The sequence below is a fragment of the Genypterus blacodes genome, unplaced genomic scaffold (genome assembly GCF_046128005.1).
Source record: "Genypterus blacodes isolate CSIRO-AG114 ecotype Tasmania unplaced genomic scaffold, CSIRO-AGI_Gbla_v1 ptg000105l_1, whole genome shotgun sequence".
NCBI lineage: Eukaryota > Metazoa > Chordata > Actinopteri > Ophidiiformes > Ophidiidae > Genypterus > Genypterus blacodes.
Window position 1 is genome coordinate 3,066,301 of NW_027466909.1, and position 143,001 is coordinate 3,209,301.

At 45.7% G+C, this 143,001-nt stretch overlaps 7 protein-coding genes and 3 long non-coding RNA genes across 13 annotated transcripts in view; 7 read left to right on the forward strand and 3 right to left on the reverse strand.

Moving 5' to 3' along the window:
• The window catches only part of peli1b (pellino E3 ubiquitin protein ligase 1b), a 27,981-nt gene extending 16,009 nt beyond the window's left edge, over positions 1 to 11,972 (reverse strand). Inside the window, exon 1 of the mRNA XM_076160443.1 lies at positions 11,392 to 11,972. The gene's annotated coding sequence lies outside the window, so the exon portion shown is untranslated. The remainder of the gene's footprint in view (positions 1 to 11,391) is intronic.
• A 5,679-nt stretch (positions 11,973 to 17,651) lies between these two features.
• Positions 17,652 to 34,819, reverse strand: abch1 (ATP-binding cassette, sub-family H, member 1). 2 transcript variants are annotated; one of them, XM_076160411.1, is made up of 20 exons: positions 34,661 to 34,819; positions 32,807 to 32,955; positions 31,918 to 32,077; positions 30,795 to 30,949; positions 30,198 to 30,305; positions 29,994 to 30,087; positions 28,566 to 28,640; positions 28,292 to 28,472; positions 28,066 to 28,162; positions 27,688 to 27,856; positions 26,915 to 27,015; positions 25,687 to 25,757; positions 25,494 to 25,543; positions 25,344 to 25,400; positions 25,187 to 25,257; positions 24,866 to 24,954; positions 24,313 to 24,416; positions 22,976 to 23,135; positions 21,855 to 21,959; positions 17,652 to 21,261 (listed from the first exon to the last, which is right to left on the reverse strand). In XM_076160411.1, the coding sequence occupies exons 2-20, from the start codon at positions 32,938 to 32,940 to the stop codon at positions 21,155 to 21,157; spliced, it is 2,088 nt and encodes a 695-aa protein (XP_076016526.1). In that variant the 5' UTR covers positions 32,941 to 32,955; positions 34,661 to 34,819; the 3' UTR covers positions 17,652 to 21,154. The 2 variants fall into 2 exon arrangements, with proteins under 2 accessions (XP_076016526.1, XP_076016527.1); XM_076160412.1 differs by lacking the exons at positions 32,807 to 32,955; positions 34,661 to 34,819 and having other exon boundaries at positions 30,795 to 31,008; positions 31,918 to 32,003.
• Positions 34,820 to 36,468: 1,649 nt separating this feature from the next.
• On the forward strand, positions 36,469 to 42,776 carry lgalslb (lectin, galactoside-binding-like b). Its single transcript, XM_076160364.1, has 5 exons — positions 36,469 to 36,763; positions 37,318 to 37,401; positions 37,492 to 37,580; positions 38,073 to 38,259; positions 39,394 to 42,776. Exons 1-5 carry the CDS (start codon positions 36,731 to 36,733, stop codon positions 39,535 to 39,537), a joined length of 537 nt encoding a protein of 178 aa, XP_076016479.1. The 5' UTR covers positions 36,469 to 36,730; the 3' UTR covers positions 39,538 to 42,776.
• A 500-nt stretch (positions 42,777 to 43,276) lies between these two features.
• Positions 43,277 to 44,546, forward strand: LOC143008597 (uncharacterized). Its single transcript, XM_076160420.1, has 2 exons — positions 43,277 to 43,479; positions 43,624 to 44,546. The coding sequence occupies exons 1-2, from the start codon at positions 43,296 to 43,298 to the stop codon at positions 44,418 to 44,420; spliced, it is 981 nt and encodes a 326-aa protein (XP_076016535.1). The 5' UTR covers positions 43,277 to 43,295; the 3' UTR covers positions 44,421 to 44,546.
• Positions 44,547 to 46,700: 2,154 nt separating this feature from the next.
• LOC143008570 (uncharacterized) lies at positions 46,701 to 54,692 on the forward strand. Of its 3 annotated transcripts, none has more exons than XM_076160387.1 (10): positions 46,701 to 46,881; positions 47,877 to 49,336; positions 49,499 to 49,698; positions 50,076 to 50,202; positions 50,419 to 50,484; positions 50,599 to 50,709; positions 50,853 to 50,913; positions 52,605 to 52,745; positions 53,145 to 53,268; positions 53,355 to 54,692. In XM_076160387.1, the coding sequence occupies exons 2-10, from the start codon at positions 47,912 to 47,914 to the stop codon at positions 53,497 to 53,499; spliced, it is 2,400 nt and encodes a 799-aa protein (XP_076016502.1). In that variant the 5' UTR covers positions 46,701 to 46,881; positions 47,877 to 47,911; the 3' UTR covers positions 53,500 to 54,692. The 3 variants fall into 3 exon arrangements, with proteins under 3 accessions (XP_076016502.1, XP_076016501.1, XP_076016503.1); XM_076160386.1 differs by having other exon boundaries at positions 46,701 to 46,877; XM_076160388.1 differs by having other exon boundaries at positions 46,703 to 46,877; positions 50,419 to 50,475.
• A 161-nt stretch (positions 54,693 to 54,853) lies between these two features.
• On the forward strand, positions 54,854 to 65,279 carry LOC143008571 (actin-related protein 2). The gene is made up of 9 exons (XM_076160389.1): positions 54,854 to 54,996; positions 56,951 to 57,061; positions 58,844 to 59,059; positions 59,472 to 59,544; positions 59,959 to 60,095; positions 60,469 to 60,618; positions 62,207 to 62,352; positions 62,582 to 62,714; positions 63,477 to 65,279. The coding sequence occupies exons 1-9, from the start codon at positions 54,949 to 54,951 to the stop codon at positions 63,645 to 63,647; spliced, it is 1,185 nt and encodes a 394-aa protein (XP_076016504.1). The 5' UTR covers positions 54,854 to 54,948; the 3' UTR covers positions 63,648 to 65,279.
• A 3,137-nt stretch (positions 65,280 to 68,416) lies between these two features.
• Positions 68,417 to 87,372, reverse strand: LOC143008528 (sprouty-related, EVH1 domain-containing protein 2-like). The gene is made up of 6 exons (XM_076160332.1): positions 86,731 to 87,372; positions 76,581 to 76,782; positions 76,315 to 76,483; positions 75,616 to 75,680; positions 71,585 to 71,743; positions 68,417 to 71,441 (listed from the first exon to the last, which is right to left on the reverse strand). The coding sequence occupies exons 1-6, from the start codon at positions 86,754 to 86,756 to the stop codon at positions 70,653 to 70,655; spliced, it is 1,410 nt and encodes a 469-aa protein (XP_076016447.1). The 5' UTR covers positions 86,757 to 87,372; the 3' UTR covers positions 68,417 to 70,652.
• Positions 76,766 to 107,334, forward strand: LOC143008529 (uncharacterized). The gene is made up of 4 exons (XR_012964597.1): positions 76,766 to 76,840; positions 89,826 to 89,906; positions 106,496 to 106,793; positions 107,195 to 107,334. It is a non-coding gene; the product is annotated as an uncharacterized LOC143008529 (long non-coding RNA).
• Positions 107,335 to 126,981: 19,647 nt separating this feature from the next.
• LOC143008592 (uncharacterized) lies at positions 126,982 to 136,780 on the forward strand. The gene is made up of 7 exons (XR_012964612.1): positions 126,982 to 127,080; positions 127,573 to 127,657; positions 127,791 to 127,985; positions 129,196 to 129,409; positions 129,675 to 129,762; positions 133,034 to 133,089; positions 135,815 to 136,780. It is a non-coding gene; the product is annotated as an uncharacterized LOC143008592 (long non-coding RNA).
• Positions 136,781 to 137,179: 399 nt separating this feature from the next.
• LOC143008567 (uncharacterized) overlaps positions 137,180 to 143,001 on the forward strand; it is a 21,101-nt gene continuing 15,279 nt past the window's right edge. The window contains exon 1 of the long non-coding RNA XR_012964599.1: positions 137,180 to 138,349. This is a non-coding gene — a long non-coding RNA (uncharacterized LOC143008567). The remainder of the gene's footprint in view (positions 138,350 to 143,001) is intronic.

Sequence of the window (143,001 nt, forward strand, 5' to 3'; positions counted from 1 at the left end):
CACAGTGATATGATCTGCTTAATCAAACGCCTGCGTAACTGCTTGAGCTGGCAGAAACCACTCATTTGTTGATGCAGGTTAGTGTAATGGTTAGAAAGATGATCCCGTACCTGAAATGTCACGAGTTCAATCACTGTATTAACCTTTTGGAATTGCCCTTTAAGGTGATATCAATGTTATACCCCATTTCCTGCTGTGTTGATCCTGAAGCTAGCTGATATCAATTTATACACACATTCAGTCATACGGGCACTCTTACAGCTGATCTTTTTCATGTGGTTTCTTCAGGAAATGTGAGAATGATATGACTGTGCTTTAGCTGTTACACAGAGCGAGTGGGCGTGAAGCTTATTTCAAACAGACGAACACAAAACGTTTGGGCGATTAAAGAATGCCTTTGATACCGACTTGTAAAGAAGACGTTGCGTGGCGTTTTTCATGTTGCATATCCTTTTTTTGGAAATGCCAGTCCATACTGGACCTGCCGACACCCACCACTTCCTTCCACTGACATCAAAGCCAGGTTTCTGTTTGTATGTGCCTACACAGGTTCAACCCCGTGAGAAACTGCTGCATTCTGTCATGTGTCTCAGGATACTCGAAAGGTTAGGAGCAGGACCTCAGGGATCAGGTGGGGAGTAAAATGTATGCATAATAGAATGGAAAAGACGACCGTGTCACTGCTAGCTGCAAAATCAATGTACTTCACTGTGGGGACACTTGAGACATCTGTCCCTGAGGAAACTGTCCTGTCCCACTGAGACAAGAATTGCTTAAGTGCAAACTATTATTAGCAATTAGCTCACAACATGATGATCGTTGTTACCAGCAGCTGACAACAAGTTACTCATTACTACATGCACTTTCTGGAGCGTTTCATTGTTCAGTCATTTGTTGTGCAGCCTTCCTTTGAGATACAGCTGCCGGTGCAACTGTAATTTGAGGTTCAGCTGAATCTGAGCCTCAGGACGAAATTAGATGCGTTAGCCCACAGAAACAAAAACGTACGTACTGTCCTTACGTTATGAAGTCCAATATTTCATACTTGATCACCAGAAATAATAACACGCAACATTCAATGGCAGAATACATTCTTGTTGGCAAGTCATTGATAATTAGATAACAAGAAACTTTGCTTAAAGTCCACTTTAAGCAAAGGACTTGCAGTATGGGTCATGTTAAAAGGGGCAAGTATGTTCAGCTAATCCAAATACTGCTTAGAAACATGTCGGCCTCACCTAGCAGAAAAGCTGCTATTGTTCATTCCCACATTCAGAGGAGCTCCACACTATTGTGCTCTGCTTGAGATGGGGCTCAGTCCCTCCACATGCTTAGATCATGTCCTGTCCTTCAAGGAAGAGGGGAGAGGTCAATTAAATCTACAATCAAACCCCAATGGAGTGAAAGGCATCATGGGAGGTATAATTGCAAACTTGTTTTTGTCTCTCAGACGCGAAGCAACCTTCATTTAGTTCAATCTAACAAACCCCCTTTGCCTCAGGGACCATTAGACGCACTACAAAACAACCTAACCGCTATTGTGGTGATAAAGCCTTGAAAATATAATTCAACAAATTTTAAAAAGTGGAAAATAACATTAGGAACATGAGGTCTGAATGGAGCTCTGTGTTGGGGGAAGCGGGCCCACATCATTGACCCATAACAGAGAGATCAACATCCTATGATGGGCTTCAGCTTCAGTCAGACAGACAGGCTTCAAAGAGACAGACTGCAGATTTATCAGCTCAGACTAATAGTCTCAGCAAGATCCTGCTTCCTCATTCAGACAAGACAATGCTGAGAGAGTTTCATACGTCAACCCATTACTCCCTATGACTGCGGCTAAGACTCTGCGGCTAAGTGCTGTTGTTTTGGTCTGCACATACCCTAAAATGCGAGTTGTGACCTCTTGCATTCAAGCTGATTTAATGCAACTTCAGCAATTACAAAGCCTGTGTTAATCCCACATATCATGGCTGTGTAATTCAGAGACGTCCTTTGGAGTGTGGGGGAGGCAGTGTGTGTGTGTGTCTTTGTATACAGCAGCGGGCATTTGAATTTACTGTGAGGGTGTGATGCACTTGTGAATACATATGTGTGTGTTTATGAGGGCGCGAGCTCGTTTACAGACACCTTAGGTCTAGTCTGCAGTGTGTAGGGTTGCATGAAGGGATTGGTTTGCACGCTGTCAAGATTAGATGCCCAATGGCTCGTAAATCGATCCCTGAGGTGGAGCGGGGGCTGATAAACCCGACGCCAGATTCTCTATTCCCTTTCCTTCTATCCAAGCCTGTCTGATCAATGAACGTGGAGAGTCTGAATCAGCACTGGAGATGAAAAGAACGGACGGAGACAAAGGGACTACCAGCCACTCGGCGCACGGGAAGAAAATACTTTGTTCTGACATAATAAAGATGTGCAGCATAAAGTAGGACTACATTCAATTTGCAAAACCGATCCATTTGAGACAGCATAGCTGTCAGAGCATAAGAGCTCTGCAGCTTCACTGTAGTGGTGCTCTATAGGGTATTGTACTGCGTGTGGTACTATTGTATTACTCAGTGAGCGTGGCTGCTATGGCTGAAGGACACACACTCACACTACGATCACAAGCTTTGCACAATGCCAATGCTTTTATAACTAAGACTATAATATTTCCTTCTTTTCCTCCATCACCGCAGCAGCCAGCACATTTTCAGAACACACAGAGCTTCCAGAAGACTGTCGGTTGAATCCCAGAGCAGCACACATCTTGAGACAAAATCTGCGATGTTTGGCAAACGGCCAAGTGTTAATATTTTCATCACGCCGCGGCAATGTTAGTGGTAGTGCCAGTGGTGAGTTGGAGGACTATATTCTGATGTGTGAGACTGTCAACAAGCTCGTAATCTCCTCTAGCTGGGGACTCTTCTCCCCGACTCCAATTATAATAAAAGAGGAAATGTTAAACTTTTCAGTGCGTGGAAATGATCAGACTCATTTCCAGCCACACTTTTCCAGATCTCGTAAATATCTACAATCTGCTCGCTCAAAATAAACCCAAAATTGTGCGCTGGCACACGCAGGCCATTTCCATTCAGAGAGGCTATAAAAAACAACAGAGGACCTTAGGACAGGGAACATTCACTGCTGATGCAACATTACAGAAGATTAATGTGGCGTAAATTACATCTCCTGAAGCTCAGCTGGGTGTATATAGATAAAATGGCATTATCAATACAAACCAGATTGTTAAATCTTGAGCGCGAGTAAACAACAAGCAGTTGATTCTAGTGTTTTGTAGTTTGTGTGCAGCAATGCATTATTCAGTTACAACTTCATGTTCTTCATTTTGATGAATTCTGATGATATTTTACAGATTTGTCAGAGATAAACACAAACGCAAATGAGTTCTTGGGAACAAAAACACATTTCTGCCTCACAGGCCTGTAGCCAGTCGGCTCCAAAGTGATTTACACACAGCCGTCGTGTTGATGCACACAGGAAGTCCCAATTCCCTGCCCACTCACAGACAGGAGTGCACTTCTCATGTTCAATGCTCCCTGGTGGTGTATGCTGTGAGTGTGTGTGGTCCAATATTTACAGCATGATGGATGGAAACATATGCCAGAATCATGCGTACGGCGACACATAGGAAGGACGAAACAACGTGTGTAACCTGGACGGAATGAAGGCCAGCAAAGGCCAGGGCAAACAATGGAGATTTGGTACGAGCCTGCAGTGACATGACGCTCTGTAACACACCTGGCACTGAATGAAACACACATACACACAACTGAGCACAAACAAAACGCCCAGACCCAAACAGTACTCATGTTCAGTTCCAAACACTCACCGCTACCCTGAAGAACAGTACTTTTGCACCGTGTAACATACGTGCTCTCTGCCTTTACCACCATGTTAAATGCGGTGCTAATGAATTCCTTCCTCGTCCTCCTAATAATCACTGCGATGAAATGCAAACGTATATAGAGAGTCGCTGTGTGGAGAACATCCTGCCAACCCAGAATAGTGCTCACATTCTCTTATGTGGTGAAACATTTATAAGCTTGAGCCCATCTGTCAGTTTTTATGAGTGTAGCAGGTGACACCCCCCCCTCCCCTTTTTTTTTTGTTAAAGAACATACTGCAGAACTTACACACTCTGGAGAAACCATTAATGCGTGCACCACAGAGTTGGTAAAACTGGCATACAAGAGACAAAAAGGAAACCCAGACCACTTCCTCGTGTGCTGTTGTTAGCAACACAGTGAGTGTACATGACATGGTAGAAGCCAACACTAAGCCACGTTGAGCCACTTCAAGGGGATCTTCAAAAGCTCTGACTATGTCGGGAAAAAAAGGAGTAGCCACTAACAAGGCGGACTAGAATAATCCACTTGGGCCCGATGCCAAGCACTTGACCTGAGGAAGCGTTGCCACAACAATACTCACACTCGTCGGCTATAAACAGCAAGGCATGAAATATGTGGAGCAGGTCAGGAAGAGGACTTGAGCATTAGAAACGAGGAGAGGAATGTAAACCCCAGCTGTGTTGTTGAGAGCAGATGTGGGAATAAAGTGAATATGGCATCAACAGCTACCGGACCTCCAATTTCACAAAAACAAACCTGTGAGGTCACATAGTTAAGTTTCCCATGAACGTTGGGGTGCTGCAAGGCCAACACCCATCACACCACTCCGACCAATTTCAACGGTGAACAGCACATGTCCACCGAGGCGACGATCGCCCAAAGAAAAACACACAATTTAACCTCAAACATATGCTAATTGAAAGCAGGACTCCATTACAGCGCAGCCCCACCACTCCCACCTCTGCCCTCTACTCCTACAAGAGTCGACCCGGACCCTTCGGCGCCAAATTCCTGCTGAGAATTCATTTAATCCATCAAAACAAACTACCAGTTGTTTTGGAGGCTCCCGCAGACTGGCAACCCCACAGATATCCAGGACTCCAGCTTAACGTCCTCGACTCTAGACGGAGATGCTGAGTGGACGGACTGTCACCGTTTAATCCAACTCATGACAGCGTCTCAGTAAATCCTTATCTCCTCCCCCTTCTGCAATAATCTATACGAGGTAATACAAGATGAAGAACAGCTTTTGGGAAAATGTGAATCAGACTTCCCAATATCAAAACCTGATGAGATTAATTAGATTACGTCTAAATGTCAAACATCATTGTGCTCTGACTTTGACTCGGGCCAAATAGTTATTCAGCAGTTACAAACAGCCAACAAAGCACCGGAGGAACAGACGGTCCCTTTTCCAGCCTTTGGTGGGAGCTTTTGTCTGTGCTTTGTCAGCGCGGCCTACTGGTTTTTCCTGTAAGCGGCGCTGGGAGGAGGCTAACTCATGAGGGAAGGCAGGAGGGGAAAACAGGAGGCCTGGTGTTCGAATTACAGCCTCATCAATGATTCATCGGGATGAACACAGGCCGGCGCACAAGCCCCAGACAACAAACACTCCGGGTGGTGATTGCGCTGCAGCACGCGCACACATGCACGTACGAGAAAAACACACACCCAGACACACAATCACAGATGCAGTGAGACATACGAGCACACACACGCGCGCGCTGGGACGCATATTCCTGCAGCAGGGACCGAGACGGGCTGTGCGCAGTCATGCATAGAGACGTAGGCAAGGTCGTACATGCAGACAAACGCGTACATAAAGCATGGTCATACGGACATGTAGGCAAAGCACACAGACACACACAAAGTGCTTCTGGAGGAGCATGCCGCCTCCTCGCCGCACAGTGTATACACAGTGTGACCTTCCATACAGTGCAGGGGCAGAATGACAGCCATCTGTATTCAGTGCAGTGTACACAAACACTGCTGAACGTATTCAATTTAGTCTGTTATTCAATTGGGTAAATATTTGGGAGATCTAAATCCAGCCACATGTAAAGAGGTTTGTGTGGAGGCATCGTTTGAATTACTGATTGTTGACAAAAGTGCCCGATGAAACCTCATAACTTCCAGGTCTGAGGTCAAAAGGAATGAATGTGGATTCGTCTTAGGGTTCGTCATTCTAGCCCAGCTGTAGTTCTAAAAGAGGCAGGGTGGTTGGCGGACAGCTGGGACGAGCCCATGTTTTCTGTTGATATTTTCCTTTATAGCATATGCTTCCATCCTGTGTTCCAGTTTGGGGCCATTTGTATTGGGGGCTCATGTTGCGTTTCTTTGCGTCTCTCTGGGGAGAAAGGAAGCAATGATCTATGTGGGTCTAATTGTGCTGCACCTGGTCATAGTTTGTAATCATTAGCCTCGTCCCTGTCCAAACCAGACGACCTCGCGCTTAGCACAGTCTGCATGCAGGCTTCAGTGGGCGGGGTTCACTCTGGGCCTTGGCGGGGCTCACGTCTCACTCTTTTTCGGATCTTTTCCGACTTACAGACTTTAAAAACTTAAAATACAATTTGCTAAGCTTTCAGGAGACGGATAGCAAGCTTTGTCTGTATTACACGCCCAACAGTTTCACATTTGGTCCAGTTCACAGAGAAGGCGCTGCTCCCCGCGGAGGCCGCAGCCCGAAACAGGTTACAGAGAAGACCGCCGGCTCGTTTGACACAGGAAGGTTGGAAAGTTAAGCAGGAAAAGGCAATCATGCATGATCAGAGGGGAGTTGGTAATAATACGTCTCTGTGTACTTATGAATATGTGGCTGCGAGTTGGAGAGGAAGAGGGAGAGAAAAGGAGAGGGCGCCCAATCTTGACTCCCCCTCTTAGTCTCACACACACACCACAATGTTCAGCTGAAGGACAGCCAATGAAATGAAGGAAGCAAGATGCCCCCTGGTAGCAAAAGCCTCTGCTCTGAGACTGGGCCAAAGGAAACGTCACCAGACGCAACCGGAACAGCAACATGACGAGCAAACTGATTTGATAGATTTACATCTGTGCCACTGCCTCACCAGCCACTGAGGGTGAGGCGTAGGCAGCGGCCAGTGAGTTCTGGGGCCTGTTTGACCTGGTGGAGAGCAGAACTGGGTGTTGCCTTGGTGTCAGAACATCATTAACATAAGCATGCCGTTATTTTTCCCTTCCATAACACTCTGCTAACATTTACAAATAAGGATTCTATTCATAAATCCAGCTGGTTTACCGTTAAGGTAATAGAGTTGCCAAACAGAGCTGTGAACTCCCTCACAGCTATTTATTTTTTCAAGGAGCTGAAGGAGCCCCACTATATTTTCTTGCCCGCTTAATTCTCTGACGCAGGTATTGGCGTGTGTGTTAGTTGCGATTGACTGTGAAGGAAAAACAATGCGAGGAGAGGCAGTGAATGGACAGAGAGAGCAAAGAAAGAGAGAAAGAAAAGCGGAGTCCCAGGAGGTTGAATCCCTGTGCACTGCCTAATAAAGAGGACAATCCATTAGAATCACGTCTTAAATGAAACAACCCGGCGGGGAGCAGTTGGACGTCTCGTAAGAAGAGTGAGATAAAGACATTTTGTGTGATGGAGAAGTGAGGCATGGACCAAAGAATGAAAGAAAGGCAGAAATAAAGAATGCATATCTGCACACAGGAAAACCGATTTCGCCATTTAAAATCTTTCATGTTCATGGATAGGAAGCATCTTATCAGCAGTAGCACTGGCAGGAGAAGCGTATGGTTGATGTGTAAATGTCACTGTGCCATCTGTGACTCTGCATCCGTGTCACCATCATCATGTCTTTCCATCCAGAATGGAAATAGCATGATCGAAAAGTCACCTTAAGTCCATTCAACCCCAGCTGAGAAACCAGCTTGCGTGTGGCACGACAGCCAAGACAAACACGCTGCGGTTGAACAGTTTACATCCTTGTTTCCCTCACCAGTGTGGTTATGATTCATCAGTAAGGAAATGGTAAAAATAACTTTTATTGTGCTTATTACTCTGAGAATAGATAACATTCCTAAATAAGATACCGGGTAAACAACTCAATGTTCCATATCCTTTCTTAAACCGGCCATAACTGCAATTAAACTAAGTTGCCTGTAGTCTGAATGTTTCCTTAGTGTACATTAGTTTATCATAATTGTGACGACAGGGCGTTTCAGACAGGATTGCACAGAGCACATTGACTCTCCGCGGTGGAAAATGGCTGGTGGTTTAATGCACCCCCTTCTTCCCGTACCTCACAGAAACAGGGCCATAAAAACGTGCCCACTGTCTGACCCACTTTCCATGACAGACGTAATCTCCCTCCCCAACCTTCAGCCTGTTTACCAGCCCGGCAGACAGTAAGCTGGACGGGGAGGAGGGTTCCAAGCTCCTCGCCCACAACAGAGGCAAACCTGCTCAGACGCGCCGGCAAACACACCCGCCGATTCCCACTGAACTCTCAGACACACACACAAAGATAAATAGCCTTTTGTACATGATGTCCTTAAAATATAACAGGGTGTAAACAGAGGTGCACAGTCATTTGGCATGCTACTGTTTTGTTGGTGTTAATCCAAGGCGTACTCACTCGTCACCTAGAACTTAACCGGCAACTGCTGCCTCAGCCCCGTTCACAGCTATTACACACTGATGATCTGTCTTCAGAGATTTCAACACTTTATTTTTGCAAACTTATTAAGTATTTATCAAATATATTGATTCCAATTCCTGCACAGAGTATTTGCAGTTTAAACTTGTTTCTCTGATGCCATCAGTCCATTGCAAATGAAATTGTCATGGAATTCTTCTTCTAGACTTATAATTCATATCTCACTCTGCTTCAAGACAGCAATAAAATCTGCAGATATACATTAAAAAATGACTTTCTTCCATAAGAACATAATTACCTACATCAATAGAGTTGTGACCTCTGTACAGCTGGTATAGGACATGGGGATTACAAAAGCCTAATACTTATTCTACCTTACACAAAGTAACCCTGCAGATTGCACCGCTGTGGAAACAACAAGTGATACATTAGCACCATTTATTAAAAATAAGAAGAAATGGGAATTAAGATTAAATACAACTACAACACTGAAGGTTATGGAAATTATGGAAGGTTATTTGACTTCCCTCTGTGATTCATCAGATATAACACATAAGCTTGAGGAAGATGGAACAATCCGACTGGTGCATAATATGAAAACTATATTTTACAACATGCACATTTTGCAGCTACAGCAGTATAGATTTTGCAAATCAAATCCCCCAAAAGTAAGTTGTGTTTAAATGAGACTGGTGGTCATATTGGATGATAAACCTTGCAGAGCTGATGGAGGACCATGTAAGGGCTTTCATTTAACTGAAGTAAAAAACATTAAGAAAAATCAATGAAATAGGGTTTAGGAGGTTTTTGGTTACAGGATAGCAGCCACACAGTGTCCAGCCAAGACTGCGACTGGGAGGCCTCACAGTGTCCCAGCAGACGGGTTACTAAGGATACGGGCAGCACTGAGCCTCCATTAAGACATCAGAGCTCTCACCGCTCCCCGTCTGACACCACCGGCTCCGGTTTCCTGCCTGAAACTGAGACTCTAAACCATACCGGCGGGTAACACACACACACACACACACACACACACACACACACACACACACACACACACACACACACACACACACACACACACACACACACACACACACACACACTGTCTGTACCCACACCACACTGGTGCTCTTCTCTTACATGCTATACTGTGTGTCCTAAACGCTGCACATTACATGTTATGGCCATTTAGATTACCGTGAGCAGGCAGACTTAAAATAGCAATAATTTAATACAAAATGTTTTATCCTGAGATAGGAAGAAATCAATAAATAAACCAAAGGGGTAATAGCAAACAGCTCCACCTCTGTTCCATCCACATGCTCCATCAGATACAAAACCAAACTATTCACTACAGCCCACTAGGCTCCACAACAACTAGTTCACTTTTCAGTAACTAAGCACAGGTTCAAACATAATAGAACCATTGCATCTTGGAGAGATATTTCATAACTCTCTCTGTACTAAAAGCTGTTGACTTTGAGCAGAGCTGGCTGCTAATAAGTATGTCTATGCCAAAGCTCTTACCATGGGGAAATGGGTTTTGTGGCATTTCCATCATTTCGGGGAATCTACATCATTGTCTGCAAATGGCGTATGATTCATATGGATGGATCTTTAACATATTATAATCTATATGTTATTTAATACTAAAGGTCTGAGCTGATGAAGCAGAGAAGTGCTCCTCCTCTCTGGCACATGCTGTGTATCCAGACATTACTTAATTAAATGAAATCACCGTCTTTTAGGATTTAATGATCTAATTTTGTGATACTGATTAACGCTGGATTCATGGTGCCGCCGTTGTTGTTGTACTGCATGCATAGCATTGTGTTTTGAACCTAAACCAATACAATACCACTACACCAACTAGTCAAACATCTCCTGAATTGTTGATGGACAGATGCAATGTTGCTCTATTGTCTCGTAGGATTGACTGTCTTTTCAAGAAGTTGAATTGCCTGATTCATCATCACACCAACAAGCATACAATGGAAACCAGGCGTGTGTGTGCAGCAGTGGCAGTGTCAAGGCACTGATAGAGTTAACACCACTCTGTCTTCATCATGACATTTCCAACACAGAGAAGTCACAGTGATCTCTATCAGCAGCAGAACTTATCACATCACTGCTCACTGGCTGGGATGTATTGAGCGAGACAAAAAGAAAGAGACAGAGGGGGTGGGGGTGGGAGAAGAAGAAGAGGGGGAGGAGGAGGAGGAGGGAGGCATAGAGATGGGAGATAGCTTGACAGAGAAGGGGAGGGAAGTCATTAACTGGCAATCAAGCTTTAGTAATGGCAAGAGTTCGTGCAGTTGCTTAATTCCTTATCAGGCAATGTTCCCTTTCTCACTCACTCCCCCATCTGACAGGTCAGCAAGCAGACTGGAACTGATGTAAACTAATACTGCATCTCTTTCTGTCTCTGTCTCTCTCTTACACAGAGAGAGAGAGAGAGAGAGAGAGAGAGAGAGAGAAAAGACACTCATACGCCACCATCAGCCTTATCTTTATAACGCTGCTGATTTACTGAGATCAAGCCAGAGGGAAAAACAGGTGCATGGAAACCCCACTTCTCTCTCTCTGTGTGTGTGCGTGCGAACACTTGACAACGTTCAGCACTTTACAGCAGCAGTAGCTCTCACAATAACAGCCCTGAACCCACGTACCCGCTGAACGTTTCAACACCCGAAAATGACAGAAAGTCCATTTAAAATAAGGCAAAACAGAGGTCTTACACCCTCGCTGCATGAACGGGAGAGCAGGTGACCCTCAGTAGCAGAACAATTAAAACACTGCGTAAACTGTACGGGCTGCTAGCACTCCGACAGACTGCCGTTGCAGCACTCTTACCGTTGTAACGATTAATGGACAGGGCGGCTTTCAAGCGTGTGTTTACTCACAGTGATGTCAACGACGAGCTGCTCTTATTCTCCCCCGCGTCTCTCTCTCTCTCTCTCCCCGGTGAGGCGGACTGAGCTGCTAGCTTCTCCACCAGCTGCTGGCTCTCCCAACTTGGTGAGGCTAGCGCGCTAGCTAACGCTCCACCGGCACACACAAAAAAAAGAGGAGATTTTATGTTAATTTCTCCTCTGAAGTCTGGCGCGCCACAAGGAAAAACAAAAAGGTGCCACGCAAAATACACAAGGCCGGTGAGGTGACACGTTATTCGCTGTGTTTTCCCCGTGATAAGAGTTACAAACGCGGACGACTGGAGGAAATATCCCGTGTGTTTTCTGTGAGATGACAGGCGGAGAGCGGCGCGCGGTCCTTTGTTGTGAGCATCTGAACGTAAACAGAGCGGAGCTGTTCTCCGTGCTCTGCCCCCCGAGCGTACGCACGGAGGAGGGGGACAGAGGGGTACAACGCCATGACGTCGCCGCAAAGCATTCTGGGGTATGTAGTCGTATCTGTTTTTCTCCCTTACTTCAGTGCTGAAATGAGGTCCTAAACTCAAGGACGTGTTTTTGTTTTTTTGTCTCACTTTTTGTGTCATTTCTTTTGTCTTTCCGATACACGGAAGAGGCACAGAAACAAAAACTTTCATTTCTTATTTAATCTGTTTTAAGTTCTTTATTGATTCCAAATTATTGTATGTTTTATTATATGCCATTTTTGCACAGAAACTAAAAATCACACTTTTAGGTTGAACATCTTCCATCAACCAGTTAACCAAGGTGGACATGCATTATTCTCTGTACTGTGTCTGAATTGACATTATTATGAGTTTTATATTTATTTACTTTTAAAAATGTAATTGTGTTTTTAATTATTGTCTTTTTTGAGACACACACATACACACATACACACACGTACACACACGTACACACACTTACACACACACACCCAGTGTTGTGATCTGACATAAAGTAGGCTGCACACACTGACCTTGAAAACTGAAGACCTTCAGCTGTTCCTGCTTCATTACCTCCACGTTGCACTTGGATGTGCGTGAATCAGTCAGCACAGACACGCGTGTGACTCCCTCACCTAACAAGTGTACTTCCCATGCATTCAAACCACCTTACATGCCATGAGTGCATACATTTTCAGCCTGAGTTGGTTGGAATCACACAGGGTCTGCAGGGTTCTTCTGTCTCTGTCGCCTCCTCCATCTTTCTCTTTATCTGAAGCATGTTGCATGCCTTCCTTCTCCTCTTTCCTGCTCTGTGTGAGTGTCAATGTGAAGGCATGTGGGTGTTGGAGCTTGTTAAACAGTATTTTGTTTATTTGTTTTGGAAACCACCTTTTGACACCGTTCAAAGTCCAGATTTTGATCCAAAACTGTGCACATTCATGTCCATTAAAGCTTTTACATTCATCTGGATGGCATGCAAAATGCTTAATGAATGGAAATGTGTAAACGTCGTGGTATTTTTAAACTCCAACCATCCTCCAATCGGTGGGATGATGAAGTTTAGACATGATTGAGTGGACTGTCACATTGTCACTGTCAATGTCTGTTTCAAAGCTGTTATGTAAGGCTAAAGACTTGAGAATTAACTTTGTCCAAGATGTGGAGCATAAAACATTACCATTAGGCTGGGGTGGTGAATGCTGAATGTGTGTGTGTGTGTGTGTGCATGTGAATGGAATTGTTTGTGTGTCCAAGCTCTGAGTAGGAGATGACTCCTTCAATATGGCAATGAGTGGAAAAATCAGGTGAGGCCAAGAACAGATTAAATAGAACTTAACTTCCCCAATGGTAATGACACACACACGAGCACACTTTATTTTTACTCTGCTGAGACGCTGTAAAACACACTCTTAACGTATGCTAATAAAATACACTCCTGCTGCCACACTGGATGCCAACAGTGGGCAGTGGGTGTTTCAAGTAAAAGTGTTTTTGTATAAGCTGCAGGCGCTCTGAAGGAAGAATCTGCTTTGACTTAACAAACATAAGAAACCATGTGTGCCTGTATATATAGGCACATGCACACACACACACACACACACACACACACACAAACACACGCGCACACGCACACACACACACACACACACACACACACACACACACACACACACACACACACATACACCTTACATAATCTTTGCACACATTTTAATCTGTGTTTGAATCCTGCTGTTTATGTTGCTATGGTGACAACACCAACACCTCTTGTGGACGTTTCCAGGGTTGAAAGCAGCAGACACACCTTTCTTTGATTCCACGGTTGAAAACGCTCCAGCCAGTTCACTCCTGATGGATGTTTTGACAAGTGCTTCTCTTTCCAAACGCCAATGGGCTGCACTTCTGTGTGAAGCGTCAAGAAATGATGAAAAATGCAGCAGAGACACACACATGGTGCATGTGGTCTGATTAAAACACTTAGGTACACAGTGTATCCAGCCTGCACATGTGTGAGCTCACTTTACCACTGCCAATGTGTCAATGTGTGACGTTGAATGCACATTTTCTGTACTTTTATTTTTCCTTTTGCACAGATTTTCATTTTTGTATGTTGTAGATCTTACAGTTTATCATTGAGCATAAAAAAGGTCGGTAAGAAGACTAAAGTAAAAAGTAATAACAAAGAAGATACATAAGGAATTTAAGGAATTGTGAATTGTGAATACTTGGCAACAAATCTATTTGTAATCAACACTGAGACATGAGATCTAAATAGTTAACACAAGATTACAGTTAGAAAGAAATCATAGTTCATATAAGTTTGCAAAATATGTCTTTGAAAACCTTGAAGACCTTTCTTTGCATTGTTTCTCTGCAGTGCAGGACATTCAAAAGAGCCTGGAAATGAGTTTAAGCTGCAGCACAGAAATCTGCTCTCTAACTAAAACGGGGCAGACTTTACTTTAAATGCACAAAGTGGGAATATATCTTATCTTGTCTCCTGGCAGAAGTAAATTAAAACCTCAGTTTTCAGCATGCCGGGAAGGAGATTGTTGCTGACAAAGTTACTGCTGTCAAATGTGGATGAAAAAATGGATTGTGATGTTTTTCATAACTTTGTCTTTTTACGTTTTTAGTATTGATGTTTACACTTTGGGCTTTTGGCAGATATCCTGGAAAAATATCACTGAGTAAGCACATTGCTGCAGACTCCCAGTTTGACAGGGTGAATACAGAAGTACTGAACTATGACCTCCGGGTCACCTTAGCTACCAGAACTACTTCAAAACTTTCATTGGGGACTTTGGAATGAAACCCCTCAGTTACAGGCACATAACTAGGTCTTACTTAACTCTAACATCTGTTCTGCTCCCATGTGATGCTGCAAGTGGACAAAGTGTATGGGACTGCACCCGGGGCAACCTGTTCTCAGGGAGCATGTTATCCTTTGTTGTTGTTGTGTGATAAGACCAAAACATAGCAACAGCTGGGCTGCGTTCACCAGCACGAGGGAGTCAAGAGGGCTGCATAGAGAAGTCTTCACTGGTGTGACAGGATTATGTGATAGAAACATGCTGTGCTCATGCTTAGCCAAATATTAAATAACACTACTGTCCCGTGTTTTGAAGGGCCGAGCTGACTGCTGTTGTCATGCTGCCATGGTGACAGTAACCATGCACTGGATAATGTTTACCAAATGTTTAGCATATCACAAACCAGGCACATAGGGTGAGTGGACCAGATGAATCAAATGTGCAGTCTCTCGTCTCTCTCTCCCTCTCTCTCCCGTCTCTCTCTCTCTCTGTCTCTCTCTCTCCCTATTCCTCTCTCTGTGTGTGTATGCCACCATTGCGAGACTACATGACTGAGTACAGCTCTTACGATAATTTTTTTATGTATGTGTCTGTATTTGATTAACAATCTGGATCCATTGGCTCATATTGTGAATGGATGTACTGTACTGTGGATGCTGCGTAACACAGCCGTACACTTTAGGCAGCGTATTTTCCACTGGGTGGACATTACATTATGAAGTATTGTCTGTGATGTATCTTGCGACATGCACAACAATACACCATATTCCAGATGTTTTGTAGTAAATGCAGTAAACAGTAAAATCCTACCTTTGCTTTCTCCAGACTAGAAGGGATGAAGTGTTTCTGAAAAGAAAATACAGCACCTGCCTGCTCAAATCACCAGCCCGAGACTCACATGCATAACTCAAATTTGGCAGCTATTAATGTGTCTATAAACCGGTTGTGAGCAGCTTGAGAAAAGCACCAAGACCTGCCAAGACAAGAGGCAGACAACTGGCAGGGCCTTTTTCCATCTCAGCTGTCAGTAGCTGTGTGTGTGGCAGAGATGGCACTGGCTGAATGCAACAATAATTGTCCCAAAGCAATCATTAAAAAGTCATTTGTTTCAGTGACTTCATGATGGCAAACAAGTAGAGCAAATAAATTCAGTGAAATAAGTCATAATAAAAAGACAACAATGGTAGCACGCATAAACTTCTGTGTACACACTCTGCAGTGTGTATGTCCTCTGTAGATTCTGTGTAACGTTGGTGAAATGTAAGATAAAAGCTCCCCTCGAGACAGAAACAATTTCATTCAGGGTCAGCCCACTTCAATTCTATCTGTTTATACAAAAATAAAACCAGTTTCATTGTATTTTTAGGGCTAGCGAAATCAGATTCCATCAGAGGGAGGAGCTACAGGAACGTTACATCACTCACAGAGCACAGTGTTTGAGAATTCCTATGGAGAAATTCCACAATAGGTTTCATATTGTACCTTTAGCATAAACATAAAGTGTTTTCATATCAATATGGACAAGACAAGCAACACTACAACACGAAGCCTGATTATAATTCATTTTTTAAGATCACTGTCAGTCTGTATGACATCATGGACATTTGACACACGTTGGGAGTCTCAGATTGGAGTGTCACATCTAAACATCTCACTGTATGTACAAAGATGTAATATATCTTGTAAACTTTCTAGTTATGTTTTTGGAACAGCAGTTCAAATGAAGAAACTAACATTTTGTAAATTTAGCTTATGACGTATTGCAAAACGACAAGAGGAAATGTAAACCAGATGCAGATTGTAGTAAATGTACTTTCCTTTTAAATGACACTGTTGTTTCTTTAATTAAAGCAGGATCTGTAAACATGGCAGCATCTGGATCAGTTTCATTACATTCTATCCATGCTGTGTTACGTAAACTCTGACTGAGCTGCATGTGGAACATACAGCATCGTCCTACGAGGCTTTGGGTGTCATTGCGTGTAATTACAGAGTCATTGGCTGTAATTAGGTACGGCGTCGTCCCTTAAGCTCACCACCCACTATAATTGGCGGCAGACAACGAGTCAGACTCACATTTCACACTGAGGAAGCAGCCATTTTAATGGTAGCCTGTCAGTGAGACAGTTATCTATTTTTTAAGTGGTCGCATGACAAAGTGTACCATGCCCATCTTAGACTCTTTATGATGTGAGACTGTGAGAGTGTAGAGCTGAGCTCATTTGCTCGGGGATTATGACAACCACACATTGGAGACAAATATATATGTGTTTACTTGTATGTTATATATATATAAATGGGCTTGTATGTGTCAGGTGAAACATGGGCGTGCTCTGATACTGAGCGCCTGCTAATGTGGATTTTAATGGAGTGGAAGATGAAGAACAAGGAACAAGGAAACACCCTGGTAGCCACGTAAGCTCACACTTTGCCACATACACAGGATTCAAAGGTATCTGAGACACACACACACACACACACACCCACACCCACACCCACACACACAGTTGCATTTATAAAGGACACTCCCATGTACATGCACACACAAACAGACACTGTGCCTAGTTTCTAGTTTGGACACACATGCACACAAAGAATGCACCCAGGGCAGTTACATACACAGATACTCAAAAAATGAGATCATACACACAATAACACAAACAAACCCACACACACACTGTACTCAAAAAATTCAAAGATGTGCTGACAATCAACCATAGAAAGACACACAAAAGACACACAAACCCATTGAAATACACACACACATGGTTCAAACAGTCAAAGAGTGAGGTGAGGATCTCACTGCCACGACCTAAGGCAATAGGGTCATCATCACCATGGCGACAAGCAACACAGTGATGCAAGGGAGGATGATGTAATCAAATAAATCTGTCTTCTATTGCCTTGGAGCGTTTTTCCAAGTCACAGGAATTGTGGGGGTTTTGTACCTGGCACCGCTCCCGAATGCTACACAAACAGGACGAAGAACAGATTTCTCAGTAGGTTTATTGTCTTAAAATTCATGAATCGTACTTCATCAAAGCACATCTGCTCTCACAGCGCATACATTGCCACGATACAGGACGGGGAGACACAGAGGAGGTAGTTTGCCGTTTGGAGCCAAGTAGATCGAGTAGAGTACATCCTGGTAACCTTCATAACACTGCATATTCACACAAAGCCCAACATAACTTTCTTTACCTCAATGTCAATCAAGCCATAGACAAAGCAACTGAATGAGGACATAAACAATATTTCAATTGCATCTGTTTTTATTGAGGATGTATACACCTTATTAAACGACGACAAAGTGTCATTTTAAGGCATTTTACCACACACATGATGGACCAGCTTGTGTGAATACGCTCACATATAAAGAGAAATTGTTCTTTTTTTCCACGATTTGCAGAAAGATACTGATATGGGTGAACAATGGTTAGGTTGTTACAGAAACTTGCCAGGACGTAGTATGAGAAGGGGCGTCTTCAGTCAGTCAGTAATCAGGCTCTGCAGCGTGTAAACAGAAGGATTGGAATGGCAGCCGGTATAATCGGCTTAATATTGTCTTCAACAGGAGGATTACTACAGTCTATGTAAATGTTCTCCATGTTCCTGCAAATACACAGGAGGAGTTTGTTGTCCAAAATGAGAAATCTGCCATTTATAGAAGGTAAATATGTGCGTTTAGAAAGTGGTTGGTTGGTATTCAGCTAAATGTACTGGATTTTGAAGGGTTAATAGTGAATCTTCCTATGCCATATTTTTCAATAGTAGGTAGAATAGAGACACTACTGTGTGTTGGAAGTTGAGTGAGGCACATGTGGGATTTATCTTCCAACCTTGGGTCACTGTGAAAATATGAATGTGAGCTACGCACACAGTTTGGCAAAAACACAACAATAGGGTTCAGCAGCTTTGAAAAATGTGATTCTACTTAGGAGCATGTTGGCATCATGTGGACATGAGGGAAAGTTCTCTCTGTGAGTACGTGGTACGCCAACGCAGCTTGTATTCAGGACTTCAATCCATATTTCTCCCACACAGATAATAAATGACCCTCAACATGGGCTGCAGGAACACTGATAAATGAACACAGAGCAACAACAGCAACAGATAAAGGGAATTTCCTCCCCGAAAACGTATCCTTACACACGTTACATACATCATTATGGACCATGACGTAATCCCACCTACAGTAATCAGCACTAATGTCATCTTGATTCATTATTCATCCTCTAAATGGAAACATAAATTCTACATGACATGAGTATTACTGGCATTACCCGCACATAACACACACGTAAACACACACAACACATGCTGGTATATGTGTTTAGTTGCACATCTGAGCTGGACTGAATGTCCGTACTGAATTATTGAACGTGTTTCTGCATGTGTGTAAACATTTCCCGATCTTTGTGTGTTGTGTGTTCTGTGGTCGGAGGCCTTTTCAGACACTACGGGCCTGTCATTACATTACATTACATTACATTACATTACATTACAGTCATTTAGCAGACGCTTTTATCCAAAGCGACTTCCAATAAGTGCGTTCAACAAAGGTAGATAAAAGAACTTCAGGTCACAGGAAATCGTAAGCGCATTTCCTTCCAAAACCAACAGCTAAGAGCATAACTAGTGCTAGAGTAGAATGCAATAAGTTAGTTACCATGATGAATGAGAAAAAAAGGACAAATTAGAAAGGACAGATTAGAAAACAAGTGCATCAGAAGACCTGTCAGGATCTGTTATGTGTCAATCAAAGCCTGGACATACAAGCCCCATCTGATGTCTGTCTTCATAGATTTATATGAGCTATAATTTCTTAGTGGCTTTGATTTAAAAGTGTGCTACATTTGTTGTTAATTGTGCAAATTGGAAAATGTGTAAAATATTTAAAAATTGCACCATACCACTAAATAAAATCTATGAGTGCTCAAATTCAAAAAGCAAAAATTAATCTCATTTGGACTTTTCCCACTTATGATTATCAATTATCAAGTTAAATAGAATAAGAGGTAAACGGCGACGTGATTGGCTTAAACAGGCTTTTTCATCTTATGGCCTAAACTTTCATCATCGTGCCAATCGTCAGCCACAACCCAGCATCTACGGAAGCTGAACCACATCCAAATATTCCAATTTTATGGATTCTATTTGTATTCTTCTTCCTTTTCCAAAGTGCAGATGTCACAACATCCCGCAGAGACATTCCCTCCATGACAAATTTAATCTAAATCTGCGTCATTCCTGTGCTTTGATTTGCCCTATTGTTGGTGAGAGCGTCGTAGGCGGAATACAAATCTCAAAGTACAAGCTATTTTAAACATTTCTGTAAAAATAAAACTGTTTGTGTGCATTGCGGACGGCTGACAGAGCAGAATACAATCTGAACCGAGTCTTTCTGAGAGTCTCCACTCTGTCCAGCAAAGTGGAATCAGCAATGGGGGGTGGGGGGACCAAAGTAGCCAAAAAAAAAAAAATGACTCCATTCTTAGGGCAGTTCAGAATCCGGCGTAATCGAGGCGTTGTGCAACCCCATCACCAATATCAAAATCACATTTTCTCCCACGCACGCACGAAAACACAAGTTATGTAACCATCGAGTGTAACTAAGAAACGACTGGCTTCTGAAATGAGGGTTCACAGTTGAGCACCTGGTAACGCACGCTAGCATGGTCACCGCTTCCTGTCACACACATGAGAAGCGACTGAAAAGGATGCTAACTACATTATTGTGGGAAGCCAGAAGACGTGAAGGTTTCCGGTAATGTTTTGATTGGTACATAGTGTTTGGCACAGTAACAACACATCCTGGGTTCCCACAAGCAAGTTTACAGGTTTAGATAGATGAAGGGTTAACTTAGTACCATACAGCTGTTTCTAATGCAGTTTAGGTATAATCCTAATATAACATAGACAACATAGAAGATTTTACCAATGTTACCAACACATCATAACAGTGTATTTACTATTTTTCCTTTAAAATTGTATCAAAAATCCCCTTTAATCAGAGTTGAATCTGAAGGGGAACAGAAACATAAAGTGACCCTGAGTTGGTGCTCGGCTCATTCTGGTGGTCAATAGTTTCAATAAACAGCAGATAGAAGTTAAACAAAAATTAGAAACTCATCATTATTCAAGATTAATGGATTATATCACAAAAATTCTAATTTGTTTCCCCAAAGATATTCCTATACCGTGCCTTGTGTGTGTTTCATTGTGTGTACTTTGATGTGCAACATGTTGTACAATGTTCACCCACACTTGAAGAGGTCACACACACAACTGTTGCAGGATCATGGCAGCCGGTTGGGGAATACTACAGCGTGTACACACACAGACACACACACACACACACTAGCCCTCCCCCCTTCCCCTCTCCGGCTCTGTGTTCAGCCACAGAGATGAGGCCTAAGCTCCTCTCCTACGTGGCTTCACCTGACAGCCGCTCTGCTCCCTGGATTAACTGGTCGCTCTCCGAGGACGAGGCGCTCACGTCCTCAGCTTGAGGATGACGGTGGCCAAGATGAGGAAGAAGGTGTTCCATCCGATGGTGACCGCGAAGCCTCGCCACACCATCATTCGAGACAGACCCCAGCCTGTGGAATCACAAGTTACACAGAGTCATTTTCACTGTAGTTAGTGTTAGTGAGTCAGTTAAGAAGGAGCAAAGACGAACGTAAAGGAGTTTAATGGATCTTTTCATATATAATATATATAATGCATTACGATTGGGCCTTGGGTGTTGATCTGTGTGTGCTTGTGTGTGCCATATTTCTCCATAATAAGCCGTTCTGCTGACCTCTGCCTCTGTCCCGTCTTACACTGTGGCTCAGATAAGGTTTTCAGCGGGAAATAAATCTTCTAACTTCCTGTCTCGAGCCTGTATCATGTAACTTGGAACGAGCGCGAGCCCTCATTGTTTAGAAAAGCCGAGGTCAAGAGAGGAAGGGAGAAAAAAAAGAGAATCTCAATCTACTAAGTGGAATTACACTGGAACCAGGCCTGTTGAATGATTTAGACCCCCTGTCTGAGACACTGGGGGTGCAGCGTATAACGTGACAATGTCCTGTCATGTGTACACGCACGCATTCACGGCTCGGTTAATGTGGGACGCCAAGCCGGATGAGCCGCGGCGGCTGATTACGCCTTGAAACTAATGAGTGTTGTGTAACCTGTTTGTATACTTTACCTCTGTACATGATACAGCGGAGCGCCTCAGAGGCGTACGTCTGAGGCAGCGCCAGGCTGAGGTAGCGGAGGGGATAGGGGATACACTCCACGGGCCAGATTATACCTGCAGGGACACAGAGGACGTCTGAGACTCGTGCAGGTCCTGTGTCACAGCACTGATACGTTGACTGTGTGCTCACATTGGCTTCTCTTGACTGTAACATTCTGTGATCACCGCTTATTTTTAGATCAGATCGTCCACAGCAGGTGACAGGAAAGGAAAGTGACAAGAACAGCAAAAAGAGCTAGAGGGCGTTCAGAGAGAGACACACCTCCGCCGAGGCCGAGTCGTCCTCCACTTACGCCCGACTAACTTTTGTCAGGTTATTGCCAAAATGTTAATGTTGTGCGCCACCAACAGGTCAATGCAAGTTATATTTTTTTGCAGAAGTGTTGAGTTCACATGTGCATCAAGTTTGGTTACTAAGACCAAATCAATTCATGAGATACAGCACTTTTTGATGAATGAACAACACACTCAACTTTGGGAGCCAGTAAAGCACATGTGCACGTCTGCATATACAAGTTTGTGACAATTGACAAAGAATTGGCAGAGGAGCAAAAGAAAAACAGTGATTGTCAGTGTTTCTCCCCTCTGCAGACACATTTCTACCCACAACATTCATGTTTCCACCCGCAAGAGTCACATTTCTACCTGTGGTGGCATTTCGACTTGACGACATGACATCTGTAAGAGCTACAGTGTCAAACAACCATTAGAGGGAATCAGTGTCATTCTCAAAATTCTTTTGTACTTATCCTCAGCTGTTTTGGTGGCGCCAACAAAAGCCACAAATTTGCCCTTTTGTTGTGCATGTGGTTTATCATAAAAGAAGTGGTCTAAGCCAGCAAAAAAACACAACAGCACCATTTCATGCCAAAACCAGGCACTAAACTTGCCACCTGATCTACATAAGTAAACTCAGCTGTGCCACATCATGGAGCTTCGTGTTAGAGGCCTGTTAGCAGCCACAGAAGCACGACATCAGTGTGACACAAGCTGGAATAGAAAAGACTCTTTACTGCAAAAGACATGCAGCCTATGAGTGAGTACATAGAGACACACACACACACACTTACCACTGATCATGAGGTTTGGGTAGAAGACGCCCAGGGCAGCTTGGTTGGCGTTCTGCTCGTCATCGATGGCGGCTGAGATGACGAGGCCAAAGGAGATGCCGGTGATGCCCTGCAGCACGATCAGAATGATCACCAGCACCAAGGAGCCTTCGTTAGGAATCTGCAGAAAGAGACGGGTGAGGATGAGACGCCGTTATAGTTCATTCCATTTTTAGGCAGATGTCATCGCCAGTAGCAGCAGCTGTAAAGTGTCAGAAGAAGAAAATTAGTGAAACTTTGCAGTGCCTGTTTTTCAAATGTGCTGGATGTGAGGAGATATTCAATATGATTAAAAATATTCTGTAATTCTATTGGAAAATATCAGGTTTGTCACAAGAGTCACACATTTGCCTCTGTCTCAAGTTTCCAACAGGATGTAGTTGCTGTGACTTCCTGTCCTAAATGTGTGTCATTTGGGGTGGAAGGAGGTCAGTTGGGACTTATTGTTCAGAGGAGATGATATCAAGAAAAACAGAGGAAGAAAAAGGTCAACAGAGTCACAGACTGCAGGGACAGAAAGGCTCCCTGGTGATCTGCACTGAGAAATACTGCACAAGTTCACGTCTTCAGTAGATTGCAGCCAAAACTCAAATAGACAAAATATGCAGCCATAAGTAACAGTCCCTGGGGTGTGTGTGTGTGTGTGTTTGTGTGTGTGCTCTCACTTGCCCTCAGTGTGTTAAGACACTATCTGTTTCCCCTAACAACGTGCAAAATTAGACCTGCGCTGAGAGGCCACATGACCGCTCAGTTGCCACAGCAATCACAGGCTGTTGTCGTGGTGATCTCACAGTGATCCTTGGATACAACCAACTCAGGAAGTGATTTATGGAGTGGTGGTCTCTTTGGACTTCAGCACCTTAATTAACACACACATGCACACATGTGCGCAGACACACACACGCGCACACGCTGACACACACACCCAATACACAAAAGCATGTGCCACTGGGCCTGAAACACAAATAGAGTCTCTCCGTCTCTCTCTCTCTCTCTCGCTCTCACACAAACACACACACACACACCTCCTTGTGGTTTGAGCACTGTCTCCCTCTATTGATCCAAGCCTATTACCTACTGAAAATCAATGAACAGAATCCCCATGTTTCTCATTGGTGTTGTGCCAATTGTGACGCTGCTGTTTCTGTGTGTGCTTGATAAATGAATAACTGCTGAGATAAAGGGTGTTTTTAATTCTTAGTCAGACTTTGACCCTCATGTACTAAAAAGTATCCGTGTTTGTGTGACAGAAGTGTGTGTGGGGAGAGGGAAGCCTGCCGGGTGTCGGGGAGTCAAACCTTGAAGACGAGCAGGATGAAGGCGAGAATCAGGACAATCTGAACACTGATGACAAACAGCTGAGAGAAGAGGTGAGCCAGCATCGTCTCCAGAGAGCTCACACCTGGGAGGGAGAGAGGGGAGGGGGGGGGAGAGAGAGAGAGAGAGTATTTTACTTTCAGGTTACATTCAGTCAGAAGCTCAGTCCAGCAGCTCTTCAGGGATATGAAGTTGACATTTCACCACAAAACGAGGCTCTTTCAATTTCAATTGGAATAAAATGCAATTCATTGATCCACTCTAACGCATAAAACATGGTTTAATCTGATATATCCATAATCAATCATCTCCGTAAGGGAACAACTGTGATTCTGTTTCTCCATGATGTCAAATTTTAACTTGATATTCTATTGTGATCCGGGTACTCCCCCTACTGGTGACATGTCAAAGTGCAGCTTGTGTTGCTAAATTTCTCTTTGAGAACCCACAAATACATGAACATTCATAAATGATTTGCTATCCACTTCTGTAACATTTTTTTTTAAGGGAGCTATGTGAACTTTGACCTCTCACCTGCGACCCAGCATCTGTCCAAAAGCCCCTCCTTCCTCTCCAGGACAAAGGAGAGGGCTGTCAGACCCACAGCCAAGTAGAAGGTGATACTGAAGGAAGGAGGGAGAGAGAGAGAGAGAGAGCTACTTTAAAAAATACAACAACAATAAAACCCACCTAATAAATATTTCATCATTGTGTCGTCAATCTCTTAATCCTTATTTTGGATTCTCATTTTTGTTTAAGTGATCAGATTAGTAATCAGATTTAGAACATGCTTGGTAAACACGCTTGTGTGTGATGTTTGTGGTCCAATCCTGGAGTGTGATGTTTGGTTCTGACCTCAGCACGGCTCCTGGCGTCACAAACGTAGTGAAGTCCGTCTTCTGGCTTCCGTAGATCGGCTCCTCAAACTGGCAACAGCACAAACAGGGATTCGATTTCACTAAACTGTACATTGTATCTCTTTATAATCCCTCAGAATACTCAGTATGTTTACCTTTATAGGTAAGGAGACCAGGTAGGACATACTACCCAACTTATTATCAACAAAGGCCTGTGGATAGAGAAAAGAATTGCACTTATACATTAAAGTGTCACACATAAAACAACACTTTAAAATCCATATCTGCTAAAAGCATATTTATACCTGAAAAGCATCATGTAGTTTCTTCTGCAGCATGACGGCGATTTGTTGATCTGGACAAATCATAAAGTATTACATCACAGTACTGTAGCTGATAACATTTGAAGATGTCATTTTGTTTTTGAAGGTACTGAGTACAGTACATGGGCTAAACGTTGCATGATTTAGTAAAAACATAGTATAGTTTGGATCTTACTTGTGAGGTCCAGCCAGACGTGCATGGAGCCTCCGTCCACCACCTCTCTGGCAACCTGCCGCTGGATCATCCTGCAAAATCAGGAACATAATCGGTCAAAATGTGACAAAAAGAGGGGAGATAGGGTGAAGATGTAAATGCAAGCTGTTTCCGGTGTATCTATCATACCTCTGTTAAATGTAACATTAATGGCAGTTATTGATGATGATGAGGACAAACTTGTTGCCTTGAAGGTTTGAATGTCTCAAATCAGTTTGCATCACAGAGATGGTTTGCATTAACACATTTCCCATCATTCTTTGCACAAAGTAAATGACTTGAGCTGAATGGTTGGCAGTGTGTAATCACATAATTGAACACACAAAGGGAATCTGGCCAGAATCTCCATAACCTTGTGTTGACACCCAGCAGGTATCACATGACTCACTCAGGTTTGTTATTATGAGCAGACGCTCACCTGCCAAACCTTCACGTGATCCGTACGTGATGAGTGTATCACTGGTTGCCACTAAGCCCTGAGCCGCCCAGATGAGCTGGGGACAGGAAGGACAAGACTGTCTACCACCGAAACAACACAAAGAGGCCGTGACTCACATGTCAAATCAAAATTCCAATCTAATGCCCTTTAACCCTTCTGGATTGGCTCATCCTCACATGTGGTGATCATGTGATGGCTTGTTGTTTATGTGTTTGCATGTGCGGAGCAGGTAGTGAGTCTGTGATGATCACATGTCCCTGTGCTTTTGGCTTCTCTATGGGTAGAATACTGTCGGCTTGTTGATGAAGTCTTTGATGGGTTTTAACTAGAATCCCTTTGATACACACACACACACTCCCACGCACAACTAACTAGGAAAAGAAAAACCCGAGATCTGAGCCTAGACAAAACAGGAAGTTAGCCCGAATGAGGAAACACCAAATGTTGTGTTTGTTTAAAATGTATCCACAAAGGCCAAAACATGTCAATCAAAGTGGAGACGTTTAAACTGTCTCACATGTCACTTCACTGACATGCACTGGTGAGAGATCTTACATAAACAATTCTGTGCCTGTAAGTCATTTCCCTGCTCCAGACCTCTACACATGTGTCTCTGTCAGACTTCTCCACTTGTTTAGAGAAACGTCCCTGTGCTTTTCTGAACATTTCCCTGTCTTGTTTATTATTTTTCTACGCTTTCTGTCTATCTACAGAATCAAAACCTGCTTTAAATACTAATTCATGTCTCACCTCTTGGTCAGGTAGCTGGTGAAGTTCTGTCCGAAGCCAATGATGCCCCAGTACTCTCCATTATAGATCCCATCAAAGGCTTCGTTATGGGTTAAGTGCACCTGTGGGTGGATAAAGAACTTGTGTTTACTGTGTCACGGGATCTATGACTCGCTCACGGGCACATTAGTTAGAGAGTCGACAATTCTTGGGTAGAGTTTTACAACAAAACTATGATCAGGGAAGATGTTTGTGCCATAGCGTGTGTATTTACTGAAGATGTAAACGAGCACAGCCGTAGCTGAGATCATTTGAATGCCAAATTGAAGGGAAGCAAATGCACATGTTTGCATCACTCCCTCTGCGACTGAAGAAGTAAATGAGTGGCTGCAAAAATCAGGATATGCTGGACAGAAACCAAGTGTGCGTGTGAGTGTTTTGGTGTCACATGTTTGTCGTGTGGCAGCTCCATAGCGAAATGTATCAATGCTATTAGACTTACAGTATAGTGCTGGGAAAATGTTTGTAAATCTTTTAGAAATGTATCCCTTGAACTTCGTGTGATGTGAAAAGTAGCAGAAGTTCCCTTTTAACACACACACACACACACACACACACACACACACACACACACACAGGGCTGCCTTGAGCAGAAATTAAAGCAGTTTGGTAAATAAGATTAAATTTAGCCTGGTATTTCCTCTTTTCACACGCCAACACACAGAGCACTTTTAGAACTCCGGTGCTAACAGGCTTTCGGAGGCCTTTGGAGGCCTGTAGGAGCGGCTGCATACCTGGTGCACACTGGCGTTGTCCAGGAAGGAGAGCAGGGATTTGCTGTAGGAAGAGGACGAGGTCTCGTTGTTCACCACGGCAACATGGATCTCTTTTGGATCTCCTCCGATGCAGAGGCAGATCAGGGCGATCTGGATGACCGGCAGGAGGAACTGGAAACACAAAGAGCTGCAGATACAAACAACATTATTCACTTATTAATTATTGATTTGACATCGACTGACCAGAATTCTAAAAAGGATCAACAACTTGGCATCTAAATGTTCAGTAACAAATTTCAATTAAAGTGCTTTTAGGGGGTTTGGAGGAAGTATTTGAGTTCTCTGGTATTTTGTTCTTCATCATCATTAAGTCAATAATCACATCATCATCCTCACCCGGGCATTCTCTTCATCCGCACCAAGGTTTTGATCATCAGGGCCGAGATGTTCCGCCATTTCGGCAACAAGTGTCTGGCTCGTACCTTCCAGTCCGCTACACACACACACACACACACACACACACACACACACACACACACACACACAATCAAGTCAACACTTCAATCCTGAGTTTTGGAACAACATTTTCATCTCACTACGTTTCATTTACGGGTACGTTTACCTGAATACTTAGGAACTTCTTCTGAAAGTTTCTCTCCAAGTCCCAGAATGGGCCGACTCTCATCTCGCCCACAATCAAACGGCTGGCTGGTCTCCACCACGCCGCCCTGCAGACTGCAGCCCCGGTTGGAGCTCCCACGGTCGGATGTCTGGCACAGCTGCAGGAAGGCGCACTCCAGAGTCTGCAGCACAGGTTCAGTTTAAAGTTACAGTCACTAGCAAAACTCTCCACCGTCCCGCCGACCAGCACCCTGGGGTGTCCAGGTGGTACTCACAGAAGCATTGTGCTGCTTCATGACAGCTTCTGGTGGGCCCTCTGCCAACAAACGGCCATTCCTCATAAGGCCAACCTAGAGAAATGACAGAGTTATGTAGAATTAGACACATTAGATGTTCGGAATTCAAGATTTATCGTCATTTCCATCAAAGTGTGATTGTTTTCAGTGTTGCTGTTTGTTTATCTGTTTGTCACCAGGATGTCTCCAGAAGTAACAGACACATTTTAATGAAACGTTGGAGACAGCAACATGATTAGATTATTTACAATTAGGTGGATCGCTGTACAATCTGATTATGACATCACAAGTGGGGGGGGGGTTACTTCCTGTGAACATTTAAGCAAACAAATCTGCCTTTTCAGATGTCATGTGTACAATATAAATTATTTGAAAGTAAGTTGTCGCCTCCTAATGTGATTACACCACGTGTCACGTACAGTCAGAGAACAGAGTCTGTGCGTGTGTACGGCTTAATCGGATTTTTGCCTGTAATCGCACTAACAACTAATGAGGCCCTTGAAATGCTCTCAAATTGTCCGATTTCTGGCCATGTTTGTGTCTAAAGGTCTAAGTTTAAACAAAATATCTATTACATCTTAACATAATTGTCGATTTATAGCCAATGTGAGCCCCTTGACCTCTCCTTATAGTGAAGTCAGCTTCATTTTAGCTCTCCACAACAACCCTGGATAACATTACAAGTTGACAAGACTTTAATCGGCCTTATGTCAGGTGGGACGATCACTTAAGGGAGAGTGGATGTTTTTCCTTAAAGCCTCACAAAAACAATAGAGAAGTGAAACAAGCATCTCAGGGCATTTGTACTTAAGTGAGTTTAGCTGACCTCAGCACATTCCCCACATGACTTGCTCGGTATTCTAACAACCGAAAGGCAAATGTGGCTTTTGGAGGCATAATCTACAAACTGTAAAGCTTTAGGCTTTACGGAGGACAAAGAGGATTAGTGCTGAAAGAACATTAATGTCTGTGGAATGAGTGGATTCATGCTGAGCAACATACTGCAGGATTAAATGTAAATGTGCACAGTTACAGAGCTGCAGTACTGAACGCTGCCCTTTTACTACACAACTCATTTAAATAACATTTTAGCATACAAATTGACGAGCATCGCAACTTCATACTCCTTTCAAAATGTAATGTAATGTAAATCAACATTCTAAAGGTTAAACTGGAGAATGACCACAAACTTCTCATTAAACTCTATGAAAGAGACCTTTGTTTCTTCTGTCAAAACTAATAGAGAATATTGTTGATCTGTTGCGTTGGCAGAGAGGAGAGGATATAAACAGACCCATTGTTCCCCCTTGATGAAGAGGAGCAGGAATATGGACGTGATGTGTGTTTCTGCTGTGGGCTGTGTGTGTTTGCTTGTGTTTGTGAGTCCATGCATACGAATGATCTCACCACGTTGGCTTGCCGGGCCTCCTCTATGTAGTGTGTGGTGATGATGACAGAGACTTTGCCCGTCTTCACGATCTCCACCAGGTGCTGCCAGATCCTGGAACAGAAACAAGGAGAAATCAAACCAAATAGAGAAGCTTGACCCTTCGACCAAGAGAGGGATGACCAGAAAGCCACCAACATGTGTGTGTGCGTGTGTGTACGTACTTTGACCTGAGCACAGGGTCCACACCCACTGTGGGCTCATCCAGGATGAGCAGCTGCGGGTTCTGAAGCAGAGCGGCGCCAAGAGACACCCTGCGCCTCTGACCGCCGCTGTAGACACAAAAAGGGAAACAAAACACAGAAGTTGTTTTTCTACATTTCTAACAGTTGTGTATGCGGTTCCTCTATATCTGGCACTCAGCCAATTGAGGTGAGGGGACAAAACCTGCATGACGAACTAGCCTGACAACACAGGGAGACACTTTTACACACTATTACACTATACGAACAGATTGAGCCAATGATTAACTGAGAAAATAGAGATAATAGAGCAATAACAAAAAGTAAAATTAAGAGAAAACAAGGAAAGAAGTAGCAAAAAAACACAGGATGAGTCGAGGAGGCGCACAGTTCCCCCTGTGAGACCCTCAGGTTACAAGTGAGGAGACGACAGAGAGGAATCTGTTGTGTTTGAGGTCAGCTGGCCTGCAGTCGCCAGCAAGCACATGGAACAATTAACATTCCGTACAATTAACACCCTAAACATATCAGAACAGACTCTTTGTAAAGATGTGGGGCTTCACCTTTACGCCTCGTTACCTGAGATTTCGGACCAGGCTGCTCTTCTGAGGCAGATCCAAGAACTCCACGAGGAACCTCATGCGCTCCTGGGTGTCCTTGGCTGTCAGGCCGTGGATGCGACCGAAGAAGGTCAGGGTGTCGCTGATGGTGAACTCGTTGTACAACGCCAGATCCTGTGCACAACGAAAAAACGGGTTTCTCTCTGCTCACTCTCTCCTCGTACCGGGAGAGACTACGGCCAGGAGTGTGCAAAGAGGTGAAGGGGGAGGTAGGATGGAGGATAAGCAACTTTATAATGAGCAAATATTCAGCTGATGTGGAGCTGCATGAAACGTTCTGCATCCAATAAGCACAGACTTATGACCTGTTGGTGTTAAGCTATTGGTGTTTAATCGCACATCACTTAACTCTAAAGTAGCCCACAAGATGATTAGTTCATCATAACATCTAGGAAAGTCTGAATTCTTGATTTTGATCTTGAGGTATTGATCTAAATAGGGTTAATAGCTACATAATGGTTAGTGGTTAGTATGAGGACGCTTTCAATCACAATAAAAGACAGGGATGTGTTTTATTGCACGTTATCAGCATGCATTCGCACCTAAATACTCATTTGCCCGACTTGGGCCTTTGGTCTGTGAGGGGTAACGTGCCTAAGCTGATTATGCCTCAAAAATCCTTCAGACAACAAAGGATTGGAGAAGAAACTGTGGAATTAAAGTTATGGGAAAAGAAACGACACAACACTGAAACTCCTAATTTTAGTTTCAAGTACTGTAAAAATGTAAATAGAGGAGTAATGTAAATGAGAGCAGAGGCATGATTCTGACTGGCTGAGGTATCGGATGACAGCAGGCCAGGTTCAGCACTGCGTCACGTTACAGGATACTTCTTCTTCTCTGGTTCATGCCTCGCTTCTTACTGGGGTGAATGTGATGCGAGACGCGGCCTCATCTGATATCCAACTTTACAGTAATGAGACACACCCGCGGGAACAGGTCACCGTGTACGGCGCCGGCAAGAAACCCCTGAGCAAGGCAAGTTGTTATTGTTCTGCGTTCTTCTCGCATGTATGAACACCGGGCCGAGAATTACAAACATGTGGAACGCTTGCGTATGAATAAAGATGCAGTTGTCTTACTTGTGGCATGTATCCGACCATCCTCCCTGGAACTTCGTGGCCTGGAAATCCGGGCGGCTTCCCCAACACGCTGATGTGACCGCGGGAGATCTTCAGAGTCCCCACGATGCATTTCAGCAAAGTGGTCTTGCCACATCCGCTGGGGCCCAATAAGCCGTAGCTGCAACAGAGAACCAAGAGCAACAGCTGGTCCAATTATACTGCAGATGAGACTGTTTACATTGGGGACTGTCAGTCATTCAGGGGAAAACTAGCGGAGCATGTTAGCAGGTAGAGTCAGGCATGCACGGAACTTCCTATTCGAAATAGTTGAGATGCGTAACGACAATGTAAACATTTAGAGATAAGAGATGACTACAGCAGATAAAACATAAAGCTGGTTATAGTTCTCTGCTGATAGAGAGAAGATAAGTTCCCCTGCTCATTCATCTCCTTTACTTCAAAGGAGTGTGTAAATTACGTGTGTAAATTACGTGTGTAAATTACGTGTGTATCAACCTCACGTGCAGCAATCTGACTGAGGTAAGAGACAACAGAGACAGTAACTGTGTCAATGTGTTTTATGTTTTTAGGACGACCTGCAGCGGGACATCTACATGGGACATCTACTTCTGCTGTCACTCCAAAACACACACATACACTTAAAATCACTCTACTGTGACAGAATGAAGACGGATGAGAGGTGACATGGTGTTAGATGGTTCTCTGGGTGATCAGGTCATCACCTTTCACATAATTACAGAAGATAATTACGGTGAAGATGACCCACCGATCGGTCAGTGGTACATGACAAACACAGAGGAGGAACACACTCTTGACGATTAGATGCCGTCAATCAAACCAAAAGGAGTTGAGAGACGTTGCTGTTACATGATTGCGTCACACTCACATGTGTCCCTGCGGCACCGTTAGGTCCAGGCTGTTGAGGACCTTCAGCTTGCCGTAGTTCCGGCACACGTCTCTGCACCGGATTGCCGATCCGTCCAATGATGGAGTCACAGGAGCCTCCAGATCTGACTTCATGTTGCCCCCCGTCAACTGGAAGAGAGAGAGACACTTTGCTGAGGGATGACACACACACACATACATACACACATACACTTTCACAGTAATCATACATAGTCCCCAGAGGGTGAATCCTTCTCCTCAATCCAAGTCCTCAGAGGCGGAATCCTGATAATTACTGGCCGTTCTCAGCGACAGTGACAGTTTTACCTCCTGGGTCTAAAAATAGCAATGCCTGTCGCTACATTTTTGTTTTCTGGGCTGGAATGAGCGTTTACAGCCTCGCAGAGCTGCAGAATCATCTTTCCACCACATTTAGTTGCTTCTGTTCTACTGTGGAGCAGCATTTATCTTGTTTTGTGTTATAGCTTCTGCTGAAAATAGATGGGGGGATGGATTGAAGGGGAAACATGAGGCTCATTGTTTCTGCTAGTAAGTCTAACAGCCTAAAAAGAAACATGAAACCCTTGAAACAGACTGAGCGGCTTATCGCATAAAACACTTTCAAATCAAAAACCAGTCATTCAAAGGCTCCTCAAGCTGGGTAACACACACACACACACACACACACATACAGGACATTTCAGGATACAACACATTTCTGAAAATTCTTTGAACCTCTTTAAAGGCCATCAGAGGACACACACACACACACACACTAGTGTTTTTGAAGGCTTTAGACTGAGCAGCACTCCATTCTTCTCAGGATTATGTTTGTCAAGAATGCGAGCTGCGAGACAAAGGCGTGTTTAACCCATAAATCCCGAAATAACGTTGCCTTTTGACACAGAAACACTAATGTTGACATTTCTCATTGATAGTTCTGACACTTCTGCTTCTTTGTTACACTCCAGCTGCAAAAAGCACCGTGAAACATTTCATCTTTCTTTGACGGCTCCGGTCTGTTTTCTTACTAACTCCCTCTCTTAATCCAGCATCCTTCATTTCCCCCGGGAGCAGATTAGAGATTGTGTTGCGTAATCTGGGTCATTAGGTTGGCCCCACCTTTGACTCTATAGCCTACATCTGCAAGAAATCACCAGAAATAAGTCCAAACTGTTTGGTTTTGCCTGTGTAGAGACGGGGAAGTGGCGCAATCTGATCCTAAATCAGGATGTTTGGATTGGATCTAATCTCTGAGACCTGACATAAACTCTCAACTAAAACAACAACACTTCCTCTGCAGCACAAAACTGATTTAAAAAAAGGAAAATAGTTTGCAACGGTTGGACGCACCGTAAGAGAGAAGATTTAGAGTGCGAAGGGAGAAGTGAAAATGATGAAGAGCGGCTGGGTGGTGGACTTGTCTACACAGTGTGAAGATACAGACTGCATGTTAACATCAGATGACACAAACATTTGAGCCATGACGTGAATGTAAAGTGGAAGAACAGGTTTGTAATACACACAACCACACACACACACACACACACCAAACTGCACATTGTACACAACTTCACATCAAAACAACTTTTAAGATGTATCTGTTTTTCCTCTTTTTTACATCATTTTTGCTTAAAATCGAAGTTTGACGCATCTGGACACTGTGGCAGAACTTTGAATCTGAACTTTGACCTCAGTAGCTATTTTTAACAGATGACAGTAAATAAGCAGGTGTGTGACTCTGCTGCTGTCACACACTGTATGCAGAGCTCTATAATTAGAGCATGGAAACAGTGTGCTCTCTGTTTCCCCCTCATATTCATACTCCGCTCTGATGATCTGGAACAATTCCTACCTTTTATGCCTTTGGCTCCTAATTTGCTTCACCGCCAAAGCGCGCAAACAAACGGACCGGACCGGACCGCTGCGCTGAGCTCAACCTCTCCGGACTACAGAGATAGAGACGCGTCCCTGTGCGTATACAGAGCGATCGCCGATGTGATAGAGCGGCCACGGCAGCCTGTGCGCATCCGTCCACCCACCAGCTGCCGCACTTTCACTTCTCTCACGCAGAGATGTGAGCGCTGCAGCAGTGAGTGCGGATCGCTCTTTCCCTCCCTGTTGCTCAATCGATGAGGCTCCTTCCTCCTCCTCCTCCTCCTCCTCCTCCTCCTCCCCCTCTCCTCCTCCTCCTCCTCCTCCTACCTCCTCCGTATCAATGTGAACCGCGCTGTGTGTCAAACAGATCCCCCCCTCCCCAAATTTCAGCTATTGCCGGCGTGTATCTCTTCAGGCTCGCCGCAGTAGCAGCAGCAGCCTGTGGGCTCTATAGGCGCAGAGAGGCCCGATGACAGGTGCGCGCTCATCCGCGTGCATCATCATCATCACCATCATCATTATCGAGCAAGAGCATCCGAAAAGTTAACCGGCAGCGTCTTACCCGATCGTCCATCTCCTCGCATTCTGCAGGTCCCGTGCAAGCAGCATCCGGACCGGCAGCCTCCGCGGCCATGGCTGCAGGGGTGGACGGACCCGGTGCAGAGAGAGAGCGGGAGAGAGGGAGAGAGAGGGAGAAAGGGAGAAAGGGGGGGAGAGAGGGAGAGAGAGAGGGAGGGGGGAGCGATGGGCTTTGAAGTCTCCGACCGAACTATTTCCTGATCTGATCTCGTGTATTCTCATGCAGATCTGTGTTAAAGAAATCAGCCTCCATCACAGAACAAGAAAGAGACAAAAACGACAAACGAGGTCATAGCAACATCACAAAACAATAATAACGATAATAAAATGTAAAGAGGACAGTTTTGCAATGACGTGAGTGACTTACATTAAACAGCAAAGGGGATTTAGAAATCTATATTTCATTAAATGACCTGAATCACAGCGTTACTATGGATCAGACTGCTTTTTTTCTTTCTTTCTTTCTTTCTTTTTTTTTTGCATATTTTTGCATTTTGGAATTTTTTTATTAAAACACCAAACTCATTCATTCCCGTTCTAATTTCTTTTATATTATAAAACTGCGTAAACTTACGAAATGGATGATTAGAAATACTTTTGTGCAGCTGCACTTCTCACGGTAACCACAGGGTGGCAGCACAAAATAACAGAGCCAAAGTTTGTCCTGTACTGACGGAATGTAAACTGATGATCACTATTCAGAGATGCAACGTTAGTAAGTACATTTAATCTAGAACCGTAAAGTGTATTAGGTATTATTCTAGAGGAAGTTTAGTTCAAATACATATATTTATATCCATTCTATCATCTCAACAATGTGTACGATAGCACATTATGGTGTTTCCTTCTCATTTCAATATGGTCAAACATTAGCAGGGTGCACTTATTTAAGGAGGGAATGGTAAATAAGTAACTAAGTAACTTTGAAGCCTTGTAACTTTTTACGTTGTGTTTTATTGACTGTTTCTGTTCTGGCATTTGTACGTTTTGCACCCTTTGCTCTTTGCAGCAAAAACGTCCACTTTATGAACCAGTTAGGTAACAGTTCATGTGTCACTCAAACTGGCTTTAATAATAACAATAACAATTCCACTTTATCCAGGTTATTATTCCTCGTGTCTCGTTGTGGGAATCAGCCTGATTAGAGACTTTAACAGACGGGGATTAAGCTTTCAGGCTGTAATCATGAGAGAAACATACGTCAGCACATTTCCCCCCGTTTGTTCCGCCTGTCAGCCCGGCAGAGAGACGTCCTGCTCGGTCACTCTGCTCCGTGCCAGGCCCCGCTCGCTTCAGACGTGGATCTCCAGGAATAGGAACGTCCTCCCCTCCTCCTCCTCCTGTGTGTGCGTGAGCGTGTGTGTGCCAGTGCCACGACGCTGACACACACACACACACACACACACAGCCACCGGCGGGGTCCCTGCTTGTGCTCCGATCAGCAGCATCCTGTGCTATTCAGCTCAAGATGGCGGTGCAGGCGGCGGAGACGGACGGAATAGTAAGTGTTTTGGAATTTCTAACGGAACCGGGTGGGAATGAAACATGTTTGCCGGTGTGTGTTTGTCTGCGTGACGGCGGCTATGGCGGTGATTTGAGCAGAGGGTGGTGGTTGATGGTTGTAAATGCGGATCGCGGTGTGCAGCGTAAAACAGAAGAAAAACAAGCGCCCCTTTGATTAGATTAAAGGACATTTTAACATGTTAGTTGACATGTTTCCGCTCTGCATGCGTGCATTTACATTACAAGGCGTAATCGGAAGTAATTCGCCTCCTAACCCCGTCCCCTTAGCCCCACATGGCGCAGACTGGAGCCGTTAGCCGGCATGACAGATCTGCTGCTGCTGCCGGTAACACCTCCTCATTGTTGGGGCTGAACCCCGCACACGAGGCCCCGCCGTGTGTTTGATTCATAATCAGGGCCCGGAGACGTAAATGCTTGCGGGTTGGTTTGGTTTATGACCTGAAGGCAGGCTTCGGATTCCACCTGATCGGAGCCGTAAATGACCGTTTGCTTTCCTCCTTCTGTTGTAATCTTTTGTCACCGGTGCTGAAGAATGTGGAAGAGGATCATCTGAAGGACTCGCTGGGGAACCGAGGCCTCATCTCGCCCGATAAAGAGGATTTATCTCGGCTCCTGGTGAGAGAAAGGCGCTCTGAGCTTTACTGCTCCTGTAGGATTCCATGTTTGATGATGTGTTCAATGGCTTCTCTTGTGTTTTCTGCACAGACGGTGCCGTTCTGCGGCCGCATCAGGGGCGGAATGCGGCCAGGCAAGAAGATCATAGTGATGGGCATCATCGACCTGGAGCCAGACAGGTGAGGTGACGTCAGCCTTATCTCCCTGCCATGGAGCTTTTGACTGGTGTCTATGTTCATGCTGAGTAGTTTTAGATGAGAGATAATAAGCCTTGATCGTCCACTCAGTACTGACAAAAGTGTAAAAATGTTTGTGGAACGATGCACACACACACACACACACACAGGGCGTTCCCTCGTCCTTTGCGGGAAAAGTAGAAAGAAAGAGGGAAAATAAGATGTTTGGGTGTGTCTTCACGGTATTTGGAAACTTATGTCACACTTGGAAGAAACCGCCCCCATGACCTCATCGTGTTCAGTGAGCAGCACAGTACTCGTGTCAAAGTTCATGTGAATGCTCAGGCTGGGATCATTTTTTCCACGTTTTTTTTATTGCACCAAACACAAAGTTGCTTGTGTTTGGAGGTTTCAGCACACTGGCCTCCTCTCAACACAGTCAGCATGATGAGTTTGACACATCCCACATCTGACCTCTTCCCTCCTCTTCCTCAGCTTCGACGTGAGCCTGACCTGCGGACGCGAGACGGAAAAGGAGGCTCCTCAGCACGACGTGGCCCTCAAACTCACCGCTCGCTTCACTGACCGCCAGTTCCTACGCAGCGCCCGCATCTCTGGAAAGTGGACAGGGGAGGAGGCTTCCACTTCCTACTTCCCCTTCATCCCTGATCAGCCATTTAGGGTAAATATTCCCTTTTTCTATTGGGGACGTATGTAAGTGTCCCATGCTGCTGATGCTCGCTGTCAGGTTGGTCATCTTTCATGGTCCTTGATGGAAACATGGACATTGAAAGTGTCTCCTTGTTGTTATTGGACACTCCTCATTATGTATTATATGTCATCATAGTTATTAAGAAAGAGACAGATTTGTCCTCTAACAGTCACAAGTTCTCCTGTTATTTCAATAATTGCAGTTACAGATTGAGTTTAAAAGGAGAAGTTGTTGTCCTTCTTCAGATTGGACCCCGGTGTGTAGTTTCCTTTAAATACCTCCATGTCCAATCTGCATACTGTACTTATGAGAGATGAACAGGAAGCGTTTTTTTCCCTGGCGGCGGTCAGCATCAGATGTTGGGTGTGATGAATTAGGTGGGCGGCATGTATGCATGATGAGATGAGGTAATTACCCAGAGACCCCAGGACTCGTTTGTAATACAGCGTCACATTCTGCTCTAATAAGCCCGAGAGTGTCAGAGGAGAATAACTGACACACAACATACGTGTGTGTGATGTGGAGGTTTTCTCTTCTTACTTACTGATGATGATGCAAACGCAAATCCAATTATGGTCTTAAGGGTTAAGATGTTTCCTCATGATGGATTCATAAAGCACCCAGGCTGTCATGTCAACATTTACAATCTGTCATCTTGAGCTTATATTTAGCGGTGGTTAAGTGATAGAGTGTGTTTGCGGTGGTGACTAGGGGTTAAAGCTGCAGGCTGGAGATTAAGCCGAGTCATGCTGAGCTCCAAACTGCCCCCGTCCGTCTGGAGACACGTGACTCGCTGTGGTGTTTAGAGTCGGACAGGTCTCTTTGTTGTTGACGCGTCGGTATGTTCACGCGTTCACTGGGCCTCGGGGCGCCATCGCACAGTATTGATTGTGCGGAAACAAACCCTGTTGAGACGCCTGTTCTGTCTGCCTGCTGTAGATTTGTGTCTTTTGTGGGCTTCTTGCCTTTGCTGATCTGTGAACTGATTGTCACTGTACTTGCTTAGATTGAATCGCTGATTTGTTTTATCTATTGTTCTTTCATCTCTTCCCCTCTCTCTCTCTCTCTCTCTCTCTCCCTCTCTCTCTCTCTCTGTGCCTGCAGGTGGAAATCCACTGCGAGCACCAGCGGTTCCGGATATTCGTGGACGGACACCAGCTCTTTGACTTTTATCACAAAGTGAAATCTTTGGCGTCTATCGACACAGTACGGATACATGGAGATCTACAGATCACCAAGCTGGGCTAACGGCCACACGCTCCCACTTCCTCTGCATAAGTGGTGGCGCTTTGAAGCAAGGACTTGATCACAGATGACCCCCCGCCCCCTCCCCTCCCTCCCACACACACATGCGTTAGTCACACCATCATCATTACCCACCATGCAGTGCTGCAGCAAATGGGTAAAAAGGCTCCTGCCGCTGTTCCTTCCCTTCCCTTCCCTTCCCTTCCCTTCACTTCACTCCATTCCTTTTCTTTAAGCAGGATCTGAGGAGAAAGAGACGCCGTGCGGATGAATGTGTCTTCTGTTCTATTTTCAGGAATTTGTCTTTGTGTTTTGCCAGATCAGGGATCTCGCATTGTATTGATAGCCCACTCCCTCTTTAGCTGGCATATTATGGGATGCTGGGCGGTTTGGAATCATGAAGCGGATCACTCAGGGAAAACCTGTGGTGCTGATTTGAATACAAACTGTTGCAGAAGGAGGGAAAACTCCGGTTATTGCTTGAATGTTTTGACTCAAATTGAAGGCTTTATTGCTTCTATGGATTGGAGAAGTAGGAGGAAAATTTGTTGGAAAATGTAGGTTGGTCCAGGGAACAAAGACTCGCTTTTCTGTATTCAACACAAAATGGATGAATCGGTTTTACAACATCATATCTTTGTTGTGATGGTTTCAGATGGGATCCGGTCTGTGTTTCACTCCGGTTCATAGTTTGCAATTAGCTCATAAACGTCAATCTGCTGATCGGGATTAAGCGTTCCAGCGTTCCAGCCTGGGGGCAGCTGCTCCGTCTGCGCGGCTGCATCGCCCAACTTTGCCCGCCCTCCCATGGGTTTATTCCAGTTGTCATGGCAACGTGCTGCAGTCTCATTGACCTAAATACCCCACAAATAAGGAATACATCACGAGAAGATGTAGCAGATGGTCCTTTCCACTCCTTTCTGCAGGTGTACACAGTGTGCTGCTGGGGAAGGCAGTGAGTAGAACTCCAGATTGTTTACAGTGGTGTGGCGAACAGATTAGTGTTTTGAATGTATAGTATTCGTGTTTCCACAGTAGGGTAGGAGAAAGAAACATCATTTAATGTCACCGGCTCAGATTTTCAGTGGCGTCGTGTCTCAGTGGGGTGACTGGTGCTGTTTTTATTCCATATGCAGTCGTGTGTCACCTGAATCATTCCATACAGACAGTCAGCTTACCTGCATTACATTGCTTTGGTTTTATCCGGGGGCGTAACAGTATTGTGTCAAAGAGGAAGATTAAAAAACAGTCAAGATTCACGTTCAAAGTTCCCAGTGTTTGTTCCTCAGTATAAGTAGAACGTTTTCCCATCAGCTTTTGCCATAATTGATGCGTACTATTACATTGAAACATCCCATCATGCCTCTGCACGATGGCCTGCAGCTGTGTGTTGCATATGTGTTTGCTCCTTTCATGCAGCAATAAGACGACTGTTAGGGCTCTTGTCTCCTCACACACGGTCTTCCTCTATTCCCTCGAATGGCGGCTGATGGTCTGTTTCCGACGCAAACAGGAAGCGAGTAGAGTTTGGTATGAGAGGGCAGCGAGAAGTGCAGTGTGACAGGATGTGTGAGGCAGTCCAGCGCACACACACGCACACTCGTAGAGCAGTGTTTACAACAGAATGTACAAAGGTGTAGTGGTTTTGATGAGGTGTGTTGTCAGTTACAGTCTTTTGTGTTGCTGGTTTTCTCTGATGACCTTCTGCTCTTAATGTCACGGTCTTACCAGTAGTTACATGTAAATATAAACGCAGGATACGAAACATGTTTATGGTCCACAGCAGGAGATCTGTTGCCAGGAGTAACTGGGGGGGGAGGGAGATGAACAGGAACCCAGATTGTGTGGGCGGTTACTCGCACAGGTACAGTGTGTATTCCCTGTAGGTTTGCTGTACATGTAGGTGTAGTACAGGGCCATTTGTCATGCAGAGTGCTGACACAGCACCGTACATGTTCTCCTGTACTGCAGGAACCGAGCTCCCAGCGCCTCATCTCCTCATGATCCCATTTCTTGCTTCTGGAATAATTATAATAACAAACGTAATATAATAATTCTCACTCTTAAGTACTATTTGAATTGTTCTGCAACCCTTTAAAATGAAACAGAGAAGCTGAATGTTATGTACTTTTTGATTGTAATCTGATGTGATGAAGATAATTAGAGATGGAGGTCTGCAGAGAGGAGGCGTCCTATCTAAACACGTCTCACACATAACACATAACCCAGCAGAGAGCCTTTTGTGGTGCATGTGTGTCAGTGGGACTTTGTATACATAGATTAGGGTGATCGTTTCCCATTCAGCATGCGTTTCCTTTTTCTACCTATCAGGCGTAATCAAGGGCAGAATTCCCACGTGGCTGCATTCCATTCTCTCTGCCCGTTTTGCCTATTTTTTTATTTTCTTTTACATGATTTATGAAAATGTCACTTTAGTTCTTTGATCACAGATTAGCTGTGTGCCAACAAAACACTCATTAAGACAACAAGCATATCGGTATAAGCATCTTTATCGAGGCTTTCAACAATTGGCACAACAGCATAAATGACTGAACACTGAGATCTGTTGCTTTATTGTTATTGTCTGTTTGTTCAGTCATGCAGTTGTGTTTATTTATTTCTGTGTGACCTTCAGGGTTTCATATGGAAAAGATATCTACAGTTTGGGGGAAAAGAGCTTAATTCTGCCGTTTATATAAATGCATCACAGATTTTTGTGGAGGAGCCTTTTGGTAATGAGGATTTGACTTAACATGTTGTTCCTATTTTAAAAAAGCAAGTTGCACAAGTGATTCCTCTAAGGTATAAGGAGGTTTTGAAACCAGAATTGGCATCAAACATTCCCACTGATACTGATGAGATTTGTCTCTATCTGTCTTTCTCGCTGAAAAACTGCAACCCCGTGTTTGGTTTGTATGTTTTTTCTAAATGAAACAAGCTGAACCGTCATTTTGACTGGAGTGTTTTCAGTGATGTATCTGTGTCACAGAGGTGTGGAGTGATGATGTCGGCCTCCTTAGTGGTGTGTTTGGTGTGCAGTTTTTCAGACGAGCACACAAGCACAACTATAACGTCAAATTCCCTGAATAATTCCAGTCGTTCCTCTGATTCTCTGTCTTTATAATAACAGTGTGCACTGGATCAGTATTTAGATGAAGGCGCTGCATTCTACCATTGTGTCAGGGGCCTCTCCAGTGTTTTTGCTACTTTACAGACTAATAAACTTCTCATCTTGGAATATGCCTCTGTGTCTTTGTGATCTAAAAAAGTGTGTGTGTGTGTTCACGGCTTTAGACAGTCAAGGGGGAAAATTACCATTACTGCTGCTACTACTAATATTAATAATACAACCTTAAGATGTATTTGTTTTTGTTTCTTGGTTAGTTTTCATATCTATATTGACTTTATAAACAAACTAATCCATGAAATCAGGACTCACCTTTGTCACAGGAAAGCCCACATGGACACAACACAACCTCTAGTTCAGTGTCTGTCCGCAGGGGGCAGTGATACACATGGAGACACTCCATCTTCTACAAACAGCCTTCACAAAAGAAGGAGAGGTGATGAAGAAGAAGCGTGAAAACGCCAAAAAGCAGCAAATGGAGAGGATGACGATGATGACAGTGACAGTGATGGACAGTTTCCACGCCTCTACACCGCAGCAAGGACTTGTCTATTCCACCAGCCACTGAACGCAACACTGTCTTTCTCCCTGAGCTCCATCAACACAACACAGACCCTCATCTTCCTCCTGCAGCATGTGTGAGGCGCAGATGCTGCGGGTGTTCGTCACGGAGCGTCTGGCTGTGGCCGCAGACGAGATTCTCGGTTTGGTAGAGAAAACAATCGCAGTTTACAGAGACGAGATTTTACGAACAAATAGGGAAATCCTGCAGCTGCGCAGTGAGCTCGACTCCAGGAGAGACCAGAGGAGCCCCGCAGGTGTGTGTGTTTAAATATAGGGTTGCTACTAAGATTTTTTACCATACATGTCACCATTTTATTTTATTTTATTTTATTTTATCCGTTGTTACTTTAGGTGTTTTGATGTAAACAAACAGATAATTGCTCTTCCTTGTGTCACAGGTGTCCCTGAAGTGTCAGAGGAGTGCTTTCCCCCTCATCTAGAGTGGAATCCCAACATGGAGCTGCAGCAGAACCAAAATCAATCCTTCCACCATATTAAAGAGGAGGAGATGGAGCTGAGTACCACTCTGGAAGCTGCTCTGCCTGAGTGTGTGAAACAGTTTTCCAATACATCAGAAAGAACTCCTGAAAGTCAAGCCCCCTCCTCTGAATGCTCTGCTGCTACACACGTCAGTAAAGACGAAGAAGACTGGACGGTGAACGCTGGGCCTCAGTTAGACCTGACTGCTGTCCGTAACCATCAGGATGTCTCCTATCAGGCTGCTGCTTTCTCTCCACAGCGCCTCAGCCCACATCAACAGGCCGGTGATTGTATTTGCAGTGTGTGCGGAAACATATTCCAGTCCAAAGAAAGCTTAACTAATCATTTACAAACACATACGGAGCTGAAGTTCTGCCATGTTTGCTGCGCCTGCTTTAAAAGAGATGTGGATCTTGTGAGACATGTAAGTGAGAACCATGCGGGAGAGAAGCCATTTAAGTGTCAGGAGTGCGGCAAGGCCTTCCTCCGTCGAGACTACCTGGTGGTGCACGTGCGGACTCACACAGGAGAGAAACCTTACCAGTGTCCGTTCTGTGGTAAATTCTTCACCCAGAGTGCCTATCTTTGTGTCCATAAGAGGATCCACACCGGGGAGAAGCCGTACTGCTGCAGGGTGTGTGGCAGACGCTTCAGGAACAGCACAGCGGCCAGTCACTGTCAGAGATATCATGGAGAGAACACAGTGAATATATGAGGGATATCTGCTCTCCTGCTCAGTTCAGTGCTTTCCTCCAGTGAATAAAAATAAATCGATATTGTCAACATGTACATCACAACACTGATGTGATATAGTGCTAATATAAAGTGATATCTATAGCTGTACTATGGGGGTGCAGTCATTGCAAATGTCCCTTACATATTCCTTAGATAATGATTAACCAATGTTTTGCTGTCTTTATAAAGAAGGATATGTCTGTCTGTCTGTCTCCCTTTCAGCAAGATATCTCAGATATGTATTGACAGATATATGAAAGTTGTTGTTGTGCCTCTGTAGTAACCGCTTTTTGGCCTATAATATTTGTTACTGGTTCAACAGCGCCTTCTGCTGGAATTTAAGCCAAACAACACAGCTCTTCATTTTTAGTTTTCTCACACAACCACTAACTAAGGCGTAGTTAAGGCCAAGCTGAGCCTATGTAAACCTAAACTAAATAAAGGCCAGCTAATGATCCTCCTGCACAAAGAGGCCGTGTTTATATCCAGTTTATCGACACTTTATGCATTATTGAGCGCTACTGGAAGCAAGAACTCTGGGATACGAGTTGTAAATATAAAATAAATGAAACAAACTAAAAGACAAAGAAAGTACGTATATTTGGAATATTAAAAACAAAACGTTAAAATGAGAAGATCATAATAACTATCTTTGCGACAGGTGAGGATCGTACGTAAGTGCAGTGACAATCTTCTCCAGCAGGCAGCGACAGTGAGCTATTTTTTTCAAAGCGTTCTTGAGACCGCAAGTATGTACCAGCACTGCTTCTGTCACAGGCCGGTACATGAGACGTGCGCACACCCACGTGACTTTGATGCGGTTCTGTGATTGGCTGCACCGTTTTAAGCGAAGCAGTGTTTAAAAATCTCACCTTGTCGCCGTGAACGCTCTGTGCTAACGTCATGGCGGAAGCCTGCAGTCATATTACACAGAGCAGGTGTGTCAATGTCTACAACGCCCCCCAGTGTGTTTTGATTCTGCTTGTAGCTCTCCAAAGCCCCGGATGAACCCAAACTGATGTCCAGTGATTAGTTTGAACACATCAATAACTCAGTTGGTCAGTTAATCTGTCAGTCTAAAGGTTTTTTTTATCTGCATATAGCTTATTTACAGATGACCAATTTGACCCAGTGGCTCGTGTTTTATTGTCTGGACTCCTTCTTTCATTGTGTTTGAAGAGGAGGAGGTTCATCCCTGGCTCTTCCAGCAGAATGACAGTCAGACATCTTCATGGTGAATAGATCGGAATCAACCCTCAGCTGCTGCCAAATTCTGCTCCTGTAACTTTGGGTGAAGCCCCTAAAGCTGAAGACTGGATGGGAGTAAGTACTCATCTGCATCAGGCCTGAGTGACAGTGATGCTGCCTGATGGACTAGATTTGGAGCCTGTTTGTTGTTGTCCAGTTTAGAATCAATGTTGAGTTTTTTCTCACAGCAACATGCTGGTTGCTATGAGACATCTTGCCACACCCTTGTGCAATTACTGATTAGCAGCTGCCGGAAAAGGGCAAACTGGCAGCAACTTAATCAGGTTATCATCACATTACCAAAGTAACTCTACACATAAGTCATTTCAGCAGTGCCTGACTATCTGCTGAAAAACTAAATAAAGATGTCGCCAGAGAACCAACAATCCCGGCTGCCAACTAACACAAATGTCTGTGTTGACAACAAAGTACTACACACTATCTAAGTAGACGATTGTGTACTGAGGTAGGGCAGCTCACAGTTCACAACTTTGTTTGCTTGATGGTAAGATTGCATGAAATTATGTTGCAGCAAAGCAAGAACGTCCTGTTTTGCTACTTTACAGATAAGCGCCGTATCTCAAGTCCCTCCTTCAAGTTTCATTCCAATCATGAGTAACAAGTTGAATTTACAAATGCCATGGTAGTTATTAAGGCGACTCTACTTTAATACATTGTGGAAATACAGTCCTAGATATTAGGAAGGAATATGAGGTCACTCAAACAAGTCACATTCTCCTGCACCACTGAAGACTCATTTTGAAATTACAACCTTTAAAATATATAAATGTACATTATTTAAGTGTAAACTAAGGAACACATGAGCCTAACAATATTCATGTTTTATTTCTGTACACTATTCACATTGACTGGAGATATATCATTATTAGTTGTCAGTTCCGCATTTGCCCTGCAGGTGGTGATATTATCCACCCCAAGCCGCAGGACAACAAACAAAGATCGTCTATATGAGCGATATCCCACATGTCCTTCCTGTGCCTTGTCAAGCGTAGCGACAAGTTTAGCCCCAACTACTCCCGGTATTTGTGCTACGTGGAAACGGCGCAGTCAGACATCACAATTGTAGACGCATCCCCCCCGACACTTCTGAGCTAGAGAATGATGCTGAGGTGATGGAGGGCAAGACTGCAGCTCTGCGAGAAGTGAAGAGAAGGCAAAGTGGATGAATGTTGGTAACTAAACGGCTGACAGCTCGGTTCTGTTCGCTGATATTCGCCAAACACCTGGTTCTGTTCTCCGGGTAGCTAGGTGGTGGCTATGCTAGCTAGCAGGCTGTAGCTAACGCCGACGCTCACTATAATGTCCCAAGCTGGCGTTGTGCGGTTTAGAATGCGCTAATAACATAAATAATTGACAGCAAATTATCCGTAGGTAGTCTAATTAATGTTTAAAACGACATTTGTTCGTGTTTTCCTGGCTTTGTTCCGTGCCGGGTTATGGAGTGACAGCTGTCTATCAAAGAAGAAGAAGAGCCGGTAGGAAATGGCAGCTCTTCATATTGTACATAGCAGCATCTCCACACAGAGCAGGGGTGTCCAGAGAGCAGCTACCCGGGGTTTGTGCCTGCTTTGGGGGTGTTGGGAGCTTTGGAAACATGCTCTGGTGGGTCCAGTGGCACAGGGCTGCGGATAATGTTTCCGGTATCGGTTTACCGGCCGAGATAATAAGTACGGGACACGATTCCACTGCGAGATGAGCGTTAACAGGGGAGGGTTGGCTGTGTATAATATAAACATTTGATTAGGCTAATTCAGAAGAGACTAAAGGAACAAACAACTGGAGCCTGACAGTAGGGCAGAGATCCATAGTGTTCAGGTGTTCCCATTGTGGAGGCGTTTGCTTGCTGCAGTGTATCTGTTACAGATGACCTCTTTAGGCATTCAGTGTCTGTCCAAGGAGGTGTTAGGTGTCAACTCCCTGAGCCATTTAGCTGCAACGACTTTCACATTTGACCCAATGGAGAGAAATTCTTCCTGTCTAACAAAAGGATTTGTGTCACCACTGATGATTTGTGTTTAGCTGGCAACCCTCTCCTCACAGCCTCAGTCGTAGAGAGGACACACACCTTTGAGCTCAGCGTTTAGTCTCATCGACACGCCGGACTGTTTATGTTCTGTCAGCTCCTCTTGCAGTTCTGTTTCACAGTTGACATGTGTTCTTCTCCCAGGTATATGAGGCCATCAGGCCCTACTAGGAGAACCTATGGAGCCAGACATCATGCCTATGTACTCTTCATCCCCACCACCGTTGGATTACGATGGGGAGGCAGAGGAGGATGAGTTTGGGGACTTTGGGGGATTCTCTGTCATCTCTTGCTCCGCTCACACTGACTTTAACGAGCACTCACCCAGCCCCAGACAGGCCTCTCCCACCACAGAGCCAGGCACCCCTCCACCCAGCTTTAAACAACCAGTAGAACAATCCCAACCAGCGTCCACTGTGAAATCAGGGTGCAGCAGTGGTCAGGGAGATGAAGAAGGGCAGCATTGTAATGGGTACACTGTGAGAGACCACCCATCTGAGACCCATGAAGCTTCTTTAGCGGGAGAGGAAACGGGGTTTGCAGATTTCTCAGTGTTTACAGAGCAGGCAGCTCACCCCTGGTGCTGCGGCTTCGCTCCTGTGGGCACAGAGGGCTGGGATGGAAGAGAGGGAGACATAAATCTTGCCGACAGCTTGGGCAAACAACCCTGTGATTCAGGACAGGAGGCTGTTATGAACTCTGAGCCCCGGTCTCATTGTACATCTAAGGCTCAAGAGGACATTTGCACTAAAGTCAAACACTGTGAAAAAAGAGATGCAGCACTTGTTCAACCATCTCAGGGTCAGCATCCGCCTCAGGAACCTGCAGCTGCTCAGGACTTTCCATCGGAGGAGACTCAGCCTGGGGAAGAGGAACTTGAAGAGCCGGAGGAAAGTCGGAAGGAAACGAGATGTAGCCCGAATTTCTACTCTTCCCAAACCTCTGAGTCAGAGGAGGAAAGGAAGTCTGTGGGAGGTGGAGAAGATAGAGAGAATAGCATTTCTCCTCCTTCTCACACAGCGAGTGTGTATGAGTCAGCTGCAGAGGACTTGACATTGTTCTGTGATGCGTTGACGCCAGACAGCCTATCTGTGGATTGTGAACTGAACGTTCCATGCCTTGATTTTGAAGCGGATGAACCTGACTGGGGACACCAGGCCGACGAGGAAGAAGAGGAGGAACTGGAAAACTCCAAGCCTGCCGACTCCATTGTCAACCAGGGGGTGGGAGATCTCAGCCAATCACAGTCAGAGACGCCTGCAACTCAGGAAACGTCCACTACCTCCAACCAGTCAGAATCTGAGACATATGCAGGAGACGGCTTTGCAGACTTCAAACACGGTGGCTTTGACCATGAAAACGAACCCTCGACAGATGACGCAGAGGAGCCATGGCCCAGCCTCCCACCCAGCGACAGCTTTGCAGACTTCTGCTCAGCATCCACACATGAGGATGGAGACGGGTCCTGGGTGGAGTTCAGAGGGCCGAGGACTCAGGTGGAGGAGGACAGACCGTGGACAGAGTTCACAGCACAAGATAGCAGCCAGCAGACTGAGGCGGACACGGGGGAGGAGTGTGGCTCTTCTGAGGGCAGCAGGTGTCAGGTGGGTTGATTCTGTTCATTATTATAATAACGTTTCAGCAGCCTCAGTGAATGTTTGATCTTGATTGGTCAGGTGAAGGTAATGCATAGGTAATAATGTAGGTTGTGTCAGTGCAGACAAATGGTGAAGTGCAACTAATTGTTTCCCGTTTCTTTCGTCCAGGCTTCCCTGTGCGGCCGCGTGCAGAAGCTTCTCCACGTCACTTTCCCCGGTGCTTTGGTCCCAGCTGCAGGGTGTGAGGAGGAGGAGGAGGAGAAGGAGAAGGAGGAGGAGGTGTTCGACCTGGCTGCTCTGCTCCAGGCGCAGGACCGCCCCAGCTGTGAGAAAGAGGAGATGGAAGAAACCTGTTTGGGAGCTCAGGGGTGAGGAATGTGTTCTGAAATGGGAAGCTGATGATTATGATGATGGCGGCTATGTCAACACTCTGAAGATAAGGGCTTTTTTACTGCACTTTCTCTGATCAACACTAAGTAGTGATACAAGCTATATCGGATTTGCTTTTCTAAACATCAGGTGTCACTCTTTATCCCCAGTGGAAAAATTAGCAAACATAATGATCCGAGACAAGACATTTTGACAGTAATCTACCCTAAATATTTGCAGATTCATATCGATTGAAGCACATTTCAGCTGGCGGCCATTCTAAAGGCTGTAATCCTTCACACTTTCACAGCTTTTCCTCTCCTAAACTAGTCCGCCCATTATCCTCCAATCTACTACAGTCTCTCTCTTTTCCCAGGGTTCAGTGGGGCATGTGTTGGCAACTTCAGGACGTCCACAGCGCCGTTGGCCTCAAGTTTCAGTGGGGTGGTTCCCATACCAACAGGACTCTGCTCAGGTGCCTGGGTGTGGACACAAAGAACATTGTGAGTTTGCCAAAACATTGCGAAATACTGATTACAGTTAAGCGTGGATCTAAAACACACCTAAACTAAGTAAACATGAGTAACAGCTCAGAATATCCTGGGAAAACACAGACCACATTCAACCCTACTGCCTCATCTGACCTCTGACTGCAGTTAGTTGGTCAGAAGGTCAGATTAATAATAATGATTTTGCCCTTTTGTGTTTTCATCTAATAGGTATTTATTGGCATGAAGAAGAAGCCAATGGTTGTGCCTGCGTTTGCATCCAGCCTGGTGAGTAAGGTGGAAAATGTAAATTCATTTCAATTAATTTTTTTCCGTTTCCACCGCTGCAGTCGTTGAGGTTTCCAACGTAGCTTTGTTGCTGTTTGTGAGTTTCCATCTGTTTTGTATCAGGGAATGCTAGAGCCCAGCAAAGACACCTGTTCTCCAGGACACACAGCGGTCACAGCACAGACACCTGCGTCGCCCCCGGACAGACTGGACCCCTCAACAGACTCAGTAAAGGTAACTGCTGCCTTTTACCACTTATATGTTTGATTCTGCTTTAACCTCTTAACTTGCATGAGGATGGAGGAAAGTATTAATAATCAGGTGGACATACATACCTGAAGCAGTCACTGACCTGCCGTTTCCGTGTCTCTGTGCAGGAGCCACTCCCTCCCAGGCAGCTGGACTGCAGCAGCAGTGGCCTTAGCAGCTCTCAGGACGGTACGTCCCCTCGCCGAGCCCCTCACTTCTGGGGCTGGAAGTAGACACCCCGCCTTCCCTACCTGCCTCCTTCTACTCAGCCAAAATATGTTTTGATTTTGGGCTCCTCCTGACTCCCCTTTCTTCAGGGCATGTTCTCCTTTTTGTTACTGAATGCTGTGTTTCCTCTCCCACACGCCAACTAGCAGTGACACTCCACAACAAGAGAAAAGCGGCTTATATGATTGTGAACAAACAGCAGCCATCGCAAAGTTAGACAGATGTGCAAATAAATGGAAAACTTACCCCAGAGGAAACACTGTGCTGCTTTTCCTATTTCCCTCTTTCAGCTATTCACCCTCTTTTCTTGCTGACGCCTTTTACAGAATTTATCTCAGTATTTATCAGTTCACATACATTTAATGAAGGATTTAATCTTAGTATTAATCTTGATCCCCCTTCTGGAGTTGACCCCTCCATGATGTGGTGCTGTGCTCTACCATGGCCCAGTGCATGCCTGTTAGAATATGCCTGCAAAACCATGAATGCCAATAACTTTGAGGAATCTGAACTTCCCTTTTACGCTGGGGACCCCCCACCTGAGAAGGACCTCAAACCCAAACCGGCTACCTCATCCGCCCTCACTGTAGTGATACTGAAAAGACACCACGAGGGTCAGCTCTTAGTACCAGGAAGTGAACCTTGTTAAATGAAAATGACACAAGTCTGTGTTGTGTTCAGTTTTCAGCTCCCTTCACCTTCAAAGCCCAAGCAAGGCAAACATTCAGTGATAAAGTGAATCAACTTAATAAGTCCACAACCTTCACAACTAAAATGCTGTGGTAATAATACAGAGCTGCATATTCTGTAGAGGTGCTGTCATCAAAACAACCATTCACTAAGTAAATAATGATTCGATGATAAATCCATGATTTAAGGAGAAACTAAACAAAAGACAAAGCATGCACTTGATTTAATATTTTGCTGATGTGATATCTATATGATAAATGGATTATACAAATGCATTGCATATGGATTTGCAGTCATAATGTGAGAGCCACCAAATGTAAAGGCTGCTTCATGCTGAATAGAGCAGAAAGATTCTTCACACTGAACACTGAACAGTATTTCACAACATTTTCATATCAACCTGTTCATTTCATTTATCTTTAGTTTATTATTAATTCCAGTTATGATATTTCATCATAAGTTGTGCCTTTTCACCAACAATCATTTTCTAAAATGTATTTTATTTCTTATTGAAGTTGTATTTCACGTGGGACCTTTAGTTTGTTGACAAATTCCAGAGCATATCCTCTTCAGCTTTACTGCTCAGATGCACTGCAATAAGCACTTGTAGGACATTTGTAAATACTGAAATAAATCAGTTAATTCTTTTGTCTTTAGTTTCTCCTCTTGTGCCTCTTTTCTGTCTCTCTTTCCTGTGGTTTGTGGGCTAACTTGTTAATTGAAGGGCTTTTGGGTCAAATCCGGGTCAAATCCGTCTTTATAAAACCAGGGTGAGATGAGATGTGACTGCTCTTGCGAGTCTTTAGAGGTGGTGACAGATTAGCTATATGCATTTACATCATTAAAAAGATAACCCTCTTTTTTGTTGGATAAAGCTAAAGCTGTCTCCCTGTCAGCCTTTCCATTGTCTCAGGAAAGGAAGAAATCATGACTCATAATGGAGCAGCCTTTTGTCCCTTTAGGAGTAACAAGTCAGGCCTCCCTCCTCATGCCGCAACAGTCTACCGCTGCGTCTCCTCTTGCACTTAACCTGGATTATTTTGGTCCTGTGGAGGAGAAAGAGTCCAGCAGCAGCAGCAGTCGCAGTAACAGTCCTCCTCCAGGTCAGCATGTGACACTGCAACCTCAGAGATGATTATTTTATAGCCACTACCTTTTGATTTAAGCACTTTCACAATGAAAATGTCAAACTCTAATGAAACCAAATGAAAACCATGCTGCTGTTGAAGCCTTTGGCTTTTTATAACGCAGGATTTGTTTCAGAAATGTAATGTGTATCGATATTGGATCAGAAATGATTTCCATGTCAGTATCTGAAACACATTTCATCAGAATCTTTAATTCTGTATTTCAGAATTTCAAGATTAAAGAACAATTGTGGCAATATCTAGCAACTCAGCATGACTTGTTAGTGTGTGTTAGACTGTGTGTTAATTTAGTATGTCCTGTTTAAATATATTTACCCTATGTTTGCCCATGTGTGTACACACACACACACAAAGGAGTTGACCGTGAGCTTTATGAGTTGACCATCAGCAAACTGGAAACCAGTGTTGGCAGCAACCATGGAGAGGACACTTTGAATCGGCTGATGTCCACTGCGGAGACGACCAGCACTTCAGTCAGGTCGGCTCTAATATTCTGTTCATATGCATTTTGTTGCATCATCAAATCATGCAAAAATGTAATGCTGACTGTGTTTGCACCTGCAGGGCGCACCAGCAGGTTGAGGAGCTGAGTGCAGAGGCCACCATGGTGATCTCTGTACTGCCTGACCTCTCCTTCATGATGGCCAAAGTCCTCATGTTCCCAAGCATCCTTACGTCTAAGGAATTCTGTATCCCAACATCAGAGTGATGTGTGCACACCAAACAAACAGGGACAGGGAGCTGTGGCTGCACTTCCCTCTATGAGTTCAAATGCTCAAAGTTGTTGCACTTTTGTACAGTATGTGTCTTATTTCTTGCTGTTTTCATGGTCAGTTGTGAGACTTCAACAGTTCTGTTCATCCCATCGTCATAACAAACATCTGTGCACTCACACACTAATGACCTGCAGTCATATGACAGACGTTATCCCTCACAATGCATAAACTAGCCTGTCTGCTGATGCAAAGGGCTTTAATAATAACTGGTGACATAAGAAGTAAGTCGTTTTACTGATTTAGTTTCATTCTAACTTGGGTGTGTGGTGTATTATACTTTATTGAATCAAACATTGCCTTCATCATGATTTTTCTTTCTCCAATTAGTGTTTATCCTTGAATAAGAGATGTTTTAATAGAGTCAAAGACACCACAGTGTTTATTATGACCACAAGAACTAAAATGGACAATATCAGTAGATTTTCTATCATAAATGTATTTATCTAACTGTCAGCTTCAAGGCCCACACTGGAGCGATGGCAGCATCTGGTGAGCAGAAGACATCCACCCTTCTGTGTTGTGGGTGCGTTAATGTCTTCATCATAATAAAAAATATATGATAACTAAGCTTTAGTTAAAGATCCCACAGAGATCCTTCTAAATTCAGTCTCAACAGTCATGTGAATTTTCTCCCTCTAATCACACTTAGTATAATTACAGAAGCAGAAGCAGAATGCAGAAGCTTAGTGGTTTATAATGATGCAATGCGTCTGCTTATACACGTCCTAAAACACCATAGTGCCAGTCGGTTGTTTGTCTCTTCTGGGGTTCCTTCCTCTTCTTGCGGCTGCTAACCTTATATTTATTTGCCGTCTTGATTGATTATGAGAATTGCATTATAGAAGCTTTAACCGTCCCTGTTAGTGCTGCTCTCACTACTGGAACAAGGGCCCTACACGTGAATCTCTCTTTTTATTTAATGTGTATATTTATCTGTATGTTTTCAATTCTTTATGGACTATTATGTCTGTAATAAATACTGAGTTGAAATGAAGTGTGAGATTAAACACGTTAGATTAGTACTGTATCCAGTGAATTATCATGTCATATCAACATGTAGCAATAATAAAAACTGAAATGTCTTGTTCAAAGAGTACAACAATGTTAATAAATCGTATTTCCAATATGTTTTATTTATTTCAGATATACCAAATAACCTTGTCAAAGTAGCAGGATGTCAATGATTTCACATTAGTACAACTTTGTTCTTTGCTGCAGCTCACCAAGGATCAAACAATATAAAATAAAATCAGTAAAAACACTCCTCCATACCCCGGATGAGCACCGGTCCCCTCCCTTCCTCCTGGCCGGGCTGGTGTGTCTTCCTTCCGGCTTGCTGAAGAAAGTTGAGGGAGGTTCAGCGGCAACTGGGCTTGAACAAAATGGACAGCCAGGGAAGGAAAGTGGTGGTTTGTGACAACGGAACCGGGGTACGTCCACCGCTTTGATATGGGTTGTAATCAGTGCGAAGCTTGTTTCGGCTCCGGCTTTGCAGAATCGTATTGTCGAACCGTTTTGCTGAAACAGGAAGTGCAGCTGCTGTGCTGTCACTTCAGCTAGCTAGCGATGGGTGGGCAGCTAGTTAGCATGTTAGCTTGCTAATTCTCATTCATCCAGAGCCGACTAGGAAACGGCCCGTGGTGTCCCCGATAAACGCCCGGATAGAGACAGAGAGCGAAACCGCAGCTTGCCGAGCGTCGTAAACATCCACCGACGTAGACAAATAGCGGTTAAAACAATTTTCCACCCGACAGCTACCAAGCTATGGGAGCTAGCTTCGGTAGCTAGCATTCCAACAGCTGGCTGTCTCGTTTGCTCATTAGGCAGTCACACAGCTGCGTCAGGCTCCATTCATCACTCTAACCAGCGACGCGTTGCTCTTCACGCATAGCAACTCTTTGTTTCTTATCAAACTCGTATTCAGCGGCGGATTAGCTTTATTTTAGCCTCCTACCCTAAGCTAGGCCAAGCTAGGTTTACTGAGGATCCACCTACAGTTTACGTTTTCCTGTGCGGCGGCTAGCCACACCTGCCCTGGTAGAAATGTCAGCACACCGTCACGAAAATAAAACTAAAGGCGTTAGTGGAGGCGCCATAGCGGCCACAACAGCAGCAGCAGAGCTCCGGTACCGGCGAATTAAGTGGGAAGCGGCCATTATTAATCACATTCAGTCCAACTGTAAGAATTCTGGTCTGGTTCGAAGGAGTTTGGGCCTCGGGAAAGCACTCTCCGCTAGTTTAACGTTTGTTAATGCGTCAAAGATAAGAGTTTGGATGGCGGGGGAGTGTTACCACCTTCCACCGGCCCAAACTTGGTCACGTCCGGGCTGTTGTTCGGGTGTTTATGGTGGTCGTCGTCTCTCAAAGTATCTTTCTGGTTTAACCACCAAACATCCTGGTGGAGTTACCAAGATGCCTGACCCAGCAGTTGTCCTCACTCTCTCCCTCACACACACACACACACACACACACACACACACACACACACACACACACACACACACACACAGTCATTTGCTGTGTGTTTATATTTGGGATTTGCTCATGCAGCATTAACCTCCTGTGTGAGAGTATGAGCTTCCTGTCTCAGACTTGTTAGCAGTCAGACAGGATGTTGGCTCAGCATGCTGGTGACTATTACAGCTTCTTTCTTTTTTAGATGCAACTCAAAATCAGGCCGTGTCGGGGGTTTGAAATGACAAGCTAAGAGGAAGTGAGAACAAGTGTGAACCACAGCCATATATCACTGACACATTCTCTCAGCCCCAGGTCCTTCATACGCTCCATTTCAGACTAAACCCCACTGCAGCAGAGACTAGTTGAGTTCTGAGTGTCGACCAAAGCACCTGTGAGTTGTACAAAATGGAGTTACCAGGCCAACATGCATTAGAATGCGCTTGCTGGCAGCTAGTCACGGTTGTGGCTTCCTCCTTGTTCAACACAGCTTGCCTAATTTCACCCCTTGAACTTTCAGGGTCAGAACTAATCAGTCATCCCTCATTGACACTCGTGATTTTGTTAATTCTCTGTATTTTCCTGGTTTTAGTGAGCCAGCTGACAGCCCTGACATTTTGTCCTATTATGGATGTCATGTTCCTAAATTCAAAACCCTTTTTTGCTGCCTTGGTCTGAAAATGTGTTAATTTTTTCATTTTTTGGTTGAAGTAACAAACTGGTTTTCTAGGCTCTAGTTGCCCGGGCTGCTTGCAGAAGCGACACACTCTGGCATTCATCCGGCTCGTCACAGTGTAGCGTTGTTTGGCTTTTTCAGTCGCCAAGGAAATGATTGTGATTTGAACAGTTTGCCTCCTCTGCAGCTAAATGCATCTCCACTGTGCCGCCCCTTTTGATTCAATCCGCTCGTCTCTCTCTTTTGTTTTGCAGTTTGTCAAGTGCGGCTATGCAGGCTCCAACTTCCCCGAGCACATCTTCCCTGCACTGGTGGGGAGGCCCATCATCCGCTCCACCGCCAAAGTGGGGAACATAGAGATCAAGGTACAGTACTGGATGGGCCGCCTGACGTTTCCTGACATGTGGAGGTCCTGGGTCACAAGCAAACCTTTTTTCCCTGGCATGATTCTACCTTTACCTCTCTCCTATACGTTTCCCCTCCCCCCCAACTCTTCTTAATTCATTTGTTTTATCTACCTTCCTCTTCCTCCATGTTTGTTCCCCCCGGTGAAGTAGAATGCCCAGAAGATGGTAAGTGCAGGTTGGTGTGTGTGCCTCCTGTTCTTGCCTGCTACTACAGAGAGTTCTGCCATGTTTACACCTCAATTGGAAATGAGCTGTTTTGTTTCAAATGTTTTTGCCTTTTGTTGGCTTGTTTTCTCTCATAAACTCACATAATGGTTTAGGTGTTCTGCATCCCTATTAAATGAGTGATTTTTGGGTGTTGAGGTCTTGCAGAGAAGCAGGTGGATATGCGCTACCTTCAAACTAATGGACTCGCTCCCTCCAGGCTGAAACTGTTGCAGTAATGGCCGTGATGAATCATAGGCCAGCTGTTATTGATGGAGTGCTAAAATAGGTTTTGGACCAGTTCCACCCTGCAAGTCTCTGTTCTGCTGGTGCATCCTGACTGCTGATCCTTCTCAATTCTTCTCTTCCTTTCAGCTAAATAATATGCAGGCAGTGTTTGGCGCAAAGTGGCTAATATTTGGCAGCTGTTTGGGTCCCTGAGCTTTTTACCATCGCAGGCATGGAGACATGGACTTGTAAAAGCAAAATCCAGCTTCAGAGCTTTTCCATCACTGCTTGAATGTTTCACCTTTCCAAATGTGGAGGAAGTATCCCCACACAATGGCAGACAGCTGAAAGTTTTAGATGAAAGGACGTATGCGTTTCCTTTTTTCTTTTAAATTGATCCCATATGGAGGCGATGCCAGTGACTGGTACTTTGTTAATGCCAAAGAACACAGGATGAACCCATAAAATGGCCGCCTTCAGCAGCCTTTTGATGTCTCCGAGTGGAACATGAGCTGCTTGGCTGTGGGCTCTAACACTGAACTAACCAAATGTTTGACATAGCCAGGCTGCCTTGCATGCAGCTAGTGGAGTGGTGCAAGAATGACTGGTTCATCTAGGTGGAGGTAAACACAGAGTGTATATGCATGGGACTGACTGTCTTGTGCATGTTGAGTAATGGAGCTTTGAAGCAGCGTGCAGCTTGGGAAGTGAGAACTTGAACTAATCTGTCTTTATCTTGGTGAATGAGGTTAACCACCCAGTTACTCTGCTTTGATGCGATGAGCAGGCCAAAATGTCAATCTGAACTCTGAAATGAGTGGTTTTGTTCACTGAGGCTTGTGTGTGTGCCAGTGCTTTGTTATGATGACTGGAGCCGGGTCGCACCATTCTACACTCGGCACCATCTGCACTGCAATACCAAATAATGATAATGGCTCTACCTTTTATTGCTGCGTATTAAAATAGAGCAGCATAGATATTTTTGGCACCAGGACAAATCAAGGGCATTTGATGTTTCAGAAGGTTGAGTGGAGACAATGAAAGACAGAAAGCAGTTATCAGTTTTTGATATTTGGTTTTGAATCGACGATCTGTGGCTTGATTGTGTTAAAATTTCACAAAGTGCATTCTTGTAACGTAGGAAACTACTAAATATGTGTTGTTTTACTAAAACCTATGATTCAGTGCTCTAACTCTGCTCCCAGCAACTCTGAATCTCATCTGGAAATACCAGAAGTGGAGATGTCGTACCTGCAACCATTGTTTAGTGTGTATTCACCTGTGACCTTTTGACCTCCTCCCCTCCAGGACCTGATGGTGGGTGACGAGGCCAGCGAGCTGCGCTCCATGCTCGAGGTCAACTACCCCATGGAAAACGGGATCGTCAGGAACTGGGACGACATGAAGCACCTGTGGGACTACACCTTCGGCCCGGAGAAGCTCAACATCGACTCACGCAACTGCAAGATTCTGCTGACCGAGCCGCCCATGAACCCCACCAAGAACCGCGAGAAGATCATCGAGGTGTGTTGACGACGCAGATATGTTTTTCTGTGTGAGGACGGAGGGGTAAAGAGTCTTTTGTAAGGTTGTAAGGAATTGATTGTTTTCCTGTCAGCTGTAAAGACGATGTCGCCCGTTCACCACAATGTTCTAGTTTTCAATGCAAAACCACTGAGCAGCAAGGTGGTCAATAAGCTCAATAAGACTGAAGATGAGCTGCATCATCATATGGACAATTCCAGGAAAAAAATCTCACGCACGGCCCACATTGTTTTCTTTAATTAAACCTGCAAATTTATGTGGCGTGGTGTGGGAGGGGTTGAAGTCAACAGTATATCGTGCTTCCTCGCCTGCTTTTATTTTCTTTAACAAGCCCGTTATTGGTCTGCTTTCCATTTCATGTGGTTTTCCTTCTCTCTCTCCCTCTCTGCAGGTGATGTTTGAGACCTACCAGTTTTCAGGAGTCTACATTGCCATCCAGGCTGTGCTCACGCTGTATGCTCAAGGTAAGGAGACGGACAGGAGGGTGAGGCCGGGCCGCAAACCCGATCCAGCAGTTCGCCCACAAATCAGAACTGATATCAAAGACGAAAGCAGCCGCAGTGATTTAAAACTGAAATTGACAAGTTGCAAAGGTTTTCTAAGCAGAGTAAAAACACACAGTCTGTCACCCGTGCTGTGTTGTTGCCTCTGAGTTAATTACTGTCCAGTGGGGCAGACATTAAGAGGTAATTGTTGCATTAGACATGTTATCTTCACAGGTTTTGTGTTTACACAGCCGACAAGGCGAACATTCAGCAGCCCAAAGCACACAATGGAGAGGTGTCTGACACCGACACACCTCAGCTCAGCAGAACTGTAGATTATTAACTTTTGTGTGTGTGTGTGTGTGTGTGTGTGTGTGTGTGTGTGTGTTCTAGGTCTTCTGACTGGTGTGGTGGTGGACTCGGGTGACGGCGTAACACATATCTGTCCAGTATACGAGGGCTTCAGTCTGCCCCATCTGACGCGGCGCCTGGACATCGCAGGCAGAGACATCACCCGCTACCTCATCAAGGTACCCAGGCAAAGAGACACACAAGCACCAGCTGAAACGTAAACATGTTGTGAATGAAAGGAGGTGAATCTCCTTCTGCATAACTAAAGCATCATCATATTCATTGCTACATAAATAGTGGAATCCGGATATCAAGGGAACGTAATGTTTTAATGCAAAAGTAATAAAGTTAAAGGATCATGGTGGAGAACTTGACCTCCAGCAAGGTGCTCGTCACAAGAGGAAGTAAGATGTTTTATAAAAAGATTGGCATTTTGATAAGCAACAGCATGACAGACACCACTGGGGTGTGGCAGCGTGCACTCATCCCTCAGGTCTCAGGTCTTCACAGGCTTTACACCCCTAACCTTTGACCCCTGTCTTCCCCCCGCAGTTGTTGTTGTTGAGGGGTTACGCCTTCAACCACTCCGCAGACTTCGAGACGGTGCGCATGATGAAGGAGAAGCTCTGCTACGTGGGGTACAACATCGAGCAGGAGCAGAAGCTGGCGCTGGAGACCACCGTGCTGGTCGAGTCATACACGGTACTCACACACACTCACACACACTCACACACGTACACTCACCCTCACACAAACAGAGGAAATTAAACACCACAGAAAGCAATGTGTAACAGTGGTGCTGCCCCCGTGTGGACATTTCTCTCCTCCTTTACACTCGGCATGTTGTGTCTGCAGGTGAGTCGTTCTGTGTCGCTGTACTTTAGTTACACGGTCGTTTTGGGAGATGTAGAACTCTGTGTTTGAGCGTCTGAGACCAGGCTTCTCCAGGTTTCGTCTGTGGAGCCAGCGGTCGTTTTGGCGTTTATATTTTTGTCTTTAGTGCCGTGTCAGCCCCACAGCTCTTTTACAAGGATTCCTTTCGCTCGCTGTTCCGAAGCTGGAAAAACAGGCTTTTAAAACGAGAAATGTCTTCTTTCAACAAATAAATGAACCGAAACGCCTGAAATGAACTCAAGAGGCAGGAGATAATAAGGTTGGATCTTTGGGTCAATGTCCATATACAATGTTCAAGGCAAAGGCAAGAAAAAATGCAGCTTGCGAAACAAATGTGCAGCGACTTCTATATCAAACATGTTATTCATTTACTCTTCAATGGCTTAAGCAGATGTTTTTAGTTTGGAAAAAATGTAGAATAGCAAGTATTTCCGGCCTTCAGGAGATTCTCATTTTTATTTTGTAGCTTTAATGTAAAGTGAGGATGGTTCTTATACACACCACATGCACGGAAGTTTCACATTCGGTCTTGAAACGGCATCATCGTAGAGCGACGCTCTCCTGAAGGGCTCTGTTAGTCAGAAGTGGCAGTATTTTAAAGTAATACAAACTGATGGGGAAACTGAATCTGTTTGTGCGCCGTGCTAAGTGGACTACCACATGCCCCACGCCGGCCCTGTTGGCTGCGTGCGGAGCGGGCAGGGCTGCTGACTAACTGTTTTCTCTGGGACTCAAACATATGGGGGAGCGGCGCGCCTTCACCGGGGGCTTGCTTTTCTTTCCAAGGCCCTTTTTCCCTGCAGAGGGAACCACAGAACCTAAACACGGGACTGTGCCCCTGCATGCCTTGCCGAGCACATGTTGAGTCTCACTGCAAACTGTGACCGTGTGTGTTTGGGCGAGAGTAGGCGTGTGTGTGAATGCGAGTGTGTAGGTGTGTGAATGTGTACGTGTAAGTATGGTTTTGTCTGGCGAAACAAGGAGGGCAATGTGACTGTGGCCGAAGCCCCTGAACTGTGTGTTACATCATTTCCTGTGTAGCCACTTTGTGGCGGTGGCTGGGCTCCACTTCCTCCCACTGGCCTCGGCTGAATGAAGCCTTTTTATAGTCGCACACATTGACTCCACTCACTGTGGAGCCAACACTGTACGGGCAGTAATGTGTCCTACAATATCATCACAACCTTGGAAGACTTTATTTTTAAATGGGCCATTTTGAGAAGCGTTTTGAGAGTTTCTTGACTGTATCTAGGGAATAGTATCATAATCTTCTATCCTTGCTGTCATTAACCCCATCCTTTAACGCTGTCTGCTTGGTAACACCTCACATGTTCGCCCAAATCATGGGTGCGTCTCCCCTTTTTTTAACTCATCCCTCTGTCCTTCACATCTCCAGCTGCCTGACGGCCGAGTGATCAAGGTGGGAGGGGAGCGGTTTGAGGCCCCAGAGGCCCTGTTCCAACCGCACCTCATTAACGTAGAGGGCGTCGGTGTGGCTGAGCTGCTCTTCAACACCATCCATGCAGCTGACATAGACACCAGGTGAACACACACACACACACACACACACACACACACACACACACACACACACACACACACACACACACACACACACACACACACACACGCGCACAAGCTCCACTATTAACGACTCGATACATCTGTAGATCTCCTATTCAGATGTGAGACGTTTGCTCACCATTCTTGACACGATGTACTGGCAATGACTCATTCTCCCTGTGTGTGTGTGTGTGTGTGTGTCCGACAGGCCTGAGTTCTACAAACACATTGTGTTATCGGGAGGCTCCACCATGTACCCCGGCCTGCCGTCTCGGCTGGAGAGGGAACTCAAACAGCTGTACCTGGAGCGCGTGCTTAAGGGAGATGTGGAAAAGCTTTCGGTAAGATCCACCCTCAACTCTGTGTATAATTAAGCTGTGAGCATTTAGAGAAGAGAGTAAGGAAGGACTCCTGACTGTTCTCTCACTAAGTACCAGAACAGATGTGAGACAGACAGCTTACCTGACAGTCTCTCCTTTGTCCTGACGATGTCTCACTCACCTGCAGCTATGTTTCTCCTAAACACATACAAGGGGTTTAGTGGCTGTGTGATGATTAATGCCGTGACTCAGACTGGCGCAGTTTACACTCATTACCACCAGGTGAGGCTAGAAGTTCACAAACACTTCTGTTAATATTCTGAATCAACAGAAGGCATTCCTGCCAAAGCATTCATCGGTACATTAGTATTCTTTGATTACACGCAAAGTATTCAGTAAATAAATGACTAAATGTGACTCATAACAGTAATAGTCATCATGTGGCCCAAACTACACCAAGCCTCTGTCCTCTGAAATGGATAAATGAAATATGGATGTATCTTAAATATCCTTGTAGCCAAAAACAACTTTGACTCTAGAATTATTTCAAATTCACCTTCATAAAGCTGCTCATACAGACACCTGGTATCATGTTTTGAATGATTTTGGAATCATTTCCCCAGTTTCCTCCTGTGCTGAACGTCTTTCATGGGCTGTGGTTTTGACCGTCACCCTAAACGTGAATTCTGATGTAACATGGGTGTCTGAGGGGTGTGAGCTCACCTGTGCGGGATTCAGTTACACGACGCCTTTCCTTTGTGTTTCCCCTCTCCCGTCATTTAGAAATTCAAGATCCGCATCGAAGACCCTCCCAGGCGAAAGCACATGGTGTTCCTGGGCGGAGCCGTGCTGGCCGACATCATGAAGGACAAGGACAACTTCTGGCTGACCCGTGAGGAGTACCAGGAGAAGGGCGTCCGCGTGCTGGAAAAACTCGGAGTCACTGTCAGATAAAGGACGGATAGACTCCACACACACACACACATACACACACACTTACACGCACACACTCACACACACAGTTCCCACTTCACCCCCATCGCAGATTATATGTATCTATTTATCCCTCTTCCGTTCTCTTTTTGGCTCTTGATGCTCGGCAAACATCAGAGGGAATCACACAGTCACTTCCCCTCTCTCCTCTTGCTCTTTTATTTAGTCCTCTCTGCCTCTCCTCTCTCCTGGTTTAGGACGAGGTCGCACATTCCAACAAAACAAATCACCGTATTTGCAGGCTACATCAACCCTTCCCTCTTCTTTTTAACAAGGAAGAGAAGGGGGCCAATGTGGCCTTGCCGATGTATTTTCAGGTCTGATTTTCATTTGCGTATCGGCGGTTAAAATAAAAACTAAAACCAGGGCGGGAAGCTCGACACCGGCCGGGAATTAAACCCCCGCACGTTTACAAGCCACGCAGGATTCTTCCTTAATTATGGTTGCAGAAGATCGCGGCGAGTAAAAAAAACGGCGTTAAAAAACCCAGCAGCCACTGTGCGGTTCAGCGAGGAGTGTGTGTGTGTGTGTGTGCGTGTGCGTGTGCGTGTGCGTGCGCGTGCGTGCGCGTATGTGTGTGTGTGTGTTAAGCTTCCCGCTCTGGTTCGGCCTGCGTGAGGGGATAAGTCGAGTTCGCAAGCAAGTCTGTCATTTCACAATCAGTATCAACTACAGCCACGGCCGCTTTCAGCACCTGCACCCGTACAGTGACGACTGATAGTTTTTTATAAACGACATCATAGCTCTTCTTCACCGGGAGAGGGATTTCTTCTAAGTTTTATTTTTTATTTTTTGCTTTTCCCTTTTGTTGGATGTATGAGTTCAATTTATATCTTTAATTTGATTTTTTTTTTTTTTTACTTTTTCCTTGCTGTGCATTACTACCATTGTAAATGGAGTACATCGTGGTAACAGAAGTTCCTCCAAGTTTTATGAAGAATCGAAGGTGACTTACAAAGGGACAGTATACAGGTTGCGCCCTTTCCACATCTGTTGTGTGACGGTACTTTGGGTAGGGGGGGGTTTGGCGAGGCAGGTTTAGGTTGAGTGGTCGTTTCCAAATTAGCGCCTCATCTCACACATACACACACACACACATACAGCTCTGCCTCGACCGCCTCCGCCGGTGGTAAGCGAACGGATGGAAGTAGCCGTGGCAATACTACGTACTGAGGCGACGCCACAGTACCTCGGCTATCGCTTTTGTCTCCTTCAGATCTACCAAAGTACGGAGGCGGTCGCAGGTTCGGCCATGAGCTTAATTCCAAACCGGGCGCAAGAGCATCACAACACGGCGGGGCGGGGTCGGGGGAATAAGACGGTATTCTATTGGCGCTGAGGTGACGTTCAAGCTCTCTCGTTTTTCACACCCAAAACGGTTGACATAATGTATACTGGAGGCACTTCTATTTTGAGTATGATAAATGTGTATATTCTCTTTCCATGAGCATCTATCCAGTGCCAAGTGCAGTTAATGTTAACTGGATGTCTTCTTTTAATGTCCTCTTTTTTGTCACTTTTGTTTTTATTTTCCTGTATTGTTCATAGCATAACTGCCTAACGCTGATTTAAATAAAGAAAAGTGATTTATAAGGTGTGGGGAGTAAATAAGTGTTTGTAGTTTATCTTCTTGTTGATCTGGTTTCAGATGTTCACACTGTGGGAATCTGGTGTCACACTGGGATCGTCTTGTCTTTTCAAAATGAAACACTTCCCGTAGCTGCTTAGTATTCATTTCTTGTCGATATTGCTTTTGTAGACATGTGGAGGAGAGACGAGTTTGTAGCTAAGCAGGCGCACAGAGGGAACAACAGAGGTGAGGATGAACCCAGAGAAGCCAGGAGGAGGAAGAGGAAATGGAACAGTGGCAGAGGACTGGCGCCACCGGAGGAAGAGGCTCTCTTTCCGTGCCTGAAATAAAGATCTCGCACAGACTCTTCCGGCTTTGTTCCAATTTAATCCCGAGATTCTTGCCACTTCCCCTTGACTCACCAAACCAAAGCCAAGGCTGTTTGAAGTTTCCTCCTTGTCGGTGGAGTAACAGAAGGTACGTTTACACAATCACTGCAATTCTACTGGGATGTTTCTTTGCAAGTATGGATTTTAGATGAAAGAATAAAGCTGCCAAGTTGGAAATGCTTTATGCGTCATAATTTTACACTAAGTTTGTCAGGAAACATTTGAAATGCAACACATGTAACAGAGTATTTTTCTGTTGTGGTTTTAATTATCCTCAGGTTTGCTTTCCTGAAAGCATTGAACAGTTAGACAGACTTTCCACAGGGTGGGAGTAGAGAGAGGCATTCCTCACCAGTTCATGCACATCTTAACCCAAACTCATCCAGAGGTTATGAACTCGGCTCTATCCTGAACTGGGAACACTCAGGATACTTATCCGGCTCCCTTGGCGATGAACTTTTTAGAACGATCCCAGCCTGACGCCGTTTCTCAGGGAAATCGGGCCTAATTCGACATTGTGCAACTAATGCTCAAAATAGATCACACAGAAAGCAAAGACCTTCAAATTTGTAGAAATGAGACGGCGATGCAGGAGCGGCCAACCCCGGTTCTTTAAAATGCACAGGAAGTGAGCGCCGGTGGTGTGTGCATCCAGAGAGGGGCCACACTGACCCCATTACACCAGCAGATATCTTAAATGTTTGCACATGTGGACTGTGATGCTGTTTGCAGCCATAGAGCTGCTTAGCAGGCCCCTAAAGCCCTCGGGGACCTTCCTTTTTCTTCTTTTCTCTCTCCTTCCCCCTCTTCTCGTGCTCCATCATTATCGCCCACATGCTTTTCCAGAGACATCCTGAGTGAAACAGCTCGACGTCCTCGATGGCTATCACATGTTCCTGCTGAGGAGGGAGGCGGTGAGGGAAACGCATATTACAGAGAATGAACCGGGTCTGCAAGAGGCTTTCTTCTTTGAGCTTACCTTACTTCATTTACATCTGGATGAAGAGTTTGGCTGTTTTTAGACATAATGAGCAACTTTAAGTCTGACTAACTGGAGCTTCAAATGCACTCATAATTATAATGTAATTCTGTTGCAGCCCCTTTATGGTGAAAAGTGGTGAAATTGGTCAAACTGATAGGGTTTAGTCCAAATAGACATGCAAGTAATTTTGAGCTCCTCCCCTCAAGGCCTCTACTTCCAACATTAGGTCAAAGTTCAAGGTACATTCTTTTGGTGTAGAAACAAGTTAAATCGTTTTTTTGCAACTCTCACAAATTATGTCAAATGTTCCCGAAACTTGGGTTAAACCATTTGAACACCAAGCCACACAATAGTTACTCGTTGGATTTTTGACTTTCAAAAGCAATTTCTGTACTCAATGTAAACGGACAACAAAGATACGAAACAGGAAGTAAGGCCTTACCTCAAGAACAGCTGGGGGAATTGTAATGAAATTTGGTCTTCATTTAAGATCGCGTGATGAGGAAGAGACTAAATGTTTTTATTGTACCACCAGGTGGCGCAATAATAAGGAAAATTATAAAAGTCACAAGTCTCTTACAGCTTGACCCTAAAGTCAGTTTTTCCCCCTTGGAGCATCCTGAGGTCAGTGGATGCACGAGGTTATGCAACATTGCATGTTGGTCATTTTGAATTTGAAGGAATACTATTTTTTCTCCCGTACCATTGAATACCAAACAGGAAGTGAGGCTGTATTTTGGTGATGCAATTTTTGTTTTGGCACACAACTTTAAATCCAGTAAATAGTCTCTTACCAAATCTCCACTTCATCTGCGCTTTGGATAAGAGCTCTAGGTAAACCCAGCCAATTAGCAGTTTCTTTGGCCTTGGTGAAGGTATGGCCACTTTAAGAGCCTCTCTGGTACAATGTTGTATCGTTACTATCCATTTATAGTCATCTCTTTACGTTTTCCTGCTTTTGTGTCAAGAAATGAAACGTTCTAAGTTACCTGACTGATTTGTTTCAATAGATTTTCCAAACTGGCCAGTGAGACAAACCGAAGGTTCACAGCAGAGAAGACGACGTTGGACATGAATGGACATCGTCGGTCTGGGACTCACGACTCACTCACGTGTGGTTTCATTGGGTTTTCTCATTTTATTGGAGGCGGAAGGTAAGACACACATTTCACATAGTTTTCTCACAGACCTGACCACCTTTCGGTATCTACAAAGTACTTCCTGTTCCTTCTCGAAAAAGCAAGAGCTACATCCATCGTACATGTTAGAAACAGTTATTAAAAAAAATAGAAATAAAAATGTACAACATACACTTGATATATATAATATAATTTTTGCTCTTTTTTTTTTACAGAGGTAAAAATACTAAGCGTAAAAAAATGGGTCTAATTTAATTACAGGGAGTCGTTTCTTAACTTTTCCATTTAAATACACGAGGAGATAAGAGGATGTGTTCAGGCACTTGTAAATGGCTCTGACATGTGAGGAACACACACACACACACACACACACACACACACATATACATACACATCGGACGAGACAGAGAAAAGGGATTAAACGTTAACGGGCATTTTTCTGAATCGATCCTGGGATGTTTCCCGTGAAACGTGGATGCACCCGAGGATCTGATTCTACCGGAGTGATAACATTCCACCAAGCTGATCCCAAATACTTTCAGATCAAACTTCCAGATCTGCGTTACAGAGCCGACGGTTTGTTTCCACTAGTGATCGTATATCTGGGTGGATTCTTCCAGGGTTACTTTCATGGGCTTTTTCTGCAAACCTGAACCACATCCACATTCCCACATAAATGTGCTTCGACTAATTAAATCTAGCAGTTATTTTGCTGGCTGGCATTATTGTACAGTTCTAGTTCAAGAGTAAAAAACCATTTCTCTTAAAAAACTAAAGCAGAATCAAGGTTTCAGGTTTGTGGGATGGCGGCTTGAAGGGGAGGTGGATGTCAACTCAGTGGAGATGTGAGGAGTGGAGGAAGGGAAATGGCATAAACACACACACACACACACACTCACACACACATTCATGCACACACATACATAGTGAGGACATGCAAAGTGGAACACAGGACAGGACGTATGAAACGGACAAACCAGGGACAGGAGTAGGACGTCCTCAAGCATTCTGTCTTTCAGCTTCAGTAAGTGACATTTCCTTGGCACAACAATCACGGACGAGTCTTTGTTTCTTTCTGGATTTAAACTATTGTGGGTTTTTTATTTTAATGCACTCCAATCCGGTTCTCACTGTTGCACCGCTTTTCATTAGAAACATTTGTCGCATTTTCACCCGCGTTTAAGCGTCTGGGCGCTTTTCCGGGTTTGGAGTTGTGCTTTCAGAAACAGGCGGGTGTCTGGCCGGAGTCTCGCCGCTCCTCTCCGCTCGTCACTCTCTCAGCTGTTGATGAAACAAATGAGTCGGGATAAAAGCTGAAGCCCCGCCCCTGTTCTGCGTCACTGTCTTGCTCTTCCGCTTTGACTGATGAATGGAACATCCACAGAGGGCTTGTTGTTGTGGTTTCAGCGAGTTCTCTTTGATTACGCCGCTGTGAGACCAAACAGTTTTAGGTTCTTAAGTCTATATGGTGATTACAAGTTGTCGATCAGAACCAACCTTGCGGAACTCCGTTGGTACTCAACTATTGGCTTATTGTGCACACCTAATTCTTTGAAAACGAATCGACAGGGAGTCGAGTCTGCAAGAGTTTGGGACGACAAAACGCCACCAGGTGACGTTCACGGGAACGTAGGTTCTAATGGAGGAAAAGTCTTAAAAAGGAGGGAGGCTGATTGTACATCGCAGTCCTTAGTTTATACGCTTAACGAGAAGGGTTTGAGTTTCTTTTTCATACAAAAATACTTTAAATCAAAGCTTAGAGGGCGCGAGCTGAGGCGGCTTCAACCATGCTCGATGTTTTGTCATTACAGCAACTATCTGGAGACAGATCGGGGTTTAAGGCATAACAGGCACTGACTTAACGGTACTTCAGATCGATTTGCGCTTTCAGCTTGCAGACATCAGACCGAGGTTACAGTCGAAGAAACAGGATATCAGAGTCTCATAATCTCGCCGCTTGTTGTGTACAGAAGAACTAAAAAACTGAAGTCTGAAGAATTTGATGGATTCCCGGTTTAAGAAATAATCTAGGCACCGTCTGAAAATAGCATGAAAGAAAGCTGGGGGACAGATGCTAAAGTAGGATAGCATTACCTCAGGCACTGTCCCACTGAGCACCCAGCACCCTGCTGCTGGTGGGTCAATTCAGTGAGAAAATAAATAGGATACGAAGGTTAATCTTTGGGATATTAGAGTTAGATTAAGATGAGTGAGTACCACGTTTCTATCAGTGAACAAAGTAGATGTCAGTGGTGGAGAGCTATGTAGACTATATACATTAGCTTTACCATAAGCAGACGACCAAGGCCTCGGCGCACACACACACACACACACGTATACCATTCACTCGTACACAAACACGCACGCACACACACACGCACGCACGCTCACGCACTTAAAAGAGGTGTAGTGTCTGATTTCTCTCGCGGCTGGAATTTGAGCCGAGCGAGCCGCAATATCGGAACAGCATATAAACAAAATGGCCACCCAAACGTCAACGGAAACAAACAAAAGAAAGGAAACAATTCAAGTTCTTTGACCGCCAAGTCAGTGTACAAAGTATAAAGTACCTGCATATGTGATACATGACATATAGCTATAAAAAAAAGGCCCCCTGAAAAAAGAGCTCTCTCACTAAAAGCAGAGGCGAGTGGAGAGCAGAGACGCGTCTGCCATGAGGGGGAGCTTATCTTCCCAGGCCGCTCACTAAATGCACCAAACCTTTCTTCTTTTTGGCTTATTTCAGTGTCTGGAATTTGTAAAGAATTGCAGGTCTCCAAACCGAGGCGGGAGCGGGCGCGGCCGACGGTATAACTCGTCTTTTCCCATCCTTTCCTTCCCTCGTGCTTGTGCTGGGTCTCTCTCTCTCCCCCCCCTCTCCTCCTCTCAGCTCATGGCCTTGTGCCGACCTCCGCAGCAGCCGCACGTCAGCCCCGCCCGGTGGCAGGAGTGGAGCGGCGGGTACAGGCAGAGGCAGGGCGCCACCAGAGACAAACCCAGCAGGGCTAACCAGCGCGTGCCCAGGCGACCGCCACCGTTGCCCTCGCCCCCGTCGCAGGAGCAGGGGTCCGAATAGTCCCCCTCCGGGTCCGACATGCAGTGGTACAGCATGGTGTCTGCCAGCCACATGCAGCTGACCCGCCTGATGCACGCCCGCACGGGGTCTGGAGCGTCCTGGCACCGGCCTCTCCGGTTGTCAGAGGCGTAAAAGGCCTCCCCGCAGTGCTCGCACTGGGCGCGATCCGTGCCTTCACCTTTTCTGCCCTTCCCGCCGTTGGTAGAAGGGGAGGAGCCGGGCAGAAAGGGGCGTGGCTGGCTGGAGACCACCGAGGAGAAGCCGTGGCGATAAGAGCCACCGTGGTCCTTACTGGACAAGGGTCCCAGGGCGGGGTCAGAGTCTGAGGGCGACAGAGCTGGCGCCAGAGGATACGTGTAGTCGTGCTTCTGCACCTCCGTCTTCGCAAAGTGGACGTAGGACTCCGAGTCGTCCATTTGGATGAACTTGTCTCGCACGGTGGCGTGGCGGTAGTCCTCGTATCCCGTGAGCCAGGAGCGCTCAGACCGGTGTCCGTGGAGATGATCGGTGGTCCGCTCCCAGCTGCGCTCCCGAGGGTTGATGCGGACGATCTCTTCATCCTCTTGGAAGGTGACGTGCCGAGGCAGCCGAGACAGAGGCTGGAAGGAAACGCAGAGAGAAGGTCACCAAAACGGAGTCGCAGAGGTCAGTTTGTCCAAAATCTTTCAGCAAAAAATGGTCTTGGTTGATATATAATCATTTATGAAAATTTGTGATAAGAAAAGGTGAGGTTTTGTCGAACCTGGTCCACGAAGTAGTGGTCTGAGAGCCGGTAGGGGTCGTGGAGGTCGTGGCGACGTCCCAGCATGCACTTGTGTCTCTGAGGAAGGGGTGAGGACTCCAGCGGCTGCAGGGAGCTCTCCAGCCTTTGGGAGGAGTTGGATGAGCTGTCCGTGGCGTTCTGACAGGAGACAAACAAACGCAGGAAGAGGGCTGAAAACCTATTGGATGTAACGAAACAAACAAGTCTGTGCGCCAGAGCGGCCACCGCCATCGCACAAACAAAAACAGGAAGCCGCTCAGTGCCGTTCGGATTTGGGAAAACAGGAAATGTGAGCTCCGGCAGCCCCGAAACTAAAATTCCAACTCACTATTTACACAGATGTAGAGAACGTGACACATTTGGAGTTCCTGTTTATTATTGACCTCATTTATTTACGGAGGGATACAAGAATGAAGTGAATACATTTGACATACGTGACCAACGAGCAACTCAAAATGGCAATCAGATACCGTGCAGAGCTTTGGTATATACAGCAAGTGACTATGATCTCGTCATCTGGCAACTGAAAATAAATCCTAAACTTATTAAAGCCATCATAGGATCGTAGATTAGAAGGTTTCCCAGGTAACAGAACAACCCTGAATCCTTACAGCTCACTTTATAACATTCCACCTTTGCTTCTATCTTTTCCACCACCTTTTCCTTCTTAGTTTTCCCCGTCTCTCTCCCCCTCTCTCTTTGCGTGTCAGTGTGTGTGTGTGCAGTATCCTGTCGCCTTTCCGCTGAGGGCTGTCAGGGCACCGCTCCAACTCAAACCTTGGCCAGACACTAGACGGTGGGGCCGCTGTCGTGTAGCGCTCACACAGACATTTCAGACAGACAGACAGACAAGCAGGCAGGCAGGGTGGGTGGGTGGGTTGAGGGTGGGAGGCCTTGGTACTAGGGTGACGGGCAGGTTGGGACTCCTTCGTCTCGCCGTGTCATCCTGGCTATGCGGTCCGCACCGGCGCGAGCTCAAACGTGGACGCGCGTGACATATTTAAGATGGATTTGACGCGATAAAACAGCTGCAGGTGCTTTTTTTTGTGGCTTTATCCTTCGGGAAGGCTTCCACTCGGGAGCGTTTGGGACTGTGGCCAACGCCGCTCTCAGGATTAGGGGCAGGGGGGGGGGGGGGGATAGCGGTGGTAGTTTTTATTTATGAAGCGACGCACAACAGCCAGGAGACAGTTACAGTCTTTGCCAAAATGAGACAGTTCAAGTTACACGACTCGAATCCGATCACACTCGTAATGTCCCAACCTGAGAATGCACAGAATGCTCCCGAGAGTAGAACAGCCTGATTTAAGATCAGCAAGTATGTCCAGCGTGACCCTGTGTGTGTGTGTTTTAGGGATGATGACATGTTGTTTTTTTGCCTCCATTTCCCTAGTGGCTCTTCACCAAAACACAACTTTCTATCGCACTTAAAGAGGAGAGATTCTACCCTCACTCTATTTGGATCCAGTGCAGCTAAAAACACCGGCGGCATCGCTCAGCTTGGACTGAGATCGGTTACAGTGCTGACATGTTTTCTTTAAGTGTAGAAATGTATAAAAATGTCCACAGAGACTCCTCAAACTGCTCCTTCTACACCCCCCCCCCCCAAGCCTGCAGGGGGTCTGAGACGCCGTCCACCCTAAACCTTCCATCCCGTCCGGTATCAAACACTTAACAACTGGAGAGAGTCGCTTGTGTGAACTTTGCAAAATGTTCAAATCTCCTGCCAATAATCTAACAACGCTTATGAGATTTCTACGCTCGCCTTGATTCTTTGCTAATGCGATTTCCTCACGCTAACAACAGTTCCAGATGACAAATCGATTCCATCCTCACTGTGCTTTTCTCTCTCTCTCTCTCTCTCTCTTCAGCTACAGGAGTCTACGAGCAACAATACTCTGGGTCCAAATCCTTCTCCTGCTCAGAAACTTGGACGCTGCTCTACACACAGGTGCAAAGTCCCAAATCCAAAACCCACCCACGGGTCCTAACAGAACTGAAGCTGCTCTCATGTCAAGCAGATTCATTTTTCAAACAATCTGAAATTGCCTTAATTTTCCAGTTCTCTCTCCTTGTGTGTTACGCAGCGTGCCAAACCCCACCCATCTGGGACTCCAACCAGGATAAAAACCAACGCTATGAATTATTCACCAGCAGCATTTGACCCAGATCTGGTGTGTGTGGTGCGTGTGTGCGAGTGTGTGTGTGTGTGTGCCTGTCTGCCGGAGCGATCCCTATTATATCCCCGCTCTGCGTCCCATGCAGCTCTCCCCACATGGATACCGCCATGCTGAGAATTTTACCCCAGCTTTCTTACAAAGCCCTCAGACAGTTGGCCAAAAATAACATAACATGCTGTCTCCACTCCAAGCCCCGCCTTCCTGGAGAAGACATTAAGGAGGGGGGGCGGAGGAGGAGCTGATACGGTTAAGACCCGTCCTCCTCTGGCCTCCAAGGCTGCAACTAATTCAAAACACAGACTGGACTCTTTTTTTTTTCTTTTACTGCTAGCTTCAAAATGTACAAAAAGGACAGAGAGAGAGAGAGAGAGAGAGAGACAGGGACAGTTTGTATTGCTGGACATCCTCTCCGTGCATTCTGGGTTGTGGCCCAAGGCTGGACAAAAGGCATTTGAAGCTATTTTCTGACACAAAACATGTCCCGAGTCAATGCTCGGGAGGATTCATCCTTCATCGGGCCGTGGTCGCACTCCTGGGATGAGCCAGGATTGCATCAATGGCTCCCCGCTCTCCCCCTGTTGTGAATGAGTCAAAATAGAGACGGAGAGGCGAGACGTGTACGGAGCGGAGGGGAGGGGAGGGAGGGACCGGAGGAAGGGTTGGGTTAAGTTTAGGTTTAGCGAACGAGGAATAATTTAGGAAGTTATGTCCATCCAAGCTCCCCACCGGACCCCTCGCTCGCCCCCCTCCCCTCCCCTCCTGTGGCTGTAAATCTGCTGCAGCATTTCCCCTGTCTGCGACTGGCCGCCTCGCAAACTCTGCTGCCGCCGCTAACTTTAGGAAAGGTCACTAATGCGGGACGAGAGACAAATCTGTGGCTGTGGTGTGGCACATTTTTGTCTCCTCCGTTACAAACGGTGCGATCGCAGCTTTTTGAGGGACAACAGGAGCGACGACCGGCGACTCCCAGGGAACGACTCTACATTTAGCAACTTCAAACGCGGTTGCTCCGTGTCCGCCGCCGCCACTCCTTACACGTCCACGTGCGTTTCCCTGCTCGGTGTGCGTCTTCGTGCCCGGTGTGCGTCTCCCACCAGAGCACCTATTAGTCTTGGCCCTTACAGACAGCTCAACTCAAAGATGAACCACGAGGCACTTCCTCTCGTAAATCACCGGCCTCGCACTAAGCTGGGAAACAGCTGCTAGTTCGGTTGCTGCTCACTCTCTCTCTCTCCCTCGCGCTCTCTCTCTAGTTCAACTGGGGCGGGTGGAGGGGGCCGAGGGGCTGGAGTGTGTGTGTGTGTGTGTGTGTGTGTGTGTGTGTGTGTGTGTGTGTGTGTGTGTGGGGATACAGGAAGTGACCTTGTGACCCTGCCTGCTGCTCCTGGTGTCAGGTTACAGTGTGGGAGGAGGAGGAGGGAGGAGGGAGGCTTCATGCTAACTTAAGCGAGAGGGGCCCTGACACACAAACACACACACACACACTTCACGTACACAGTATATCACAGGTAAATGTAAAAGTGATGTGAGATGAATTTGCTTTTGTTCAAGAAATGAAATGAAATGTTGATAAATGTTTTTGGACGAAAGCTTTTGCTGGACAGAGGTAACTGGATCAGTGTGTGGACTGCTGCACACACACACACTTCGTCACTACTAGAAGTGGATCCAACAGTTCACCGGAACTCAGAGAGAGATAAGAAAGTTCTCATTCCTAAAGTTAAGTTCCCAGCGGATGAAGTCCCCACTTGTAGTGAGTGAATGCAGGAAAGGAGCCAGGACGCACTCCCACTGTTAAGATCAGACATCGAACGTAAGGGTGGTGCTTACAGTGAAGACATCATCGTCGCCCAGCTCGTCCTCGTTCTGGAGTGTTGTGGAGGAGGTTGTGGAGCCTACAGAGAGAGGAAGAGAACAAACGTTAACACAACATTCACATTTCAACTCAGACAACCCAGAGGAATTCACTAACGGCAGAGCTGCAGATGGATTTTGTGGATGAAACAACCAGGGGCAGAGGAGATTTTACGACGGCCAACAGGAACATCTGAGTGTCCCGCCTGTCATCAATCAGGTGGAATAAACCGCACTTTGGCCGAAAGCTCAAATGTGATCGATTCATTCAGACTAACTTCAACCTTCCCACTGTATTTTCAGCCGAGCAGGTGCAGAATTCATCAATTCTAATGCTTGTTTTTGTCTTTCAACCTTAAAAAGAAAGTGACTGCTTTGATTCCTCAGATATGATTAACCTGTGACTGAGGGCATCTGGTGGAAAATCACTGTCATCTTAAAGGAATACATGGCCACATTTTAGTTGTAACTAAGTATTCAGGGAATCGCTGCTCTGTAAGAACCTGAGGCTGGTATCAAGCATTTTCCTGACAGTGCCGACTCCACGTCAACTTTCCCACTAATTCCCTCTGAGAGTTATGTGATTGTATTCCTGTCCAATGTGTAGTTATTCCTGAAATGTCGATGCATTGATTGGTCGGCCTGTTACGGCCTGACCTATGACCCTAACTTTACCTTCTGCCAGATCCTCGATGGCTTTCCGTACTCCTCTGTCGAAGGCCCTGGCGTCGGCCGGACTTTGGAAGGAGAGACCGCACCTCCTGTCCTCCACTTTCCAATGGTGAAATGTGGGTGTGGCTATGGTGTAAACCAAGTCCTTCCTCAGCGGGCAGTCCAGGATGACCTATGGATCGCAGAGAGGCATGTTCTGTATCACAATCATGTCCAAATATCCTGATCCTATGAATATTAGCGGCAAAATGCTTAATTTCTCCTTTTACCTGTTTGTCCCGCAGCCGTTCGCCTCGGATGAGGAACTGCGTGCTGCCGTGTGCGCTGGACGCCAACGTGGGCGCCAACTCTGGCGGCAGGAGGCGGCATACCCCCACCCGAGTCAGAGCTCCCCCATCCTGGGCCAGCCAGCCCCCGCTCGAGTCGTCCCGAGTCATCACCACCGCTTTCACACGAACGATGTAGCTGTCACTGTGCGGAGAGGGAGAGAGAGAGAGAGAGAGAGAGAGCGTTACACAGCGAGCTTGAGGTGAGATTTTGAATCTTCTCCCTTCTTGTGCTTTAGAGGCCGATTGATCTGTTAGTTTGTCTCTAGTCTGAGGTCTTATTCTCCGTGTTTGTCACCTGAAAACCAAACAAGCACAATTTCCTTCACAACCACTGTACTGGTTCACACGCTGCCGGCTGTCAATCAAATTCTACATATTTCCTGTCATCCACCTTAATGCCTCTATGACATCTCCATGGCGATATGTGCAGCACCACTAAACAAAAATGTCAGTTAATGAGGGAGTAAACCAGGTCACCGACAGCTTCAATCAACAGTTAGCAGCGTTACGGCGCCATAAAGCAATGTGACTGAACGCAGCTAAGCATTAACAACATGACGGGTATGTATGAATGAAATAACACAACAAAAAATTCAATAACTCATATACTCAAACTTTCAAATGAAGTATGGAAAGTACTTGAAATGCAAGATTCTGGCCCGTATGTGAAGCAAAGAGCCGGTTAATGCCGCATAGTTTATTATAGCGCTGGATTCACACATGGACAGAATGTCTGAGGGCGTCTCAAGTCACGACTCTGCTTGGTCCTCGCTGTGCAGAGCTGGGAGGTGTCGCACCAGGACAAGGCAGCATGCACACGTGTGTACAGACACACACTCACACACATAATAATATCATGTTTTGCTTGCAGTTCTCTTTGGCAGTACTGAAACTTTAAGGCCGTCATCCAACTGCTCACACAGAGACGCACTGTGACTAAGAGCACAAAATATAAACCCAGAGATAATGGTGTTCCGGTTTAGTGTGTATGATTAACATCAACCCCGGTTGTAACGACAAACAACGCACGCCAAAGCCTCCCATTGCACTAAATAGAGTCTTCAAGGCCCAAAACGCACCGAGACAATACAGCAGAGGTCCAGAGGTAAAATACAAAACATTCTCCAACATCAGAATGTAAGCCTCCACCCTCACAGGGACACAATGAACACGGTCACATCCACATCAACCATCTGACAATAACAGGATGTACCTCTGTGTATTCCATTGACAGTGTGTGTGTGTGTGTGTGTGTGGGTGGGAGGGAAGGACAGAAAGACACCGAGGGAGGGAGAGAGAAAGAAAGAGAAACAGAGCAGGAGCGAATGAGAGAAGTGTTATATAATTAGCTTACAGACAGTCCCCGGGATTTGATGCGCACACACACACACACACACACACACACACACACACACACACACACACACACACACACACACACACACACACACACACACACACACACACACACACACACACACACACACACACACACACACACACACACACACACACACACACACAGGTGGTAAAACCGGTTCACCAGCTCCCCGCCCACACACATTCATAAAACTGACTGAATGACAGACAGACTGACTGGGTGACAGCAGATAAACAACCTGCACACAAAAGCAACCACAGATTCACCCACGAGGTTTGTACTTTGCTGTACATACACACACGCACTCTTTACACACGCACCACACACAAGTCCTCTCTGAATCTTCCTGATCACATTAAATGTTCCCCTCCAGTATTACAGATTAATCACATTAGGATATTAAAGACAAAACCTTGTGCCTTCCTTTCAAAGTCTTTTTTTTAGTTGAAAACACACAGAACAAAAGGGACAAAACTACACACACACACACACAGAAAACCATTTTTTAATTGACTTTACTAGGTTTACTGATTCAAACCACTTCCATGTAGAAAATGACCTCACTGGCTCCAGTAAACCACACCGGGTGGCGCGAATGCCAGCGAGAACATTTGAGTGCGCGAGCGGAGAAACATAAAGTGAAAACACAAAGTGGAGCTCAGGTCCGGCAGGAGGTGGCAGCTGCCTCCATTAAACTACCTGCAACACCAGCTAATGACTAACGTGAGCAGGTGACGACAGATCCAGATGGATTTCTCGGGAATGGCCGATGAGGTCGACTCTAGTGGGCTGCTGGTGTGGCTCTGTGTCTGCTGGATGCGCAACTAGCCGTGCGTTTGCTAAAATGTTAAGTTATACTTGTGACTGAAGTATTTTTAGGTTTTTAAGCTTTAAGTCAACTTTGTAAACTTGCAACGGGAACAACCCCCACATGTTTCAAGCTTAAAAACACAGACGTTTATGCATTTTACGCAAACTTAGGGAGCCATATTCTGTTATTTGGCCACGCCCACTCCGGCTTCACTCCACACTCTCTGAATCATTTCTGCCCCCAGAGCTGCACTGCAACCGAGTATAAAAACCATTGGTGCTTTTTATATTATGATTTCCCGGCAGCTTGTTACAACATGTAAGAACACGTCCCGCACAAAGACGCGCATCCAGCTCACACACACACACACACACAGAAATAACGCCAAATTCTGTGCTATATAAGAACACGTGCTTTAAAGATACACGATACCGGCTATCGCTTCTCTGAGATGAACTCGTCACATTTTGGGCTGTCTTGTGACCCGCGTTTAGAGCCCCGACCGCCGACAGGCCCTGTAATCTGTGGTTGGAACACACAGGCGGCTACGACCGGCGGCAACGAGCTACTTTAATACACTCGGGAGGAAGCGCACATTCTAGGACACACACGGAACTGTGAAACTAATTCTGTCTGCACGAATGCTGCGCGGGGGTGCTGATGCTGAAAAAAGGGAGCGCGACGCCCCGCTTTGAGGCAAGGCGGCGGAGATCTGGGCTATTTTAGAGATCCACGTCATGTTTGGTAGCGTCAATCAAAAGGACTGCGTGAAGCGTCGAGCAGTGACTCAGGCTTGAATGGCGGATAGGAAGGCAATTCTGCAGCTAATTAACAGGAACGATAACGGAAAAGGTGAGGCGGTCTTAGTGATGAATCACATCCGCTCGTAAGTGAATATAAACTCGTCATCATCGGGCCGAAGGTCTAAACACACCTGGTTTTCCATCTTGTTTGTGCTTCTGTGAATTCTGCACAGGAGTTGAATACTTGTGTGTGTGTTTGTGTGAGCTTGTTGATGTTACTTGACTGATTTGATCCATATATAGCGACGATTAACAGGCGGTTATTTGTTCAATCTTATCTCTAATTCACTTTAATGTGGGGCTGTTTTGGTCGCACGCTGGAAACCAGTTAGAATCATAATGGGAATTCCGTCTCTGGAACGGATACGCATGTGTGTCGACACGTAGAGCCCCCCCCCATCCCGACAAACAAGATGCGAAGTTGCGTTTCATTGTCGTGCTCCACCTGTGAACCCTGGCCTCCTGTTTGTTCGCTCGTTCTCTCCACACTTTATCTTTGTTTTCACCGTCAGCAGACCACAAAATTACAGCGGGAGTGAAAGGCTGTTTAACATACTTTCAGCGGCGCTATCTGGGCTTAGCTGGACCCTGAAAATACCTGGCGTGCGTGTATCAATACCGCTGTAAAGCACTAAAAAGCAGAAAAGGGGGTGTCAGGCTGGGCGGGCTGGGCTCTATCAGGTCTGGAATCCGGCTCATGTGTGACTGATAAGAGGGCCGGTGAGGGCAGACCAGCCGTGTGTGATAAGGGCGGCCATACTTCCTCTGATAAGGAACGACCGGCTGCGCCCCTGCATGCTCGACAAAGCCACGCACCACACCTCCTCGCGGGCCTGCTTCTCTGTGGAGCCACACACACACATGCGCGCGCACACACACACACACACACACACACACGACACAAGCAAGCACACATGCCCTATTTGCAGTGACCAGGAAGTAATAGAGATCAACGTGATAAAAAACAAAAGTGCAGAAACGTTACTAAACTTTCTGTCTTGTACTTTAAATCATATCTGATTCGATTTTGTTTTTCACAAAGGAAGCGTTGTAGGGACACTCATTCAGCTTTTCATTTCAATGAGACAGAGAAAGAGAGAGAGACAGAGAGAGAGAGCTAGAGAGAGAGCTAGAGAGAGGGAGGTGAAGTGAGTTCATTCACAACTATTGACACACAACGCCCTGGAGGGAAGTTTGATTGGCTATCTGTCAATCAGATGTGCAACACTCACATGCATGGCAGCACAACACAGGGTTTGTGTGTTTGTGTGTGTGTGTGTGTTTGACAGAGAGGTCACGTATAAGCAGAGAAGAAAAACTGCCTTGCAACCACGCTGTTACCACCTGACCAATCACAATGCTCGGTCAAACCCTCCCTTAGCATTCTCTATTCCAGGCTTTAATTGTAACATCACCGCAGAATAAGTAAATAATATCCAAACTACTTATGTCTTAATCCACTTCTGTTTTCCATTAAACGCAACTATTTCCTAACACACACACACACACACACACACACACACACACACACACACATAGTATCTCAGGATCAGAGTTGAAACCTTTTCTCTGAATGTTCCACATATTTTGCACGACTGTGACCAAACTCTGTCCAACATTGAGATCACAATCCTTCATTCATCTTTGGGGTAAAAGAATGCGTCAGAAAACACAATTTACTCGACAAGCATAGGCCGATTCTTTGAACACAAAGCCTCAATTTCAGACCACCAAAATCTCGGTTGCGGTCCCAATTTTCTCGAGTACTCGTGCTCTGGGGACGCAGTGACGCTCTGGGTTTAAACACGCCTATCTGGCGGCGCACAGGGCACCCGTTGGCGTCGGGGCACCCGTTGGCGTCGGGGCACCCGTTGGCGTCGGGGCACCCGTTGGCGTCACAGCTCCCCACATTGCCTGTAAGTTGACTCTGCGATTAAGCCTCCGACCCCGAGGCGACTCCACAGTCCTCCCGTTGCTATCAAAGCGGAAATATGAGCCATATTAGCAATAAGCTGATTGGCTCTAAACCTCTTACAGGCGAGAGAAAGCCACCTAAGATCCTCTATAAAGCCTCATATCCTCTTATGGTGTGTGTGGAAGAAAACACAACACGGTTTCGGACTACAATACCTTCTCCATTTCCTCCTCCAGATGTACTCCATCGCTTCAACCTCTCTTATCTGTGAGCCAACAACCTTCTTACGCTCGCACAGACGCTGACCTTGTGTGTGCACGCACCGCTCGCTGTCCTCCCACGTCGCATTAGTTTGGAAGTATTATACGCTGCTGTGCTGTTTGTTCTTCTCCCGTGATCCTTCGTTCTTTGACTAAACAACAGCTCCCCTGCGCACGCCGAGATCTGCCTCGACGCGCCTCTACGTCATTGGTGACGCCGTTTTGAGGGGAAGTGATGACGAGCTCTACATCTCTGTGATAGCCGCCGCGGTGTGGCGGGGTATCGCCTGTTTGATCCATCTCCATTTCCGTATACAAACTGTAGGATGTCAAGGGTTTGTTTTATGAATGGACGTCCCAGCTTTGAGGCGGGAAATTTGCAATCCAGTAGAACATTTTGCATAATGGAAACGAAGGAGTCAGTTCTCGCTTCCCCATGTCCAAACACACTGACGTATTTTCGCCCCTACACATAAGGAAGTAGCACATTCTTGATCGCTGGAATATACAAAGCGGAGAATGGAAGGGTTTCCGAATTCTACCGATTATGTTTTATCGCTGTAGGCAGAGAAAACCTGGCACAGGTGAACGCCAAGCTAGCGCCGCACAGCCTTACGTATTTAGACATCAAAACAGAATTCCTTAAGCAGATAACGCTAGCACCAACGTAAGCGCATTCACGCACATACGCTCCAAACGTCAGCAGTCATGCCAGGAATTTTGGTAGTTAGATACCAAACCACCTAACAATCTACCTCCTCCTCAGCGACGCACAAAGTAGATTGTTTACTTTGCGTGAGACGTAAAACCGCGGAAAGGTCAGTGACGTTTTTTTTTAATCGAGCTATTATAATTTTGTCCATCCAGTCAGCTGATGAGCAAAGATTAGTAGAAAACAGACAAACAATCCGCGTCCATTGTTTGGTCCGTAGATATAAACAGCTCGGGCCATTATGTAAAAAGCTCCGGATAGGGACCAGCGATGAGCTTCCCTGTAAAACACAGGAAACACTGTGACCAAAAAACGGTTCCACATGATGCTAACGGGCTGCATGTATACGTGAGGGAAGGGCCGTGCACACACACACACACACACGCGCACACAAACACACAGAGAGAGAGAGAGAGATGGACTGAGATACAGAGAGGGAGGCGAGGATGTTTCAAAGGTCGGCGAGAAGACGCGAGTTCATTTGTGGACATTGAGCGTGTATCTATTGAGTGTGTGTGTTGCGTGTGTGTGCATGTCTTACGTGTTTGTGCATGTGGGTGTGTTTGCATGGGCATCCGTTTGCATGCATACTCTTGGGGCGAAAGAAAAAAAAGAACGTCCCCCAGGGGCGTGTGACTTATTTGTGACAAAGCACATTTGTGTTACATTTCGGTCGATGCATGTTATTAACATCATATGCCGCTGCCAGGATCTACTGCACTTACAGGAACTATACACCCCAAAACACTCTAATGGAGACGTTACTGGCAGAGCACCTTGGCACACATTCCTGTCTCTTCCTGCCGTTACATTTATTAGGAAGTGCTGCGCTGCGTTCAAACTGCTTGAGGCTGCAACGGTGTGAATGTTACTCGACAAAACGCGGAGTTCAAATCTGACTTCTTCCATCCTCTGACCCAACGCACAGACGTGACACTGATGTCCATCCTCTGGGGGTGATTTTGAAAGGCATTGTGGGAAACGGAGGGACTCATTCCACTTGAGTCAGAGGATGTGAGGCAGGTCGGGGCACACGGGTGCACTAAAAATAAATACTTCTCGACAAATACTCCCTCACATCATTGTTTTATCATTGTATAATTTCCACTCTCCTGTGGTTCTGTTACAGCCAGGCCTGAGTGTTCTGTTACCGCCGTATCAAATCCTGCTAACGTAGAAAGATGCGAGTCCTGCTTGGGGGGGGGGGAACATGTCGGCCTGCAAACTCCGCGCCGGCCCCCGTTTGCCAGTTGATGAATGCTCGGATTATGTTTCGTTGCTACGATGACCTTAGCTGAATGTCACTGGGAATCTCCTGTTCGATACCGACCGCGCACATGCTGACCCTGCAGCACTGCGCACCCGATCGATACATCCTCTGCTGTGTGTGCGCGAGTGTGTGTGTGGCTTCCTGTATACATCAATAAGCAAAATAAAGGCCTTCATGAGAACAGAACAGACAGAACGACGGTTAAAAACCCTACAGAGTGAGGGCTAGACGGGCACGTGAACGTTGTTGCCGCGAGGCCCTCATAAGTAAACCGCCTGCGTGCGTCTATAATTATATACCTCACGGCAAACTTACACCTCACACACGATTGCTTCATTTAGCAGGTGAGGCATTCAATGTACACGTCACTATCTTAAAAAAAAAGACAGACTTTTGTTCAACGGCAGAGCTAGAATGTAGGTAGGAGAGGTCTTCAAATATGTAACCTGTGACACACGCCACACCATCTGAAGAAAAGGGTGCACCGCCTGACCTCATGTCTCCGTGACACAAAAGGCGCAAAAAAAGGTGTGTCGTTTCTTTCCCAACACTTTATTCATCCTGCAGCGTGATGACCTCTTTTTTTAAATTCCAGATAAGAGAACCACAGCTTTTATATAAATCAGGGCCCGGATTAGCCGGAGCTTCCTCGCCGATTAGCTCCTTCCGATTATCAGAAGACAGTAGCTTTTGTCCTAGTATGACTCCGCAGAACCTATATCTACAGCCTGACACGCTATGAAAAACAACAGGGGTTTTAAAGTTACAAGACTTTCCAACAACTGTAGGCTAATGAATGATTGGGAGGAACGTTGTGGGCTTGTTTGCGTGTATTATGTGTGTGTCCTAGTGTAGATATAAAGAGATGAAAGAATATAAGATAAAGAGCTAACTAAATGCCATTTGAGTCCACACTGCAGATCACTGCATGTCAACAAAAGACAATTTAACAGTTTCATCGAGTTTAATTTCCCACAATCCCCTTTGTGCACTTAGAATGTCATCGTGCAATTGATGCCTCGCAGATGGAAACTCGCATGTCATCGCTATAGAAACAAGTGCTTGATTTCGGGGATCACGTGGTTGTTTATCAAAAACATGTGACACAGAACAGAGGCTGTAAAACACACACACAGCGACTGTCGCACACACACACGGGACGCATTTAAATAAGCTTTCAGAAGACACAAGACGACTAAACACAGATTTGTCGTAGCTTGTAACCTTATATGGTCACTTGTGTGTGCCCCGTATGTCCCACTGTCCACCTGGGGACATGCGAGACCCGGAGACAGACACGATCCGGGGGGACAGACCAAAACCATACTAGAAACTGATAGAGACTGGAGGCGGGCACAGATTGGCAACAGACAAACCTAAAAACAGACACACGCAGAGGGACAGACAGACGAGACAGGATCAGTGGGGGGGACGGGACGGATGAAGCTTGACTCAAACCAGGACAGTCTCAGTCTTCCTGTGCGCGCTCCCGTGGCGCTCAGTTCGGTCATGAGCAGTCATGAATGGGGACGCGCTGAAGGTTAGAGGGCTTTTATGAATGAGCGGCGTCACGCCACCGCAGCGCAAACATCCCCTCCGGTGCCCTTCGCCCTTCCGCCCCCGCCGACAGAGATCTGCAAGGCAGGCATTCCTACCGAGCACAGCCCCGTGGAGTTTGACAGATACGGAGGGGAGGGGCGGTTATCGATACACGCTAATGGACCCGGCCGTGTAAATAGCCCCGACATGCCCGCTCCGGTTGAGCCTTAAACCAGATGAATTTAGGCCCGTACGACTAAAATAAAAGGCAGCAAACACGCCTCTGTGAGCAGGCATGCCTCCATGAGCTTTACGCAACAAAAACCAAACAACCCGAGCAAGTTTGCGGCTCCCAGCTGTTAATCTAGCGCGGCGTGTTTGCTTTACAGGCTGCAATGTTCACATGGCGCCCGCGTCCTGACATATGTCCGATATTTGGAAGGTTAAATCCCGGCGTCAGATTAGATTTTCGCCCCTTTTTAAGCCCCCCCGGATGCGTCCACACGGGCCTGTCGGTGCCGTGTAAACAGGTCTGCGGGCCTGGAACAGCGCGGTCGGATCCGGACAAACACGGACATGTTGGAATCGTACACGAGTTCGGTTGACACTGGGGACACACATCGTGGGTTTGTCTTTCCACGCCGAAGCCCGTCGTGCACAATCGGTATCTGTGTTTTTTTTTATGAATGGAGCGCGGTAGTCTATGCAAATGAGGGCGATTGAGAAAGAGATGGCGGATGATGCATATCGGATATCTCATATCCTGTGAGACTTCCCTCTTCGGTTGGAAGCAAACACACAGATGGGGCCAAATGGCGAGGAGGGGGAATAGAATAATACGAATTTGGCTCTTATTTAACAACTCGTGTGTGTGTGCGTGTGTACGTGGGGTTAGAAACAAAAGGGGCGTGTGTGCTCGTTACGGTTTGTGTATTTAGAAAAAAAGGGTGGAAGTCCCGAGGCGTGTTTGAGTTTGTGAGTACCGAAGGGCTGCAGCGAGGCCTCCGCTCTCTCGCTTCAGATCCTTTCAGAAAATGTTTCCGATCCACCCACGCTTATCCCCCCCCCCTTTCCTCCTCCTCCTCCTCTTCTTCTTCTTTCTCTCTGCCTTCTCAAAACCAGACTACGCCGAGGTGGGGGCCCTAAAAAAAACCCTCTCCTACCACAGCCGATGCATGACTCCGCAGCGATACCAAACGCACCCAAAACCCCCCCACAGTGAAATAATAAAACATAACCGTGCAGGCGAAACGGGGCAGCACACGCGGCGGGATCCGGAGGGGGGGTTACACGGTGCACATTCCGCCAAGTTCCCCCCCTAATTATCTCCAAAGTTGAAGCGACACAAGCACTGGAAGGAATGAAAAAGCAAGAGAAGGGAAATCTCCCGGTTACTTACTCGTTTGGGTGTGTTTCTTCTATCATTTTCTCGCTTCACCTCAGGTAATGAGCCACGGGGGTTGCATACTTTTCGCTCGTCATTCTTTCACCGCGGCTCCTCGGTTTGTGTCTCCCAATTCCGCATAAATTCCCCCCCCCTGCGCCTTTGTGCGAGTGTCGGCTTCCCTCCGCCTCGCCTTCGCCTCCGCTCCGGCCGAGGCTCCCTCTCCGTCCTCCCGCTTCGCCGAGGCCAACCAGTTGCTTGTGGGCTGGCGGTTGTCCCCCCTCTCGGCTAAGTGGAATCCTCCATCTCCACTCGGTAGGTAACGTAGTCTACAGGCAATTTAGTGATCCAGCGCCGCTCTCCTCTCGTCTCCTTCTCCCCCCCACCACCTCCACCACCTCCCCAAACACACACACACACAGGCAGGCAGGCACGCACACACACACGCGGACACACAAAAGACACACGCTCCGTTCGGGTTTGTGTTTTTTAAGTCCTAAAGCGCATGTTTTCACCGACGACTCCGGCTCCAGTTAGTGCGTAGAAAAAAAGCGCTTCGTCGCTGCTGTTACCGAGGGGTGGCCCCGCTAGAGCCCCATCTCTCTCTACTCCATGTTGGATTGCAGGCAGCCGAGCAGCTCCGCCGACACCGGGGGAGGGGGGTGAGCAAGAGAGAGAGAGAGAGCTAGAGGGGGGAGGGGGAGGGGGGCAGAGCGGAAGCGGTGACGTCGGTCTACATTTTGGTGGAGGGCCCACGGCTGGAAGCCAGAGGGGCCCTTGATAAATCACCCCTTCCCCCTCCCCTCTCTCCCCCGGATCCTGGATTTTAAATCCGGACATGTCACCTTTTGTTCCTATATGGAATTTCTCCACTTTAAGAAAGATTTTGTAGAATCGTGTCCAAACCATACCGTGAAAATCAATACATGTTCCAGAGAAAGATCCAGCAGGAGGGTAAAATCACTGAACTATTGCTGTTTTTACAAATTATACTATTATTATATTATAGTTCATACAATATTGACATACAGATCTATAGAAGCTAAAGTCATAAAGTAACTGTGTTACATGCTGGAAACAAATACATGCCAATACAAATATTTTTGTACTTTTGTTTGTTTTAGTTAAAAATATTCAAGTGTCACAGACAGAATACAAGAATGAAACGAACGTGGAATAAACCCATGTCCATTGGTTGGTAGACGACGATCCCTGGAGCTGATTCAACAAAGTGATTACAGAGGTTTTTGTGGATAATCTTGTTAACTTTTACCACTTTATCTCTCTCAGGTAATCCACCGCTCCCTTGTTGACTTTGTTAAGTCAAATCGTCAAAGGATCGAGCGTTTTCACGCCCATTGATCCTCTCACGCGTGAGGAAGTTAGATGATTAGTCACTTTTGTTGTTGTTGAGCTCTGCCAGATTTGTGCTCATACCTGCAGTAGTTGCCAGCATTGTTTTCTGGTTGTCTGGGCGAAGAATCAACACATTCGAAAACAGTGGTTGTGTATCGCCCCCTGCCGGTCATTGCGAAATCCTAAACACAAAGGTTTTAAGAAGGCAGTATAATAAAAATAAAAACATTTTGTTGGATTGTTTGGATTTTGGAACAAGAAACAACTGAGACTAAATAAATTACTAATTGGAAGAAATAGACATTGTCAGTCGTTTTCTGTTACTCAACGTGTTTGATTCAGTAAAGTGTAATATTATCTTGTCAATATCGTTTAAGATAATGACAGTTGTAATTTGTTTGGCACTTTTTATTCAGAATATTGAAAATTCCAATGGATGAATACCTAGCTATGTTTATACTCATGTAATTCCTATTGGCTGTGCACAAACCATGTGAAATGGCACCACCGACACTGGTGGAGGTCCAGATCATTACACACTGTATGACATAGTATGACTTAACATTTTTTCACGCTCATCATGTCCTGGAATATCTTCATGACCTAATCCTAAATAGTGAGCTCACATCTACTCTGCTGTTAACATTATAGAGCGACCTGTACACATACTGTACCTTAACCACACCTATACTGATGGCTGTTAAACCACTTAGTCACACCAACTATTCAACTATTCAAGAATATAAACATTCAACTAACAACCAACAGCTTATTGCTGAGCTTAGTACTATTAGAGTTACAATATTACCTAGCAGCAACCGTGAGGAATACATCAAATCACACTATAAAGTAAATAACATAATAGCAACAACCTATCAAGACTTTTGGACCCACTCTGGACACCATAGCAACCACCCTTGTAACTATTCCAAAGATCATTGAAAGCGCCTAACCGCACCCCTGCAATCATCTAGTACAGCATCAAAGCAGCCACGCCCGATTGAAGGAACCACCTAGCGACTAATCCTGAAGCACCAAGCACATGTGTATTTTCTCCAGAATGTGTACACTGGAAACTTAAGTATTATCTATTTACAGTATTTGGTACATCTAGTACTTTTGTGATCTTATCCCTTTAAAAAATATATATATATATATATATATACTTATTTTTAATACTTTTTCATTCATACTTTCAATTCATACTTCTTAAACAGCTCCCCACAGTTTTCTGAAGATGTTGCACTTCTTTATGTCCTTATAATAAATGGCCGTACTGCCATTAAGAGAAACCACAGTAGAATCAACAACCCCACAGAAAAACATGGCAGCTCTGTTATATCCTCATTTAATTCTGAGCTGCTATGAACGTTCACTCTTGGCCCATTGCTTGCCACAAATAAAGAATTGTTTGGAAGTTGGAATCGTGTATGCACAGAACACCACCACCCACTTAGTGATCTCGGCTGCCCCTATGTGGCCTTTATGTGTAAGTACAGGCTGACGTAGTATTGCAGGAGCCTGCTGCCCTGGTGTGAAAGGAAGTCTGCACTGGTGCTCTGAGGCCAAAGGAAACTAGTGTATAAAAATGTGATTTAAAAACGATTTTAAAAAACCTAATTTTTCAGTCCTGCTTGGTTTTGTCTGTAATATTTCTGCTTTTTTTTTAAACTTCATTTTCTTTACCCTATCAGGAAACCGACAGATATTCATGCTTGTACTCTTCATTAATTCATATCACTTGAACCTTTTAGGATAAAGAGTCAACTGATTCCCCGCAAACTGAAGTATAAAGGGGAAGCAAAATCAATATCCATCATCTGGAGGGTCCGTAGGTGAGTACATACGTTAATGTTGTAACTTATTCATTAGGATTGTGACATTTCTTCAATAAACTGAGAAAATATGGAAGCTGACGTTATTTTCCGAAAGGATTTCCACAAAATTAGCTCATATTAAGTTTCATTTACTGCTCTGGAGCTGTCAATGTGCCCATATAAAGCACAGCTGAGAGCGTGTAGTATTTTACTTTGCCTGCTCTCTGTCAGCGTGTCTGTTGTTTTTGTACCCTTATGCTGTCTTAATATTTGCTTTATGCTCTGTATGCACTTCATGCAACAGAAATCCACCCTCAGGGCTATGAAGGTTCATTAATCCAAAGCTCCCATATGTGTATAAACAGCTAATGAGTCCACATACACAAAGTCGGCCTCCCATTCATCATCACTGGAGTAAACATTACAAATGTTCTCATTGCTAACTCCAGGAGACTTCGGTTCATGAATACTGTCTGCCTTATGTACAACTTAATGTATCGTATAAAACAGCTCAGACTGACTAAGTGATTACATTTCAGTGTCACACATTCTGTCTGGCCTTGTAAGATGAGTCCCTATCCTATTCCAAGTTGTGTTTACCACGTTCCTAAACAAAACCTTTTTGCTGTACCATGTCACAAGATGTGTTAGTATTATATTATAAGTATTAGAAATATGCCAGAAGTCATTTTGTAATAAATCCCACTTCACTTCTCCGTCTTATTTGCCACACACAGAGCGGAGGAGCTGGAAGCCAAAACTTTAGGCGTGACTTTGTGCTTCTGACATTAGTTTAGGCCTACCTGCCAGGTCCACTGTGTCTATATCAACTTATAGAATTCACTTAAGATCTTTGTCCCTTCACTGCTCGTTCCATCAGCCGCCAGTCACACCAGTAAACACACATAGAAGTTTTTAAGGGGGTTCAATTTGTCTCTAATTCAAACCACACCACACTGGGTCCCCACTGCCTCCCCCCTGCCTCACGAGTATCCCAAAACATTAATCAGCCCTGACTTCCTGACCCCTGCACTCCTTCTACCCTGACTCCCCCCCAAGCAATCAAGAATCAAACCCAACAGCGTCTGTGTGTCTGTAACTTTTGTACACGTACATAAAAGCCTCCTTTCCCCCCAAGAGCTACTACAACCCCCGCCTAAAGCCACGACTCTGCAGCCACACACTCCCCTTAAAGATCAACACTGGCACTGCCCTGGACACTAATGACCCCGCCGCCCCCACCCCCCTCCTCCCCCCCCTCCTCTCCATCCCCCTATCACAACACTCCACATCCAGGTGATAAATGAGGTCGCCCCAGTGTGTGGTATCAGGTCAAAGGTCGACCTAACAGTTCTTGTGGGGTTTTGAGGGCAAATGGAAGTCACCGGGACGTGGGTGCCAGACCAGTCAAACCCCTAACCACAATCACCAGCAGGAGCAGAACCCTGTACTGGTCGGCTCCAACAGGGGGAGACAGAGACTGGCAATGCTGCTCAAACAGCCACGGTTCATATTCATACATTATAGGAACGATGTGGATTTGTTGCTTATATTTCCATGAAAAATGTCTTTATTGTGTTAAATATTTAGCTAATGGAGCTCATTGTGAGTTTGGCGATATCACATTTTGTATCTACTGTACTTTAACCTTCAGGATAGGGCAGTAAGACTTATTTATTTATATACATAAACATATAAAACAGCACAGGCACTTTATATGCTCCTGTTTTTTAATCCACATATAATGACTTTATTTAATGACGTAATAAACTGCAACCACTAATATACTGTATAACACATTATTGTATAACTTCCCATCTGTCCCACTGTTTCACGACCATGAGTGGGCAACTTGCTGCCTTTTTAGTGTTCGGTGTGTGAAGCGAATACAAACAACTTGACCAGAAGTAGTGATTCAGAGTAGAAACAACTACTTATTTAACTATTATTTGAATACTTTGCCTTGTATGTGAGCGGTCCAGGTGACAGGTATCAGCTATCAGTCGGCTCCACTCCAGATTCACAATGTCTTACCTTTTCACCAGCCCCTGAATGCAGCATTATATTTGAGCTCTTTGTGTTGTGAAGTTATATTTCAGAATCAGTCAAAACTAAGAAAATCGAGCTAGTATGTGGTTTGGTAGTGTGTGTGTGTGTTTGTGTGTGTGTGTGTGTGTTTCTGTGTGTGTTATGTACGTCATTTCATTGACATATACCATATATTCTACATTTTCACTGCACTTGATACTTGACAGGCGGTTTGTTGTCGGCACAAATTTGTGCGTTCACCAAAGCTGATCTTAAAGTGAAAGATTTACATGCATATACTTTATGTCGTCGCCTTAAACAAATCCGCCAGTTGAAGTATTTCAGTTAAAGTGAATCTGGTGTGAAGTTCCCTGGGCTTGAATGCACTCGTGGCTGCGGCCTAACACTTCACACGCTACACTTCCTTATGCACGGCCGAACCTTACGCCGTGTTAAAGTGAAATAAATCAGTCTCCATCAGATTGAAGCTGAGGGTTGAGCTGCCTGTTAATCTCTTCCTCCCCAGTGAGCTTGGAGGGATTCTGTCCTATTTATTAAAGGGACGGCGGCGCAGGATTAAAGGGTGTTTCTGTCGCTCTTATCTAGTGTTTGACCACTTGATCAGGGAGGCGTGCTGTAATCCGAACATCGATGCGGCTCCATCAACACGCTCTCCTGGAGCAACTCGGCGACAAAGGGGATGTGTTGTTTGGATCGGGGCCCCCCCACACACACATACACACACAGCCACACACACACAAACAGAGATACACACACCTCCATTGCTCGCTTTGATAGCTGATGCCCAAATGTCTAATCTCATAAACTTGCGACTGTTCTCTGCTGACGGACCCAAGATCTGTGAAGCCTTGTGTGTCTGTGTGTGTGTGTCTGTGTGTGGATAGCATTTGTTTGGAAATCTAAGTGGGAGATTAAGTCAGGTTGGTTGATCACCAGTGGATTTGTTTACAACAAGCCTCAGACAGAGATGATAAGCTGTTTATGTCAGATCTTTCACATCTGGTATAATTGCAAACGTTTGTGTTTTCTGATGTGTGTAACGCGATACAGCCGACATGTGATGGTGATTCCCTTCAGTGCAGATAAGCAATCAGCAATTGTTTCCTCTTTGGTAACTTTTGATTCTGCGTTAGCTCCTTTAAAGTTAGTATTAGGCACATTAGTGGGGCTTGTTAGTTTCAGTTTGTAGATTTTTCTCCAAATTTCCATATTATATCTCTGTTTCTGAAAGAGAAAATCTGATTCTCCGCGAGTGTCGATTCAGTAATGTGGGTCTAACAGCAAAGCACAGATAGAGAGAATGGTGGAAAATGAAAGAGTGACCCTGTGCGTCTCCTGTGGGCCCGCTGGCTCTTTGACAGGACTGTACATCATACTCTTGGATGAGCTGTAATTGCGAGTGACCACTCTGTGTTTTTCAGTGGTCAGAGGTGGCTGGGGGGCCGGGGGGGCGGGCCGGGGCGGGAGGGGGGCATCACTGGTGCTTTTGTAAACATAAAAGGAGAAGTGTTGCGTTCGCCGCGGATTCTTGAGGAAATTGCTGTCGCACACGCAGAGGCTGGAGCCAGAGCTGGAGCCAGAGCTGGAGCCTGGCGACCGAGACGCAGTCTGGCTCCCAGAAGCCTTTACTAGGCCTGGTGGAGCCACGGAGGCCCACCATGTGTGTGTGTGTGTGTGTGTGTGTGTGTGTGTGTGTGTGTGTGTGTGTTACGTTAGTACTACAAGCTATGAGGGCAAACATGACTTGAGGGGAGTGTGTTAGTGTTTAGATTGTGCTTTTCATGTTTTTAAAGCCATATTGCTTCTTCAGCAGGGCTCCTGTTCACCAAATCTTTCACTCATTTACATAAGTCATTTGATTTACTGTCGTCTGATAGTCAAAGCGCAGATTGATGCTAATTTAAATCTCAATATGGTGTTGGTAAAGTGTTGATAAAGTGTGATCATTGACCTGAGTATGAATGTGGATGTAAACATACAGACTGATGTCCAGCATGGGCTCATTTGTTTACACTTATAATTGTACCAAAGTATTACAACTCCTTTTATAATGGCATACATTAGTGGTGCTACGTATATGTGTATATGTGTGGATGTTACATGAAGGATTAACATGGATGGTGTGTGTGCATGTACTGTGCATGTGTGTGTTTAGATATCTTACTCAGTAGGTCTTGGTTGAGACGGTGTAGCTATAAATCTCTGCAGCTCTGTGAGTGGAAGACTGGAGTCGCCTCTCTAACAGAGACCCTCAGACTAAACACTGATGACCCCAGTGCTGACCTCACACATGTGTAAAGGAACATACACACACACAAGCACAGACACACACACCAGGCTGTAGCTCAGACGAGTTATATCGTTGATTTTTTTGGTGTTTCTCATAATGCTGCAACATAATATCACAACTTCCACGGGCTAATCATCATCTTGCACGTTTTCAAACCAACATAGGTGAGAAATGACAACAGGGACCCCCACACTCTATTGAAGGTATTGATTTTTTTTGTGTCTATACTCTACAGGAACAGAAATGACATAAAAAAAGGAAACACTCCCTCCATTGGCAAGTCCAAGTCTTTTTCCCTGCGTTTTCATTTTCACCCCTCGTTTCTCACATTCGCGCCACAAAACCGTTGAAATTGGATGTTAAAATACCTTTGCTTTAGCGGCCTGTCAGCTCCAGACTGACGTGTGAAAAGGTAATACAAGCTAGGCCTTTGTTCTTACGCGAGGAAGCCCCTCATCTTCCTCGTCGCTGCCACTACATTCACACCATCCTTCCCCAAAGCGTCTTAAACCAGGGACAGAAAACCAAAAACACAACGGCGCTTTAACGCCTCAGACAAAATCCCACCGGTGCTTTCACTGGCAAGAAAATTCAATTCATAATTTTCATTTATAATAATAATAATGCCTCTGCTGGAGCCTGAACTGCCCTCTTTGTCTCAGTGGAGAAGACTTCTACTGACTTTCTTCATCACTTTTAGCTTTTGGGTATCTGGAACATTTCATTGTGGAATTGATGATTTTGCTTATGCCAGTGTGTGTGTGTGTGTGTGTGTGTGTGTGTGTGTGTGTGTGTGTGTGTGTGTGTGTGTGTGTGTGTGTGTGTGTGTGTGTGTGTGTGTGTGTGTGTGTGTGTGTGTGTGTGTGTGTGTGTGTGGAGTCATTAACAAAGTCTGCCGGGTCACATGTTAACTCTCGACAGTTTAGATCAGGTTTGATGTTGCATTTTTTATGAATACATTTGGATTGACTGATTGATTGATACTTAAAGCTTAAAGCTACAACTACAACAACAGATTAGGGTCAAACTAAACCACGTTTGTGCAACCGGCCCATCGAGATTCAACTTTTAAACTCTGATTTCTGCTTAATTCATATTCAGCACATTTCATTCGTGTGGTTGGAATCGGTAGAAGAGATCAATTTAACAATTTAGCTTCAATATGCTGACTCTCTTCTTCATAATTCATTTCAGCTGTGGACTCAACATTTAGTCATAGTGGTTTCTGTTTGGGTTGGACACATTGCAGACACCCACACCCACACACACACACATAGAGAGCGAGAGAGAGAGACCTGTCCCCCTGCTTTGTATTCCTATAATCACCCACTCCCAATTTCAAGCTTATGAATGCTCGCAAATCACTAACCAAAGTATTTCTCCGAGTCATCCATTGTCCTCTCTAAGCTCACTGACTGAAACATTTAATTAGGATGACATAAGCCGCTGACAAGAAAAACGGCAGGTCATTACACCTTAAACATGACAAGGCCCCGAGCGCCCCGGCAGAAAAAAGGCCCGTTAATTCCAGTCAGTAGATTAAAAACACCTGTTGGTAAACAAGACAATTATTCTATTCAGTCCAGCGGGGAGCGGAGCGTTAATCATACATGCATCCTCCCGTGTTAAAAGGCAACCTGATATTCCCCCACAGAATTCCCACTGATTAACTCGATACTCCTGACTGTTTAAAATTCATCCCACCAATGAATGAGAAACTGATCTCTTGTGTGTGTCCCCTCTCTCTCTCTCTCTCTCTCTCTCTCTCTCTCTCTCTCTCTCTCTCTCTCTCTCTCTCTCTCTCTCTCTCTCTCTGTGTATACAACTGTGTTCCTTCCCCAAGATCCTAGAAAGTGTGTATGCATAAAACATTCCGGTCCCTTGCGTCGGCACAATTAGCTGTTAAATAAAATGCCTCGTCCTCGACGCTTTTGCAACATTTTAATTAGACAAACCGACTGAAGTATGGCCCCGTTTTAGTAAAACAAACAGCCCCGGTTTGCCAAGGAAAGGTTCCCTGGGGGGGAGGGGAGAACGCACTAAGTGAGGTTTGCTCCGGGCAGAAAAAAAGAGGGAGAAATAGCAGCAGTTTACCCAAGCAGCTAGGAGGTGTTTGTCTGTTTGAAGGTGAGAGGATGTCTGGGAGCGTCTCCTGGAGCCACGCGGGTTTCTGTGTACCGACTCCATCTTTGTTCCACCAGGCTCCACAGTGTGAAGTGTAATCATAGGTAATCCATGTGTACAGGTGTTAGTAAGCTGTAGAAGTGTGTACGCGTCATACTTTGGGGAGATGAACTGGGTCTTGATCGAACATTAGTTTGACCTTATATCGTTGGATCTTGTTTCTTTCCAACCTTCTGTGTTTACCTTAAATCCTTAAATCCATTCTCTAATTGTGTTTCAAACAAAATTCAATTCCCTGTTTCATTCCTAGCAAGTTTCATTAAAACTTGAAGCAGTTTCACTCTAATATAGCAGCGTTTTCATTCAATCTCTAGTATTTCTTGTATTTTAGGAAGCAAATCCAAAGAACATGATGGATGCTAGAAATACACTACATTTGTTTCAATACGTCATAAACATGTTGTTGGTCTTTTGTCAACTCTTCTCACTTCTTCTCTCCTCAGAGATCATCGTCCTCTCTCTGTCTCTCTCTCTCTCTCTGTTTTTTTTAGCAGACCTTTCCACAAAGAGGCGTCCTGTCACACTCGTAACCACATTGTCAGCAGCATTCTCAAACAGTGTCAGTCTTTTCTGTTCCATAGAGGCTCCAGGGTGGGAAATATGTGACAGCACTGAGCGGCAAAGCAGAGTGTTTCCATCACATATCTAAGAGAATAACTGGAAATGTTTAAAAAAGAGTGACTAGGTTGGTGCGTGTGTTTGTGTGTGTGAATGTGTGTGTGTTTGTTTGCCCGGCGTAACTTTTAAAGATCTATAAATGTTGCTGCAATTGTTCCTGAAGGTTTTGTGTAATAATTTCCTATAATCCCTCTTGTAATCCCGTATGCTCCATTACCAACACCTAATGGGATTTTCACTGCTGTAGAGCCCTTGGGCAAGGCATTGAGCCCCGGCTTGCTTCACGGCTGGTAATCCTCATCCCTGCCGATCACTAATCTTGTACTATACAGTAACAATCCACACTGTAAAATAATAGGTGGTCGTTCTCTCTCCTTCACTCTCTATTGCAGAGGGTGTCATTCCCTTTGTGTCCACCGGAGGGCAGTGCAGCCCTTGCAGTGAGACACCGGCGAACCATTAACAACTCCCACTGGATGTTCTCAAGTTCATTATCGCCCTCCAAGGCAAAATTCAGGGGTGCTGTGGAGGAGAAAGTCACTTAAACAAGTATGTCCACCATTTTATGTCCCAGATAGTTGTCCCTTACTTGTCCTTAAATTCATCACAACACTGATTTTAGTATGGCGGTTGTAAGTGACATGAATTCTGCTTAGGCCTTGTGACCGGTTGTTGCATTCTTGTGCGATATTCCGTTGTTGGACACTGTAGAGGGACTGGACAGGAGAGACAGACGTCCTTCATTACTCAGTGTTGCCCTTGGTTCCGCCGTGTTTCTCTCAGTTCTCTCAGTTCTCTCAGTTCTCTCAGTTCTCTCAGTCTGTGTGTCTCCTCTCTGCCGCAGCTATTTACAGCACACATAACGCTCGCTAGATAAACTCTTTTGATGTACGGCAATCTCACATCTCGTCTCTCTCTGCCTTTGAAGGAAATAGGTTTAGACATGGCAATCGAGACGTATTCACGTGAAGGGGCATTGATTGATTCTTAGATTATCTCTCAATGCAAACTTTAGATTTCTTTCTTTAGAAGGCTTTATTTCCAAACACGGCCACAATCAGCAGTGCGTTCTTCGCCGAAATAGTTTCCGTGATGGGAATTAGCCAAGCAGGCTGACTAAAGTGAATTGAATTCCAGTGAGTTCAGCGCTGCCCAAAGAAGGATTGAGGCCCTCCAAGAAATTATTTTTGGCCTTCTGAGGGTTTTTAAAGAGTAATAAGATACTGGATTTGGTCTATTCTCATTCACTTTAATCCTGTTTGAGTGATTGAGTGATTTTGAGAGAATTTACTCCCTACCAAGGCAGCTTTGAGGCGGCAGGATCTGAGTGGATGATTGAAAATTGTCCATCGCCCAAAACTATAAATATTGTTGCAGATATTTGTCCAACACAGCACAGGTAGAGGCAGCCGGAGAGACGATTCATTAGATGCTTCACTTTGCAAATACGGGTGCAGCATCCTGTGACAGATATTGTTTTTCAATATTATAAAGAGAGAGAGGGGGGAAGAGATAGAGAGAGAGAGCTAGAGAGAGAGAGAAGGGTGTGTGATAGTTCGTCAGTCCAAACAGAGTCATAAAGTGCTGCATGGTTAAGCCTGATGAATTAATAACAGGGAGGCAGATGGGTCCCAGGGGCACTGTGGGAGCAGAGCAGCATGGCGAGAAGAAGAGAGAACACCACACACTCACACACACTCTGTCTCACACACACACACACACTCGCATACGTTCATTTTTGTATGTCTGTGCATGCATTTTAACAAAGAGCCAGATAGACGCACACACACATCCTCATAAAGCCGGAGATGTATGGGGCCGCACACACATTCATATGCAGGTGTCGATTATAAACACACACACACAGCATCACGACGCCCATCAGCATTCATGGTAGAAAGTCATCAAAACCTCTTTTGTATTAGAATACCTCCTTCTGTTTAGTCTAGTTTAGTCTCCCAATGCGTCAGGTCAGGTCTGATCTCTGCTGGCTGTTTGGAAAACCCGGAGACGAAGCCCGCCTCGGCCCCGGCTGTAGGAGTCTCTAACCCGCCTTAAAACTGTTGAATCAATCTGGGTTTTAGTGGCGAGTTTTAGGGTCCCATAATGGCGTAAATGCCGTTTAGAGGCCTCCTGCCGTAAAACCGTAAAACTGTGTGCGCAAAACAGAATCCCTGCAATTATATTTAATGTTTTTATCAAGGAAAAGGGTCAAATGTAAAAATGAATGCCGATATAAAGCTTGCGGAAATATTGCTGTAAGCCTTCAAAGTCCCATATTCATCAGACGCCGTTTTACAATGTGTGTATGTGTGTGTGTGTGTGTGTGTGTGAGACACTCGTTGCAAGTCCTAGATGCGACCGACTCGCCCGGCGTTTGGCTGCTTCGCCTTCACGCCCCCCGTTCTCACTTTCCTCCTCGGCGTTAAGCGTGGGACGGATCGTGGCTGTTGTCAGAGTGACACCTCGGTAATGACAAATTAATCCCCTCGGAGACAAAACAAAATATCTATATTTCATCAGGCAGCAGTAGATGGTTGTTTCGCATTGTCACAACAAGTTACACGTTAAAAGGTCTCCGCTCCGTCTCGGGCTTCTCAATCTGCCAAGTTGAATTATTGAACATATTTTCTCTGACTGTCAGGTCATGAGATTGGGAGCCAAGACTCCATCGCTGTGAGTCTCCTCGTCTCCACGTCTCCACGTCTCCACGTCTCCGCGTCTCCGCGTCTCCTCGGCTCCTTGTCTCACGGCTCCTCGTCTCACGGCTCCTCGTCTCCTGTGTTCTTGTTTTTCCCTCTGACACGGCGCTGCTGCGTGCCTCTGCAGTCCGCTCTCAGTTGGCTTGTGGATGGCACGAGTGTGGGAATGCAGCGCTTAGCTGGCCAAGCATCTCCATACAGGATGAATATGGATGGGCAAATAAAACACACAAACACATAAACACATAACACACACACATGCACACACACATGCACACACACACACACACACACACAGACACAGACAGACAAACAGTATGCAGCAGGCAAAGAGCAGGGGATGAACTCTGGCATGTGTACAGCTGGACGTATAGAACGCCACTGGCACACACACATAGAGAGACGCACACACACACACACACACACACACACACACACACACACACACACACACCTCCAGACCGTGCACACTTGCCACACAGAACTGGATGTTTGTGCTGGAGGACCAATGGCAACGATGCCGCGTTTTGCATTTGTGTGTGATGTTAACGTGCACGCGCTTGTTTATTTGTGTGTGAGTGTGAGTGTGTGTGAGTGTGTGCGCGTGCCATGTGTCGGCTGCCAAACGCGGAGGGCAGGAAGAGGAAAAGGCTACATGGTTGGAGGGGGTGTTTATTTATTCATTACCCAGCGGCCTCGGTGGTTTCAGGGGGACATGGCGGTGCTTGGCCCGGGCCCTTCAGCGCCGCTCTGTTTGTGGCCCGTGAAGCCTTCAGCTCTCACCTTTCCTCCTCTCTGCTCCACTCCTCCTTGCTCCTTTCTTGCCTCGGTGTTTTGTTTGGATCCTGCTTAGACCTCCACTTTCTTTCTTTCTTTCTTTCTTTCTTTCTTTCTTTCTTTCTTTCTTTCTTTCCATAACCTTTTGCCGCCATTTAATACGACGTCAACGTGGAGAATTTCAGCTCTGTGAGTGATTTCATACTTTCGTGCAGAGACCCATGCAGGCTGTTATTGGTCGACATGCTCCGTCTTGCTCATTTCCTTGACTTTGTCTCCCTGTGCTGTGCTGAAAGGAACCAGTGTGCCAACTTGCAGTGTGGGTGAATGCCACATCCACCGGAGAGATGGTTTAATTTGGCCTACGGGGAAATATGTGTGTGTGTGTGTGTGTGTGTAATAGTCTCACCTTCCAGAAATGCCTCTCAGCATCTGTCTCAGGGAAGCACACGCCTCTTTCAGAAAAGCTCGCTGAGACGCAATCGTAGGCCTCCAAAGATGGACAGCCCCACGCTCAAACACACACACACGCACATTTGGAAAATACATTGGAGACGAACAAATATTATGACATCAAATCCTTAATGTAATCTCACGTCGGGTTCTTCGCACGACCCGGCTGAGTTAATCTCCTCTCTCCACGGTGGGAGAGCATCGATTGGCAAAACAAAAGACCCGAGCCGTGCACAGATCTCCCTCCCTCCCTCCCTCCCTCCCCCCTTCCTTCCTCCCTCCTTCCTCGATCGGAGGCCCGCTCGCTCAAACCCCTGACACGATCAATGGCCGCGTCGGCCCGATCAATTCTCAGGCGTCGGGTGGTGTCAGATGTGGTCCGACTTCACTTTTAGCTGTGTGGCGTAAAGAGCAGCTGGAGCGACGCTTCAAAGCTTTCACCGTACTCTTCATGTAAACCAAGATTCAGATGTGGTGCACAGAGCGAGAGAGAGAGAGACAGGTTGATGAGAGATGAGAGTTGCGGCGGTGGTTTGATGGTCTTGATTTCGTTTTTTTGCATCTTTGTGCAGCGTGATTTGCTGATGATAAAGTTGAGCTTCAGGTTCAGTCACTAAATTTCAGTTTTTGTTGGGAAATGCAGATTGACACACACACACACACACACACACACTCTACTAAGGCTTCTCCAGGTCATGAGTGAGTCATTTGCACTAACAATGATATCCGTGGTTAAACATTTATGCAGACGATGTAATCCTTACCCTCAGTAACATGCACACTCATTACCAGCTGTACTCAATCCACCAGACTAGACTCATTCATGTGTGTTTCCGGGTACACTGAAGTAAAAGTTAAGTCCTTTCCACTCAATGGGAGCTTCCTGGTCACTTGCGTTGCAGGTTCAGTAACTACATTTCACTGGTAAATGCAGAAGCACACACACACAGACACACACACAGACAGACACACACAGACAGACACACGCACACACACAAACACACACACATGTTGGTCGTGCCCTTAGCCTTGGGTGAGGTGAAGTCGGAGTGTGTAGGTATTTCCATGGAGACCGTGGTCCAGCCCACTCCTGTGTCTTCCCCTGCAGCTGCACACACACACATTACACACACCTGAGCAGGCAACAGGGTCATGTGTGTGAGTCACTTTTTCTTTTTTTCTTTATCGTGGCTTTCTGTGTAATTATCAGGAGGAGAAGAGAATAGTTTGTTGTAAAAAAATGCCTTTTCTGCTTATTTCACAACTTTGACAATCGTGCTTCATTTTTCGTTTGATGACAGCTACATAAAATACTGAATAATGTCAATCAGTAAATGAATTGTATTGAAATAGAAGTGAACAAGTAGTACAAGCAACATGCAGCACGTCTTTGTTTAGTTAGGCTGTCAAGGAAGTAAATTTATACCTTTATACTTTTATACTTTTATACTTTCACCCTTAAATGTTTAGAATTCAAATTTTATTCTCCTTATTTCACAGAGATTGTATTTATTTTTCTCCAGACAAAGAGAGCAGAAAGTGCAAACAGCGTGTAAGGAAACTGCATTAGGTAAAATAGAAGTTGAGGAAGGGAAAGAAAACACACAAAAGTATTAAAATTTCATTGAAAAATAAAACTACATTGTCCCATAAAAACCCTTGAAATGGGCTTTGTCGCACAGCCGCACAATGTACCTGAGGCGCAGCAAAGTGTTAACATGAAAAGCACATCAGAGAGGAGGAGGAGGAGGAGGAGGAGGGGGGCTGGGAGGCCTGTGGGGGCGTGCACGCCAGGAGGAGACCCGGATACTTCCTGTGTTTCAATTAGTGTGGACGGTGAGGTTACACGTACAAACCATGTGGGTCACTAGATTAGATTAAGGGAGATCTATACGTTTAGTCCATATGTAAACAGTCCAGGGAGGTTAAGTCACCTCAGGGTGCTGCGGCGGGGAGCCCACTAAGGGGCTGTGTCCAACATAGTCCCATCGTCTTGTTTACATTGAGCCGTCTTTGATTGCAATAATTCTACAAAGCCAAGTGAGAAACTGAGGAAAGTTGCCAGGTTGAGTCCGGAACAAGCTAAGAAATACACGGAACACTTCAACCAACATAAGGGAGGGAAAGTACGTATTCTGTGCCGAGCAGAAGCATTGCCGGTGTTTTCCATTTCTGCCTTTGTTGGAAGCTAACCGATTCAAAAACTATTTTAGATTTCCTGTTTGGTGGAGCGAACAAAGTTAAGACTTGTCAGCCGGTTGACGAGTCTTTAATTGGAGAAATAAAACGCCTTGGGCAAAGTTTTATCATAAAGGTGCGCTTGTTTGTGAGCATCTGCTTGTCTCCGCTCTCTCTCTCTCTCTCTCTCTCTCACACACACGCACACACACACACATGCATAGCTTTCCTTTATCCCTCTCATTCTTTGATGATTGAGGGAAGGGCCACGTTTGTCTTGCGCCTCCTGCATTCCCGGATTCTTCTTCCCCACAGAGGAACGAGCGAGGCGAAGTAGAGAGAGAGAAGAGAGAGAGAGAACGACAAGCCAATGGAAGAATTAGTCGGTTAAATATCTTGGGGAGTTTCCCATGTCTCTCTCTCTCTATCTCTCTCTCTCTCCTTTGAGTGTTTACTTCAAACAAGACCAAGTGTTAAAAGTTTGTCAGAAGCCACCCAGGACCTTCAATCATGTAGTGACACTGACAGGAATGCCCTAAAACTATGAGCTCTCTCTCTCTCTCTCTCCCTCCACGCACACACACACACACACACACACACACACACACACACATACATACGCATACAAAGACAGTCTTTCTTTCTTCCTCTGTTTGTTTCCTGTTTGCCTCTCTCTCTCTGTCAACAGTCAGCAGCGGTAAACACAGTAGAGGTGCAGGCACACACACACACACACTTCCTTTTAACAGAACATTCCGTAGAGTTCGCTTGGTGCCACTCGTTCCTTAAGCACGGCGGTTAATGTATCCATTAGGAGTAAACTAAGTCAAACCGACGCACGCTCCTTTGACCTCTCGTTAAAAGCTCTGACCGCCGCCCGTATTGTCACCGGCTGAGGTCATATGAACCCGCGACCTTACGTCTGAGCTCAGATTACTCCACCTCTCGTTCAACCCATCACCGTTGCAACATCAAATAATATCCGATCGGCAACCCGTAGCTAATAGCCACCTTGGCCGGCTCTGCTTCTTACACATAATGGAATGAACGGTGCCGCAGACTCGCTGCCATTTGGCCCGGGGCTGTAATCAATTTCCCCCCTCGCGAAGGGGCCCCGGCCGTGGAGGCCCCCTGTTTGCAGGTTTGATAAGAGGGAGCCGAGCAGGGACCTTTTGGCCTAATGTCAGGTTCACAATCAGATAAACAGTCTGATTCGATCTCGGCACTGCAGGGAGGAGAAGCTGCAGCAGCACTCTGTGGAATTATTTGTGTGTGTGTGTGTCTGTGTGTGTGTGTGTGTGTGTGTGTGTGTGTGTGTGTGTGTGTGTGTGTGTGTGTGTGTGTGTGTGTGTGTGTGTGTATCTGTAGGATTGAATGAATTCACAGTTGATACACTCTGTTGTCAAGCATAAGAGTTTACTAATAGTCTCAGTAAGTAGATGGATGTGTGGGATCCGTCCACCATCTGCCTTTTCCTGAAATACTAATAGTTTTTTTTTTACCTAATATGTTGGTTTTGGAAGAACAGTGCCTCCCTCCTGTTTTGTGCGTCATTGCAGTGAAATGGCTGCACTGCGAAATCTGGCATGGCGGCACGAGAGTATCCTCGATTTAGAGCTCACAGTCTTTATTGATATGCCTCGTTTCTTTACGATAATCATACTTTGTCATTTTGGTGCGGTAATGATTGATTGATGGTCAAGTTGAATTTAAATGTGGAAAGTTCAACATCGGCCCTGTGATCTCGTGGCCCATTAGGAGTTTTAGGGATAATTGAGTGACAGCACATGAGCTCTGGGTTATAAGGTATTAACTATCAGACTTCCACTAAATGTTGATTCACCTCTTACATAAGCTTTCATATGTTTGTCTTTTAACACCACAGCGGGACAGATTTTCAAAATAAAAGACAGAAGGGCCCTCTCTTTATCATCTAGAAACCTCTCAGCCTTTGTTCTTCTCATCTCTGCACATATTCCTGTAATAGTGCTTCCTTTTCTTTCTTTTTTTTTTACGACGGTTCAATGAATGTCTTAAAGTATGAACTACGGGTCATATAAACTGTTAGTGTTTTTTCTAATACTCTCATCCGTCCATCCCGCCATCACTTTCCCCTTTTAATTGCCGAAAACACTCCAAGCGCAACACTCTCGACCTGTTCACATTAGATGAGCTTTGTTTGCGCTCTGATAACCTCTCTCAGGCGGCTTCTCAACAGGAAGGCTGATGAGAGGGTATATTAAGGCTGTTAAACAGTTGAGGAGGGCTGGGGGCCTCTGGGAGTCCAAAGAGACAGGAGCCTTTATTGGAAATGTAATTTTTGTTTGTCTGCAATTACCTCCCCGCTCATTTGTTTTACACGCGCCGTTGTTATAGCGAGGAGAGAGCGCAGCGGATTCTCCCAAGGATTGCTCTTCTGAGAGGCTGCAGTTTATTACAAATGGGGAAAGCTTTCATTGCAGATTGCCCCAGCGCTGTTTAAAGCTACGTGACCCATCTATGGTGCACCGGGGTCAGATCCACTGGGTGGGATTTACTCCCAGAGACAAGGAACTGAGTGTGTGTATGTGTGTGTGTACGCGTGTGTGTGTGTGCATATGTGTAAGGTTATGAACGTGCGCTTATGAATTGCATTTATGAATATTATGTTATCAAATGAGTGAGTATGAGCCAGAGAGCAAGTGTGGGTTAGATGGCATGAAATGAATGCATGAAAAGTCTGTTTGTACATTACACCGTGAATATGTGTGTATGTTCTATACGTATCCATATGGTCCAACAGTGTGCTATTGTGTGCAGTGGGCTGCTTTACATTAAGCATGCCTCCTATTTCCATCTGTCTTCACTTAGCTTATTATTTTAATATTACATTTACATTTCAGTATGAATATTAAAATGATAAATGTTCAAAACGTTTAGTCTTTTAAAAACACAGCTGATTGTTGCCGTGAGCTTGTGGTGGTTTACAAGAAGAATAGAGTTCTAATCTTGATAATAAGCAAATATCACTACTACACTACACATGTACTTGCACACACTACTATATACTATACACACAATGCAGCCAGACAGGATGCAACCAATCACATGACATTACATGACTGGACTTACTACCCGATTGGAGGCGAAGCTTGGTGTGTAGTCAATGAGACTGTGGGAAACTGCACACACTGTGGCAATCCAAGCCAAACACACTACAGTCCACAAATCCAGTTTAGCCTGTCAGGAAGCCAAGTTAAAAACCAGTTGGCATAGAAACCCTGACTTACTATGAACATATCCACAAAATTGGGAGGCACAGGTGGCTCAGGGGCTAAACGACAGACGCACTTGGACGCGCTTCGCTGTGTCTCCAGGTGGGAAGCCAGCGGAGGTGATGGTCCAGTTGAAAGGAGCCAGTTGAGGAGGTGAGGGGCATGGAATCAGGATCCAACTGGGAGGAAACCACAGGGAAGACCAAGAATAGGCCGGGTCGAGGGGATTATACAGCACATCTGACCTGGGGATGTCTTTGGATCTGCTGGGAAGAGGCGGAGAACACGGACAGTAAGAGGGACATCTGGCCTGCATTAACCAACATGCTGTTACTGCGACCTGGAGTGGAGGATTGGACCGACTGATCCACTGAGCCACAACCCCGTCCTACAATCCAGAGTGAGACACACCGACTCCTCATCATGTAACAACACCAAGTATATGCAAGCGTAATTCAAAGCACAACAAAGAAGTAAACAGTAAGACTGTAAAGAGAAAAAAGAAACACACTTTGAAACATTGTAGTACAAATCAATGAATGCAATCAATCATTTATCCATCTGTTAAAAAATTATGAAATGCAAAATAAACCCATGAAATGTTTAATATGTATCTTTAATTAATGAATCATAACTAATTATTATATTATCTATATTATCTATGCTGAAACACAAGATGCCCCCGCTGATTTGATTGAGTTCTTCTTTCTTTACAGTAATTATTTGATTTTAGATTGATTTCTGTACATTCATGACTTACACTGGAAATGATGCTTTGTTTTCATTTCACTCTCTACATAGGGGTTCCAATCGCTTCATCATCAAAGAAAATTCCCTTCTAATAAGGCAGACTGCAGCTGACCTTTGCCCTTATTACAGAAGGAGGCAGTCGTGGATGTTGGTGCGTCCCGCAGTGGGAGGGGGCATTATCGCTCGCGGCTGGAGGGGTGAGTAGGTAATTTGATTGGTGCAAAATTAGGGACTCCTCTGCTGAGGCATTATGGGAGAGTTCCTGGTGGGTCATTTTAGTTTCACTTCCTCCATATTTCTCAGCTTGATTAAAAATTGATCGGCGGCAGCAGTGTGAATATATTATTGGGGCCATTATTCACTCCTGACAGATAATTGGATGGTACACACAACTCTATTTTCTTTGGGGCCAATGCCATCGCTCGTGTGGTTCTGCGGTTTGTGTGTGTGTGTGTGTGTGTGTAGGAGAGAGAGAGATAAGGAGAGGAGAAGAGAGCGAGCCGATGATTTAACTGAAGCTTTACCTGTTTTTTTTTTAAAGTCAATAACTCACCCTGGCTCCTTCTTCCCTTCATCCCGACCCTGCTGTCACTCTGGATGGCCACATGTGATGGATGTGTTATTGAAACATCACGCCAAGCATATAATCATTTTTTAGTAATCAGTCATAACCTTTTCTCATAAAAGTTTAGAATATTGCCGTGAAATACATTGCCAGATAAAAAACCAGCACGGATTTGGATTTGCCTTCCGTTTTGTGCTAACGCTCACGTCTCACATTTACATACGACCAAAGATTGAATTTGAGGTCTAAAAAGGAAATGGAGCTGTGGAGAATGTGTGTGAATAAGCCAGTCTGATAGCGGTTAGCTAGCATGGCCACGGGCACAGATGGATATTGGGAATGAGCAAATTTGCAACGTCTGCTTGGCGGCTAATGCTGTTTGCTACTGGCCCAAGGCTTAGCTTGCTGCTACTTTCACGCCTTCTTAATGTCTTAAACTGCGTGAAGAATGGGGCGGCTTGCACGACATTGTGAGGACTCGCGCGCAATTGTCTGTCGGCCTGCAGATAGAGTACGCTGGCGGCGGCGGGATGCCTTCAAAGACCACGCTAACCTTTTGGATTGTAGTACTTTCTTTACCAGATCATGTTCATTTAGGAGAAAATAGTTTAGGTTTTGCGCTTTGGTTGACTAAATTCAGTTATTAGTTTATGTTTATTATGTTTTTCCTATGCTTTGGGGTCCATCTTGTTTTTCCTGAGTGGTTGTTGTGGTGTTCTGGGTTTTGTCTTGCACCCAAACACACGTGGACGTTATAGTGACGTGACTTTAGTTATATAAATAATAGAATAGAATAAATGTCTCTAACATTGTTTCTGTCTTGCATACAGAAGCATATCCCAGAGCTCAAGGTGCTCTGATTGAACCTCTTGATTAAGACTCAATACTCATGCAGCATGATTACAGCAGATGAGGACAAAGACACACGGTGACGTCTTTGTGGTTAATAAGAGGAAGCTGAGGCTGCAGTCTTCCTCTCAGGCCGGCGCAGTTTTATAGAGGAGCAACTTTTGCTTGTTTACTGTCTCATTTCACTCGGCTTCATCCCCCTCTCTCATGCCCTAAATGTCTCTCTCTCTCTCTCTCTCTCTCTCTCTCTCTCTCTCTCTCTCTCTCTCTCTCTCACTCTCTCTGCCTCTACATGCTCTGTTCATTCCGCTCATAACTTTAATGTAATGGCACTTCTTCTGCATCAGTATCTAATTCACCCCCCTTCACCCAGCACCCCTCCCCCTCCTCTCCCTCTTCGTGGAGGGAAAAACAAGCCTCCCCCCCTCCCCACACCCCCCCACAAAGAGGCTCCTCCTGAGTGGAAATTACCGGCGGAGATTAATAACGACATTAGGCAGTAATGATGCCGCGCCGAATGAAATATTTATTAAAGATCCCTCTGCTAGCAATTAGCATGGCATGTAATCGTTCAGCACAAGAAATCAAGATGATTGTGCCGCATTCCCCCCATCCCCATATCGCCCTCCTCTCAGACACCCCCTCACCCAGTTGAAACCAACACCCTGTGCACCATCTCCCCCCTCCCCTCCCTCCCTCCCACCCCTCCCCCCTTCACGTCCCTTGCTACCATCAGCAAAAAAACATTTGCCTCCTCCCCTGACGTCTTCTCTCCATGACAACCGTTGCTTTTGGGAGGTGGCGGCGCGTGTGTCTTGCGTGTGCGACGGCGTGCTGCCGGTTGCGGTTGAACCTCGGCGTCCGATCTTTAATTACAGACACTCCGCCTTAAGCCGACTGAGAACAACTCCACGAGGCAATTACGCTGTCAGCAATGCAGATGTCAAGAATCACCGTCGATCGACTCAGGAGGACGTTGAAGTCGGACCGCAGGCCTGTCAGAGAATGCTGGGGAAAAAAAATAAAAAGTTTTGTCTTTGTTCTAAATTCCTGCCAAGTTGTCCAGGGCAGGAGGAGGCAGAGAGAGAAAACCGTTTTATTTGATGCCTGTCTCGCGTCTCAGCGTCCACTTACTTCCAACGCCTAAAGGGACGAGCTATCACAAGTTTACATCCAACTCTCCCACCGCAGCACTTTCACTCATAACTTTATAAACAACTTGTTTTTAAAGACGTGCAGTGTTTTTGCTTATATGGTTTTGGACAAGATACACCAATAAGGACTCAGCCGGTGTTTCTTTGGACAGTTGTAACAGAGATGAGGATGATGATGAGATTCAAACCATCTCTTTGTTCATTTTCTACCTGTCCAGATGTGGTCAAATCCCACTCTGAGGCATTGTAAGCGCGGACCACCTGCCCTTGAGGATGCGCGGCCCCCTGTTTGTGTTCACACGAGCATGACCTCATTTTCAAGTAGTCACCTAAAGGAAAGACAAAGGAGTGTGGAGGCGTGAAGGGGACAAGGAGGAGAAAGAAGAAGGCGCGTGTGTGTGAGTGTGTGAGTGTGTGAGTGTGTGAGTGAGTGAGCCGGGGGTGGGGGGTACACAAAAAGGTCAGAGGTCAGATAATCAAAAGTGTCCGTTTATTGGCTACATCATCAAAACCACAAGGAGCTCATCAATGCAGCCAGTCAGGCGTGTGGCTCTGCTAATCAGCTGGCGGGTCAGTGTTTAGGCGCCGCCGATGCCAACGGGACAATGACAAGAAAGAGGCAGAACGAGCGAAAGAGGGAGAGAGAGAGAAAGAGGGATAGAAAGAAAGACGCAGAGAGAGAAAGGGGGGGAAGAAACGAATCGTAGAGCCGGCTAATGTAAGAGTAGCTCACTTCACAAACCCCTTTACAAAGGGTGGCGAGGAGAGACGGATCAATTTGCAATATCGCAACAAAGAGAGGACATGAAAGCAAAGCACATTAAGGGATGCTCTCATATGAACCCTGGCAATCAATAAACATCGGGGGGCGGGGCTGGGGGGGTCAACTGTGTGAAAGAGGGAGAGAGAAGGAGATAGAGAGAGTATAAGAGGGTAAAAAAATGGAGATAGAGTGAGAACAATAGAGAGACAGAGAAAGAGAGAGAGAGAGATTGTCACACTGATATCTTGCCTCTTTGACAAACTTTGTTCCTCCTCTTCACTCTTATTGTTAATTAGATGGTTATCTTTAGCACGGCGATAGATTAGATAAGCAGTTAATTAATCTTTGAATCTAATTAACTGTCTTGCTATTAATAGATTTGGCCACATTGTGGTACCTTTGACTGTCAACGTGCTCAAACGAGGACTCACTCGCTCGCTGCTCCTGAGCGATTCGGCTCCTTTGACCGTGAACAGTTTGAGAGAAGTTTTTCGTAGCTTCACTCTGAAAAGATTTGGTGGATGTTGTTTTCATTCTCCATATTTCACCTCAGCAGATTGTGATGGAATACACACCCACTGATCGTTGCTACCAGTATAATTTACTACTTTGTTTGGTCCTAATGTGTGTGTCTGTCTGTAAAGATCCAGTGTGAAGGTGTGTGTATTCCTTCTTTCCTTTGTTCAGGTATTGACTCCTGCTTGTACTCTTACATGAGGATATATTTCTCGTTGCCATGTGGACAGTATTTCCTATAAGCCGACTACAAAAGTAATTTCCCTTTGGGACAATAAAATCTACCTTGACCTTGATCTTAAGAATGTGGCTGAGATGAGGAAGGAAAAATATATTTTTACTCTTAAAACAGCGTTAGTCTTTGTTGAATCCCTCAGAGGTCAAGGGTCGCTTTAAGAACTGCACCTTGGAAGCTATTCAGCCAGTATGTTACTGGAGGATACAACTGTGATCAATCCTTCATGTTATCTTTTAATTTGAAAAGAAAATCATTCAAAAAAGGTAAACCAACAAACAAGTCAGTAATAGGAATGATTTGCACTATCATAACCATTAGACCACATACTAAGTAAAAATGATTCATGTTTTTTTTTGATCATTGGTGAAGAGCAGTGTTATTGTAGTGTATCATTGTTTAGTCTTAGATTAAGGATTAAGATGGAGTGAGGGCCTAAATAGAGATTCCATTTTGACTTTAATTTGAGGGCCTTTTCGATATTGTTGTTGTTATTCACAGTCTACTCTGAAGTGTGTTTGTGTGCTTGTGCGCGTGTGTGCGTGTGTGCGTGTATGCGTGTATGCGTGTGTGCGTGTGTGCGTAACTGGACCTGGGACTTAGCCATTGTGTTAGTGTGACAGAAGCCTTTGCCCAGTCTTTGATGCCCCCTCTAGAGCTTTCCAGCATCCTTTGACAGGGGCCTGGCTCCCTACACACACACACACACACACACAAATTCTCTCCCTGCTGGGACCAAGGAGCTTCATTTGCATTGTGATGGCAGTCAGATTAAGTACATTCCACTGCACACTAAAGGGCCTCAGAACACACACACACACACACACACACACACACACACACACACACACACACACACACACACACACACACACACACACACACACACACACACACTTGCTTGTCTCTGGGCCAGTAAGGCAAGCTTCGAACAAAACTAGTGCCCAGTGCAGGGTATCAATCCCATTACTTGCCCGCTCCTCTGTTGTCCCCTCCCTCTCTGGAGAGAACAAAGGACGGAGACATGGAAAGGATCTAAAACCTCAGCAGAGCAGGCGGGGAGGAGGAAGAGAAAAGCCGGGAGATGGGTGGAGAGAGGAAAACGATGAGAAGGAGGGAGGGCGTCAGGGTGGGGCTGATGTTTGAGAAGGAGAAATAACTCTGACAGGCAGCTAGAGGGACTAAGCTCATTTAGATAAATCGACATCCCCAGCTGAGATAAAACCAATGATGATTTGTACTGTATCTTCAGGGGATAAAAGCCATTCTATTGGATTTCGCAGGGCCCTGGTGTGCGGGGATTTCACAGGCCGCGCCTCCGAGCCGTCGTGCAGGAGGGACAGGTCGGCGGAGAAGGGGGAGAAAGGGAGAAGGGGTGACTCCCGCCAGGAGAAGGGGGAGAAAATTCCCATCATTACTGCAGAATGTCAAACACAAACACGCCAGGAGGGGCAGGAGGATTTGTGAGAGCAGATATCAGGGGTCTCTCCTGTGTCTTCCCCTCTGTCCTTCCAGCTGTTTCTCAATGTGGAAAGTGCTCACACTGATCTACAGCACGAGATGTGTGGTAAAGGTTCAACCCTGAACCTCTTGTTGGTCTCATTTGGGGGATTAGTCCTGCTCAGGCCCCACTGACCACAAACTGTATCAGCAATCAGGCCCAAGAGCTCTTCGATTTACTTCATTTACCTCATTAGTAAAGAAAATGTTAAAACGTAAAGAGAAAATATATTGAACAAATATTTTGCCAGGCAATATGTTAATGTATTTTATTTAGGAAACAGGAAAACCACCAAACACTGCAAAGTAATGTTTAGTTAGATATTAATCTGAATTGTCATCACTGTTAGCCACATTATTACTCTATATTTAAGTTTCTTCGAACTCTTTTACTCCTTTAATGGAGTAAAATACCACTGACACTCAGAGGGGTTCAGTCTGTGTTATGGGAGACCCACAATAATTTGCTGAGTAGGCAAATTAAATTAAAAGTAAATTATTATAATGGATTTTCCAGTTGGATAAAAAAATGTCAAATTATTAAGAAAAGAGTTTTATGAATGAACAAATGGTGAAATGATGAGGTTTGGTGTTTTTTTCCCCATCATGCACTCTTATGGGTCTGTGCGGTGTCCTCATTCATTATAAAGGTGGAATGATCCGTATCTGCCTTAAAAAACTCTTGGAGCTAAATCATTCCTCCGCAGGTGAAAGAGCCGTGGGCCTGAAAAAAGTAAGAGTCCGTAAAACCTTCCAGACAAATTAAAAAGTAATTAATGATCCCTATTTGAATGTAAAGCACAGGCCTGATCTGGGTCTCTTCACCGTGCTGCTTTCCGGTCCAGGTCCCGACTCTCCCAGACCAACTCTCCATTGCATTAGAGCAATTAGAGCGTCCTGGACTAAATAATAAACTTAGAACCCCACCGCCCGTGTTCAATATTTCATCTTTTATTCAGGTACTGGGAGTGCTTCTGTAGTGAGTCCACTTTCTCCACAGCACGGCTCTGTAATGCAGGTATTTTTCTTGGGAGGCTTTTATGGGGGGGTAGTTAGGTAAGAAGCCACGGGAAACAGACCTCCTCTTCCCATTCCCGGGGCTGAATAATGAATTCACCTGTGTCCCGAGCAAACATTCCCTTAGCTCCTATCCGGCTTTGCCAAACAGGATTGAGAGGTCGTATTAATAAAGATCCGACTGGAAGCTGCAAGAAGGAACGCCACCAAACGGCCTCACGCTTGTGTGTGCGTAGTAGAAAGAGGCGATTTGCATTTATTGCGGCGAGGAAACGGAAACAATCGCGAGCACGTCCAGGATAAACGGCGGGCGAGGAAAGGCGATCTGCCGCAGATATCTACGGCTGCGACCAAAACATGGAGGAGTAGGCAGGGGTAGCAGTAATTAGCATTGGTGGGTGCCCCGTTAAATTGAATTTAACGACAACACAGCAATCTTACTCAGTGGGAACTAATCCTGGACTCCGGAGCATTATGGTTAATGGGCCTGAAAGAAAATGATGGCCTTTCAAAAGCAAAACCAATTAACACAGAGTGGAGATATCCAGTGCTGAGCTTTCCAAATCTCATAAGAACTTCTGCCCTCCTGTTATATAACGGGATTTCTCTTCATTCTTGAATAATGGAGGAGGAAAGGGAGCACGGCGTAATGTAGCTATCGCGTCTCCCAGTCAAATGAGAGAAACGTGGATGACTGTAATGTTTCACTCCGGCTGAGGTTTCATTTAAGCCCCAGTCCAGAAAATCACTTAGGCAGAATTGTTCACACGTACCTGGTGTGTCGTGGGTCAAAGTGTAGCAGAACTAGGGGGGATCGGACTTTCTTAGTACTGTCTTACTTTACATCAGGGCAGATGATTAAGGAGAAGTGAAATCAAAGGCCGTTTGGAATTCCCAGCCCAGTGAGAGAAACATTTTCAACCAAACTCATGAATAGTAATGACACTGCGCCTTTTTTTTTCCGAGGCCGTTGTCGCCCAGTTGCTTTTCCGATCTCAACCAAGAAAAAGTTGGCCTTGATTCCCAGTATGTCCTTAGATTCTCTCTCTCACCTGCTGTGCGGAGAAGAAGTGTAGAGTTTCCTCTTCCAGAAATGCTTTAAATGCTTTTTCACAGGCTTAAGAATGGAAGGCAAAGCAAAAAACACTGGAAAAGTTGGGGGACCAAATGGAAAAACATGACAGGTCTGTAACAGATTGATATATTGGGCCTGGATTCCAATTACTCATCCTTATCCGAGACCGTGTCAGTATATATCTGTGTGTGTGTGTGTGTGTGTGTGTGTGTGTGTGTGTGTGTGTGCGTGTGCGTGTGCGTGTGCGTGTGTGTGTGTGTGTGTGTGTGTGTGTGTGTGTGTGTGTGTGTGTGTGTGTGTGTGTGTGTGTGGGAGGATGATGTCCGGCAGACTGGGTGAATTCCTGCGGTATGGCGGCCCATTCCGGCCATATATCAGTGTAATTAAAGGCTGGTGTAATGACGCAGGGCCTCGGCAGCATGATTTCTGTCTGATCGCCACGCTGCTTCATTAGGACCACTCAAGCTAACGAGCTGTGGCTGTAATAAAGTCCTCCCCCTGGTCTGCTGCAGTGATGAAGGAGCTAAGCAAAGCAAAGCAAAGCCCAGCCAAGACGCCGCCATACAGAACGAGTCTCCTTAACGCCTCTGCTGGTGATCGGGTCGAGATCTTGGCCTCTGTTATGTTGTTTCCACTGTTTACGTGGAGATTGTGTACCTGTGTTGTGGAATTAGTGTATAAACGGAGAATTAGCTTGAGTGCGACTTGCAATTAGTTCAGGCAAAGCAGTTATGATCCTTTAAAGCCCATGCAGCTGCGGTTCAATGATCTAGCGGAAATATGTTCGCATCCCAGTTCCTCCTAGGTGATCCCGGGGCGTTATGTAATCCCTCCAGTATTTTCTAGGTCTGCCCGGGGTATTCCCCCAATCAGACATGCCCAGATTAAGAGATTATTAGATGATCAGGCGTTGAGATGAGATACAGAATGACCTCGACTATCTTTAAGGGTGAAGATTACCCTAATTTTACCCTTACAGGCGTTAAAGCAGAGGCTCTGATCACAACTCTGAGGGCAAACAAGCATCGATCAGACATTTGAATGGATTAAATCATTCCAAACTCTGCTCTTCTCTCATTCAAATCCCTATAAAACACACATTACAGCACATACAGACGTACACATCATCTTCCCATAGACGACACAGATCCCCGGTGAACATCCAAACGCGCCACATTTCCAATTTGTCGCCGCAGCCTCTCTCCGATTTCTCCCCCGGATTTTCCTCGCGGTTCATCCACGGCGGTTGGCTGTGATTAGTCACACAATATGACATTAACCTGTAAATTAAAATTCCTCCATGCAATTTGATGGGTGATTTAATTCCAGCGATGTCCCCCCCTCCCTCCCTCCCTCCCCCCTCCCTGTCCTCATCCTCCAGACATCTACACCCCCCCCCCCGCCCCACACACACACACACACACTCTCGTCTCTCTCTTTCTCCACTCGCCGTGGGCTAATCCCATTATGAATTCTTTATATAGCCTTTTCCCTTAATGATCAGTGGGGCCTGCTCCAATCCTGATTACTATTGTACACTTAGCACTACATAAAGCAGGGGATTAATATGCCCCGCAAGGATCGTTGCTATGGATCCACTCGTTGCCTTCTGAGAGATGTTGCTGCCGCTTCAATTGGCCATAAATCGCTCTCCCCAGTGGCTTCCCACGTACCAGACGGGGCATGGAAGAATAGGGGGTGAATCTCTCTCTCCCTCTCTCCCTCTCTCTCCCTCTCTCTCTCTCTCGCTGTCTCTCTTTCTCCCTGGGCCCAGACGAAAGTGATCTGCTCTATAATTCATGACCCAGCGTTTTCTCTTTCTTCTCCTCCTCCTTCAAATTTTTCCTCCCCTTCCCGTAGACGCTGTAGTAACCCTCCTCGCCCGTCGCCCCGGCTCCGTTAAAGTGGGCGGACATGAACGCAACATGGTGAGATTGTTGGGTTTTGTTTGAAATGTTTGGATGAGCTGGTTGTGTGAAATGGAGGATCCCTCAGACGTGCTGCTCGTCTTTGAGGCCTTACGCAGTCGGTTTGAGGCAACTACAGGTCACATATGCAGTATTCATTCTCCCTGATGAACAATAACCCAATATGATTGAACATTTATTTGAGTTTGGAAAGGAGGCTCGACTTTGTGTCCTAGACCCGAGGAATTCAAAACGTCCAAACCCGAGCTTCCTTCCTTAAATTTACGACTCGGTATCTCCGCAAATACACAGGATTTAATCTTCAGAAACATATGTTTTACAGATAAAGACATCGAGATTGTTGACTTTATACATTCCTTCGCCAGTTTCGCAGTCATGTCGGTATTTTTAGGGCTTTTTCCTCCCCCCCGAACCTCTCTGAAGTTTTTTAGCTGGAGAAGGAAGAGAGAAAAACAGGGCAGAGAGGCCGAACATGAAGGAGAAACTGATAAACCTTTACGGTGTCCTGTTGGCTCCTGGAACAGCTGAGGAAGACTTCCCTTCTCTTCTTCTCCTTTTCATTTGGCACTAACACATCCCGTCTGTTTTTTTTGAAGTGAGCAGTCAAACGAGTGGAGCGGCGTAGTTTGAGGCAAGGCTCAGTGAACTCTGGGGACACCTGCTGAGCAAAACAGTGAGAAACACTTCTGTTTGATTCTGCTGCCTTTGTACTTATGCTCTCGACCCGGTGAGCGTCTTTATCACTGACTGTCTGCATCCTGCCTCTGCTCGCTCGTCTCTCTCCTCCCTGGGAGAGCCTGAAAATTCTCACTTCATCCCTGTTGCAGTGTATTCTCCTTTTTTTTTACAGCTCTATCATTGCAAAGTACCCTGTAAAAACCTTGTATCTCCAAACTTCACGATTCACTTTGTCCCCCTTTCGGGTCTTGACGTACTGTAAACGCACCATGAAGGAAAGTTAAGGACTTTTTCATCAAATTTAAAGGTTTACAAGTCAGAAGAAAGGAAGGGTGATGTTCACTGTGATCCATCAAATCTGTGGGGGTCGAGTTCCATGCAGGAGGAGACGTGAACTGGAGCCAGAAGCTGTCGAGGAGGTGAGAGAAAGACATTCATCATCCTGAACCTTCACACTGCACTTTGCCATAGCTAATGTTTAGTGTATGCGGTTTTTGGTTAATGGGCTAAAACATGCAGAATTACTGGTACGCTTGTGAAAGTCAAATAATCTGTGCTGTGCATGAGCGATACGAGACAGAAGGAGACGCACGCAAACAGACGTGGTTTATATTCGACTTCCTCTGAAGTGGCCGGCAGGATTCTGTTCCAGGCTCGTGGAAACCTTCGCCAAAGTTGTTAAAACTTCATCCCGACGTTTTACATCCGCAGCGTTTTGTTCGGCGAGCACGTCTTTGGTTTTTTCCTCCTCGCTGGCGCCCGCGTCTCCATCCTCACTTTGCTCCTCAGCCTGTTCTCCTTCCTCCCGGTGTCCAGGCTTGGCCGTCTTGCTGCGCTGGAATCACCCAGGGTACATTAGGTTCTGAGCGACGGCCAGCGCGGCAGATGTGCGCCACCGTCTGCTCCCGCTGACACGCCAGGTCACGTGACCCGGCAAGATGGATGACCGCGATGCAGCGGGCGGGCGTGAATAGGAAAGAGGCTGAAGGAGCTCAGGAGCCGTGTGTGCCCACAGGCTGGTGTGCTGCACCGTATCATTATGTTCCATCCATACTGTGTTTACTGTCAGCACGGCTCCACTGCCTCAGCCTGCAATTACACATGTGACATACTGGGAACAGAGAGGAACAATTAAATGATCTATATATGTTACTGTATTTAAACCTTTAACGACTCAATTTATAGACTTGGAACATAGAACACATATCAGAGTTTCCAGTGTAGAGGAGCATGTAAATGTGTTTCTCATTTTCTTTGCACTTTCTTCATTCTTCTTTACATACTCATTAGTTTACATAAGTTGATTTGTACTTGTGTGTGTGTGTTTTAAAGGGTTTGAGTGCTGTACTTCACCCCCGCTGAGCTTCCATCCCAGAGAGCGACAGGCCTGACTGACCCAGAGGTGCCACAGAGCAGTGCTGACTCTAGCTCATGACTGTCATGGCACTAACATGTAACTCCCTCACCCACTTTCTCACACACATGCACACACACACACACACCCACACACACATTGTCATCTTGGCCAGGTCCACCACCTGCCCTGGCCTGTGCCTCCTTCCCCTCAGCCAAGGAGGCTCATGCCTGGGCACTCTGGGCAGGGACCCAGCCTCTCCTCTCTCCAGCTCCATGGCTGAGAGACAGCAGCCAACAGCTGGCGCAGTGCAGAAAGAGCCTGGAGGCTTCCACAGCAGATGAATCACCATGGATTAATATTTAACTCCAGACTCCTGCTTCCCTCAAGCATCTCCTTCCTCCCCCCTGTCTCCCTTCCTCCCTCCCTTCCTCCTCCTCCTCCCTCTATCCATCACTCCATCCCCCAATCCAGCAGGTAAGTTGGCCTTTGCTCACCACATGTACTTTACACACACACACACATATATGGATGCATTCTTCATACATGCTGATGTTTGTACATCTAGCAGAGAAGAGAGTGGCACCATAAATTATCAAAATAACTCAGAAGTAGAAATATCAGACCAAAGTACGACTCATCTAACCTGCAGATGAGTGATTTTATGAATGACAGTGGGAAAGTTACTCTCAGTGAAAAAGGGCGGGAGGCAGAGTTTCACACACAGCGTTTCCACAGCAGCTGAAGAATTTGCATCTGCGCTCGCTGACAGTAACCAGGCGCTGCTGTCAGGTAGCAAAGGCAGGTCGGTGCTGGTTCTGTAAGCCCGGTAGTGTTTGAGCCTCTAATAGCATTTTCAGATGGAATCTGTGATGATGACTGCAAGCCTTCCTCGCTGCTGCAGCTTCAGATTTTGTGATTAAAGCACCAGACGGCCTTTTCCCAGCTTCAGCTTCCAGTCACTCTCTCTCTTTCTCTCTCTCCCTCTTTCTCTCTCTCCTTCCACTCCTCCCTTTCTCAACTTTGCATTTTCCCCCTTTTCCTCCTTGCTCACCTTCTTCATCTCTCTCTTTGTGTCTTTCACTTCTCTCTTTTCTTCCTTCCTCCCCCCTTCTCTCTCCCTCTCTCTCTCTCCCCCCCTCTCCCTCCCTCCCTCCCTCTCTCTGTATGTGCGTATATGTCTGTAAAGATATATCGGTCCCCTGTGGTTCCCTCTCATTCGCATGCATGTTCTGTGAGCCTCGGCCATTGGAGTGTACATAAAACCGGCTCTTTATGGCCGGACATAAAAGAGAAAGGAGGGAAAGAGAAAAGAGATAGATTTTCCTCTGTTCCTTAAAGAAGGAGAATCTCTGATCTGTCTTGTAACGGATTAACCTTTGACGCAGCCCCGTCTTCGTTTGGCTTTTTGTTTCTCCTTTGCTCTTGTAAATTTGGACACAAAGGCAATTTTGCCGCGGCTGAAAAGGCCAATCTACTGTTATCTGGGTCATGTTGCGATGCTGAATGAGATATGATTTCTTCCCCCCTCGTCTCTTCTGTCTCGCCCGACGCCCCCCTCTCGTCCCTTTATGGCCGCGTTCAAGGGGAGAGCGCGATGGCGCATCGCTGAATGAGTAACCAACCAACGGGCCAGTGGAATTGTGGGAATTCATGGGAATCGCCGTGGGGACGGCGGTTCTTGCGGGTCCACTTCCTGTCTGTCTGATTCAGGGACGCTCAGGGGTGCTTGAGCGTCCCTCCGTGCCGTCCCTGACGAGGCCTCACCGGAAAATCAGTGTCTTTGTACAGGACGGGGCTGAATGCAGCCGGAGGGGCCAGAGGACGTCGGGGTCGCCTTTGTCTTTCACGCCGACCAGGCCCAGATATGAATATGCATATTCATAAGGAAGAGTCGAGTATCCACAGCTCGCCCCCCTCCCCCCCTCTTCCCCCTTCCTCCCTCCCCCACACCCAGCCGCTTTATTCATCTTTCTATAACGTCCCCTCCGCCTCATTTTCAATTCCGAATGAGGCGTTTGGCGTTCCAGAGGTTACGGTGTCGCACCCCTGAAGAGTTTCAAATGGTTGAAAGGGAAGAAAAATATAATTACATCCTTTGCCGATGCGATTCTGTGATTAGTATCAGATGATTATTTCTGGAGATTGAACATGTGTGGGTTGATACGGCGAGGTGAGTCTCAGCGGGCTCAGCCGGAGACAAAAGTACTTAACTGCTGTGTTGTTCAGGAGGTCAACAGCGTATTATTTCCTCTGAGCTGTTCTCTGTGGTTAAATAGCGAGCGAGCCGATCTCACCGCGCCGTCTGACACCGGCCTGCCCTCGCTCGCCCTCGCTACAATCACCCAGCGCCCTAATAGAACCTGATCCCCGGCTGAATGTGAAATACGCCGCCTTTAATATCTCTGACATGTTTTCAGTTGAGCGTGGAGGATTGGAGCTGCCGCGCTGCACTTAAAATCAATGGCCGCCGCCGCCGCCGCGGCCGCCTGCTAATCGTAGTTAAGCGTCTTCTCCCGCAGAGTGATGAGAAGCTGCTGGGTTGGGCCTCCGTCGCCTGGAGGGGAGGAGGTGGCGGTAAAGCGGGGGGAGATACGGTTACACGTGAAGACAAGGCACGTCAAACTTACGCAGCGCAGACGACCGCACGGGAGTTATTAGATGTCTTCACCCGCGGACCGCACGTAGGTGGATACAGGAGAGGACGGAGCGGAACGTCTCGGCGAATTCTCAGCCGTAGAGATGTTAAAGATGGCGTTGGAGAAGTTTCTGCTCTGATACGACATGGCAGGGTTGTGGTAGTTGTGTTTGTATAGGAGGAGGTGAGCTGATTGCACCGCTGGACGAGCGTATAGGGGACGATTGTGTGTGAGTGAGGGTTTGTGGAGGTCAGATTATTATTATTGTTGTATCTTTATGTCTGCTTTTATTGCACTTTCCCTGAAGGGGTAATTAAGTTCACCTCACACCTCCTGTAAAGTTCCCCTTCCAACCTATGGGAGCCTATAGGAAGCTCCGGAATTGGACGATGCTAATAATCAATAATGGATCGCATCAGGAATATGACTTTTTGTTGATTCGACACAATAATCCATTGACTTGAATTGGAAGCTGTGAGCGCCAGAACGAGTGTGTGTGAGTGTGTGTGTGTGTGTGTTGAGCTCTCGGCTCCGTGGGGCTCCGTCTATAACGTGGCGCTGGAGATCTGGACGCGATCATTAGCGAGGCCCCGGAGTGGGAGGCCATTAGCTCCACTGCCTCGTCCCCTCGGCCCGGGTTATGGATCGTCTGTCACGGGGGCCCCGATGTCCGAGACCTGTCACGGTGAAAGATGAAGGGGGTCCTCGCACTCCTCAACCAGGCGTCCACAGAGATGCCCGAAAACAAACGACCCATGTGCGCAGACCCCTTTCATCTGTGTGTGTGTGTGTGTGTGTGTGTGTGTGTGTGTGTGTGTGTGTGTGTGTGTGTGTGTGTGTGTGTGTGTGTGTGTGTGTGTGTGTGTGTGAGAGTGTGTGAGAGAGACAGAGGGAGAGAGAGGGAGAGAGTATGACCTCATCTTTTACACCTTTCTTCTACTTTGAAATCCAGATTTTTCCTCATAATGACTTCCTGCCTTTCAATCAGCATGTACACGAAAATGTAAAGGTATAAAGGATAATAAGTCATTCAGGCTTTTGCTTATGAAGGTTATTGCAGTAAATACAATAATGTAACAACTTAGAGAGTCCCAAACAACTTCATATTTACACATATATGTCATGTCTGTAATCAAATGGAGCAGTTGAGCATGTGAGGCCGTTTGTCTTTAATCTAAGCTCTTTATTATCTTAATAATGATTACATTTCCTCTTGCGTTTTGCTGCGGCGACTTAATTTGGATTTCAGGAAGCGGCCGACCGCAGATGTATAGGAACATGATTCATAAAATTATTTTCAACAGTCTCTGGATACACACACAGTAATTACGCCGTGAGTCAATGCAAACAACGGCTACTGCACGTGTACTCCTCCACCCCCACACAGACACACACACACACACACACCACCCCGAAGGGCCTGAGCTGCGCATGAATCACCGGAGTGTATGGACGCATGAATTATCACTTTATTTACAAACATACAGTCCAGGCTGCGCTGCGTGTGTATGAATAAACATACGGCCTTCATTATATTCCGTCTTTTTTTTCTATACCTTCTGAGGTAATAATAAGTATAAGCGATGTATCTGTCGTGCGGTCGTCGTCGGCGATGTGATCATTTGTTTACCTTCGCTCAGTATCATTTTTCATCCTGTCAATGGGAGCAGAGTGAAAATATTTCCCCGCTGTGGTTTGGGGCTCCTCAGAATACGCCGACGGAACTCCAGGCAAGAGGAAGTGGTGTTAACTAATGTGCTTATTTGGAAAAGTGCAGCCAGTGACACACACACGGACACACACACACGCACACACACACAGGTTCTGGCAGGAGGTTTCACTGTTGCACACTGGTTTCTATTAGAATTCCTCTTTCTGTCCCTTACGTCGCTCTCTCCTTCCTCCTCACATCTCTCCATTCCTTGTGTTTTCTATCATTATCTTGTCTTTTACAACTGCCCACCCCTCCACACACACACACACACACACACACACACACACAATGCACACACACACACACCAATGATTCCTGTCTTCATTTCCTCTTGCGTCCACCAATCTGTCCTCTCTCTCCCCAGTCGTCATTTTCCGTTTCCATCTCTTTCCTTTGCATCCAACTCTCTCTCTCTCTCTCTCTCTCTCTCTCTCTCTCTCTCTCTCTCTCTCTCTCTCTCTCTCTCTCTCTCTCTCTCTCTCTCTCTCTCTCTCTCTAACTTCGCCTCCTCCACCTCCGCTCATCCTCCCATCCAACCCTGCTGCCCCCCCCCTACTCCTCTGTAGTGCCAGTGTGTGTGTGTGTGTGTGTGTGTGTGTGTGTGTTGCAGTGTGCTCCAGGCAGGAAAAGTAGGCCAGGATTACTCTTGCTGGCTTGTCCCCAGTGAAGCGTGTGTGTGTGCATGTACGTGTGTGTCTGCGTCTCTGGCTGTTTGTTGTGTGTAGGTGTGTGTGTGTGTGTGTGTGTGTGTGTGTGTGTGTGTGTGTGTGTGTGTGTGTGTGTGTGTGTGTGTGTGTGTGTGTGTGTTGAGGCCTGGGAGAGAGTGGGCATGCAGGCTGGCCAGGCAGCAGTCAGGGTAGCGGCGGGCATATGGAGCCTTCGCATTGGGCCAGCAGGTATTTTTCAGCGTCTGTTCTCTCCTCCTTTGTTTAATATTTCCCTGCTTCTCTCCGTCCTGGCTGCAGATTCCCGCTCGCTCTGCCAGAGCGGCCCGACAGCGCCATGCACGCTCACACACACACACACACACACACACACACACACACACACACACACACACACACACACCCCGACATCCTGTATCCTCACACAGGCGATGTTTAAAGAGTTTTAAAATAGCAGGAAGGGTTTACGATTCAGCAGGTTGAATGACTTTGACGAGAACCTGCAGCCGACTCATGAAAGTTCCCTTCAACAGAAACGATAACGCGGCCTCTCAGTTTGAGAAACAACATGGCAGCCAGCAGAGGGGATGTTTGGGTTGCAGCTGTTTGCTGGCAGGAATCCTGATGGTACTGGAGAGCATTTTGGAGGAGCGAGGCCGAGGGATTTGCTTGTGTTGTGTCATGTTTGCCTGGATCTAAGCGGCGATTCACACAGGGAGCGAGCGGAGAGGAGGCCCGGCTTTGGTAGGAAAGGATGTCGGCTCAAACTAATTACAAATTATTCGTCTGTGTTTGTGATAAACCCGGGATAAACTGCTGATGAGCATGAAAGCCAACTGCAAGGATCTGGCAACAGGCTTGACTCTTGCATATGGTATTTGAGCTTGATAATTGCACACACACACACACACACACACACACACACACACTCAGTGACAGAGAGAGAGAGAGAGACAGAAAGAAGCTCTCATTTTCAATCTCCTCAAACTTAATTGTTCTCTTAATTAGGTTGCAGAGCAGTACTTATGGCTGGGGGGGGAATCCATGTGTATATCTGCGTGTGTGAGCACGTGTGTATCCATATCTGAGGCCCATGCAGCTCCAGCATGTGTGTGTGTGTGTGTCCGTGTACACGTACAGCAGCTGTATGTACGTACGTTTGTGTCTGTATATCTATATATTTATATATTCCCATCACCTCTGTGTATTGCAGCGTGTGGCGCCTGGAGGAAGTGCAGCTCTGATCTGTGAGCAACATTTGCTCCACAGAGAGCGACGGATGCCAAAACCCAAATCCCTCCGTACGCTCTGACACTCAGCGCCCTCCTCAACATCATTACAGTCTCCAGTCGAGCTTGACTTGGTAGCATTTATGTGCAAATCTATTAATATCACAACATATAATCCTAATACTCGGAAATATGGGAGTTAATTCGTTTTTGCGCGCTGCAACGTTCAGATTGTCAAACTTGTTTTTCTGCAGTCATAATAAAATGGAACGTCGAGTCGGAGCGGTGCAGCTGTGTGGTTGCCATGTTTGTCCCATCTGGTCAGAACCACATGAAAGACTTCCTGATTGGTCCGACAGAGAGTTTTGAAGCTGAATTACAACGTCAATTTCTAGCAGTCTGACATATTAAAATACACACACTGATCTCTTTACATCTGCAGTATAAACAACAACAAAGGAGTTAAAGCTTTTCTTTTTCTTGTTGTTGCTTCAAACTCTATGTGAGGAAATAGTTGCGGCGTTCCTTTTCTTCCAAGAGTATCCGAGTAATCGGGCTCATCTCTGGGTAACGGGATGAAAAGTTGAAAACGCGGCTCTGTCCAGGTGAAAGTGTTTAACGCAGGCTAACGTGGCCGCGCAGGTGAAAGTGTTTAGCGGCGGGTAATGCTCCCTCCCCTTAACCCCCCCTACTTTCGCAGCTGTACATAATTATAGTCTCTCTCTCTCTCTCTCTCTCTCTCTCTCTCTCTCTCTCTCTCTCTCTCTCTCTCTCTCTCTCTTTCTCTGGCCCCTCTTTGATTGCTTCCCCATGTCTGTGAAGCGTTGCCAGGCAGAGGACATGTTATACAGTATCAAGTACAGTGAGCTCTATTAATCCATTCACTCCCGGGAAACCTGCAGCCATTGTCATCTTTCTTTCATAAGAGCTGATCAAATAATTGCCGTTATTACGAGACATTACAGCTCGGAACTCGCCGGTCTGAATCCTTGATTCCACCGCGTCTGGGCCGGACTCTTGTATTCTGACAGAAAGTGCCTGTAACGCATCAAATTGTGCACATTTCCTTTTATTCCCGTTGATCTTAACATCGCCCACACTCCGGCGTACGGCAGAGGGTGGAAGTCGGAGAGGGAGTGGCTCTGTAAAGCTCCAGCCTGTAGCGTTCTGCCGGCTAATTAAGCATCATCTTACCCAGGGCTTGAGCTGCACTGATGGGGGGGATAAGCCTCGCCAGGCCTCGGACGGGGGAAGGGAAGCGTGGCGGCTCCTAATCAGGGGGCCTGCAAGTGGGGCGGAAAAACACCTGTTCTGGTACAGGTGTGCACTCCTCTGCCCTCTCTCTCTCTCTCTCTCTCTCCCTACGCTCCCACTCCATCTCCCTCGCCCCTTCTTCCCTCCTGCAGCTGCTGACTCACATTCCAGCCCTCTGTTGCTCTGAGTTTCCCCTCATAGCAGGCACAGATTGTCGGTCATACTCTAGTTAAATGAATTATTTTCCTGCCTGAAACATTGCAGAATCAGCTGGTGGATCTTAGATTTGGTGTGCAGGTCTTCGTGTCCCTGGAGGTAAACGTGACCTCATGCTGAAAGATTTCCGACGCTCTAATTTTCAGCAATCAACTATCTAAGCAATCACCAGCCAGGTTTCCGTTGCCAGTTTTGCCCCAAATCAGCAAATTCCTTTAAAAAAAGTTGTCCAAGTTTGCATTAAATCTTAATCTACAGCGCTGTAGTAAATAATGATGACATCGGTATGACATCAGGTATGTAAAGACCATTCAACCAAAAAAAATGAATCATGTGAACTGTTAATAAAACAACTGAGCGAATTAAAAGTAGTTTGTGTTTGTAGTTTGAGATTATAGCTGAAAGAATTGATTATTGACCGGGAAGGCAAACACAATGAACTGAAAACAATGACGTCTCCATGGAGCCGGCTGAGCTAATTCACTGATTGATTGATACTATTCCCTCTATATACAGGGCCTGATGTATTTGTTTGTGTTGCTGATGCGTTCAGGGCCACGACGGCGACGCATTAATACGGTTACAGGTGAGCACTTGTACTTCTTTGCCGTCTTCTTCCGTCCCGAGTTTCCTTCCCCTCCTTCCCCTCCTTCCTCTCCTCGCTCCCCGGCTTTTGTCTTCATTGGAAACAGCCCGCATGTTGCTTTTCACCGAAGGAAGCAGTGCATGGATAATATGGTTACGCCGTTACTGATGCATAAAGCTGCGTGTCTGGTTCTTGTCAAGACCTTGCCACCAAAGTCAATTTGCCCGTGCCCTGGCAGAATGTAATATTTCTTTAATCAGATCAACACGGAAATTACGTCGGTGGACTGTATTGATACGAGAGGAAATAATTAAACTTGGGGGGCTCCAGGAATAATTTCACCCTCTGAGCATTACTGTAAACCCCATCAAAAACACAAACCCGCCCTCCCCCTTCCCTTCTCCTCCCCTCCCTTCTTTGAGATAAAGAGCAAACCAGGAGCGCAGATAGACGGATGAGATTTCATTTCGCCGGCGTCTGCTTTCCCTCCAGCCTTTCAGCAGGTTCCTCTCGCCCGCTCCTCCGCCGCTACATCACCGTCATCGAGCGCGCCAGGCCAAAATGGCTGACAGCTTCGGTAAAAGGCCACTGATTTTTTGGGTATTTGATCCGTCTTTCCCAAACGCCAAAGGACACAGAGATCTAATGAAGACGTGTGTGTTTGTCTGTGTGTGTGTGTGTGTCTGTGATTGGTGGCTCCTTGTATACAGTCCGACCCTGTGTAAGGCTGTTAACTGTGACGCTCAAATGACCCAGACCAGACCCCTCTAATGGCCATTATTGGATCTCAGGGAGAGGGAAGATTGGCCCCACCTGGGTTACACCACCGCCACCGCCGCATCCCACCTCACCCATCACCACTCCCTTACTGGAAGGAGGACTGATGTCACCTTCAGGAGCAGACGGTGAGGCGTTTACAGTCCATAACCCCTTTTCATGCTTTCACCAAGGTCGTTCAAGACCAAAAACGCTCCGATTATCAACATTATCTGAGTTGTTCAGTAGAAAGATGTCACGTTTCTGATTTCTTCATCGTCGTCTGCTAAGATCACAATAAGCAGCAGACAATGAACGCCTGTCAACTTTGGTTTGATTGCGACAAATATAGAGACGCAGCGTGGGAAGCAGATACAAACATTTCACCTCCTTCCTCCTTAACGTGTCAAACTGGAAGACGACACCTTTAAATTTCTGTTGTAGCAAAAACTCGACAAGACAGACAAGAAATTAAATAAACGTTTCCCTTATGGAGCAAGTTTACAAGTTTATTCTCACACTGTAACAGAATCAGTGGGAACCAATGGCTGGCTGGAAAACAGGAAATGGTTTGGAAACGCACACATTTTGGTTCCAGTTCTTGGCTTTATTGTGTTTTAACATCACCCAAGGAAGCTACAACTTTACACTCCACTGCAACTATTATCTTACAACCGGCCAATAGAGCGTCACCACCTCGCTCATGGGTGCTGTATAGAGGAGGGGGGGGAGTGTTTTCCAGCCGCTCTCCCCCGCAGCACCTAATGGGTTTGGTTACGACCTGTTTGATTTGTGTCAAGGTGACTGCGGCTCGCTGACGCTCGGCTGCGCTCCGTGCTGCTTGTTAGCAAATGAAGATTGAGTGTTAGCAAGAATAAAACACAATACACCTTGATCAGGCTCCGGAATGGGAGATTAATTTAGCGTTCTCGTGAATGAGCAATCCTCCTGCTCCGTAATTATTTAAGTTCCATTTTGGGTTAATTACGGTCATTAGCGTTATGTGTTCTAAGCGCGACGGCTAATTGTGAGAGAAGTGGCTGGAGATTTAAGAGAAAACGCACAGGCGAGCCGCGGAAATGAGCAGATCATTTGGTTTTGAGGGGCAGAAATTGATAGAAACCAGCAGGGGAACAGCTGAGGAGGGAACAATTATTCTAATGATGTGACAAATGCAGATGCCGCAAATTAGATTTAGTTTAGCGTAGGTGCTCCCCTACCGCGCACGACTGGGAGCTAGCTTACATCAGTGTAAACAACACTCTGCTGAAACCAAGACGTTCCTGCCAAAATAAGGAAGTTGAAAACACATATTTCAACAAAACTGACTTCTAATCATCTGCCTCCTTTTTTCCATAGAAATTCCAAACCAAACCTGCTGCAACATCTGAAGAAATCGCCGTTCCTCCTTCAGTCCAGGATTCGTTCTCTGATTTCTTGAAGTTTGGGAGCGTTTCTGCTAACAAAACCAAGAAATAGTGTGTGTGCTTTTCCGTGAATGGAAGGTAGCAAGCGGGAGGATGATGAAGGCGTGTTTGGCTCTCCTCTTCTCTCCTCAGTGGAGCAGCCCAGCGTGAGGAAAAGCTTGTTAAATCCCTAATAGTAGCTATCAAAGGCTATTGATTATCTTTCCTGCCCTGTTTGGGTGACAAAGTGAGCATTAGCTGGAGCCATGGAGAGCTTCTTAACACACGTTTCCTCTGGGGCCGCCCCGTCCCTTGGGCTGCCCCTGTTGAAAGATCACACACACACACGCACACGCACATACACACACACTTCCCTGTCTTTCTCTTTTTCAAAGTTAACACACTGCTATCCTTTCACCCTCCTGCCACCAGATAATCCATTTTACAGCCAGGGATCAAACACTGAGCCTCGGGGCGGTGGAGCTGCAGCGACTACTGGAACACACACGCACGCATCCTGGTACGAGCACGGACACAAACACACACAAACACACACACACACAGTTGCAAGTTCTCTTATAAATCTTGACCCTAAGAATCCATTTGGTGGTATTTCAGTTGGCTATCTTTGTTTTGATTCGGCCCTGATGCGTAACGACGTTTGAATCCTGAACACTTAACTTATATAGAGAGCCAAGATGAATTACTTTGCATAGATGTGGAATATGTGCTTTATATAGTTGCTGTAAGCACTGTGAGGTACAGAACAGGCATCACCATCCCCAGTGTGGCGTGACAGCGCAGACATGTTTAGTCGCTTAGTAAAGGGATATTCAATTTATTCATGATGCAATCCACAGAGTTGATGTGTGTGCATGAGTGTGTGTTGGAGTGCATGGTGAGTGTGGAGTGAACCATGAAATGAAAACACCCAATAACCGTTTCACTGCATCTCTCAATTAGGACGTCTTCTATGCAGCAGCAGCATTCATGAGTGGCTTTCTTCTTTATTTACAATTACACACCACGGAGCCGACAAATGGGGCGCTGAGGGGGAAAAGATCCAGGGAAAAGATAAACACACGTGTAGATCAACAACAACAATACATCAAGCAGCAGCTACATGTATGTTTAGGTCAAGAACGCTGTGTCCTGCCTTACAAAAGACGGTTTCAAACTGAAACTGTCTAGAAATCAAGTGAACAGGCGACTTATTCATCACCTGAGACACGCAGTGAGAGTGTGTCTGTTAACTTCACCCGGCCCAGGTGCTGACTTGCTCCATACCCTGGAGCTGAGGACGTCACGGGCCATTCAGGCCTCATCACAAATGCAGGGACACTCCATTCATCTGATGGTTAATACATGAAGCGAGCCATTTACAGTCTGATGAGCAAGTCTAGCTTATTAATGATACGGCCGTGCTCTTGGCTCTTAGGTGGCGCCAAGCAAATACTCATGTAAAATTAAACGCATTGTTTACATAGCTGTGCAAATCAGTCCACTCTGGGGTTTGGTGGTCAAGCCAGATCAGGACCACAAACACTGATTTCAATTAGCACCCAAACACTCTGTGGAGCTCACGCAGTGTTTCAGCAAAAGCCAGTTTGAAACCGTATTTGAAGACATCAAGGCGTTCTCGGAATTTGATACCTGTTTAGTTTGGCTCACACATCTGCTAAAGCATATTCAGTTTGAATGATGTCATGCGTCTAGAAAAGTTCTGACAAGACTAGAAGGCTGAATAATTTAATGATGGCTCCACTTTTGTGGAATTATTTTAAGTATTATAATTGCAGTCGGGCTCGCCTTGGCCTGCTGGAGGGGAGAGTGGGGCCCTGTGGGGAGCGATCAGCATCAGTCTGAGCTATCAGGTTACCACGGGCACACCAAAATACCACCTTAATGACGGCCAAATTGAAGGAAAAGCATTGACCCCAACTGAGACCAAACATGAGACAATATTTCTCTACACGGCCTGTAGATGTTCCTCACATGGTCCTGTGAGCGGCAGATCATCACAAACACAAACACAGATCAAACAAAGACAGATAACTTTGCACATTAATACATTTGTCATTGGATTTGAGTAGTAAAGTAACATTTTCTGTCCAGTGGAAGGATTTTTAAGAATTAGAACGTTTACGCTATCATGCAATTTCATTCATTATTATGCAGGTGTGAATGTGTATGGAGAGTGTGTGTGTCTGTTTGTATTTTGTCATAAGCACATTTGCGTGTTTTTATTGAGCGTTACAAAAGAAACAAAGAGGTGCGTTTAGAGTCTGATGCTGGTCCAGCAAAGTGTCGGGTTTGACAGCCCGGCACATTCTGTCTCCGACAGGGACAAACCTGACGAAGGCTTATTTCTTTATCAGGTGCAATAAGGAGTAGCAGTCGGTATGAAGGCCCCATTCCCAGCTCATGTTGCTACATGTGAAAGTAAAGAAACACCCAGGAGGTTATGCCAACAAGAGATCTCGCACGTCGCCACAATCCCGACTCAATTAACCAAAACTGGCTGCGATTCAAAATGAAAACATTCAGCGCTTTGTTGAAGCCGAGGGTGAAACCTCTGTGTTTACTCTGCTGTAGTCGTTAAGTTTCCCCGTCTCTTGGCATGATGAAAAGACTTTTTCCACGAGTCAAACTTCATTAGGGACTCGCAGAAGTGCCTGAAGATAAAAGACTTTAGGGACAGCCGGCATGAAGTGACGACAGTGTTTCCGGCTGCAGTTTGTGGGATACCTGTAACTAAAGACATCTAGCTGTAGGATTTCAACGCTAGTAGACTTTCTTGTTTGGAAGACATTTCTCCATTCATCCAGTTTCTGGGTCAGCGGTTGGCATGAAGCTGTCATTGATCCTCTGAGAGACGTCCACACCTTGACCCTCACAGGCTCCCATGTGACCCAAGGAGACACTGTGCCTAATAATATAACAGCAGCCCTGATTTAGAGAAGGTACTTGGACCTTTGAGACAAAACAACCCTAGTCCACTTATACAGTAGACGTCCAATGACCTTGATGGCGATTAGACCTTCACAGGCGAGTAGATACGACGTCTCCAGTTAACTTATCTGGATAAAACAGGTTCACAGCATGAGCAGAACCAAAACAGCTTGTTTCTAAAAACTTGTGTGATGAGTTTGTCATGCTACTCAAAGATAATTATGCGGTCTGGGGAAATTATGCCTACATTGTGCTCTTGAGGAGATAATTACAGCGTTGAAGCTCACGTATCACATGAGGATCGAGCCTCATTCCACAAATTAAATGCATGAATGTCATTAACATCCGATGTATATTTTCAGCTGCTTGCTTGTATGACACACTGTAAGTTCCTGTGTTATGGTATATTTCCCCTGATGATAACAAACTAAAAACAAAATTATTGTGTTAATTGAGCCGTTGTGAAGATGAATAATCATTCGTGTCAAATTCCTCGAGGGAAAACAACACTCAAAATTAACTTTAAGAGAAAATCCAATTTCCATAATTTTCAGATTTTTAATTTAACACTTTTTCTATTTATTGCACCGCATTAAGCCAACCAAAGACATCAGATTGATCGGAATAGACTTATTAAACAGATAAATAAGCTTATCGGGATTAATGAATTCCTCAACTGTGAGCTCACACTCCTTGTCGCAGGTGTGTGAAAGCAGGTTGCTGATTTAGGTTGATGGACGACTAATCAGAAAATCAATTAGGCCTTGACCCAGAAACAGACAAAAGGAGAGAATTATTTTCCTCATTTTTTTCCTCCTCTGGCTCTTTCTTCTCCTCAGTTGGACCCTGTGGTGTTTCTGATTGGACAAGGGACGAATCCTCCGAGGTTTCAGAGGTACGTTTGTCTTTACACAGTGTATCACAGAGGAGGCCTTTTGTTTAACACTTACACATTGATCTATTTAGCAAGAGTCACCAAGAGCCACATCCAGAGATGATTGGGGTCATATTTGATTGGATTTAACTTATTGATTGTGGAAATAGATAGGCTACAATACTGGATTTCCTTATTGGAATTTGCAAATTGTGGCTCAATGCCAGGAAAATGCCAGGATTTGAGACCTGATTAGACCAGACCAGCGTGAGACAGAACCTGTGCCCCCTGGTAGAAATGATGTTCACCACTTACACAACAAAGTCCCTCGAAATCGCTTTAGTATCAATAACATCATGGTGCTGTTTATATCTCTTCTAGATGTCTCTTCCTCGTACCGTCTGTCCATGTCTGATAGCAAGACAAGCCAGGTTTGACGTCGTGATGGAGACCCCCTTCTCAACACACACACACACGCATGCACACACACACGCTCAGTCTGTATCAGTCTGACCCCTGGGGGTCAGACATAAAGGCTCAGCTTTTCAGCAGCATCCACTTAGCGTCCAGAGAGAAGACAGACGTATTATCCCTGCACCTTTTTCCCTCATATTCATTTTGAATTGACCAAGTCAAGCAGAACAACTGCGTCTTTATGCAGGTAGAGGAACGTCTCGCCCGGGTTCCTCTGAAGTTCCGATAACAGCGAGTGGGGTGCCTGAGCCTGAATCGGTCAGAGTCAGACCATAGAATTAGTTGCGACGCTAAAGTTTGAGTTAGTTTATCCGTCGTCCTCTTTTTCTTCAGGTGACATCATACATGGAGATCTTCCTGTCTGTTTCTGTGGAATCACCGTTGTAATCTAAATCACTGTGGAAACCTGTTTGCACCTGGCACGGCCGCCGGCGATCCCATCAAAGTTCCGACTTCATTATGCAAACATGTCAGCAGCTTGTGTTCACTGTGAGATGTCAGGTTGAATGATTAACAATCTTTGCCTGCGGGATTTGGCAGTTTTTGGCAGCCGGTTTGCACTATTTGTTTAAACTTAATACCACTATTGCACTTAGATGTCTGTTGAAAACAAATTAAGCACTTCTGTTAATATAAAAGGGTTGACCGATAAGTTCTGAGTCTGGCATAGAAATCATGGATTCCCGCCATGATGGGTAGCAGCCATGTCAGCAACTTACAGGGATGTGTGTGCAGGCGCCTTGTTTGTCAATACAGCTCAGAGATAATGCAGTCCGACACCTCATTTTCTTCCGCATAATTACATAAGGTGAATTAAATCACAAACTCTCGCTGGAGAAAATGTGCCAAAATGCTTAAATTGCTCAAATCTCAACATAAAACGAGCAACTCGCTCAAAACACATCACACAGTCCGCGGTGAATTTCACCTGACAACGCTTGTTCATCCGAGTTTGCATTTTGTCAAAGACACTTCAAATATATTATCACTTCCAAACGAAAATTCCCCTGGTCCCTGTAAGTAAACCGTCCAAATCCCCAGCTCTCATCCCTATTTTCCGCCCAAAAACGCGCATTAGAAGGATTGCCCTGCTATTGTTGCTCCCCTTGGGAGCAAATCTATTTCTGCAGAGATGGAAATCGTCAGTCCCCACAAAGCTGCTGACACACTCTCAATGGAGGTGTCAGTTCTCGAGGCCTCGCCATTGTGAGATAGATAATTTAATTGGAGAGGCACGACGATGTGTCCCTGGTCGAGCCATTCAAATATTGTAGCACTGCCTGTACCGGCGCTGGCTCCTCTCCTGCTGGGCAGATTCAAGATTCAACTCCCCCTCCGAGATCCCTCACTTCCCCACATAGGAAGGGGACTCATCACAGGCCCGGGGTCCTGAGAGGACCCTTTGTCTTTAGGGGGAGGGGGTTGGATAGAGCCTCAAAGTCTCAGGGCGGCTGTTCTGTGGCGATGGGGAGGAGGGTAAACCTGCGCCTCCATTACCTGGGAGTCGTTTTGGGGGCAGGCACAAAATTAGTCAGCAGATAATGAAGCTGTCTTTGATTGCAGGGGAGAGCGAGGGGTGGAGGAGGTCGTATGTGGGGGGGTGGGCGTCTCCTGTACAGGGGGCCTCCACAGGGCATGAGAAGCATGTCTTTGGAGGAGCGCCCGCTGTCAACAGACGCTCTGTCTCTCTGAGATCCTGGCATATTTTAGGGTTGAAAGACACACAGGGGCTGGAAAGGAGCATTCCTTTACACGGCTGCTTCAGGTGAAAGGTTGTTTCAGAGACAAGCGCTTAGACACACACACACACACACACACACACAGACACACACTGCAGGTAGACTAATACACTCAGATTTACGACACACACAGGGCCGTATTCATAAACATTGACGGTAAACGTGTTGCGCTACGCTAAATCTCAGCCAAGGCAATTTCCGCTAATTCATAAACTCGCCATGGTTTTTATTACTGCACCGGAATTCCTGTGGCCACGTCGCAGGCAGCAGCCAATCACAGGGAAGATGGTAATAAGGTCATGCATATTTAAGACCATGTTTGGATAGAAACAGAGGCAGTGAAATGGACACTCAGCAAAGAAAGCCTTGTTCTCACTAGTTGAAAACTTTCCATGCAAAACACAAGCATTTAGCATTTTTAATATACGCAGTGTGTCTCTTTGTGTGTGTGTGTGTGTGTGTGTGTGTGTGTGTGTGTGTGTGTGTGTGTGTGTGTGTGTGTGTGTGTGTGTGTGTGTGTGTTTATGTCACAGCGACCCGTGCTCCTCACTCGTGGCTCACCTCCAAGTGCACACAAAGCTGTCGTCCGGTGAACCAGGCGTGTGTCCACCGGACCTGAGGGGTGCCGCCACCGCGAACAAAACACACAAAGACCCTCGGCCCTGGCACCTGGCCCTCACCCTGTCTGCCCACTATCCTGCACACACACGCACACAAACACACACACACACACACACACACACAGTGCCGTGCTCATGCTTTGTGGCCGCTCCAAGAGGAGGAAGTTCCTCTCATCTCCTTTTCAAGGTAGCCCTGCCACCCATGCCCCTTATTCATGCAGGCACAATGGAATGGGTACAAACACACACACACATGCACACACACACACACACACACGCACATAAACAGTCACACACTCCGGTCTTTGTCTGGGGAAAGTTTTGAAAAAGCTGGTTTTCAAAGTGCAGACTCCCTGGTCACATCAGTCAACAGGACTTACACATGTTGGAGGAGAGTGTCCTCATGTTGAATCTGTCCAGAGAGAGCGTGGATGGGCCGTGTGGCGCGGCAGGCGGACTCCGTGGCGTGTCAGCGGCTCCGTGGTACGAGATGTGACACTGAGCTCACGCGATTGTCACAACAGTGCCGTGTGGCCCTCATGCATACCTGCACATAACGGAGTGTGACAGATCGTTCAGGCAGCCACTGATCCTGCTGAGGTTTTCATTTAGCACTGCTGTCTAAGTGCTGCCGCCATATTTGATTTAAACACGACTAACCTGATCAGTTAAATACCACTAAAGCAAATGCAATTTTTCTTTATGGATTGCAGACAAATGCCATCGTCTCACTCCAGGTCAGACTCTGTGGTGACTGTTGCAGCTCCAGTGTAGCCGGTGTGTATTTGGATTTATTGGTTAACTGAGTGATAAATATCCACAGTGTTTGGAGGTGACGGGTGTGAGCTGTCTGTCTGTTCAAGTATGACAGACAGCTGTGAGTAAGTATTGTGACAAAGTAATTTCAAAAGAAACAAATTTTGAATACTAAAATGTGTTTATCAGTTAAGAATTGGACACACACATTTACAAATGCTATTTTTTGGAAATTCAATTTATTCCATTTTAATTGCGAAGTCATTTTGATGGGCAACATTTAAAAACACCGCACATCAGCTTACACTTAGACGGCACAGTGACGACCTCATCCATCCCCATCCTTCACCGTCATGAAGGACATCTAGTAATGATCTCACCCATGATGTCATGAAGGTGGATGAAAGCGAGTGAAATACAGTTTGGACATACAGAACCTCCGACCTCTTAATGGATATGACCTCTGGGTCCTTCCCACAATTCCCTGAGGGCCCACCCCCGCCCCCTCCCCAAAAAAAAAAAACTTACAGTGTTTAATGATTCCAAGGACTCTGGGGTGAGCTCCAACTCTAATCAATGAGCCCCCATCTACGGGGAGCCGGTATCCCTGGTGACGCTGTTGCCAAGACAGTCATGCTTGGCAACCCACGTTCACCGTGGCGATGAGTTCTTGCGAAAATAGTTTTTTTTTCTTTTTTCAATGTTAAGAGAATCTGGCAAGACGCTGCCATTATGTCAAGTTTTCCCCCCGCATTCACCACGTCTGCATATGTGTGTGTGTGTGTGTGAGAGAGAGAGAGAGGGAGAGAGACAGAATTTAAACGTGTAATTTGTTTGTTTGGCTATTTCATATTTAGTTTGCTGCTCTAGCGGTAATATTTACGGTCATGCCAGTGAGGTAATTGTGACTGAAAGCAGAGAGAGAGAGAGAGAGAGAGAGAGGGGAGAGAGAGAGAGAGAGAGAGAGAGAGAGAGAGAGAGAGAGAGAGAGAGAGAGAGCACGAGAGAGAGAGGGGAGGAGACTCTGAAAGCTTTTTTTATAGTTTTAAAACACTACAAGGGCCCAAATTTAGAGCTTAGAAACACAGAGAAGAAGAGTTTCCCTCCCGTCCTCTTCTCATTGATGAAATGTTTCCTCTTCCTCTTCAATTATTCAGTCCGTTTTCATTGGAGAACTCCCAGTGGCGCCCGGTGAGATTTGCATCCTGATTTATTTGTCATATATCCTTTATATCTCTAAATTCTTTATACCTCTCCAGTGGCTCCATGTATCTTTCATGGCCTCCTCAGCAGTGTTTGCAGACCCTGATCCAAACATATCCCTACACACACACACACACACACACACACACACACACACACACACACACACACACACACACACACACACACACACACACACATACACACACAGGAGTGTCACACACACACAGCTGCACCTCGCTTATTTCACCTTGGGTGTGGAGGCAGATGAAAAATGTATCATCGTTGCTGTTAATCACCAAATTTTGTGATGCTGTCCATGTTAAGAGTCGCTGCCACTGCACATCCTGCCTCTTCCTCCTCCTCCTTCTGCCCCTCTCTCTCTCTTTCTCCTGTTTTAGGTGAACTCGGATGAATACTGCTGGAGAGGCATCCTCCCTCTGACCTGGAAAGGCTGTTTGGTTGAGGATGAGTGACTGACACAATCAGGTGAATATGGAAATCACACTTACCCACAAGGCAAGTCGACACACACATCTACACACCAAACGTTTGAACACATCGAGCTGATCACAGAGGGAATTTCAAGAAAGAGGAACTTCATTCATAAAAAATATAACACTACAAAGTGCATACCTCCACCAAGGCAGGAACAAGCCAAATGGGAGTATGCTGACCTAAGGAGAAATAAGACATAAACACTATTTCACATATTTTCATATATTTTCAGAGATTGAAAAAAGTTCCTTGAAGTTTTGAGATAAAAACTCCGCATTTGGTGGAAGCAAAAAACTAAATTTAGACATATTTGTGCTTGTTAAGTTGACATCTTCTTTCATTACTGTTGTATTGGAGGACGTCATCGTCATAGAAACGCAACCCTGGCCCCCTCCAGTCCTATTTGCTGTGTGTCCATAAAGCCCTCTGAAGTGGATCAGTTTGTGATCCCCGCACACGGCGCTCAGCACAGGGATGAAGATAAACATGTCTGTAATGGTGTTAATTTAATTCTCCATTTGACCCTCTTTGTGTTTATTCTCGCCCCCACACACACACACACACACAGAAAGGCAGAAGGAAATCACATCCCCACTGATTCACTCCACAACTATTATTCCCCCTGCGTCCTTCTGTCTGTCTCTGTCGACATGCTGCCACTCTGAGACGTTTCTCCAGCCGCTATCGCGCCACAGACTCGGCCACAAGCTGAAACGTTCGGCACACACGCACACACACACACACACACACACATACACATACATACAACACTCCGGCCTTTTTTACCCCCAGACCAGGAGACAGATTGTGATGTTGGAATGCACCATCGAGCCTTACAACCTCCATCTGCCTGAGCAACAGACATGAAGCCATAGAGAGAGAGAGAGGGAGAGAGAGAGAGAGAGAGAGGGAAAGAATGATGGAGTGGCTATTAAATATACAGCAGGCAGTGAAGAGCAAGTAGGATGTTGTTGTAGCGGTATCAGCACTCTTTCTTTCTTTCTTTCTTTCTTTCTTTCTTTCTTTCTTTCTTTTTTTCTTTCTTTCTTTCTTTCTTTTTTTCTTTCTTTCTTTCTTTCTTTCTTTCTTTCTTTCTTGATGTTCTGAGCAAAACAAAGGGTGAATCAACTCTTTCTTCCTCTTTCTTCCTCTTCTTCCTCTTCTTCCTTGCTCGCTTGGCTGTCAGGCCGCCTACTCAGTCTGTTTTAGATGAAGATGTCGGTGGGAAAGTTGAGGCTATCCTCCATGGTAATTCAGCCATTTACGACGTGGCTCTTTGCGGCGGCGGCGGCGGGTAGGAGCGGCGTCTCTGGCTTGGTGACAGCTCGCTAACACGGCTCCTCTGAGGTGTCTCGGCGACATCCTCTCCCCCGTTTGCCGTCTAATTCACACGTCCCCCAAGTACACTGGGAGAAAAAATAGGAAGGTAAAACATTGTGAAAACATCCACGGATGACAGTCGTATCATAGATGGAGGGTGTGTGTGTGTGTGGGGTGGGGGGGTGGAGGGTTGTATGTCTCTGTGTCCAGATCAGATGGTGGAGAAGAGCTTTTCTCTCTCTCTCTCTCTCTCTCTCGCTCTCTCTCTCTCTCTCTCTCTCTCTCTCTCTCTCTTTCTCTCTCTCTCTCTCTCTCTCTCTCTCTTTTTGTTGGAATCATGCTGAATGAAAACTGGGCTCACTTCATTCCTCCATCAGGAAGGAAGAGAAGCAGCCGGCTGTCACGAAAACACTGTGCATGCTGTGTGTGGCGGGCGGGGGGGGGGGGGGGGGGGGGGGCCTGGTGAGAAGTGGGTGGGGTGGTTTAGGAGTTGGGGGGGCTTGAAGCAGCCTGACTGAAAAAACGTGTTCGGCTATTTTTAATTCATGGGCTACCACCTGGCTAATGGTGTTTTTGGATCTGCCGGCTCCCCCCCAGTAACAGAACTTGTTTCAGATAATCAGGCCTCCACTTGGCGCGCTGAAATTATTCATGCCGTCTGCTTTACGAGCCGCAGATCGTAATATGGGAATATTAAAAGAGTTGGAAAATGTCAGGTGACATTAGGATGCGGTGACAGCAACCCAAACAGCTTGAGAGTGTTAGAGGAGAAAGTCAAGACGGATCAGAGGGGTTTCCTGCTCTCTGAATATGATACAATAATAAGAGAGTGTATCAAAATTAGTATTAACACTTTTACAATAACATGAACCCTTTGAATCTAAACACAATGCTGCTGTTTGTGGAGGTAGAGGTCAAACCTACAAACCGTTCAACGGATTCTGTTAATCTGATCTATCGTCTCCTGAGCTGCTTTATAATAATGTATTCTCATATTTAAAAAAAATTGTTTTCCCTCAGTGGGTCGTAACCATATTGTGATGTCAGCATTACAGGAAACGTTAACATGGTCAGGATGAGCTTACAGTAACCAGCAGGCCGCTGATGTTATCCAGCACATTGATTTCCTCTGACAGCTCCAGCTTAAGATAGCACCGGTCCATAAAAGGCAGATTGACCAAACGCAACATCTTAAGATTAATATGAAATATTGATCAGAGTGGTCGTCTCCACCATCAGCCCTCTAAATGCACAACTGACCCGGACGCTGGCCGCTCCTGTAATGAGCCCAGCAGCAGGAGAGCGAGGCAAAGTGGAAAAGTTTCAATGATGACAACATAGATATGATGAAGGAAATGTGTTTATATTGAAGCTTAATGAAGATTCCATTGATAAATCAGTATAGAAATACAAAAGAAACAATATTTAAGTTGATAGATAGATAGATAGATAGATAGATAGATAGATAGATGAGTCTATAATGAGACAATTGTTTTGCGATCAAAGACACACTCATGTTCATTTCCCCGTTTGATATTTTGTCCAAAACTTTCCTAAAATGATCTTAATAAAGCGCCGCTGATAATCAACCAAGATCGGACATTTTTTATCTAATTTCCCAGTGTGTAAAATCATAATAATGGAGGATGAAGTTATCCGTCTCTGTGATAAGATGTGATTATCACAGCTGTTAGACACAGTGTGTGTCAGAGGAGGCTGCAGCACAGGAGTGAAGTCCCCAACATGTCGGCTCTTCAGGATTAGAAATATCTGAAAGTATAAGTATGAATGTTAAATGAGGTCATAAGGTGAGGAAACGTCTTTTACATCAGCCGAGACCATTTCAACTTTTTTTTACCACAGAAGTGTGACTCATTATGTGTGTGTTTGTGTGTGTGTGTGTGTGTGTGTGTGTGTGTGTGTGTCCACATTGACAAAGGAGCCAGTTGTATTTTAACAAGCTTGTCATCGTCGGGGGAGGAATCAGTGTGTAAGCGTTCTTCCATCAACTGCACACACACACACACACACACACACACACACACACTCTCCTCTGATGAGCCCGGGCGTTTATGCAAAGACGTCGCCCCTTTCAACTTTTTTCCCGCTCCCACGGACTATAACTTTGATGCCATATTAGATGCGATGGAACAAACTTGATACGGGTATTTACCAATAAAGCCTGTGTGCACTTGTGGCTGTGCAGAGTAAGAGGATTAGGTCTGTTTCTCTCTGTCAGGGTTTTGGGGCCAGAGATGCAACTCTTAGCTTTAATTGTTCCGTCGTCTTAAACACAAGAAACCGACTTCAGGCAGCAGATATTACAAAACGACTGAAGGTGAATATGTAGATGTAGAATTAACAATTTTAAGAGAATTTTGGGGCAGGTGAGACCACAGCAAATCCATCTTTCATCTCCTTTTATTAGTAATAGTTAATTTGAGCACTTTTATTACAAATCTTTGCCAAATCACTTCCCGTAAACCTACAGGGAACACTTGCTGAACGGATTCGGGAATATTTGACAACTCAGTGACAAAGAGTAAACAGCTTATTGTGAAAAGTTTATCCTTTCGCTTCAATTCACTGCTATTCTATTCCATTCATCTCTAATCCCTAAATCTCTCAATTGAATCCTGATGCTCATGACAACAAAGTTTCCAATCCACCAAAGTTTGCAATGATCAGAAGTTCATTGTTAACTTAATGTGAATGTAATGTGAAATTCCAACAAACGCCTCTACAAACATCTGTTCTCGCTCCTCATTTGGCTTTGACCTTTGATGTTGTAAACAACATCAGCAGGTTCAGCAGGGACCCGCGGTGCCGCCCCGCTTCCAGGAAGGCCCTCGCCGCTCTGATCCATTATTCAGCAACACGCACAATTAGCCTCTGTCAAGCTATTTTTACACGCTGCCATAAGATACATTCAATGTACAGAAGAATGAGCAACACCCCCAAAACCCCCCGCAACCCCTCACATCACCACTTATTTATTTATCTGCCACTTTAATGCGTTGGAACGGTATCGATGTAGCTCTTATCCCTTCACTTATTCATCAGGGCTTTTGAGGGAGTTTGTTTTAGAGCCCTTGAGCAAGGCATCGTCATGAAAGTTGGTGCCGTCGTCATGTGGGTTTTGCGTAATGATTTGTGCGTGTGTTTGGCGTTCAACAATGAATTGACCTGGAGGACCTGAGCGAGCACTTAGCGTCAAAGTGGGAACGTAAGTACCTGCCACGCTAACGCAGGCTAATCCCCCTCATAAGTACCACGTAAGTAGTTAGTATAGATCGCTGCCCTGCGCCGTGATCTCACCGCTT

Coding starts and splice junctions, on each gene's coding strand:
- abch1 (XM_076160411.1), bottom strand. CDS start 32,940: ATGAAGTCAGATCTGGAGGCTCCTGTGACTCCATCATTGGACGGATCG. Junction 30,306..30,794: donor AGCCTGGTCCGAAATCTCAG/GTAACGAGGCGT, acceptor TTGTGTCTACAG/CGGCGGTCAGAGGCGCAGGG. Junction 21,960..22,975: donor CCCAAACCTCATGATCAGTG/GTAAGTGTGTGT, acceptor GTGTCCCTGCAG/GTATAATCTGGCCCGTGGAG.
- lgalslb (XM_076160364.1), top strand. CDS start 36,731: ATGGCGGTGCAGGCGGCGGAGACGGACGGAATA. Junction 36,764..37,317: donor CGGCGGAGACGGACGGAATA/GTAAGTGTTTTG, acceptor CCGGTGCTGAAG/AATGTGGAAGAGGATCATCT. Junction 37,402..37,491: donor AGGATTTATCTCGGCTCCTG/GTGAGAGAAAGG, acceptor TTTTCTGCACAG/ACGGTGCCGTTCTGCGGCCG.
- LOC143008597 (XM_076160420.1), top strand. CDS start 43,296: ATGTGTGAGGCGCAGATGCTGCGGGTGTTCGTCACGGAGCGTCTGGCT. Junction 43,480..43,623: donor AGACCAGAGGAGCCCCGCAG/GTGTGTGTGTTT, acceptor CTTGTGTCACAG/GTGTCCCTGAAGTGTCAGAG.
- LOC143008570 (XM_076160387.1), top strand. CDS start 47,912: ATGGAGCCAGACATCATGCCTATGTACTCTTCATCCCCACCACCGTTG. Junction 50,710..50,852: donor CCTCAACAGACTCAGTAAAG/GTAACTGCTGCC, acceptor GTCTCTGTGCAG/GAGCCACTCCCTCCCAGGCA. Junction 52,746..53,144: donor CAGTAACAGTCCTCCTCCAG/GTCAGCATGTGA, acceptor ACACACACAAAG/GAGTTGACCGTGAGCTTTAT.
- LOC143008571 (XM_076160389.1), top strand. CDS start 54,949: ATGGACAGCCAGGGAAGGAAAGTGGTGGTTTGTGACAACGGAACCGGG. Junction 57,062..58,843: donor TGGGGAACATAGAGATCAAG/GTACAGTACTGG, acceptor CCTCCCCTCCAG/GACCTGATGGTGGGTGACGA. Junction 62,353..62,581: donor GCAGCTGACATAGACACCAG/GTGAACACACAC, acceptor TGTGTCCGACAG/GCCTGAGTTCTACAAACACA.
- LOC143008528 (XM_076160332.1), bottom strand. CDS start 86,756: ATGATAGAAGAAACACACCCAAACGA. Junction 76,484..76,580: donor AACGGCTGCGGGACAAACAG/GTAAAAGGAGAA, acceptor TGCGATCCATAG/GTCATCCTGGACTGCCCGCT. Junction 75,681..76,314: donor CATCGAGGATCTGGCAGAAG/GTAAAGTTAGGG, acceptor CTCTCTCTGTAG/GCTCCACAACCTCCTCCACA.